The sequence below is a fragment of the Gadus chalcogrammus genome, chromosome 13 (genome assembly GCF_026213295.1).
Source record: "Gadus chalcogrammus isolate NIFS_2021 chromosome 13, NIFS_Gcha_1.0, whole genome shotgun sequence".
NCBI lineage: Eukaryota > Metazoa > Chordata > Actinopteri > Gadiformes > Gadidae > Gadus > Gadus chalcogrammus.
Window position 1 is genome coordinate 6352419 of NC_079424.1, and position 139601 is coordinate 6492019.

The 139601-nt window shown below is 46.6% G+C and overlaps 12 protein-coding genes across 18 annotated transcripts in view; 6 read left to right on the forward strand and 6 right to left on the reverse strand.

Annotated features, from left to right (window-relative positions):
• Nucleotides 1-1412: 1412 nt before the first annotated feature.
• On the reverse strand, nt 1413-12229 carry strip1 (striatin interacting protein 1). The gene is made up of 20 exons (XM_056606943.1): nt 12026-12229; nt 11196-11265; nt 11028-11102; nt 10777-10911; nt 9902-10022; nt 9410-9585; nt 9184-9311; nt 8519-8701; nt 7467-7687; nt 7252-7317; nt 7086-7149; nt 6909-6980; nt 6520-6594; nt 5957-6054; nt 5409-5535; nt 5188-5288; nt 5023-5089; nt 4768-4872; nt 3932-4136; nt 1413-3539 (listed from the first exon to the last, which is right to left on the reverse strand). Exons 1-20 carry the CDS (start codon nt 12134-12136, stop codon nt 3292-3294), a joined length of 2448 nt encoding a protein of 815 aa, XP_056462918.1. The 5' UTR covers nt 12137-12229; the 3' UTR covers nt 1413-3291.
• A 181-nt stretch (nt 12230-12410) lies between these two features.
• Nucleotides 12411-25484, reverse strand: LOC130402658 (S-adenosylhomocysteine hydrolase-like protein 1). Of its 4 annotated transcripts, none has more exons than XM_056606944.1 (17): nt 25010-25482; nt 21519-21630; nt 20821-20964; nt 20457-20557; nt 19412-19514; nt 18536-18630; nt 18111-18217; nt 17914-18030; nt 16982-17045; nt 16780-16868; nt 16342-16412; nt 16052-16146; nt 15859-15957; nt 15697-15765; nt 15230-15308; nt 14821-14941; nt 12411-14717 (listed from the first exon to the last, which is right to left on the reverse strand). In XM_056606944.1, exons 1-17 carry the CDS (start codon nt 25187-25189, stop codon nt 14711-14713), a joined length of 1653 nt encoding a protein of 550 aa, XP_056462919.1. In that variant the 5' UTR covers nt 25190-25482; the 3' UTR covers nt 12411-14710. The 4 variants fall into 4 exon arrangements, with proteins under 4 accessions (XP_056462919.1, XP_056462921.1, XP_056462920.1 ...); XM_056606946.1 differs by having other exon boundaries at nt 12412-14717; nt 20821-20949; nt 25010-25481; XM_056606945.1 differs by lacking the exon at nt 12411-14717 and having other exon boundaries at nt 14814-14941; nt 25010-25484.
• Nucleotides 25485-26519: 1035 nt separating this feature from the next.
• srsf3b (serine and arginine rich splicing factor 3b) lies at nt 26520-30853 on the forward strand. Its single transcript, XM_056606950.1, has 6 exons — nt 26520-26630; nt 27315-27525; nt 27635-27772; nt 29568-29609; nt 29784-29870; nt 30013-30853. Exons 2-6 carry the CDS (start codon nt 27323-27325, stop codon nt 30038-30040), a joined length of 498 nt encoding a protein of 165 aa, XP_056462925.1. The 5' UTR covers nt 26520-26630; nt 27315-27322; the 3' UTR covers nt 30041-30853.
• Nucleotides 30854-30944: 91 nt separating this feature from the next.
• cdkn1a (cyclin dependent kinase inhibitor 1A) lies at nt 30945-35181 on the forward strand. Of its 2 annotated transcripts, none has more exons than XM_056606949.1 (3): nt 30945-31460; nt 33158-33647; nt 33777-35180. In XM_056606949.1, exons 2-3 carry the CDS (start codon nt 33167-33169, stop codon nt 33830-33832), a joined length of 537 nt encoding a protein of 178 aa, XP_056462924.1. In that variant the 5' UTR covers nt 30945-31460; nt 33158-33166; the 3' UTR covers nt 33833-35180. The 2 variants fall into 2 exon arrangements, with proteins under 2 accessions (XP_056462924.1, XP_056462923.1); XM_056606948.1 differs by lacking the exon at nt 30945-31460 and adding an exon at nt 31468-32683 and having other exon boundaries at nt 33777-35181.
• On the forward strand, nt 34414-40633 carry tmcc2 (transmembrane and coiled-coil domain family 2). Its single transcript, XM_056606471.1, has 6 exons — nt 34414-34419; nt 38231-38665; nt 38964-39396; nt 39541-39685; nt 39829-39964; nt 40334-40633. Exons 1-6 carry the CDS (start codon nt 34414-34416, stop codon nt 40631-40633), a joined length of 1455 nt encoding a protein of 484 aa, XP_056462446.1.
• Nucleotides 40634-43772: 3139 nt separating this feature from the next.
• Nucleotides 43773-50351, reverse strand: usp49 (ubiquitin specific peptidase 49). Of its 2 annotated transcripts, none has more exons than XM_056606259.1 (7): nt 50196-50351; nt 48689-48780; nt 47027-48511; nt 46169-46367; nt 45779-45887; nt 45331-45536; nt 43773-45239 (listed from the first exon to the last, which is right to left on the reverse strand). In XM_056606259.1, exons 3-7 carry the CDS (start codon nt 48443-48445, stop codon nt 45136-45138), a joined length of 2037 nt encoding a protein of 678 aa, XP_056462234.1. In that variant the 5' UTR covers nt 48446-48511; nt 48689-48780; nt 50196-50351; the 3' UTR covers nt 43773-45135. The 2 variants fall into 2 exon arrangements, with proteins under 2 accessions (XP_056462234.1, XP_056462235.1); XM_056606260.1 differs by lacking the exon at nt 50196-50351 and adding an exon at nt 50038-50189.
• Nucleotides 50352-50596: 245 nt separating this feature from the next.
• Nucleotides 50597-52255, reverse strand: med20 (mediator complex subunit 20). The gene is made up of 4 exons (XM_056606294.1): nt 52051-52255; nt 51617-51762; nt 51170-51423; nt 50597-51073 (listed from the first exon to the last, which is right to left on the reverse strand). Exons 1-4 carry the CDS (start codon nt 52137-52139, stop codon nt 50852-50854), a joined length of 711 nt encoding a protein of 236 aa, XP_056462269.1. The 5' UTR covers nt 52140-52255; the 3' UTR covers nt 50597-50851.
• A 39-nt stretch (nt 52256-52294) lies between these two features.
• On the forward strand, nt 52295-55784 carry bysl (bystin-like). Its single transcript, XM_056606273.1, has 7 exons — nt 52295-52699; nt 52952-53108; nt 53429-53567; nt 53771-53904; nt 54010-54170; nt 54910-55012; nt 55175-55784. Exons 1-7 carry the CDS (start codon nt 52444-52446, stop codon nt 55527-55529), a joined length of 1305 nt encoding a protein of 434 aa, XP_056462248.1. The 5' UTR covers nt 52295-52443; the 3' UTR covers nt 55530-55784.
• Nucleotides 55785-56902: 1118 nt separating this feature from the next.
• ccnd3 (cyclin D3) lies at nt 56903-62992 on the forward strand. 2 transcript variants are annotated; one of them, XM_056606276.1, is made up of 8 exons: nt 56903-57247; nt 59051-59286; nt 59373-59588; nt 59734-59896; nt 60610-60752; nt 61903-61972; nt 62152-62211; nt 62449-62992. In XM_056606276.1, exons 2-8 carry the CDS (start codon nt 59059-59061, stop codon nt 62766-62768), a joined length of 1200 nt encoding a protein of 399 aa, XP_056462251.1. In that variant the 5' UTR covers nt 56903-57247; nt 59051-59058; the 3' UTR covers nt 62769-62992. The 2 variants fall into 2 exon arrangements, with proteins under 2 accessions (XP_056462251.1, XP_056462252.1); XM_056606277.1 differs by lacking the exons at nt 62152-62211; nt 62449-62992 and having other exon boundaries at nt 61134-61966.
• Nucleotides 62993-64866: 1874 nt separating this feature from the next.
• On the reverse strand, nt 64867-71626 carry nuak2 (NUAK family, SNF1-like kinase, 2). Its single transcript, XM_056606265.1, has 6 exons — nt 71012-71626; nt 68377-68497; nt 67867-68018; nt 66752-66817; nt 66371-66623; nt 64867-66043 (listed from the first exon to the last, which is right to left on the reverse strand). The coding sequence occupies exons 1-6, from the start codon at nt 71240-71242 to the stop codon at nt 65001-65003; spliced, it is 1866 nt and encodes a 621-aa protein (XP_056462240.1). The 5' UTR covers nt 71243-71626; the 3' UTR covers nt 64867-65000.
• Nucleotides 71627-72944: 1318 nt separating this feature from the next.
• dstyk (dual serine/threonine and tyrosine protein kinase) lies at nt 72945-92535 on the forward strand. Its single transcript, XM_056606250.1, has 14 exons — nt 72945-74126; nt 75505-75914; nt 78706-79218; nt 79793-79988; nt 82089-82327; nt 83821-83904; nt 84260-84436; nt 86210-86339; nt 88716-88872; nt 89666-89798; nt 90475-90588; nt 91016-91130; nt 91404-91538; nt 91868-92535. Exons 1-14 carry the CDS (start codon nt 73934-73936, stop codon nt 92053-92055), a joined length of 2784 nt encoding a protein of 927 aa, XP_056462225.1. The 5' UTR covers nt 72945-73933; the 3' UTR covers nt 92056-92535.
• Nucleotides 92536-97295: 4760 nt separating this feature from the next.
• The window catches only part of celsr2 (cadherin, EGF LAG seven-pass G-type receptor 2), a 60358-nt gene continuing 18052 nt past the window's right edge, over nt 97296-139601 (reverse strand). Inside the window, exons 2-34 of the mRNA XM_056606246.1 lie at nt 137392-138126; nt 130345-130567; nt 125497-125612; nt 125278-125366; nt 119984-120141; nt 119411-119574; nt 119004-119129; nt 116840-117009; nt 115348-115527; nt 114851-114964; nt 114221-114377; nt 113605-113746; nt 113070-113190; nt 112194-112377; nt 111239-111340; nt 111017-111111; nt 110584-110793; nt 109865-110048; nt 108691-109060; nt 108041-108208; nt 107290-107413; nt 106646-106846; nt 105696-105870; nt 105349-105461; nt 104707-104789; nt 104151-104277; nt 103775-103885; nt 103095-103225; nt 102658-102737; nt 102019-102183; nt 101052-101282; nt 100359-100611; nt 97296-99434 (exon numbers count right to left, since the gene is read on the reverse strand). Coding sequence (XP_056462221.1) covers nt 99428-99434; nt 100359-100611; nt 101052-101282; nt 102019-102183; nt 102658-102737; nt 103095-103225; nt 103775-103885; nt 104151-104277; nt 104707-104789; nt 105349-105461; nt 105696-105870; nt 106646-106846; nt 107290-107413; nt 108041-108208; nt 108691-109060; nt 109865-110048; nt 110584-110793; nt 111017-111111; nt 111239-111340; nt 112194-112377; nt 113070-113190; nt 113605-113746; nt 114221-114377; nt 114851-114964; nt 115348-115527; nt 116840-117009; nt 119004-119129; nt 119411-119574; nt 119984-120141; nt 125278-125366; nt 125497-125612; nt 130345-130567; nt 137392-138126 — 5609 coding nt within the window. The 3' untranslated portion in view covers nt 97296-99427. The remainder of the gene's footprint in view (nt 99435-100358; nt 100612-101051; nt 101283-102018; nt 102184-102657; nt 102738-103094; nt 103226-103774; nt 103886-104150; nt 104278-104706; nt 104790-105348; nt 105462-105695; nt 105871-106645; nt 106847-107289; nt 107414-108040; nt 108209-108690; nt 109061-109864; nt 110049-110583; nt 110794-111016; nt 111112-111238; nt 111341-112193; nt 112378-113069; nt 113191-113604; nt 113747-114220; nt 114378-114850; nt 114965-115347; nt 115528-116839; nt 117010-119003; nt 119130-119410; nt 119575-119983; nt 120142-125277; nt 125367-125496; nt 125613-130344; nt 130568-137391; nt 138127-139601) is intronic.

Genomic DNA, 139601 nt, shown 5'->3' on the forward strand with positions numbered 1-139601 from the left:
GCACATGTTTTTGCTGCCCCATGAAATGAAAAGGGATTTGCTGTTTACAAAAGGAACCCACAAAATCCTGTTTGCTGTGTTTCAAAACAATAGTGATATTAAAAAAAAAATTGTTTATAGGTTAAGATTTACCTTGTAGTCCCTGATACTGTCAAGGAGTAATGGGATAACCATTCTAAAACCTCACATTTTTTGTCACGTCTATGCTTGCAGAGGCCAAAATGTACAGATAATTTATTTTAATATCCTCTTTATGTTATCCCCAGTTGCTACTCTGCAGTGTATTTCTTGTTGAGAATGACGGGTTATTCAGAATATACCAGAGTTTCTTAAGAAGCCATTGTAACTTCTGGTTGAACTGCCATCCTCCCCAGGAGACAATCATCGTAGTCAAATAATAAGTAGGACGCCATTTTTGTATAAGTGTTACTCATCCGTGAATCATCTAAGCTTCCCTTGTGTTGAATACGTGAACATTATTTTTGTTATCGCAATATTCAAAAGCCATGGTGTTAGGGATTTAAAGACTATATTTATATTTAGATATATTTGCTGTCTATGTTGTGTGTATATTTTATTGATGAACAGAGTAATCAATTTAAAAGGTGACCAGATTCTATTTTCAATTAGTTTCATGTTTAATTTAAGTGTCTATTGTACCTCCATTTTGTAGTGTGTGAATCTAATTTGAATGTGGTGGCTACATCAAGGTGATTGAAGATATGGGTCCAATCTTGTTGTAGAATAATCTCATCATAGCCTTGTAATGTGAGAGTAGCAAGCATTCATTTATTTGTTTTGTTTCACTTGCTTCAGCTTCCTTGAACGTTTGTCCTTCTGTTACAATGAAATGCTCCAGTCTTCAGACACCTCTGCTATAGCCTCTGTCCTGAGATTTTAGTTAGTTAGTAGTCATGTTTATTACAAAGAAAATACAGATTCGCTTTGCTTATAAGTGCATCATGTAACCCCTTGTTGAAGATGTCAATTTGTGTATGTCGTCAAACTCAGCTGATCGATTTTCCCCAAGCAAAGTAACATTATATTAATGTCTTAAACATGACTAAACCCTTTTAAAAGGTAAATGTGAGCTAACATTGAATGTGAATACAATTGCACTTTTTCACCTGAAATCCCCAAAATATTGTTTTGATTTGTTCGTTTTTATGTATATATGGTCGTTAAGATACTCAAGCAGTCTTTGAAAAAGCAATATCCTACATGTACGTTTCAGGAGCTAACTGTACGCTAAACACACCTGAACAGACTGTATAACAATCACCCTCATAACTCTCGTAGCCAAACGAGGGTTCTAGCTCTTCTGTATTAGTGCCGGAGTCTGAATGTTTGGTGTGTGTGTGTGTGTGTGTGTGTGTGTGTGTGTGTGTGTACATTATTTGTGCATGAATGTGCCTATTAGTTTCCGAGATCCTTTATCCTTTGGGGCGCGGGGTCTTACCAAACTGTGCTTTAAAGCACTGTCTGAAAGGGAGAGATTCCCCTCAAGGTGTCTCCAGCAGTTGAAAATAAAATGAGTTTTGTCAGTCGTCATGATTGTATGTGAATTAGACTCATGATAAGAGTAATAAATTAATATCACAAAACAAAAAGTTGTGAATCTTTTTAATTGAGAATTACAGGTCCCATGGTTTTTTGGACTAGGTCTACCAAAAGTAAGTACCAAAAGTACCATTTCACCTTTCTTACTGATAGAAAAACTGCATTTCCATGAGGTTAATTTACTTGAATATTATATTGATTTGTTTCAAACTTAATACACATATACAGTACAGAATACGTTTAGATATCTCCACTCCCCCGTGAATACAAATACTTCAAAGACAAATGATGAGTATTACTTTTATTACAGAATTCAAACCATACAAAGTAATGGGTGACAAAATATTAAGATCTAATCAATTCATTGAAATACGGTAGAATAAGCATCACCTTTTAAACATGGATAAAGTGCTAATCTGAGCACGATTACCCGATTAGGTTTAAGAACTACACCAAACCTAAAGGTTAAATGTAGACATTTCCCTGCCACATCACACACACACTTCACCTATATACACACACACCCACATACGTACTGTATACCACTAGGGAGCAACAGAAGACACATTCTAAGAGGAGCATATGTTTTGGGTTGAGAAATTGCACGCATGTCTGATAATGAATAGACGTGGACTAATAAATCAACGAATCTAGTATTCAACCCCCAACTGTTCAGTGTCCCCTTCCCATGGTCCCTACCCGCGATGATGACCACACAGGAGATCGCACGCAAATCATAACAGTACAGAAATGTCAACGCAGACGTCGCCCGATCAACAGGAGGTCAACTCTTTCATACAATTATTAAAAATAGAATAACAGGTCCACAAATATAAAGCATAAGAAGGTACCCAAGGAATATTATATTACAGTTATGGTTGATGCACGACATGCCGATTCGGGTCCCCGTGAACGTTAAGAACTTGTGTTTCAGTGTTAAAATATCACTATTGGCCCATCTTGAAGTACAGTAGAGTTCGGTAAATTAAAAATGTAGAAACACTATCAAATGAAGGACTCTTGACCATGCGTATGTCTTTTAAAGTTGATACATAAGAAAAAGGAGTATATTTCGGCAGTGCTTCAGTTGACAGAGAGAAGGCCTAATGTGGAATTATTTTTCTTTTTCCAAAGTGCCGATGAGTCTCTCATGCGTTACCATGTCAACTAAAGGGTTACCCATATTGGTAAAAACATGTGTAGTGTATGAACGGACCTGGTGCCAACAGGCAGGCTAGTGGCACTACGCAGGCTCTGTTAAGCAAGCTGAGGGCTGCCCCCCATGATATCTAACAAAGCTGGATTATGCATTTACAAGAGATAGTCGATAAAAATACAAACCGTTGGTTCTGTCACAAAAAATACAGAACGCAGATAAACAAGCTAAAAGCAAAACGAATGCGATGGGTCGGCTATTTTGATATGAAATATCATAAATAGCCTAAATCTATGGACTCCATTGATTACTTTGATCAAGAATCAAAGCAGTTTGGTTTGTCAAACTGCAAATCCAGAAGTTGTTTGGGGGTCCTCAAATGACACCGGGTTGCCCATTAGACTTATAGACTAACCAAGTTTGTATTACTCCGTGTCAACAGACATACAGAACTCGGCCAAAATGAGTTGAGATTTAAAAGTAAAATTTACCTTTAGAGTTGAACAGGGGGGGGGGGGGGTATGCTTAGAGCAGAAAGCAGGATACATGATTGTTGTGCGGGTCTCTGCGTCTCCTCACTGCAGCAGCTCCTCCCAGGAGATGGGCTTGGAGAAGACCTCCCGCTCCAGCCACAGGTCATAGTTCATCTGGAAGTCCTCGGGCAGCTCCACCCGCTGGCCCAGCACGCTCTGCAGGCAGTTGTCCACGGGCAGGAAGTCCGGGTTGCTCTGGGCCTTGTCGTAGCGGCGGCTGTTGAAGCGCTCGATGTTGGCCCGCAGCGCGCACTCCTCCGCCTGGAAGTCCCAGGGCCGGGCGTCCAGGTCTGGGGCACACATTACACACACTTTGTTCAACCACAACCCACCCCATGCTACGTGTTGCATTAGTGGCAATAACCCCTACCGGCCACATAGTTTAGAGTCACTTGCAGACTCTAATCTAGTTCTATAGATCAGGGATAGATTTTTCTTCTCAAAGATTGAACAGTGAATTTTATTAGTAGGCTACTAATAACACTGATTGATTGATCTGCGAGTCTTGATCTAACCCTAACCCATGTTGACATTAATCACACTCAGAGTAGTGGGGGTAGAAGGTTTCTTTCGTCCAAGTCCAATACAGTCCAAACCTTACAAATCGATAAACACATTGAAGGATAAGATCTTCATGAAGACACTGAGGTTCAGCAGGTCTCAGATGCAGTCACCGTCTCACCGTTTCCGTAGGCCCAGTCGTCGTTGAGGCGGTGGCGGACCTTCTGGTAGATGGCCGACATGGTCTTCATGTTGCTCTTCCTCCACTGCCGGCCCAGGTACTTGGTCTGCACCTTGAGCAGCTTCAGGACGTACAGCTGCATCATGGCCTGCTTCACCTTCAGCGCCCTCTTCAGGATGGGGGCCGACTTGAACACCACCAGCATCTGGAACAGCACAGACACACGTTTCACAGAGGGTCGGAGCAGTGCGTCCCCCAGCACTGTATGGTTAAGGCGGCCGCCTGAACAACAATAGGGCCCCGCCTTGACTACCAATGTATAAAAAAAATAAAAAAATTACAAAACTATCGTAGCGAAAGAAAATATACTTCCACCAAGTACAAAAAATAAAAGTTAAATAATGCATCGGTGAAGTAAGTCATGCCGTAAAGCTTTTTGAATGGAATTGAAACGGCGACATCAGGTGGTTGTATATATTACTGCAAACTGAAACCCTCACCGAAGACCCCCTGAACCCAGCCCCCCCCCCCCGCTCCTTGACCACCTTGACTAAGACATTTTCCGGGGGAAACACTGGAGAGGGTGATACCAGGGTTTAAGGGCAGACTATGGTTCCACGTCGAACCCAACGCAAGGACCACGCAGACGCTTCGACGAAGTCGTGAACCCGTCTCGGTTCTGCGTCGGGTTACAATTCTTGGGAGGCGCACGTCAGGCCCTTGCGGTGGACGCAAGGAGGGTCCGCAAGGACGTAGCGGGTCCGTAAACCCCCTTGCGTTGCGTCGACGTGGAACCATAACCAGCCCTATACTCCCGTCTGGAGCCGTCGCCTCACCATGGTGCGGGAGTGCTTCCACTTGGTCAGCTTGTTCAGGATCCTCAGCAGGTTGATGCAGGAGAACAGATTCCGCCAGCAGAATTGGTTGCTGTCTCCCGCTTCCTGTGGACGGCAGAACATAAATCATCGCTTAATAAATAACCAAAACGCAAGTCAATACATCCTTCGCAGGAAACGGGAAACATCCAAACGACGCTGCCGTCGTTCACATAGCGACTCGTACCCTACTGTGATGAAAACAATCAAACGTACCAAACTCTCTGCGGTCAGCTCGGGAAGCTCATGCACCACGCAGTGCGGGAAGTCCAGTACGGAGATGCTGCAGAGGGAGAGAACGGGTCACGAGACGAGGTCAACAAGCTTCTCCAACATGGGGAGGATTCACAGAGGACGTCACAAACCACAGAGCAGCATTACCTATTCTTAGCCGTGATGTAGGACATGATGTTCTGGTTGAAGAACTTGAGGATGAGGGGGATGCAGTTGGCGAACACCAGGTGCTGAGCCATGTACTCAAACTGGGAAGGAGAAGGAGAAAAACAACCCAAGAGGGATAAGACCAGACGCATGGACCGGCCTACTAGTGGTGCTGAGAGTACCCTAACAGAGGCGACGTGTCGGTGGGACCGGTGGGTCACCTGGTAGATGTGGTTGAGCTTGAAGTGTTTGAGGAGGAGCAGGAGCACGGCGGATATCGCCTTGACGATGATCTCCTTGTGGCGGTTGACGTCCACGCCCAGCTTCATGCTCTGGAGCACGGTGGTCCTGCACACACACACACACACACACACACACACACACACACACACACACACACACACACACACACACACACACACACACACACACACACACACACACACACACACACACACACACACACACACACACACACACACACACACACACACACGATTATTACCAATACAACCGATGGCCCTGTTTGTCCATGTACAGCCTGAGTCCGTCTATCTGACACATCTAACACAAAACAGAAAACAACAGCAATAAATGCCGGTTTATTGTCCCGCTTGACTTTGGCAGGCGAAACTGCCGTGTGTGTTTCGTCGTGAGTTAAGGTCAGAACGGGCGGCTGGGTCTGTGGGGGGGGGGGGGGGTGGGGGGGGGGGGGGGGGGGGGGGGGGACAGCTGGGAGCGGACAGCGAGAAGGAGACGCATGACTCACGGCATCTCCTCTGGCAGCACGTCGGCCAGGATGTTGATGGAGTCCGTCTTGGCCTTGGAGGTGGGGGCGGCTGCCAGCAGGATCTTCAGCAGGGCGATCTGGAGTGAAGGGGGGGGGGGGGGGGGGGGGGGGGAGCACAAAGCCATGGAGCCGTCAGCACAGAGCCGGGCCTGTCCTCTCTGCTGGGTCTCTAACACACACACAGTCACTTATATGTAGAGCAGAAGGGCAGAATACTCCGGGGTAGTGAGGTGAATAGACAGGGACTGGAGTAGTAACCATGTACTGAGGCAAGCCAGGCAGGATACCCTGGTATAGTGAGTTAAACCCACAGGGACTTGGGTAGTTACCATAAACTGAGGCAGGCTGGGTACAATACCCTGGTAAAGAGAGTTAAACCCACAGGGACTGGAGTAGTTACCATATACTGAGGCAGGCTGGGCAGGATACCCTGGTATAGTGAGTTAAACCCACGGGGACTGGAGTAGTTACCATGTACTGAGGCAAGCCAGGCAGGATACCCTGGTATAGTGAGTTAAACCCACAGGGACTGGGGTAGTTACCATATACTGAGGCAGGCTGGGCAGGATACCCTGGTATAACAGCTCGATGGCACTCATCTCCACATCCTCTTCCCCCTGTGAACAGAGAAAATAACGTCATATTTACGCTATAGAATATGAAGGATATTTAGTCGTGGAAGTGAAAGTGGTAGTTTTGGTATTAATAGCGGCAGTGGTTGTAGTAGGGGTAGCAGCTATGGTAGTGGTAGTTATGGTAGTGGTAGTCGTGGTAGTAGTGGTAGTGTTTGTGGTGCTGGTAGTGGTCGGTCGATGGTGATAGTGGTAGAAGTGGTGGTGATCCTGATAGGGGTATTGATGGTTGTAGTAGTGATGGTGAAAGTGAAAGTGGTAAAAGGGGTGGCATAGGCAGTGTGCTTGTTGCAACTTACCCCTGACAGTGGAGTTTTCTGGAACTCTTCCTCCTTTAAAATTTGAATCTCTGCTATCGAGACATATTTGTGCTATTAAAAAAAAAAAAAGGGACAAAATTAAAGATTAAATGGCAGAAGAGACAAAGATACCTTAACCAATCTTTTTGAGTAATAGTCATCTGTACAGCACAATACCTGCTTCAGTGTCCTAATGCTCTCGTGGATCGGTCTGGGTAGGCCAACAACGGTATTTGTGTCGCTGTAGAATAATTTATAATTAAAAAACCAAATCATCTGCAGAGGAGTAGGCAAATTAACCCCACAAAATGCATCTTGATTTGTCATAAAAACTGAGACTTACTTCCCAAGAGTGTATCCAATGAATTTACTTCTACTTGACTCGAGGAAATTTTCAATGTCCTTCTCCCTGTGAAGACAACAAAATGACCATATCATAATCATAATCATAATGGAGACAATTAAAGTAAAGGCCATAGAGCGACCCCGACATTTTGAGTTGATCCTCCTTAAACTGAGTGACACATGGTGCATCCATCTCGATCAAGCGCCACACACCTGACTTTGGGGGCCCAGGGCAGGCCCTTGGGGAAGGACACCCTCTCGGAGGGCGGGTGGGGTATGGGCGGGGGCATGACGTCGTCCCGCTCTATGGGGAAGGGCTCCGTCTCAAGGGCGTTGTCGTTGTCGTCGTGGTCGTCCTCCTCGTCGCGGGCGTCGTCCGCCTTGTACGGGTCCTTCTCGTTGAAGGCGTCCAGGTTATCCTGTTTGGTCAGCGACTGGGAACACACAGGGTTACTATTCACCCCTCCACGTTGGACGAGCGTTTGCGTTCATCGTCTACTGTCCCTCCTTCCCTCTGTTTAAAGCTCATCTCAAGACCAATCTGTTTCAAGAACACTTCTCCCCTTCCACCACCGCCCAGACCCTCTGTATTTATTTTTATTTGTGTTGTGCCGTCTTGTTCCGTGTGTGCTCATGACACTGTAAAGCAACCTTGAGTGTGAGAAAGGCGCTGTGTAAATGTATTAACATGACACAGGAAGTCCCAAGAATTGATGCTACAGTACTCAATCAATGCCCGGAGATGTAAATAATACCTGTAGTGTTCTATACCAGCAAAAAATCTATATTTCATATAAATTGATTGAATCTATTTAATTGTAAACTTAATATGAACAGTCAACATTATTCAGGTTTCAACCTGAATTGGACATTTCACAATGATCCAGCCCCGACATGAAATAAATTAAATTAAATTAATGTTGTTTGTATATTTGTATTTCTTAGGTTGTATCTTTTATGCATGTATATATTTATATCATATATATATATATATATAATATTCATTTTTGTATTATATTTTATTCTTAATATTTGTGTATGTATAATTGGAGTTCGTGACAAAAATAATTTCCCCCTGGGATTATTAAAGTATTTATCTATCCATCTATCCATCTATCTATCTATCTATCTATCTATCTATCTATCTATCTATCTATCTATCTATCTATCTATCTATCTATCTATCTATCTATCTATCTATCTATCTATCTATCTATCTATCTATCATGTGACAACTCCGAGTTGACCCGTGGCGGCCATCTTACCTTGTGTTCGCGGCGGGCGCGCTTCTGCTGCTGCTCGATGAGGTCGGAGGCGGAGGCGGGCGGGGAGGCCGCCCTCATGCTCCTGATGACCCGGATACTGTCCTCGGGGAGGGGGGGCAGCCTCAGCTCCTCCCGCTTCCCCACCTTGATGTTCTGCAGCTGCTCGAAGCCGCCCAGGGTGAACTACACAGCCGGGGGACAGAGGGACGGTCCACGAGTCAACGTTGGATTCAAGATTCAAGATGGTCTATTTGTCCTATAAACAACAATTACAGCAGCAGTCGCTGGCGTTGAAGGCTCCTTCAACAATGCAATATAAAAATAAAAAAGTATAAGTGAAACACAAACTGGACATGAAATGATTAGAATAAAATATGAATATAATAATAATAGCTGTGAACGAAATAAAATACTGGACTATATTATTATATAGTCCAGTATTTTAGTGTTACTTCCGATAGTAATATCTAACAGCGGAGAGATATACAGCTCAACAACGAATAGGGAGGGGTTAGCTGTCTTAGTAGTTATTGTGTAGGAAATGGGGATTGAACCCAGAATATATCCCGGCGGGAGTCAAACACCTGAACCATTCCACTGCACTGCCCGCGTCCCTCCCTACACTCTACCACTGATCACTGAACTGCTGGTTAGATGTTCCTCACCAGTATACTCTTCCACAGCAGCAACAGGACCTTCTTCATAGGGAAGTGCGGGGCATGCCCGGTGCTGAACTTGGTCACCATCCCGAAGAGCATGACCGAGATGGGCTCGTTGTTGTACAGGGGAGAGCCTACAGGAAACAAGGGGCGGTCCGCAAACAATGTTTAAAAGTCCACTTGAAGACCTTCAGTGCCAAAGGTAATCAGGGCACACACGCTGGCGGCATACCTAGTTCTGCCTGGAAGGTGTCTCTGATGGCCCTCCACTCCGGCCTGTCGGCAGAGTCTTCCTGCTGCACGGTCTCCACGATCAGGTACATGATGTTGAGCAGCACCCGGAGGTCTGTGCTGTCCGCCAGGGAGATGGCCGGCTTCCTCACCGCGCTGCTACAGGCCGCGCTGTTACTGTGACCACGAGACACACCGGACACATTCAAGCCATGGACTTGTTGTGTAACGTGTTGAAACTGACTCACTGACTCTTTAGCAGTAGAGAATGGAATTAGATAACTTTATTGGCATTTATTTATTACCCAAATTCTCCTTCAGATGATCTTTTATTTTAGGCAGAGAATGCAATGAATCTGCTAATGGGAGGGCTTTCATTTGTGGTTTTGGAATTAAATAAATGGTGGCCAGCATCCATAACACAAAAAACGGATGAGATGTTTAACTTTTGTAACATGAATGCACATTGATGAGTTACATGCAGAACACATACTCAATCTCCATGTTGAGCAGTTCCACCAGAGCTGAGAAGGTCCCCACCTCCAACAGCAGGAAGATGTTGTACCGCACCCAGTGCTGCACCTCAGCCTCACAGCTGCACTCTGCAAATGTACCTACACACACCCAGACAGACAGACAGACGGAGATACAAACAAACAGACAGACAGACAGACAGACGGACAGACGGACAGACGGACAGACGGACAGACGGACAGACGGACAGACGGACAGAGACACAACAAAATCCAATGTTTAATCAATAAGCCTCCACACATGGTACTTTCACTTGAAAGCAATTTTGGCTCTGGATGTGAGTGAGGGATTAAATGCAAGTGGGGACTGAGAGGGGGTGGGGGATGTTTGTTGATCTCTCAGAAGTGCTTTTAGAATAGTGTCTAGCGTGTTGTCACTAGTATTATGACTATTATTTTCTAGATTTGTATTGCCTTTTACAGGCCGACGTTGCCAGACCTAATCGTCTGGAAATCTGGAATCTGGAACCTCTTAATTAATATCTGATTGTCAACGGGTAGCCGACCAAATTGCCTCTGGATGCCATTAGACAGACCAAAAAAAAATCGGAGCAACAAAACGTGTGACAACTCAGCTGCCGCCATCTCGGTTGTTGATGAAAATTGAAAATTTGAAAATGCCTCCACGGCTCTCTCTTATTACTCTGCCCAGGTATAACGGAAAACTGTCTGAACGGAGGTGAGGGGGGGGGGGGGCAGACGCACATAATGCCAGCGCAGATGAAACACTATTTCTTTGATGCCTTCGTGAACAGGACACTGAAAAACGGACCGGACAGGACAGTGGGTTCTGTTTTTTGTCGCTCGAGATGGATTGAGGATGAGAGGGACTCACCCTGGGCCATGTAGAGGATGGCCCGAGCCACGTTGAGCCTCTTCTCTCTCCGGATGACCTCCAGGCCGTCCAGCAGCTGCATGGCGTGCGCTCTGTGCTGCGCAGCGTCCAACTCCGTCCACTTTTTCTCGGGCACTAGACACAGCAGAGAGGAAGAGGTTTAGAAACATCCCTGAACCCTGTTGTTAGGTGTAATGTACCCAATATGCCACTTTATCATGCAGGCAAGTTGGATGTGTCGGAGGACCTACCATGACTTCTGAAGTCTTCTTCAAAGCACTTCCTGTTGATCGTAAACTCTGGTCCCTCTGTATAGCTGTATAGCTCTGGAATGAAACGTACCAACAATTTAAAACTGGACAAAAATGTATACAATTCACAGGCAGTACGAACTGAACAACATAATCCACTGTACATACCGGACAGCTCTGCAGTCCATTTGTCAGTGTCTGCATAGTCAAACTCAAGGTCCGGAGATTCTGACATCCCCTGAGAACAAAATATTCAATAGTTGAAACCATAATCCATTTAAACACCAAAGAAAAACCGTATCTCCTGACAGCGTTGCATGCAAAATGTCTTTGTCTTTCTACCTTTGAGATGACGGCAGTGAACGCATCTAATGTTCATCAACATTTTGTGCTTTTTCAACGTGCAACACAGCGATATTTTATCATATCTGATGATGAAACAGTTAAGTTGAAGGGGACAAATCTTCTCACATCTGTCAGTGGATTTGGTTGACGAAGGACCAAAGGGATTGTGTTTGCTTGGGCACAAAACATTAAGAGAATACTACGTACAAAGAAGTCAAACAAGCTAAATCTGGGGTACACTTGGGGATCAAAGGAGATACTTATGCAACACATCTGTATTTGTTTTGCAATGCGACGTCTGACTCGGTTGTGAGAGACCAAGGTTTAGTTTTCAACAGGTTTCTCTGACACGGACACTGTAAACTACTGAGTGATCATCTGGCACACCAGCATAGCTTTTGCTAACGAGGGCTAACGTCAACCATCATGGGTTTAGCAATCTTCCTCTAGATTGTCACTTAAATATGGGAATTTGTTGGTACTTTGGGTTGCATGTGTGTTTTTTCGCAGATTAACAAAAAGAGGGTGTTAAATCAGGAAGCTAGCTTAGTTGTTGAGAGCAAAACAGTGTCGCAAAACAATGTGCATTAGAAAGAACTAAGAAGAATGTCGTTTAGGGAATCCTGAGGTAGGTTAACGGGTCCACGACTTACCTCGGAATCTTTCCTTTGATTCCGGATGAATTCGCCTCTACTTTTGTTGGGCAGCATAGCTCTCTGTTTGTTATTGATTGCTAATCCACCACCGTTTCCACCGACGTCCATCTTTTTCCAACGTCTGTAAGCAACCTCTCGCGAGACCACAGCCGCGAGATCAGCCCGCTGCACTAGCAGAACGAGACTACAACCATCACACCGACAGCACTGACAGTTATTTTTATTTTTTATGAATTTTTTTAATCAAAGCTGACATTTAAATAAAAGTTCACTATTTCCAGAAATGTGTAAATGTTCAACTTTAGGGCTACACTACTTAAAATAGTAAACGAACTAACCAAATAACTAATAACATGTTTATAATCAAGTTTAACATAAAGATTCCGATTACCATGAGTCAAATTGCGTCTAGTGGTTTATTAAAGGGATACGTGTACATCAAATGGCAGGATTAAAGAGAAAAGTACATGAATCATTGACATATAAACAATGGCTTGTTTGTAATACAGATCAAACACTGAATTGCATTGAAAGTATCTGTATTGAAAGTATCTGTATAAGTGCACCCACATTTATCAGCATACAAAGTGATACATTATTTAAATACCGCTGCAACCTTAGTATAACATATGAATGGAGATGTACACAATCAAATGTGAACAAAAAAGAAAAACACTTGAAACCAGGGGCTTTTATACTTTAAAATAACATGAAGAATAAGATGTATGAACATTTGTAAATATATCTAAAATGTGTACAAATTGTATTCCTAGTAATGTATACATTCACTCAAGTAGAAAACTAAAACAGTTCCAGCTCTAAAAACTAAAACATCTTCGATGACATAACAGTTTTTACACAATGCCGCACAGCCAATACTGAATTAGAGAATTGCAACTAGGGAGGCTTTCTTCTATTAAGGACACGATGGAACATGATGAATGAGTAATGGTGAGTGAGTCAGAAGGCACTTCTTCTGTCACCTCACCAGTTACCATGCCAACCACCTTATTTCACTGCCATCATAGTTTGCACGCGCCTGTTCGTGGCTGTAACGCCCTAGGACTTTAAGTGTAAGCAGGAAAGTAACACGCAAGCACTACAAATAGGTGACCTATAGGAGAAAAGCACACCAATTCTTCACCCACATCGCACAACAAGGACATCAGTCTAGATTCTAGTTGCATTCGGCTTTTAAAAACTGCTGTCTCCGCTCAATTTATTTTGCAACTACAGCAGATTGAGTGCATATTGGTTATGTTTAATCTCTTTTTCTGTTAGGCGTTTTGCAACTGAATACCAGGTTGACAGTTTAATGTTCACCAGGTTGGAACAGGGCATAGATGACATGTGAATGGGCTTAACATTCAGTCAACATAACACATGTGAAGTAATACATCTCCAAAAATACAATTATTGGATAGTTAAAATAGACCAGGTGTCAAGTAGACACGTTATTAAGTTTCAAAAGCATCTCGAAATCATCAAATGAGCAGATTAAAATAAACGCTGTAAAAACTAATAATGCCATTAAAAAGCTGTGAAACTGATGACACAAAAGCAAGCCAATACAATTCAATCTGTCCATCAACCAAATATAATTCTAGAAAATACACTTTAATTACTATGCTTATAATATTTGAACTTTAAATGAAATCTAATATGTAAATGGTCATTCATAACAGCCTCCTATGACTAAATACAGCAAGTGTAATGTTCTGTCTAAGAGTGTAATCTTGTTCATGGTAAAATAATCAGCTAGGTTAGCTGACGCGTCTATATTGTGTGCATGTGTTCCCTTATGGATGCTTTCTATAAAGTCCATAGTCCATTTTTTTGGACAAAACCTTTAAATATTGTAATTAATAGATAAGTGTGTAAGTAAAATGACTACAGAATATACAGAAAATAGGAAAGATGTGATCAAAATATATTAATACATCCTTTTAGATAGCTGAATGTGCCGGGATGCAGGTAATCCTTTATCTCGTGAGGCATTTTAAAACATCAGAAGTATGTTGATTGCTCTTTTCTACAATAAGATTTGAAGAAACGATCATAGTTTCATTAAAGACGGCATCCTTCATAACGGAATGTGTTTCAAGTGTGAGCTTGTTTGTACCCACTGGCTTTTGCAACCATCGCCCCCCCCCCACACACACATTTGGCACAATATATTTAGAACTCTACGCAAAAATGGAGATGGCCAAAACCACAATAGAGATGATTCTCCATGGAATAGTTTGGTGTGGGGCTGGGTGATATTACAAAGTTGGGTATACACGGACGCCTTATCGACATATCATCGCAAACGTTTTTTAGTAGTCATTTTTGACCTACAGTCAAGACTGAAATTTAGGTTTTGTTACATATACATGTAATATATGTAATTTTAGGGTAAGTTGATATATTTCCTTCAAAGAAATATTTGAAATATCATATAATCATGTAACGATGATATTCAGGGTACGTAATCCTTATAATATTCACATTTAGAATAATATAACAAATTGTGCATGAAAATATTACCTGGATGAATTAACAATGATATTGCATCATCGCCCAGCCCTTGTATGAAAACGACACAGAACTAAAGTTCTATGTCAAGGATGTTTTTCTGTTCAGGGTTCATTTAAGCATTGTCCAAGTGGAATCGGCTGAGATGTGATTTATCCACAACAGCTAATACCTGTGGATTCCAAAAAGAAAAAAGGTGTCAGAAAAATCATCATGCCAAAGGAGGAAATGATGAACTATTAAATTGCATTTCAAGTCTCGCAGACCACTAGTACCTGTAGTAGTTTGGCTTGAAGGGGCCGTTCTTGTTAAGGCCCAAGTACTTCGCCTGTTCATCCGAGAGCTCGGTCAAGTGGGCGTCAAAAGTTGCCAGGTGCAAGCTAGCAACATATTCATCTGAGAAAAACAACACTCGGTTACATAACGTTGACCTTTTCAAATCAATATGCATGTTCGGTAAGGCAGGCCCTCAGCTACCATTATCCCTTATGTAACACCAGGAGCCAGGTCTAAGTGCACACGTTGGGCGGGTCATTTACATTTAAACAGGGGCGCAGTCTAACTGAATATATATACAGCTCAACTCGTTATACATTTAACAGAACTTGAGGGTTAAACTATGATCGGTACAGTCGCATAGTACTGTTGGATCTAAAGGCTGAATATTTACAAAGAATACCTTACCCATCTTTTTGGGGAGTAAGTACACGTCCTGTTTGTATCGGCTCTCAGGTGCGTTATACAACTCGATGAGCGCCAGCGCCTACGACACAACACCAACAAGACACAAGCTATTCAGGTCAAGCCATGATATGCACATCACCAAGTATTTCACTTACTGGTACATCTTAAATAATTAATTTGTTATCCCTCAATTATTTACTCTTACAATTCTTAGCAAACGAGAACACGTGCCTGCCTGCCTGCGTGACACACACACACACACACACACACACACACACACACACACACACACACACACACACACACACACACACACACACACACACACACACACACACACACACACACACACACACACACACACACACACACACACACACACACAGCCGTGTGCTCTGTTAATTGCATTTATCCTAGGGGGTATGGCTGTTGGATACTGTGATACAGCAGCAGTTGGTCTAGATTACCTGGGTAGTGGCTGTGATGGACAGCACAAAGGTGGGTACGGTTGAACAGCTGAGGTTGAGCAGACGTCCCTTTAGACATGGAAAACCACCAGTTCATTATATACATCCAAAATGAGTGAAAACAATAGGATGTAGTCCCATAATATGAGTGCATCGTGATACCTCAGCCAGGAGGATGACTCTCTTGCCATCAGGCCAGATCACATGGTCCACCTGGGAGCGGACCCTCTCCCAGGTCAGCTCAGGGGTCCGCATGCTCGCCTGGACAGACACACGCCTCACGTCAGACTCGCGTCTACAGTATAAACTGACCATGGCCCCCGAACCACTACCTGACATACAATCCATTGCTCACCACGTCAATCTCCGTATTGGAGTGGCCCATGTTGCAGACGATACAGCCGTTCTTCATTCGGTCCAGCTGCTCTCTGGTCACCACATTTTTATTCCCTGCAAAAGGTATAATTCCAATCAATCAACTGTTCGAGCAATCAATCCTGCTCCTTCTTCTGCAAAGACCGACCCCAGCATGGACATGAGCAGTACTATCAATACCGCCCCCTCGCAGCAAAATCAAAGAGTGTATTTATATCACCCTGAATGACCTCAGGTCATGGTGAGACAGAGCTTGGCACGCGTAGTTACCGGTGCACGTGATGATGACGTCCACGTGGCGGACCACCTCGCTCAGCTTCACCACCCTGAAGCCGTCCATGCTGTCCAGAAACCAGAGCGTCAGACAAGGCCAGCACATTTGAGCTAAACCAAGGCCAGCACCTTACAGCACTGGAATACTAATGTTGTTGTTGTTGTGTGGTTCTCCTTTGTGACTAGATGTTGGTCGCCATCAGATATATGAATTAGAAACATTTTGCCACCTAGACCTTTTATGGACAGGCAGACATTTTCAAGGTTGATAAAGTTCAGACCCACCCATGTGCTCACTCTCCTGAAATGAACCAGCTGATCTGTGTTCCGCTGTATCTTTGCGTTGTGCCAGATAGTAAATCTAGATGGTGGACTCTGGGGAACACTGGGGGCAACGGGCCAAGAATGAAGGTTTTGACGATAGCCGACACTCACCAGCCCTGCAGGGCACAGATGGGATCGATCTCCGTAATGCAGACCACGCTGCCCAGAGCCTTGAGCGCTGCACAGCAACCCTTCCCCACCTGCCAACGCAGTCCGCCGCGCCAACAACACAGATTACCCAATGTTACTTTACAAACAGCCACAAGATGCTGGGCTTTGGAGTGCGTCTTGTACTACGGTGTTATCAGCTTACCTCTCCGTAACCACAAACAACGACCTGCTTTCCTCCGAACATGACATCCGTGGTTCTCTTCAGCCTGGAGGCAAGAGAAAGTAATCTCTATCAGTTTCCCTCCACCCACGCTGCTGGACTGTACCCTGTTGTGTCGTGAAGGACTCCCTGACTTTTAGTATTGAGAGGAGGCTTTAGCTTGTGGGCAGGAATAGGAGCCTGATTTCGGTCAGCTGTTTACTCTGGGATGTTAGATCATCAGAACCGCTGGCTGTGACCTCGAACAAACATTTTCTGGTATACAAGTTTGGGATTGCAATACAAGGCAATTTTGTCCTTGAAGGAGTAACAATTTCTTGATAAGAAAGAAATGGCTGGTACAGTAGAATTGCTGAGGTACTGATGCCTCAATGTAAAATAAGACAGCGGAGACACAATAGTGTATCGATATACACTATTGTGTAGTGTATATCAGCCAAGCTCCTATTGCAAGGTTACTGTTTAATATAATTTAAATATAGATAAGGTGTCCTGTCCATAATATTTCATTCAAATATCATGCAAATAATTAAACCAGTGATGTTCAAGCTCTGTGTTGACATGCATTGTAACATTGAAGGTTCCAGTATGTACGTAGAATTCTGAAGAAACTAGCGATGAAGGAGCAGATTCTCAGTTTGGGAGCAACTGTAAAAACATGGTGGTGCAAAATGGCGGCCTCCATGGAAGAGGACCCAGCCTCTAAAATGCTTGTTCTAAGGTCACGAAATCAAAAGGCTTGTCATGTTCCTGGGATTATACACTAATCAAAACTTCAAGTCTCTTCGGATAGAGGCCCCTCAATTCTGCACACTGCACTTTTTCTAAACCTTTAAAAAACATGTTTACCAAATGACGTAAACATGTGATGATTATATTATACCCAACCGCCACTATAACCAAGACACACTCACCCATCCAGGATGGATTCCCGGCAGCAGTAGAGGTTGTCAAACTTCTGCTTTGTTACAGAATCGTTGACGTTCATCGCCGGCACACACAGCTTTCCTGCTTTAGACAACTGGTACAACCTAAGCAAAGGTCAAGTTTAAAGCTTTAAGACGTTTACATGCGTTTATAGAGAATTAACTGTACAGCACCAAATATTTACCTGTGAACTCCGGTGACACTCTCCTCTACAATGCCCCTAATCTTCTTGAACACGTTGGGGTATTTCTTATACACCCAGTGGGTCAAATCCCCTCCATCATCTAGTATCTAGGGCAGGCAATAGGTAGGCAACAGGGATCCACATGTTAATATTTATAATGTTGCAATTAGGACATTCCTTGACACAAGTAGCCAAGGGATCATGGTGAAGCCTGACTTTAACCAATACACAATATTTAATCGAGGGACATTGTGGGAATCTTACTGTGTTGCATATTATGTTTCTTGACATTATCTCTAATACGTCAATATGCCTTCCATCCGAGTCTGATTCTTATAATTAATTATTATTTATAATTGTATAGTAATGCTTGAAGGCAGTGGGCTGCTCAACATAAAGAGGAGAAGGAAGGCTTCACTGGGTACCATGTTTGGCTGCCATCCCTCTGTGTTGACACACTGGTCAATGCACCACCAGAAGTCATCTTCAGACTCTCCCTTCCAGGCAAAGACTGGCACACCTGAACAACACATGAGAAGGAACAACGCCTTCAAATTGCAGAATATACCAACAAAACTATAAAACTACAGATTTGGACGCACACTTATCAACAGCCGATAAACGCTAGAGTAGCAGGCCGCAAAATCTTTGACAACCTTTATCTTAGAAATAACTACTTATTTTTCTCTGCACTAAAAAGGTGCCTGAATGATTTCTGCTAACGGTTCGTAATAAAGCTCAGTCACAGGTCATTAAAAAGGCTTTAGTTAATAATCATTAACAAAAGATTAATTTGTAGAAGATTACCAAGTGCTCAGCCTAAAAGCCATCCAGTGGACTGCAACGACTGGACTGGCTTTTGACTGAACCTTATTATAAAGTGTCTCTAACTAACTTTGTCTCATCCCTGAGTGAACCTCAGGGTCCATTGCCTCCATGGGCCTCTCAGGTTGGCAGGCACTGAAAGCTCCATTGTGGAAATGCATATAGCTCACAGTCACCTGGCAACCAGGGATAATAGACTTGTGATTTATATTTCCAACAAAGTGCAAGTATTGCGTGTTTCCATTGTCTCTTCAAGGGAAATGCAATTTTATCAGACATTTCACGGCTGGATCCTAGCTGGGACACACACACACACACACACACACACACACACACACACACACACACACACACACACACACACACACACACACACACACACACACACACACACACACACACACACACACACACACTACATTCCAGAGGCACCTCCCCTCTCCACCCGGCTCCCCTGTGGGTCTACGGTTACTCACCCCTCTCTGAGAGGGCAGCAGCCACCTCGTTCTGGGTGGAATATATGTTACACGCCGTCCAGCGGCATTGTGCACCCAGGGATACCAGAGTCTCGATCAGAACCTGGGACAAACAGGCAGAGCAGGGAAGGTTCAACTCATCATTTAATTAAGAGCACATGAATTGATTTAGTACATGAAGTACACACAGATAAGGGTTGGATGTACTGACAGTGTACTAGCGACCCCGTGGCTTGGATAGGTAGGCTTAACTAGGCTTTAGACCACAGCGAATAGAAACGGACAATACATACATTGACTTGATGCTTAAGTTATTGGATATACGAAATGACGTTGGACTTTGGTTTTGCGTTGGCCAGTAAGGAGGATTACTTAAAGGGATATGCAGAGATATTTGTGAATTGGCATTTGCCTGTCTTAGCCAGATTCAGGAGTTGTTTAATTCCAAATTCATCCTTTCAGTTCCTGTTCATGTGAGGGGAATATACTTTAATTGACATTTCCAAAGATAGAAGATTCCCGAAATGTCACTTCAAAATTAGCGTAGATTGTTGAAACTACAATCTAGCAAACTTCTACATTGTTGTTGGGTTGTTACTTACTGGCACTCGTTTTTATAAGAAACTATTACGAACATATTTGGAAAGTTATTGAAAGTGTATTTCAAGCCCATGAACAGGAACTAGGCTTCTGTAACTCTGCAAGTAAAGATAAAGTTGGAATTCAACAATTTGTCTGAATCTTGGTAAATCAGGCAACTCAAACTTACAGATATCTTAAAGAATGTGATAATGTTCCAAGTTCCGACAATTAAAACGTTCTTTCCCGAATCCCCAATCAATAAGCAAACACAGAGGTAGTGTGGAAGACAAAAGAAGTGTGCATAAAAGGTGCGGCTCCATTCTACAGAACAGAGTTTGACAACCAATCAGAAGGTTCAGGGTTACTTTCCCAATGTCCCTGCTCCACAATGACCTGCATCTCAATTGACTACAGGTGTCTTCGGATAAAAGAGTCTGCCTCATGCCTTAAAAGTAAGACTTACTGCAGTCTGGGCAGTGATGTGGGTGCACCCAACGATTTTGGCACCTGCAAGCGGTTTCTCACCCTGTGCCCTCTTCCTGAGAGATATAAGTGCTGACATATCTGAAAACAGAAATAGGAAATCAGCAGGCAGGTGGTAAATACAAGTTTGGTTCACAACCTAGCAGAACCATTATATTTCAACAAGGAAAAAAAATATTTAAAAAAAGAAACATGTTCATGTGGTCAATATGCACGAACAGCAACACACCCCCCCCCCCCCCCCCCCCCCCCCCCCCTTCAAGATACAACTCATACTAAATGTTTTTTGTTCTGCAATAATCTAAATCCTATACCGTTGGCCCTGCCCAGGCTCAGAGTCTCACCTTGTACAGCGATCTCGATCTCCCGGCGGCCGAACTCTGCTTGTTTGATGTTCTTGACGCAGAAGTCGGTGCTGCCCCGGGAGTTGACCTGCGTCTTGTCCCGCGGGGACGTCTCATCGTCTGAGCTGTCTGTGTAGGAGGCAGCTTTAGGACAACGCAACGCCTTTAAGGACTGCATTTCATTTTTAAGCTTTTAAAAGGTTAAAGTAAACTAAAGATACCGAATCTGGTGTGTATTAGTAATGATTTAGTATGTGTAACAATACAGCCAATGAAGTCCAGAAATTAATTGATAATGGCTTAAGAGCTATTTAAATATTAATCAAAAAGGTATATTCATCAAAGTTAAAAAGAAAATATATCCTTTTTCATTCTTAACCTCCTAGGCAATGTGAATACACTTGAATACTCCATGCATAGCCAGAAGCTTGTGAATTGATGTCCGATGACATTTGCAGGAGGACAATTTGTGTTGCGTAGAAATAACGCATCCCTTTATTTGCCTTAAGCCTTAATTTAACTTGATGATGGAGAGACAAATCATACACCTCAATCTTTTGTGACAGCCTCTTGGCAGACTAAAACTTCCTAGATATCACCCAAACGAATGCTCCCAAAGCGACAACACCAAAATAAAAAGAGACATCTAGAACATCATCCATAGTCATTGACCGTGTCTGCCTTGGACCCCTCATTACCAGAGCTGTAGCTGTCGGTGGAGGACTGGGAGATGGAGCGAGACAGCGAGCGACGTCCTGTCTTGGTGGGGAACTTGCTGAACTCCTGCTTGTCCTCCACAAACTGGATTTGCTGGTGGATGCAGGGAGGTGAATAGGATAAATGTTTACAATACACTTTGCATGCAGGCTGTCGTCATAGTTTAAAGATAAGCTTCTAAAAAAACGGCATGCCAGACATTAAGTAAGAAAAGGAATAACTAGCATGTCGTTACCAAAATAGCATTCAGCCCTTTCAAAGGTGTAGAAACGGTTTTCAACAATGACCGTGATTGCATGCTGGGATGACGCAAAGTAAAGTTGTCTGACAACCGTCTTTAGTCCGTTGGCATTGCGCTGTGCAGGGCGCAGTGATAGCGCAACAGGAAGGGGTTTTAATTCTAGCTCCAAAAGCTAACTGTTTAGCAGAAAGTAGCCGGATCACTTCTCATATTGATTCTGCAAGCTGCCCTTTTACACACACACACACACACACACACACACACACACACACACACACACACACACACACACACACACACACACACACACACACACACACACACACACACACACACACACACACACACACACACACACACACACACACACACTTTGTTTTCCTAAGCCATAGGTTGGTATTAACAGAGCAGAAAGTGGATTAGCCTTTGGAATTAGGCAACAGCTACCTCTGCATTGAGATATACAGCTGCATAGCCATGACCCACTACTCTATGCTGTTGGGTCATAATCCCTAGACTATTTCCGAAACCCTGTTAGTAAACCATACTTAATAACTAGCTTATGATCGGCAGAGTCTCATTAGTTATATATATATATATATCAGTATAACAAGGCAAGCATTTAGATTCAGCTGAGATGCAGGAACATTTTGAGATCCAGGCATTGTAATGCGAGCATTCTGCTGAAAGGCAGCATATCACACCAAACTACTTTATATTCCTGACTGTATATCTAAGCTTTCTATAGTTTCATTCTTAATAGCATACAGGATTTGTTTTTTTATCTTTTAGTTAAATAGTACACATTATATTTTTTGGGATGGCCTGCCCATTTCTAATCTGACATTATGAGAGGTCAAGATAAAAACTGTTTTGAAGTAATGTTTCTTCCAGAATTCATTCCACACTGTTATAGTTTCAACTCGAACAAAGCCAGGTTAAAAACTGTTTATTCACACGTTGAATGATCCCATACATAAATGAAAACATAATATGGATAGGGTAAACGGGTGAACCCAGATACATTATCCACTCTGTTCCACAAAAGGAATAGGAAAAAACACAGCACTACGCATGGGCAAAATCCTCACAAATAATCTCCTCAGAAGGGCCTAGGCAGCCTCAACATTTTTGAGACCAAGACCGTCGGCGGTCGATACGAGGAATGGGAAACACGCTGTAGTGAGGAGCTGCATTTAGCTCAGGCAAAGATAATTCTGATCCAAGGACACGTCTGATCCGTGGTCCCTGCTCAGGGTTACCGTCTCTGTTTGGACCATGTGACCTGTGTAAGCATCTAATCAAAGGTGAGGTCATCACGCCTCTTCCCCTGCCCTCGTCACAGCGAGGGTAATCTCTGGGGGAGACAAGCTCTTCTTCATGCACTGTCATGACAGAAACACCATCTTTTGGCGAATATTAGCTGCCATGACTTTTCGGTGCAGTCTTCATGAAGAGCCCATCTGTGTTCATTAACATCTTAACTGGTCTGGGGATGGATGGATGCCATCTCGTTTCTTTAATGCCCTTGATAATAATATTTCAAACGATGGAAAGTGTGTCCACGGACACCACGTTGGACGGGGAATATTCAGGGATCCCAAGTGTGTTATCTAATGCTTTGCATATGAATAACGGCTGCCACGATTTGAGGATGTAGTGGTTCTGTAATAAATTACATTCAGAGCTAAAAAGCCAAAAAAGAGTGTACAGACAAAACAAGCAATGCAGTGCCTTATATGATAACCCGGATCAAACTTTGTACACTTTTAGGAAGGAAAATAAAACAAACAATCTTTTTTTATACATTATCGTGAAGCAATTAATAAGTCCCAACATTGTTACGCAAGGTATACCTTGATATATGTTGGCACATCCTGTTTTATTTTCTCAGCAAATCACAGAGTACACTTTCCACTCTACAATAAGCAACACTTCCTTCTTCCTGGAGCAGTAACCCGGTGTGTTCAACACTTCCTTGAGCTTGTTGACAAATTGTGAAAGCATAAGGTATGTAGCACCAGGGCACACTTGCCAAACAACAAAACCAGTCTCCTTTCGTAACCACGTTATTAAAGTGATTGACTCTCTTTTAGCCATTGAATGCCGTTTCTAAATAGAAACGGAATAATGTGTTTTCAAAGACAATTTAGCTCACACAAACAACTCAATACTGACTTAAGAAACCTTCTGGTCTTCTATGGCTATATCAAGTTCACATTTCCCATTCCCTAATTAGCTGAGACTAATCTTAGGAGTTTCAACGTCTCTTCGGAAGGACCCGTTGTAAAGAATATTCAGTGTGCTTTGTATGCAAGTGCTTGTGTAATAAAAAGAAGGGAGACAGGGTAAAGAAGGTTCCGTTGTAACGGATATTCAGTGGGCTTTAGTTCTTAAGTGATGAAAAGAGGGGAGAGGGGGGAAAGGGACAGAGAAGGGTAGCTTAAACAATGCAGCTTCAAAATCTCTTTTCGAATCACCGTGATATCAGATAACAGGCAACTTGAGAAAGCAAGCCTACAAGAAAAAGTAAAAAGTCACAGTTTCAAGCCAACTTTTGACATGAGTTGTAAGAGTGGCCCTGACACAAACTGTGTATAAGCCTGCCTCCAGGACTAATATTTGTGTACTGGTAAAGTGTGATAAGTAATTCAATAATAGTTATGGTTTAGATCTTAGTATCAAAAGGAGTCATTCAATAACATAACTGAATGATATTATTTCTTTTCACAATGCATGATCACATATTTGAACCTCGGTGATGTGCATAATCAGAATGCAAAATGAATGTCCGATTGTGGATATATGTTCTAAAGTTGTGTGCAATGCAGGTTCTTCGAAAAGATTATATTTTCAGAAGCCTTTTCAAACCTCAAAATAATAGACTGAGCTCTAGGGATGTCATACGTACCAGGGCAGATGTTGACTGCTAAATGGCCTAGAAATATATTACAATTATTATTTTCGCCTATTCAATAGTGCCAAACCAGAGAACAGGAGTGTTTGATCCTGCACTTACAAAGAACACATCACATTACATCCTCAACGTAATGAACATAGTGCTCCACAGGCAACAAACTGAAAGCAGGATTCCCTTCAAGATCCCCACGCTTCACGAGTGATGGCCACTGCATACGCACGTCTACACCACTCGTGTTCCACCGTCGAAAATTGTTGCGACCACATCGGTCGAAAATAGAAACAGAAAAAGATGAGCAGACGTCGTCTTACCTTCTTCACAGGCTTGTGGGTCGGGACAGCGCTCAGCACGGAGGACAGCTCGCCCATGGTCAGCTCGCTGTTCTTGCTGACGGTCATGGCTGAATATTTCTCCGCCACGTTTTCGCTCTCCTTCACATCTTTGCTGGCCTGTTTCAACTCCAACTTCGCGTCCACTGTGGAATCGGACATGCTGACGATTTTAATATCTCTCGTTATTCGGCTGATGGGTATAACGCTAGAAGCTAACGATATCTTTGCAGCGATTTTAGGAGTCAACCAGGATGAACAAGCCGGGGGGGGGCACCGGGCCGGGTAACGGGGTCGACGACACGGAATGAAGAGCTATCTAATAAACTAAGGTAGTGAAGTAAGTGTGTATGCCAGAGTTAGACGAGGACAGCGTGCGGTACTGTTCCCGTCTATTAAAACTTGTGCTGCGTGCTGTGGTCTGGATGAGCAGTCAGGATCAGCTGTCACCTGGTCGCCAGTGGGCGGGACGCAAGACGCCCCCTTCTCTCTTCCTCTTGCACGCACCGCATTCCCTCTGTAGTGTAGTGCGCACTTTTCATAGTCGTCAGTAGAAGGCGGAATAAACTTGTTCCTGTCATTTGAACATTATTTTGGTCGCTTTTATTTGTTTTGTCGTGACCTGTGAATGGTCCATGTTTATTTAGTTGACAAGTTGTGTCTATACTTATCCACTGCCATACCTAAATCGGACGCTCCCCTTATTCATGTTATGAGCCTGTGCTTTTAACGATTGGGGGTTACGTTAATTTGTTTGGATAATTTCATACTTTAATTTCGAGCCAACCAATTGCAAGAGGGTCTCCAAAATAAAATATATACAATCGGACAACATACCGACCGTATATGCAATACAAGATTGGAGACTTCTGACTAAGGTCACAGAATGCTCTGTGTGTAACTATACAGTGGAATATGTAGCAAACTGTATTCAATGGCAACCATGGGAAACCGAGAGCGCCAGCTGGAGGTAGAAGGCTGGAACTTCAGTTTTCTGTGAAACTGTTTACAAAATGAGGCGTTTATAAAAAAATATATAAATACGGCTTAGATTTTCTCATATTCATAAATACGGGCAGATCCAGACAACACAGAAGCTATGTGGAAGATGGTACCAGGAAAAGCTGGACGTATTTAGTGAATTAACCATGGAGGAAATTAAATAAAGCACGAACCCTTTAATCAAGCCGGCCATTTCACGCAACGTTGGTGTCTGTCCCCGTTCCTGATTGGCTGCAAGAAAGCATGTGCCAAGGGTTCGTTCGTTTTAACTGAAAACTGTCTGTTTTCATTGTTTCTGCGGTGTCAGAGATCAAATTGTGTATGTTTTTCCTTTTTAACTCGTCTTTTAAGCCTACTTGGTTGTGGAAATTAAGATGCATTATTACCTAAAATGTGTATAATTTGTTAATGAATATAGATTCAATCAGAATTAATGTTTGGCCAGAATTGCACCGCTCGCCTAACATCCGCTTGTAAGACTTGATAAGCGAGTTCCTTATCGTCGAAGAACTAGTTCTCGTCACGCCATTTCTGATCACACACGACGACTCGGAGGAGCTGCACAAAATCAAGATTTCGTCTTTAAAAGAATCCGGATCCGGTAATATTTTTTAGTCCAAAAGAGATATATCATTGCTTAAGGGTTTGTGTATGAGATAATACGAATGCAGATGCCGTATGACGGGGAATGTCGAAAGCAGTGTCTTGCTAATGTTAGCCTAGCTCGATATTGAATGGGGTGAATGCCATGGTAATGTTAGCCTAGCTCCACATAGAACCGTGTACGAAATGCTAATGTTAGCCTAGTTCTACATTGAACGGTGTTTATTCAATGCTAAAGTTCTCTTTATCTTAAAAGTAAGGTAGATGGTGTTTTAAGTCCTTTTCCATTTCTCGACGTACAAGCATAATGCCGAGTACGTTGTTGGACAACATGCTATCCTGACTTACAAGAAAATATGTCGAACGTGAATACGTACAGTCGTTCGAACATCCTTGAATTCAATGTCTAGCATTGCTCTAATGAAACTCGGAATGTAACTTCATGTACCACAATAATTCTACCTGGTGTGGTTCCCTTTTCTTGATAATTGAACCCACACCATATTCCATGCTAGAAAGTGTCGGGATTTAACGTTAATACTAGGATCTATTGGATCCATTTCTGCCCGAACAGATCTATATGTATCCCAATCCGACCTTCCATATTATATACTGGTCGAAGTAATTTGTGTTGGTCACGCTAAAATTCTTGCTGACCAATTTCCCATGCATTCCTTTGTAGACCACGCCATGCACAGAGACTGCCCCCTTGACTGTAAGGTGTATGTCGGAAACCTGGGCAACAATGGAAACAAGACAGAGCTGGAAAGGTCCTTCGGCTACTACGGTCCCCTCCGCAGTGTGTGGGTAGCCAGGAACCCCCCAGGCTTTGCTTTCGTCGAGTTTGAGGATCCCAGAGATGCCACAGATGCTGTCCGTGAACTGGACGGAAGGTATGCAACCGTTTCACAGTAGAATACACACCATATGACTCTAGCTGTATAATGCGTTTGGCCTGCTTGGATAGCTAGACGTGGTTTGTAATGGCTGCATCCTGTGCAGAACGTTGTGTGGTTCCCGGGTACGAGTTGAACTGTCCAGTGGTGAGAAGCGCTCCAGGAACCGAGGTCCTCCGCCTTCGTGGAACCGGCGACCCCGAGATGAGCACAGTCGCCGTCGGAGCCCGACGGCCAGACGAAGGTAAAGTCCCCTCTTTGAACGAGTCGTGTCCAGCGCTAAGAAAAAACGACTAATACTTCTGCTTCATTTCCAACGTTAACCCAATTCTTTTAGTTCCTGATTCAACTGTGCTGGTAATTTATGTAATTTAACTTTTTAATTGTTCGGAACGAGTTCTGCAATAAGGAGTCAAGTTTGTTTTCTACAGTAGGCAGATGTCATCTTCATTGCCATATATGATCATTGACTAGACATTTGATCAGTGATTGTAGTGGTATTTTTATGAATGGTTTCAGTATTTATTTTTAATGGATTAATATAATTATTGACTCTTGGCTTCACTTGGTACCAATGTATGCCTTTGGTGTACTAATGCCTAGAGATTTATACCTGAAACGTTCAAAAGCTTTTGCAGAAGCATTACTAGCTAAGTCAACTGGTTGTAGCCATGGCCTCCTGTCTAATCGTTTGCATTACTAAGGGGATGGGTTTGTGCAAATATAGTTGTGATGCCTTTTTTATTTTTTTTTATATAATTTAAGGTTTACTTTAATTTTCCATCTATATTAATAAAAATGAACCCCGTTGCAGAGTCATCACCATGCCTCTTCTCACCACCCTCTGAGTCAGACAACTAGTCCTCTTACAGCATCATCTGGCCACTGACCAGCGTGCCCCAATCAGCCTGGCTGGTGTCGTGTCACATGACCCAGGCCTGGCCAGTCGTCAGGTGGCACCAGTCCATGGGTCCTGAGCATGCCGTTTTCAACCTCCTCCAACCTTTACCAAAACGGCAGCAGCCCACTTCACAATCCCGACCAATCAGCGTTTTACGTCCCCAAAAGTCTACACTACAACCTACCTGCTGCAGCCTTCGGGTAACCAATAAAAGCAGGGAAACAGCCACAGCCAGCCCCCATCTGCCTGCCAACTAATCACCTTGCAGCATCTGGCCAGTCCCATTCAGCCAATTCCGCCTACCCGGCCGGCAGTCTGCCACCCTTTCGTCATATCTAGCTTGTTGAAAACAAATACTAGTAAGTCTTTCCTGCTTCATTCAGTACACTGCTGATAACGCTTTTGAAAATGGAGAGAGCTGGTTTTAAAAGGTTTCTTTTTCAAATTAAGTCGATACAAAATATCTCGGAACCATCCCAATTTGCAGGGGTGCTATAATAGAAATGTTCTTGGTGTTCCCTAGGGTTCTGAGCAGGACTTTGAAGACCATAGAGACTAAACTACTCAATCCTGCTGAAAGTCCACCCCTTTTCCCTCATTTTGTGTTCTGCTGTATTTAACCTAAACATATTCCCTTATTCTACTCAGACTATATTGACTTGTGTGAATACATGTCAATGTATATCAACATATCATTGTAGTGCATGAATGAATAATTCTGGATAAAACCATGGGGATTATGTGCAGTGTTTTAAGGTTCAAGTCTCAGCATTGGCTGAATCTACTACAAACTTTTGCTGCACTTGTCTGGGCTGGTTATATATTTTCCCTCAAAGCCTTAGCTCATAGACACAGAGCAAAGGATGAGCCGGCGAAAGACTTGATATACATGGTCCATTGTTGTGTTTTATATGTGGATATTGAGGTGATTTTGACACGCGTAACCCCCCCCCCCCGCTTACTTTAAACGGCATATACCTTCCCTTTTAAGATTTAATAAAGGGCAATCTTTATTGGTTCAAAAAAAGTGGAAATGACAGAACAGGAGACATTTTGTGTTGGAGTGCTGGTCGAAAGGTAAAGGGTAAATTGTCCGTTATCTCCTGGTCTGATGTTCGCCTCCCTGTCCCTCTGTTAGATCGCCACGCAGCAGGAGAAGCACCAGCCGGAGCAGAAGCAGGTAAGGGCACTACTGGTGACGGCGTAAAGGCCAGATAAAGCACGCCAGTTTACCTTCTGTGATTTGACAAAAGCGTTGATTTGGTAACGTTTTCAGATTAGGTCCTGATGGGTGTTTGCAATAGCAAGTTGTTCAGAGTAGTGTTTTTGACTGGTTGTATCGATTTCGTTGCAGGTCCCTTTCCAGAGACCGCAGAAGGGAGAGATCTGTCTCCAGAGACAAGAACCACAAACCTTCCAGATCCATCTCTAGATCTAGGAGGTAATATCCTTATTTTTGTCCAAAAAATCTTAACTAGAATCAATCTCATTTTCAGTAACGCACGTAGCCTCTTCATCAATGATGGCCTTTCTGTTCTTTCCTGAATTTACTTGTAAACTAACTTGCCATTAATCCTCCACAGCCGTTCCAGATCAAATGACAGGAAGTAAGAATTCATGGATGTTGAGAACGAGGGAAGCTGTGGGAACGGTTGCATTTATTGGTCATGTTTTTACGTTTGGAGTCTTTCTTTTTTGGGGATTTTTGTGAACAATCAAATATCTTGGCGTCTACACTTTATTTTTGTGAATGTAATTGAGTGTACTTTTATTTGAATGAGTTTGTAAATGTAGAAACTGTGGGGTGGCGGTGAAATGCCTGATCCAGACCTGTCCCTCAGCATTCCAATCCACTTTTAGATCTTTTTTTTTTTAATAAATTCACTGCCACACATGTGGTTTGACATGATGTTCAATGTTGTTTTTGTGGAGGCCCAACAGATTCTTTCACAATACTAAAACGGTTACATTCTGCTATTTGACCCCATGTTCAATCATGCTGTTTTACCGGTATGTGTCCAAAATAGACTTCTCAACATTGTTCAAACACCTTTCTTGTCATTTTGTTAGCTCTGAACACTATACAGTCTGTATACGTTTCTTTGGGGGGCTGGGGTTTGATATGCAATACGTTGATTAAAATGATTGTAGAAAGATGTTGTATATAAGCCTACTACTTTTGCCAACTGATTTCCATGTATAGCTATGAAAGTCTTAGATTATACTGAGTTTAAATAGGCAACTTAAATCCATATGCAACATGTGCGAAGCAGTTTCATGCGGTGTAACGGCTCCATAGAGTTGATATGCTTAATTGCTTATGGGATGTCCTTTGAAAATATGAGCTGTGACCCCTTATCACATTGTGACGCCTTTATGTAGGGGAAAGTATCTGTTAAGACGGCCCCATTTTCGGTTATTGTATTAGTTTTTTAAATGGGCTTTATTTCGCTGGACTAACGTGGTTTAATTAAATGTGTTTAAACGTTTGACATGAGTTCATGCCATGTTTATATAACATCTGTGAAATAACGGCAATATAAAGCCTACATTAAAGTAAGGCAAAGTTTGGATGCTTATTCCAAATTACGTCTAAACCACTCGGTGAGACACCACTCTGTTTCCTAGAAGCCGTATATTCAAAGTGCACGGCCAAATTCTTTAGATGCAGACCGAATGAAACATTGGGCTCCCAGAAGCGTGTTTCGCGGGCTACCCTGCGTGATGCTCTGCACTGGAACGGCCCCTCACGTGTTTGGTGGGCTGAACCCACGTGTAGGACCGCCTGCTGGGGAGAAATTGGTTTACGTTCCGCGGTCTACGCCCACCGACGTTCATACGATCTCGCTGGAATCTTGTGAGAAGAACACATTGAGGATAGATCCAGCTACGTGGTGTATTTTTATGAGGCGATTGAGTTACAATTTATTTGTTTTTCCTCTGGATATTTTTCTGACATTTTTGTGGAAGCTGAATAATTGTCAGATTGTTCTCGGAGACAGCGAGAAAAAACTTTTCTTGGCTCTACACTGTAAGTACGCCACATCCTTAAGTATTTTTTTTAGTTCCATATTCATGTGTTGAAGATATGTAGTTGTGTCTATTTACCAATATAATGTGAATAGAAATGCTGGCATTTGAAATTATATCTGAATATATTATCCTTACCAATCCTTAATATAAGTAATTAGTGTGTTGCCAAGTTGTTACCATATAACGTTATCTAAGAGTTTGTCGTAACAACGACACGAGGGTTTGGCTACAAACATACTACACATACGAGTAGTTATGAGGATGCCTGCCCAAAACAAGAGACGGCCCACTTGAACTCATTTTCACTCGCACATGTGTAGTAGTAAATGTGGGGCTGGGTCTATGACCTACTTCTGCGCGTCGTTCTTGCTGCTCTTCTCCCGCCATCCCCTTGAATCACTCCCCCCGTCTCCGCCCCCTTGCCTCGTTGACTTGAGGATTCCTATGGAGTACCTAGCCTGAATGACATTGCTTTGCTTTGCTGGTGTTACGATTACGACTGTTTCAGCCCCCTTATAGCATTCATTCGTGTTCTGCTTCGTTTCTGCTACTCAACCTGTTCACTCACTGTATTTTACACATGGAGTCAACAGTATACAATACACAATAGTATATACAATACAGTATTCTGACAAATACATCGTTTTGTTTTACAAAAATAAATCGTTTAATTCAAATTTGGATTTAATATTGACTACATCGTTTAATTAATTATTCGTAGGACTTCAATTCAATAGTTTTAATCCGCCGTTATCCTAATAATATAAGCATTGCAGTGTCGATATCATTCCCCTAGGAGTCGCAGTCTTGCATATATGCTTAATACTGGAGTAAACATTTATTCTGTAAATAATCAGTATATAAGATATTTTAGATCTCGAAAAGATAATGCATTGCAATGAATGACAATAAATGTCATTCATTGTATTAGTCAAAAAAGGACACCATACTTTATAAAACAGGTGCAAAACAGAAGCTCGTGGACGTTTTCGGAACGTTGGCGTCACCTAGTGGTCTTCGCTGGACAAGCGATAGCTTGACTAGCCGTAACATGTCTTCCGAGATTATGTTCAGGCATGTTTCTGTCTGGCGGTCAGGTGGGAGGGTCCAGGCTAGTGACTCATAGTTTCTCCTGTTTAAAACTTGAAGTAGACCCGTGTGTATACTAGTCTCATGAGTTACTGTACACTTGAGTTTCACTGAGGACGCATCTAAAAAATGGTAAGCCTTATTTAATTTTACTCAACAATTGTGGAGTTCCTTAAATTCAACTTCATAAGTGATTATCCTTATTTCATTTAAGAAATACATTGATTGTGATATTACATAGACTATGGCAATCATTTACTTTAACCAAGATGATAGGCCATCATTTAATTTGTGTTTAACAGTACGTGGCTGTACTATCCACCAAATAATAAATGATTTTATTATCGGACGAAATAACCTCTCAGTTCATACTTTTGAATTTACAATCAAACAAAGATGACAAGTGCAACATTTATATTTTTAGATCCGAGGCGTTAATTACTCTCTTGACTGTCATTGCCCCTCCTCTACCGTCTGACACTGACACACACTCATGACGGGCTGATGTAATGCTTTCCTGTGGCTTTGGCGATGACTCGCCAACGTTCAGTCTGTCTGTCTAGGCCGACCCACCCATGCTGTCCTCCTGGTGTGTGTTCCCTGCAGTGTAAAACCATGGAAACGCACCCGTCCATCCTGGGACTGCCCAGGAAGGGCCCCACCCGCCGCAGCCTCTTCGGCCCCGTGGACCGGGAGCAGCTGCGGGCCGACTGCCAGGCGTCCCTCCAGAGGGACCTGGACGAGGCCTCTCGTCGCTGGGGCTATGACTTTGTCGCCGACCGGCCCCTGGAGCAAGAGCGCTTCCACTGGGAGGCCATCCCCAGCGCCAAGGTGCCTCTTCCGTACCGGCCGTCTCCGCAGGGCTCAGACCACGAGGAGGAGCGCGGGGTGTCGGGGGTTGCCGCAGGACAGACCGAAGGACAGACGGCACAGCCCGCCCCCGAGGGGCTCAGCGCTGGGACGTCCCACGACAGCAGGGAGTGCGTGGCGGACGAGGAGAGGGTCCCACTCACGGCAGAGTGCTCCGCCGGGATGGAGAAAACGCCAGAGAAGGACGACGGGGTCAGGCTGAAGAGGAAACAGACCAATATCACCGGTAGGTCCTTGGACGGGACATGACCATGTGATGACCATCTGATACGGGTGTGTGTGTGTGTGTGTGTGTGTGTGTTTGAATACCCAATGTACTCACCCAGCATCCTCTCCTGTTCTCGTGTGTCTCCAGATTTCTACCAGTCCAAGAAGCGAGTGGTGGGAAAGCCGAGGAAGTCGGGTCAGTAATCCTGGCTTGGGTTTTCCCGTCGCCATGCCAGTATTCCCAGAGAACTCGGATCCTATTTTTCTCAGGAACTCCCCCGCTCCCGCGAGAACTCTGAACACTCGTGACTCGTGACGTGATTTGGGCGCTTAAAAAAGGAAGAGGAAACAGCATGAGGACATAAGAAACCTACTCACAAGTGTCATGTCTTTGGTGACTCAAGGTTCATACAATACAATATACAGCTTTTTGTTGTTTCCTTCTACTCTGGGGGGGGGGGGGGGGGATATTTTTTCATCTCTGCCACTTGGCCATCATCAGACGCATAGCGCAAAGAGGGATTCACACAGATCTACTGTACTGTATCGTAAACACAAGTATGTTTTGATCGTGGCACCGGTTGGTGGAGTGTCAGTGATGAATTATCATAGTTATATGTGTAAATGTCCTGCTAGGGCACTTATACACTTTTCTTCACTGGCGGACCATAGGGTGACAAGACGACTATCTTGAATCCATTCCGATTGTTTTTACTAGCACTTCCTGTTAAATCTTCCTAATGTGTGTCTTTTTCTATCTTGATGGTCTTGCTTCCTGTGTCCCGATGGACGTAAGAGTACCAGACAAGCATCCATTTGCTCTGCCTGGGACATAGAAACGTCAGAAGTGCTGTCGTCACCTAAATCAGGCCGTGGACATCTGAAGAGACCACCCTGTCTTTGTCTATTTTAGTTGTATAGGTTAGTATATAATTCCCTGTTGAATCGATCATAGCCTTTTTAAGTAGCAAGTATCATGTAATACACAGCATTGCATATATATCTGTTTACTCTGGTGTGTGATGCCGTTCACATCAGTTCCTTTATTCATCATGACACTATTTTCTTTCTAGGCTAAATCATTTTTTTTGTGGGAACATAGTGCATTTAAAGACATACACAATGTCTTTATCTGCCTCGAAACTAAACAGGATGTTTCTTTTTGATTTTAATCTATATCCGTTATCTGGTGGTTTGGGTAATCTGACTCTGGGGTGGGGGGGCCGGGGGGTAAATGATTATCTTTAATCTTAAATTTAAATTGCTTTTAAACATTTAAAGCCCCAAAAATGACAGAAATCGAAAAAAATGCCCCCAAACAAACAAAAATGCACTTCTCTTTGAGGAACCTTGCTACAAGTCCAACACAGTGTTGTATGTTTAAAGAGATGAAAATATATATGTTTATTTATTATAAGAGATGTCTTGTTATTCCATTGTGTGCATTTCTACGAAATGTAAATTAAAGTTTGTTTTCGATGATATCCTTGACTGGTGTGCTCTAATATACTTCACTGAAGGATGCTCTGGTAGAATGTGTGTGAACAGGTGCTCCCTTAAATGTCAGACATTCTAGCTCTGATTCATACTTGTCTGGCATAAACAACACATGTACAATATAAATAACATCACACTGACTAAACCCTCTTATCCAGCATGCAATAGCCCAGACCTTGAGTTACAGATCTTGTCTACATCTACTAGACACATTGAGCATGCAACTCGATTCTGAACAATCACACTCATTCTTCCATTGGTTTATCCATGCATGAACCCTGGTTTAACGTGCCCTTTGAATCGGCTGCCTTTATAAAGGGCAGCAGGGACCAATAAAAGGAGAAGATATGAGTCACACATTGGTACCAGCCAGGCCACAGAGACCCACCAGGGCCCATCTGCAGTCTGCACCCCCGCCGTCCAGCAGCTATCCCGCCCCCATCCCAGTGGATCATGCATGAGTATTTATTTGGGGGGTCTTAAGGGATAAAAAGAGCCGTAATAGGCCCCGACACAAGCTCTGCGGTTTTCCCATCCCATCCATCCCACCCCACCCTGCCCATCCCCCCCCCTCCCCCCTCCTGGCCTCCCAACCGTGGCCTGAGCTGAAAGGCAAGTGCACGCATGCGCTAAGCTCCCCCCCCCCCCCCCCCCCCCCTTTACCCTCCTCCATCATCTGTCCCTCAGCTCCAACATCCATTACAGGGCAGGATGGAGAGCAGTTGCATTTAGAAAAGGAAGCACGGGGAGGGAGGGAGAGCGAGAGAGAAAGAGAAAGAGAGAGAGAGAGAGAGAGAGAGAGAGAGAGATACACACACACAGACACAGAGAGAAAGAGAGAGAGGGGAAGAGAGATAGACACACACACACTGACACAGAGAGAAAGAGAGAGACACACACACAGACACAGATAGAAAGAGAGAGAGAGAGAGATAGAGAGAGAGAGAGAGATAGACACACACACACAGACACAGAGAGAAAGAGAGAGAGGGGAAGAGAGCGAGAGGGAGGGAGAGAGATAGACACACACACACAGACACAGAGAGAAAGAGAGAGAGGGGAAGAGAGCGAGAGGGAGGGAGGAACGGCGGGAGAGTGGGACGCAGAGGCAGTGGGAAGCGCCTCACCGTACAAAGAGGAGAGAGGGGAGGAGAGCGCAGTGGAGTCACGGCGGAGACTGCAGACATCTTTGCCCGTCCACAATGGAGCCTGAAGATGTAGTGGAGCGATAGCGACGGCAGACATCGGGGAGGGTGGAAAACCTCTGAGCAGGGGAGGGGGGGGCGGGCTCCTCTGTGAGCGCCGGCAGGGGGGGAGGAGACAGAGAAAAGGATGGGCCTCTGACACACACTTGCAATGGCACTGCCAGCCTTGGATTAAACAGTATGGTAACGTTTTCCTAATTTATCTATTGTTGCTCTGTTGCTTTTCCTGCTCACCCTTTTTGTGTGTTCTGCCTCAGTGCTTGTGTTTGGTGTACGGCCAGCCTCTCATTTCTCATGGTGTCGTAGACCTACCTACCGTATGTGTCCCCCCCCCCCCCCCCCACCCCATGGTGTCGTACCGTATGTCCCCCCCCCCCCCCCCCTTCCTCACCCCCCCTCACCCTCACGGGTCCATCCCTCTTCTCTTATTTTTCTTGTCTTTTTTTTTGTTTTGTTGGTTCCCCAGACATCTGTGATCTCCATCACCATCTCCACTCCGCTTCTGCGCTGGCTTCTGAGCGTCTAAGCCATCATGGACCTCAGCCTGTGGTTTTGCCAACGCCGTTGGATGTGAGCATCGGCCATTGCTGTCTGTATTCATCCCTGTTGGTTCTCCTGTCTCTGTTGATTTCAAAACATACACGAGATACGTTTTGAGGGTTTTCTGTCTTTGTGTTACATGTCCTACAAGGTAGTTGTGTTCTGCGTTAGGCAACACAGGACTCTCGCCTGTGTCGACGTGCGGCTTTAGATGGCTAACTGAGAGGGACTGCAGTCATTAATTCTCCCTCTCTAACTTGAAGTACACCTCGCACAAAGACACTGCATCGCGCTGCCGGGCATCAGATGCCCTGTCGGGGTGCAGGGTGGAGGGATTAGCATCAGGGTGGTGTTTAGTGTCACTGGTCTGCGTGAGGTCCTGTCGGCTGGCTCTGATTACACTGTTTAGATGTCTGTCTGGCTTGCAGAGGGGTGGTTAACAAATCACCCATCCCCATGGCACCACAGACCGACCACTTGACACACACGCATGACAGCCTGCAGACCTGCTGTGTGGAGGGATTGAACACGCACAGAAATGTTTGTTTGTTGTTGGAGGGGGTGTTGCATTTGTAACGCCTGTAGAAAAAGTTAACAGCGTCGTTTGTTTCGTCCTCTGATATAACCTCTCTGTAGTGGATTGCGAGTGGAGTCTCATGGAAAACCTGCCTGTTAAGGCCAGAGGATGTTGTATATCAAGAGAGCAGAGGATTGTTTTTATGAATGTAGAGCGCTCATGCATGTCCTCAAACATGTATTGAAATGCATCAACTAAGCATGAGTTGAAATCCTCTTGTCCTAGATTTTCCCTTGTTAGATTTAAAAGGACCAAAAAAGGCTGTGTATCCTAATTATCAGCGTACACTCTTTTCCACTCCTGTTGTCCTGGTGTGTCAAATGTATTATTTTGTCTTTCCGTGTGATTCAATACACGATTTTCGATGGATGCATTTATGCGAAAGACAACTGCATTGTGTAAAGCTTGATACATTTGCAGAACATAGTAATAATCTTAATGGACATCCTCATACAGACATCAACATATTGACTATGTATTAGGTCAATATAAACGTGTTCCTAACTCCTCGATGGTATGGTTTCACTCTGGCTGTGCAGCACGGTTCCGTATACTTTGGGATTTTAAACAGATTGAGGTCGCACCATGAATGTTTCCACAGAATGTGTGCTAAATCACTCACAGCAGTGCATGTTGGTATCTGTAGTTCTAAAATGTAACATACATTCAAGCACACATCAATAAAACCTGCCACTAACATCGAAGCCACCACGGGCCTGACCTGACCTCTCTCTCTCTCTCCCCCTCTCTCTCTCTCCCTCTCTCCCCCATCTCCCTCCACAGCTGGATAAGAGTGAGGTGACAACTCTAGGACTGCCTCCCACCACCAGCCATGGTGGCTCTGACACCAACATCAGCGTGGACGGCGCGGCGGGGACATCAGCGGCGGCGGTGGTGGCGGCGGCGTCCGGCGGGGGGGTGGCAGCAGGTGGCGGCGGCGAGAGCTGCTCTGGGATCGCGGAGCCCCAGCGCACACGCGCTGCCCTGGAGCACCTGCAGCAGAAGATCCTGAAGATCACCGAGCAGATCCGCGTGGAGCAGGAGGCGCGCGACGACAACGTGGCCGAGTACCTCAAGCTCGCCCACAACGCCGACAAGCAGCAGGCCTCGCGCATCAAGCAGGTGTTCGAGAAGAAGAACCAGAAGTCGGCGCAGACCATCGCGCACCTGCACAAGAAGCTCGAGCACTACCACAGGAAGTTGAAGGAGATCGAGCAGGTGGGTCTTCCCCCCGAGTGATAATACAGAGTCGGAGGAGCACCTGCGTTCTCCTGTCGACTCGTGTGTGTGTGTGTGTGTGTGTGTGTGTGTGTGTGTGTGTGTGTGTAAACGAAGCAAATAATATATCCTATACACGGGTATATAGACAAAAGCTGGGTGCTACACATTTCCTGTCTGGAGGTTTCCACCCTTTTGGGGGTTGAAGACGTAAGCCCCACTTGCAGCCTTAATGCTCTACTTAATACATCGTCATCATGTTGTCTAATTACCCTTTGGCCATCCCTCTCCTCCGCAGAACGGACCGGCCCGACAGCCCAAGGATGTCCTGCGGGACATGCAACAGGGCCTAAAGGACGTGGGCGCCAACGTACGAGCGGGATTCAGCGGTTTCGGCGGCGGCGTGGTCGAAGGGGTCAAAGGGGGCGTGTCTGCGTTCACCCACACGGCGGTGGTGTCCAAGCCCCGGGAGTTCGCCAGCCTCTTCCGCCACAAGTTCGGCAGCGCCGATAACATCGCCCACCTCAAGGACCCGCTAGAGGACGGCGTGGGCGGCGCCTCGGACGACGCTCTGACCCCGCGCGCGCTGAGCGGCAGCGCCACCTTGGTCTCCAGCCCAAAGTACGGCAGCGACGACGACTGTTCCTCCGCCAGCTCGGGATCCGGAGTAGGCAGCAATTCAGGAGGCGCAGGAGGAGGAGGAGGAGGAGGAGGAGGAGGAGGAGGAGGAGGAGGAGGAGGAACAGGAGGAGGAGGAGGAGGAGGAGGAGGAGGAGCAGGAGGAGGAGGGACCGGGGGAGGCATGTCGGGGTTAGGCCCCACGCTCGGCAGCCCAAGGCTGGACGGACACCACCACCACCACCACCATCACGTGCACAGCTCCTGGGACGCGCTGCTGGAGGGCCTGCAGGAGATCAAGGCCAGCCAGGCGCACATGGAGGACGCCATCGAGGACATGAAGAGCCAGCTGCAGAGCGACTACTCCTACATGACCCGCTGCTTGCAGGAGGAGGGGTACAGGTAGGACCCAGCTTGTGCATGCGTCATGCAAGGCCTAGGTCTCACCGATGCATTGTGCCGCTCCTTGCAAAAAAATAACAACACGCATTCCTTCTGACTCTACCTGCGTTTCACATGATCTGATTTGGGTTTGTGCTGGTCAGATACGAGAGGCTGGAGGAGCAGCTGAACGATCTAACAGAGCTGCACCAGAACGAGATGACCAACCTGAAACAGGAACTGGCCAGTATGGAGGAGAAGGTGGCCTATCAGTCCTACGAACGGGCCAGAGACATACAGGTAGCGAGTCGCTCAAAGTAGAAAGTCCATCAGAGAATGATATCATGATAGATAATAGGTTTATCTCAATGATTTATTCATTCAGTGGTTTACACTCCCAACGGAAAGGTACTGGGTTTGATCCCCTCAATGTGCCCAACCTACCTGTAAACACCATCCTTAGACTCAACATCTACCTTCTGCTCATAATGACGTGTATCTGAATCAGTATACTGTATCTATACATCCATCAGTCACTTGAATACATAAAGCGAAATGTAATTATGTTATTCTCTATGTGTGTGTGTGTGTGTGTGTGTGTGTGTGTGTGTGTGTGTGTGTGTGTGTGTGTGTGTGTGTGTCACACGGGGCGTCATACCGGATCTCCAGGAGGCCGTGGAGTCGTGTCTGACCCGCATCACCAAGCTGGAGCTGCAGCAGCAGCAGCAGCAGGTGGTGCAGCTGGAAGGGGTGGAGAACGCCAATGCCCGCGCCCTGCTGGGCAAGCTCATCAACGTCATCCTGGCCCTCATGGCCGTGCTGCTGGTGTTCGTGTCCACGGTGGCCAACTTCATCACCCCGCTGATGAAGACGCGGGCGCGGGTGGCTGCCACCGTGTTGCTCACCCTGCTGCTCTTCATCCTGTGGAAGCACCGGGACTTCTGGGAACCGTGGTTGTTGCCCAGCTGAACACTCACACGACACACACAGAACACACGCGCACACACACACACACACACACACACACACACACACAGAGACAAGACTGCCATCTGAGAGACCCCTAGGTACACCCCTTTGAGGGGCTAGGGACACAGTGAAGATTGAAACAAATTCTGTTGGATTTGAAGGGGTCATTTGAGCCTCATGGACCAAAAACGCTCGGAATACATTGGATTGTGTGTTGAAAGTGAGGCTCTCATGTTTACAAGGACAAAGAACATTAAATAAAGAGAAAGGGAAAAAAACTGCCTGGCAACGTTCAGCCACACTACCATTTTGTCCACTTGTACTAATATATAAATGTGAAACACTCTATTTGACATCGCAAAAAGAAAAGACCAAGGGAGGATGATCTTTTTTTTGGGATTTATTCATCCTATGATAGATTCATCTCTCCGGAGCCTAATGCAATGAGACGCGTGGAAAACCTTCCTGTTACGGCAAGAGTCTGTTGTGTACCGAGGGAGCCGAGGATTTCTCAATGAATGCGGAGTGCTCATGCATGACCCCAAGTTAGCATGAGTTCAAATCCCATTGCTAACTAAAGTTCTTGTATTTCTCTTGTTAGATTAAACAGGACAAAGAAATGCTATGTATCTCAATTCATCGATGTATACTCTATTTCACTCCTGTTCTACACATCTATTCCTGGTGTTGAAACTGTGCTTTCAAATGCGTTACTTTGTCCTTTCTGTGTGCTTCGATATGCGACTTTCAACGGCCAGATCCATTTCTGCGGAATGAAGACAGTTTCAGATCCTTTCTGTTCAGAAATGCTGTTAGAGTATTATAGGATTGCAAGTATTATATTAGTTTTCATTACACTGGCATGTCAGATAATTGGATCAAAGTTTATATCCAGTTTACAAAATTACTCTTTGAGTCTCAATAAAGAGTTTCTTAATAGATTTACCTTGAATATAGCTTAATCTATAAGGTTTTATTACTATACAATATTATCCACCTTAAGATTTGCATCTCTTACATTAGTTTTGAGGAAAAATGCACCGGTATATATATTTATATATAGTATCCTGCATAAAATACACTCATAAACAACTCACACACACCCAGGTTTGTTTTAGAACAGAAAACCAGGAGGCTGCTTTCTACTTTTTTAAATGAGATGAACGTCATGAGCTCACAATTTTTCTGAAGTACATTTCTAAATGCTACCATACAGCCAAACAAATTTTGCATTTCTTATTGGATAAGTTCTAATAAGATGCTTCCAATAGTCCATAAGAATGTACATGATTTGATTTTGCTCCATGTTGAGTTCATAATAAAGCATTGATTGGAGACATCAGCCACTGATGCTACGTACAACTACTGTATTTCAAAGGCGGTGGACGTTGATTCTTTGTTCTCAATAGATAGAAAAACCTAAATACGTTTTCAGGCTAAAATATTTTGTTTCGTTTTACCCGTGTAAAAGGTCTAAAACACTACAAATTAAAAAATACAATCTTAAATTGCATAGTTAAAGGTCTAAAAGCCCCTATCCCAAGAAACTCGGTTTCCACACGTTTACGTATAGTCTTGGGTTTGAATCTTAAAGAGGGGATTATAGCAGTGGGATTAATGGGTGACTTCAGATAAACAGGGTATCCTTCTGCTAATCCAGAGGATTAGGCCTTTGCCTGACATCAATGGCAGTGATGGCGCAAAACCGGTTAAAGAGGACTGGTGAGACAGCACTACTTCTCACTATTACTTCTACTTCTGGCATATGCAAATAATACAAACTAAAGAGGTTTGCAGCCTCATCAGGGATCTACGTCTGGGGTGGTTGCATGATCAGTCTACATGCATGTGTGAATATCTTTGGGCATTTATTTTACATTTTTTCGACAGTTTATTAGACAAGTGAACATGATCTAATGAAGGAATCCCATGTACCTCTCCGTTTAATGCCCACAACATATACACACGCATAATAGTTCAATATCATTGTCATTTTTAATAACTATCTTCAGGCAAGAACCATTAGACCATTACATTTATTACAGTTTTCTTACAAGACAAAACGTAAGGACATGGGGCCAGTGGAAGGGCCATACCTGACCACTAAAAAGTAAGACATTCATCGTCATTAGATTGTTCCAACTTATAGAGTTCACAAAAGGTACTTCGCATTCGACTCGTATCAAATACGTCAACAGTTTTTTTTCTTGATTACCTCAAATTCCAGAGAACTTGATGGAAACAGCAGAGTAGAAAAAAAACATTGTATTACAAGCCGAAGAATTCCTGAATTGTATCTTAATTTCCCGTTGAGATTTAAAAACGTACAATATATTGCTTTCAGGTGCTCAACTTGGAAAGTAATGGGAACCCATAATCTCCAAAAAAAACAACATTCTTCAGCACGTCACGGTCTGCCCGTCTCCTTGGTTGGGACGCTGCGCATGGCGCAGAGGTACAGAACCGGGCCACACCGGTCTAACGTTTCAATCGGGGCAGAAGAACGAGCTGCCAGGGGGTTTGGGTGTCTGGAAAACCAGCAATCACAAAGTAGGACCTGCAACGATAGCTCCCCCAGGGCAGCCCACCGTGACTCTCAAACCTATTTCTCACAGACGGCAAACTTATCGGAGGGATGTTTACGGATAAGAACAAAAAAAATAAGAATCTATAAATCAATTTGTCCATTTATGTTAGCCCAAACCAAGGCCTCAAGGCTAAGACACAGTATTCAGTCACAGCAGTACAATTGAGGAGAGTACAAGATGCAAACACATACGACACATGGATCAGTACTCAAACTACCCCTTGGGGATGACTTTTCACAATGATTTAACTCAAGGACCATTCTGGTGTAGGGTTGACTCATTACTGGAAACTCCCTCTTTATATAGAGTACAACCGTATGGATTTAGTAACAGATATTCAACATAATGCCATCTGCAGCCATTCATGTTGACGAATGATTGGAAAAACCAAAACACAAACTACTATAAGAGCTTGACAGACAATAAACCTCAGATCAGACCCATGCAGTGAAGTTGTGGCCCAGTGTTTCCCTATGTGGGAGGCGTAGAGATACTGCAGGGGAGGCAAAGGGAGATGGGATGGAACAGTTGTGAGGGGCGAGGGGGGGGGGGGGGAGTGTGTGGGGGGGGGGAGCTCAATCACAGACTGTATAGAAACAAACCCCAGGCGAAACAAACGATTACAAACGTGTTGCTCACGAGAGCCGTAAATAAACCCATTAACTCGCTACACAATTTAAAAGACTGCGTCAAACGCTATAGTGGCCGCGCCGGAACTCGTGTGAACCCGGAATTAACCAGTAGTTATATAATCAGGGCCTGAGCGCACAGATCATACAGCGGGTTGACCCACGCCTAGGAAATGTTGAAATTGCGCACGCTGTGTGCAAACTGCTCCGAACCGATAACAGTTAAGTTACGTATTTTAACAGAATGGGGGGGGGGGGGCTGACAAAAGAAGCTTGGGAACCAATGCTCGGCCAATGGGATGCAGATATCGATGGATAGAGTGCAAGAGAATGCATTCTAAAGTGCCGGTTTCTAATGTCATGCGACATTGTTCGTCTCAACGGTACCTATGGCTGGTCAGCTTTAAGTCAGGATTTTTCCCCCACACATTTTCCAACAGGAATGGCAGCGAGTAACAAATGAAAGCCATTACAAACCATGCGCTCCATTTCCACTGATGGACGCGGAGACCCCCAGACCATCAGCGATGTGATCGGTCTAAATGACACCGGTCCATTAAAGAAAAAAAACTAAATGGGAGGCAACATCGGTTCTGAACAGTAGTCTGCAGTGCACTACAGTCCGAGGACGAAACCTGACCCGAAACCACTCGCCAGTGACGCTTAGAATCACATGAAGTCCCGGTTTCGGATCATCTTTGGTCCTCGCCCGTTCTGTACAAATGATCTCCACAGTAATGCCTTCATTAGGTCCAGAATCAATATTGCCTTCCAATGTAAAAAGGTTCTTGGGCTCGCACACGGCTGCGCCCGCTGGGTCTCAAGACTCGATAGACATGGAATATGATTCACTAAAGCCTGGAGCCACCGCAGACAGAGCAGGGACTGAGGTCTGTACCCCGTCGGCTCCACACACCCTTCCCTCTTTGTCTAGGAAGTGTTAATTCAATATGCAAAACGGGATGCCGACAACATGACCTTTTTATAAGCCAATTTGGCTTCAAAGTGGGCAACTACTTCGGTACAACATGGGCCGCCGTCATCTCTTTGGTAGGCCAAAGATTGGATAAACTATGTTTCCATTGGGTATCGTCTGCAAATATTTTTGGTTGAGTCGTCAGATAACTGGGAAAAAAAGGATTTGACCGTGTCCTCGTGACCTTGTTCTCATTTCTTCTAGCCCGTTGATTAAGAAAAAAAATAAAAAAATAAAATAAATGTTATTCGCCCAGGTGCAGCCGTGGGCGGCAGTGCCGTTCCAGAGATCCTCTTCAGAAGGCCCGACCTAGCCAGACCTCTGGGTATAAAAGAGGATGTAGGCCTGAGTGTTGCAAACCTCCTCCACGCTGCACACGTTCATCTCAGAGTCATTACAGTGGACCCAGAACGCTGTAGGAAAGAACCCCCAAAAAAAATAAGATTAGAAACCCCCTCCAAGCTCACAGCCAGCCAATATGTACAGAGCATGTGTTCCCCTTACCTCCTTCTGTGTTATAGCAGTATGCGGTGTAGTGCCCTGAGCCAAAGCCTTTCCCATGATGCATCACCACGGCAGACAGGTCGTAGGTGTAGCCCCCGCGGTGGACACTGTGGCCGGACCCCGTGCAGCAGTAAGGCTTGATGTTGAGAACCTGGTCGAAGGCCACATGGACGCCTATCTTCTCCCTGTGGTTCCGCCCTGACCATCTGTCCCCGAAAACACACACACACACACACACACACACACACACACACACACACACACACACACACACACCACACAAACTCTCATTAGAGCCCCCAGGATTAATTAGCCTAAGCGCTAAGATTAGCCTTCTGAAATGTGACAGGCGATGAGCTACTTCAATTGTGAGAAGCCATGGGGTTTTTTTTTTAGACCACAGAAGCATAGTTCACGGAGAGGCTGATTGCTGACGGCTGAGACCTGCCTGAAACGCTTCAGGTGGAGCCGCAGAACCTGAGGTAGGCGGTAGATCAGCAGCTGCTTGCAGGCTTCAGACAACACCAAGGGTTTGTGGGAAGTCTTACGTCTTCTTTCTATAGAAGAACAATGAGAGAAGAAAGAAATGAGGCCCATGGGGAAGAAAACATTGTGAAAAACTATATAAAAAGAAAAAAACATACAATAAACCCAAACAACAATAATAGTTTGAAAAACAATTACAATGTAAACGATCAAAAGGAGAAATGTTTAAGAAGCTTTGGTGGGTTGTTGAAGCGCCGTAAATGCTATGAAACAAGGTCACCAGCCTCCTTCGCAATGCCCCCGAGTGACTGTGCTGGTAAGTGCCGCCGACGGCTCGGCGTGCCACACTTACTGTTGCAGTGGTTGCAGGCGTAGATGTTGCCTTCCAGGGCCTCCGTCTCTGTGAACTTGGCCAGCATCTCTGTGAGTGTGCAGCTGCGCTGGTAGGCCGAGCCTTTTGCTATGCTGTGGTAGCGCTCGGGGAACTCCAGCGAGAGATCCCAGAAGGGCTCAACCGTGTTTGACTTGTGCTTGCAGGACAAACATGTCACCTGTTGTATTGAACAAGAAAGGCATTGTTGAAGACAAAATCTTTTGTTCTTAGACATTCTCCTGAACTTTAGCGACCAGTAGGCATTATGGAGCCATTAGCGGTCACGTTGTTATGCTATCTTTATGCCACCAAGTCGTTGAGGCCGTGCAACTAGGTAAAGCTCATTATGTCCTGGGGCTCCCTGGTTTGCTAAAGCCAACACCATATGGCATGTTATTCTGCCACGGTCTCGCTATAGGCGATGCACTGAAGAAAGGGGCTGAATTCAATCTGTGAGGGAAACAGGAATGCCGATAACCGTCGTAGTAGAGGGACATCCATATTTCACAGGATCATGATAGATGGCTCATGAAGATAGCTTGGGGTTTGTTTACAGAGGGCTGTGGATTGTCATGTGTGCACTCTAGCCATCAGAAAATCCGTTCATGCCACATTAGAAGCTCATGATGAACTAGTACCATTTTCAGGGAAAGATTCGATTTTACTTGACAATCTAAACTTTCGTCAACCCTTCGGACTATGAAGCCTTTATCACCAAACATAGACGCACACTCCCGAGTACAGAAACACGGTAAAAGAAAAACCTAAATACTGAGAGCACTAAATAAAATGGTAGTTCCAGTCCTGAGCGGTTGTGGTGGCGGTCAGAGTGCCTACCTGGCTGAGTAGCTGCCCGTGGAAGATGGTGTTGAGAACCTTCAGCACTTGCTTGGAGAGCTTGCGCTGGCTGATGGGAATGACGATGCGCCGCTTGGAGCCCTCCGACTCCAGCTCCTGCTGCACCTTGTCCAGAAGCTCGCACAGGAACTCCTGGGCGTCCTGCTGGTCGTAGCCCCGGAACGCCGGGATGAGGTTCCACACCGAATGCAGCATGGCGAAGGGGGACACCAGGGACCACCGCCCCGACCACATGACCCTGAAGAGCGTGTGCAGCTCGTGGCACAGCGACATCTGCTGGCGGGTGGAGACGCGCGGCTCTTTGGGCTGGACCAGCTCGGCCGCGCTGAGGGCGGGCGCGACGCAGCCCGCCTTCCCGATGCGCCCCAGGGGGCAGGGGGACAGGGCGGCGGTGCCGCCGCCCCCCTCGCTGACCAACCCCCCCGCCACGCCCCTCACCCCCGGGGGGGCGGGGGTCTTGGCCAGCAGCTCCTCGGTCTCACACGTGTCCAAGGTGAGAAAACACTCCCTGAATTTCTGCAGGTGGCTGAGCACCTGCAGGATAGAGTTCATGTAGCACGTGTTGCCCAGGTTCCGCAGGCCCGTGACTCCCGGGGCCAGCCGCCGCCGCCGCGCCGTGCGGCTCGAGCGGAACTTCCTCAGCTTGACCGCCCGGCCGCCGGGGGCCGCCTTGCGCGACAGGGCCAGGGGCGGGGGCTGCTTCTTGGGCGGGTGCGGGGGCGGAGGGGGAGGTAGCCGCTCCGGTGGGTCCCGGAACTTGAGGGGGATGAACGTTATGGTCGAGCGGGGGCCCTGGGTCAGGAGCCGGGCGCTTTTGCGGGGAGGGACGTTGCCCAGCTCCTCCATCAGCCTCTTCTTCACCTCTCGCCGCTGCCGCCGCACCTCCTCCTTCTCCTCCTCCACCTCGTGCTCCCGCCGGCTCTGCAGGACCTGCCGCCGGCCCATCCAGCGGCAGAGCATGGTCCGCAGGAGGGCCTTCCTGCGGTGCCGTACCGCCAGCTGCATGGCCGCCGGCAGAGCCCCGCCCTCCCCCCCCGCCGCCCCCGGCCCCGCCGCCGCCGAGGAACGCAGCGAGCGGCGCCCGGGGCTCCGCACGGTGGACAGCGCCCCCCGGAGGAGCTTGAGGTCGCCCTCGGCGTTGTCGTTGAGCACGTAGTCGCCGCACGCGAAGCAGAAGACGTCCAGCTCGCGCACCTCCATGGCCAGCGGGTGGCAGGAGTCCTGGAAGTGCTTGAGGGAGTGCTCCTCCACAAAGTGGCCGCACGCCACGTGGGAGCACTTCAGGCAGGCCCACAGCGAGTCTGTGCTGCTGCAGTCCACGCACTGCCATTTCTGAGGGTTGAGGATGGAGTGGTTGTGGCCCAGGCGCAGGCGCCCCACGTGCTTACAACGGTCCATCGCACGGGCGATCGCATCGGGCTTCAGCGGCAGGACTCGCGTCCCTGGGCCAAGCGGCACCTCGTTCTGATTCGGACGGAAAACAACAAAAAAACGCTGTTGTTAAGACGCAGTATTAGAAATCTGTACAGAGGGATGTTTACAAGATATGGAGCCATTTCAGCAAAAGTACTAAGAATTTACCGTGACACATTGGAGGACATTAGTGACCGCACAACTAAATAAATAAACGTTTGATATTACCTCATCTGTAAATTTCTTAACGGCAGCATTCAGCTTGATATCCACGTCAACTTTCACTTCAGACAATAGCAGATTATCCTTTAAGATTGAAGCTGGAGGATACAGAAAAGGGTCAGGGTTTGCATAAAAAATTGAAATCCAATATTAAATCCAATACATTTGACATAGATGTGTGTGTATTTTGCTGAAGACATCTAGCCAGCCTTTGACATTTCCCCCATGTAATGAACTGTAACAAAATATTCACCGAAAAGAATATTAATAGATTAAAATTGTAAAATTGTTCAGTGCTGGATTACAATTACATCAAGTTTATAAATTATCCGAACGCTGCATAATCTGATCAATAATAAGATCGGCTTTATTCCTGCCAAACCAGGCAGAGGTGCACAAGATGCATTATAAAGGCTAACTCATTTCCGGTACTAGGCTAGTTATCCACAGAAATAGAACGGCAATAGGTAAGGAATCATTGTAACATTGTTGCAAATAATAAACGATCAAATATTTGTTAACTTTTTTTTCACATCGGATTGCTTTAGGTATGTGTGAAACAATGTCTGTGTCATGATAACGCATAATTTAATCATATCAGCCAATCAAAGTTACTAATAATATGAAGAGGTCTTTCTGCATTTGGCCTCTTTGATGGTTTTAATTAGTGCAATTATCCGCTGTATGGCTCTGGAGGTCGCGGTCCGTGTGCAGCAGATCAGCACATTGCGTACTTCTTTACGAGCATACCTTTTTAAATACATACTTGTACTGCCAACTACATTCAAATATGTTTATTTAACTTCATCATATAAATAACAGTGGCAGAATCCTGAATCAGCAGCCTGACAGGCTTCTAATCCAGTGTCTGGAATAACCTAGGCGATAACAACACGGGATGTGCGATTTTTGCGCCACAGCCGACGTTTAACATTGTCTTGGTTTTCTCCACAATGCCACACTGATCATGCGTTTCTTTCTTTTAAAATAATAGCTGTCTGGCTAAATCTCTGTCCGCTGTGGCTATGCTAAGCTACCCCACCAACACCGCTTAGTCAGAACAAAGAGCAGTCAGACACTCGGGGAACATTCAACAACTTTGTTGGTTTGTGGCGACCCCAGAGTGCTTCGTGCTAGCACAGGTCGCTAACAACGAGCCTCGTTCGGGTCTTTGCATTGACTAAGATACCATTTTTGGTGCAGTTTGCTTCTTTAAAAACGGATCGCCGGGTTAATCCCAACACTGTTTGAACGACCATCGAGCTAACGTTAGTATAATGAGCTCACCCGAACCCTCTTCAAGGCTAGCGTGTTGGCTGTGGACAATCTAAGTTAACATGACTGCTTTAACTCACATTATAACATCTCTTACATCGCCGGCGAATTACGGCTTTGACGGACACGTTAACAACGCGGACGTTCACCCCGCAAAATCGTTCCTATGAGTTTTTCTGCAATGCATCATCTAAAGCGATAACGGTGTATCGGGATACCGGGAAAATAGCTAACATACCATCCCCGGTTGCACGGTGCAGGAGAGACGATTGTTGTCCCCCTTCTCAGATGGAAGAAGCTGAACTCTCGCTCGGACCCAGAACCCTTCTCATTGGGCTGGCTGTGCGGCAGAAGCACGCTCTCATTGGCGGAATGGCGGAACAACAGGCCGTGGTGTTATGGGCTGCTGCTGCTACTGCAGGACCTAAATGCATTGATATTATTCTGCGTGCTTGGCTCGTCTCGCCACTGGACCAACAACAGTAAACACAATGATTTGATTTACTGTGTGTGCGATTCGTTTTATTTTAATATTTAGAAAACCTTGTTCCCATCATTTGACCTCAGTAAAGCCTTTTTATTATTAGTCTGAAAGCTTTTTCAAAAAATATAAAATAATTACACAAAAGTCAGGCTTCGTAAAAAAATATTTATGACAATATCATTTGACACTACTGAGTATTCTTTTTTTTTTGTAGCCATTCATGTCACACCCACTGAAAATTAACATATGCAAAACACCCTTCTCAGTTATTGTCATCAATGATGTCTTTCCTTAATGTAAGAGACATAGGGAATTCAAATCTCCTGAAAAACGAAAAATGTCTAGGACCCCTTTTGATTTATTGGACGTGAATCCAAACCACAAAAATATGATGTGATGCAGCTGAAGCTTCATCGGACGTTGCTTCCTGGGACTGGTTGTTTCCGCAGTTTGTTGAACAGCTCCAGGTACTGGTTCATAGTGTCCACACTGTCTGCCGGTGCATAGAGGCCTTCGGGCTTGCTAGTAAACACGGTTGGCCACTCTGGAACACTTGACCCAAGGAAGGTTTGCATGAACTCTTTCATTAGATTCCAGCAGTCCCCTGGAACCACACATGGACAATACTCAACCTGAAAACACAGCAACAAATAGGGATTAAGTTAGGGATTGGTGTCAGTGATTAGATAAGAAGAATACAATGTTTCATCAACGTGTCAACTGCCCACCTCTACCGATATCCCTCTTCCACTGGAGCTCATGGTAACCGTGCCAACTTTTATAAGGAAGTCGCAGTATCGATATCTAGAACCACGGCACTCCACCTTGTGTGCCTTGGCGTTCTGGAAATGGCTTTTCAGCTTCAACATGAGGACATCAAAGTTCCCATCAGCTGTGAGGCAGGGTCCCCCTTCAAATAAGGCATGGCAACTCAATGGCGTCTCAGAGTTGTGCATAACGTATAGCAGTTTGGTAGGTTGTCCTGAAAAACAACACAAAAGCCATGTGATATGAGTGCAATGTAAGAGCATGGATTACAGAATAAAACATACAAATTATGTAGGCAGAATACATATGCCTCTCTTGGTTTATTTTGAAAGAAAAAAACATTAACTTTGATACGTCATTTATATTTTAGCACATACGTTATTTGGGACAAATGTATATCGTAGTACCTGTGACATTTCCTGTTGCATGATACGTCTCACAGTCCACGCAAAAGCTCCCCTGCTTTACAGCACCCAACTGCTCCAGTTTCTTGTGCAGTACATCCACCGTCTGCTGCACACTCTTCCCCTCTGTAACTGGCACCTGGCACACACTGGGGAAAACAAAGAGCAGTACATTTGTAAAAAGATTTCGTTTCATATGCATAACTTGGCTGCTAAATCGTCACAAGCATCCCGGTCGATCGTAGTTAGGGTTTTTTGTTTGCGTTCTCTGCTACTGTATCGTTACAGAAAGCGATTGAATGAAGTACTTAATTCAATGCTTTAATATGTCGGAAGCAAGTGTGAGAGAGCATAAGAAGAGCTGCAATTAAAGCACATATATGATATATCAGATATGTAATATAATACAACATTTTTAACAAAATACCTAAACTTACCAAGTCACCCCCATTATTTTTGGCCAACGATGATTTTTTTTATTTTTGACTAAATGTTTCCGGGTTAAGACTTCCGCTTGAAAATACATGACAACGTGCTATCTGTCTATTTCTGTCACACTAGATTAAAAAACATATATGTATGTGTATGTGTTAACTAATAAATGAAAGAAAAAATAATAATGACTATAATGTCATGGAAAATCTAACTAAAAAGAATCGTAGCCATACCCTCTATGACGTCACTTCCCCCTCCACACATGAACGTCAACACGTGCAGAGCAACCATTACCCACCGGTCTGTGTTTACTGAAAGATTGGTGAGATTACGCACTACATTGGAACACGTATGCTAATATTTCTCAAATCATATAGTTCGATAGAGTTGTCAAAATGCCTAAAGTGAAGAGGTCTAAAGGCGGTAGTAAAAAGGGTGTAGTTTCATTGGCGGATCAGATCATGCAAGGAGACGCTGCTCGTGTCCACGAGCGAGTGAAAAGTCAGGAGGATAAGGTAGAAAATGAGGACGAGTATGTGGATGAACGTTTATCAAGGAGAATCCTGGAACAGGCTCGCATTCAGCAAGATGAACTGCAGACAGAATATGGATTGTCACCCGAGACAAAGAAAGCGCCAGTCACAACTCTCGGTAAGTCTATTAATAAGTTCTAGTAAGATATGCATTTGAGATCATTTTAGGTGTTGAGCCTGCGCCTATCCTCCAATCACACTTATTGTTTGTTAATAGTTTTTTTTGGTTGGGCTTCCCTTGAAGTAGTACATATTGACACATAGAGTCCTTATAACAAAACTTTATACAGTTCAGGCCGAGGACAGTATTCATATTTCAAGAGGAATATCATGATACAGGCTAACGTAATGTGAATTTCCCTTTTTCTAGGGTCCAGCACCCAGGATGCGGATTCTGATGAGGAGTGGCCAGCTCTTGGAGAAGCTGGGGATGTGGATGCTGATGCTGGGGGTGAAACTGAAGTTATAGTAGACGCAGCGGATGAGAAAGCCATGGAGATGTTCATGAACAAGAACCCTCCAATGAGGTAAAGCTTGTACAGTACACTCAAAGTACACAACTGCACTGGACCTAACTCGTCTTGCTTGCAGGAAGGGCCAAGGCTTAACATTCATTCACATTGCTTGCTAGATGCACACAAAATATCTATCTTCAGCCACATCAGGTTCTGCTCTGGATTGCTCACAAAATTAACCCTTACGGTTATCCAAGCCAATGGAAAAGTATTTAAAGACAAGCTTGGCCGTCACTGTAGCATTAAACAGCTCTTTGAGACGGCGGTTACATTATCATGAACAGTGCCTGTATCTATTTCGTATGCCTCACTCCCTGTCTTTGTCCTTCCAGACGAACCCTAGCCGACATTATTATGGATAAGATTACAGAGAAGCAGACGGAGGTGGGAACAGTGATGTCCGAGGCGTCTGGAAGGCCGATGCCCCAGCTCGATCCAAGGGTTGTGGAAGTGTACAGAGGGGTCAACAAAGTAAGAGCCTTGTCGCTGTGTACATATTCTATCTGTATCACCACAGTGGATAAGAAGGCAAAAAACATTGTTGTTTTATCATAGTATTTAATGTGCATTAATTAAGTAGTGGGGATATTAAGAGACCACTTAGACTACACTGCAAGAATACCCCTGAAAGCATTATTGTCATGGTAATATGGCATCTTTTTACATTGTTTTAGGTTCTATCAAGATATCGCAGTGGTAAGCTTCCAAAGGCTTTTAAAATTATCCCTTCGCTATCAAACTGGGAGCAGATTCTATATATGACGGAACCAGAGACCTGGACGGCAGCTGCCATGTACCAGGCAACCAGGTTGGTGATGGTGTTGATTCACACATTGTTTTACAAGGGAGTAAATCCAAAGGGTTTTAAGATGAATGCATAGTGCTTAACCTGACTTCATGTACTTTTCTTTAGGATCTTCTCCTCCAATCTAAAGGAGCGAATGGCGCAACGCTTTTTCAACTTGGTGTTGCTACCCCGCATCCGGGATGACATTGCAGAGTACAAAAAACTGAACTTCCATCTTTACTGTGCACTAAAGAAGGCCCTTTTCAAGCCAGGGGCATTTTTTAAAGGTAAGGGAGACACTGACCAAATGTCTTTCTAGGTAATCCCTAGAGACGTGTTGCTTATTAAGTGTTTTACAAATGTATGTACGGTACACAAAAAGTTTGCAATGTTTCTTTACAAAATAAGTACCAGATGGAATATAATGGTCATGTTATGGGTCTTTTGTGGCATGGCTGCAGTTCAGACATTTTTTCAATGTCGAGGTTACATTTTATTTTGTCAATTTAACTTTACAAAATGAAGTGTATCTGTACATAGACTTTTGGAATGGCATTGTGTTTTGCATACAGTTAAATGGTGAGGTAAAAAACTCACTTCTTGAACACTGTAAAACCATAAACAAGAAGCTATAACATTCCTCCATACTTATGCATGAAAACAATTGTATTACAATTACTGGATAAAAGCAATTATGTTGCACAGACATTTGGAAAAAAGGTCACATGTCAAGGTCAGACATCACCACTAGGTGGCAGTGTTTATTAAAGTGTGAAATTTAAAAGTTGTGTACCTAGGGAACACTTGTATAGTTATGCATAACCCAATGTTGAAATTTACAAATTTCTATTCATCGATTGAAGATATATTACTGGCAAGTTTTTGCAGCATGTAATATTAAGGTGGATTGATATCGTTGCCTAATGCATTTTAAATACATACAATATCAGCTCAAACACATCAAAAGTCACACTTCAATTCTGCTCAACTATCCTTTCCGACCAAATATTTGATTCCTTTCCTCAGGTATCCTGCTTCCTCTTTGTGAATCTGGAACATGTACCCTTCGAGAGGCCATAATCGTTGGTAGCATTCTCACCAAATGCTCAATCCCTGTGCTTCATTCTAGGTATGTTATGATTACAGATATAAAATAGCATTGTTGTGTTTAGAGTAAAACTGTCTGCATTGTGTATTAGCTTTGGCAGAAAAAGGGTAATGATTTTAAATAAATAATTGTAATGTTCTATTTTCTTGTGTTAATGTCTGGAAATCCCACGTTTACTTTCAGTGCCGCAATGCTAAAGCTAGCCGAGATGGAGTACAACGGTGCCAACAGTATCTTCCTGCGTCTCTTGCTGGACAAGAAGTACGCCCTGCCATTCCGTGTCCTGGATGCCCTGGTTGCCCACTTCCTGTCCTTCCGCAGTGAGAAGCGCGAACTTCCTGTTCTCTGGCACCAGAGTCTGCTCACTATGGCTCAGCGTTACAAGGCTGACCTTGCTTCTGAGCAGAAGGAGGCAGTGCTGGAGTTGCTCAAAGTACAAACCCACCCGCACATCTCTGCAGAGATCCGCCGCGAGCTACAAAACTCGGAGTCAAGAGACCTTGAAACGGCTATACCTGTGACCATGGCTATGGATTAGAGGAGAATCAACTCAAGGACAATTTTATGCCAGTTCAGCGAGCAAACACATTTGTAGATCCCACAATGCTGCATTTACATAAAAAATTATGAATGTAGAGTTGCAATATTATTTCCAGCTTTACTGGATTATGTTTTCCATTTACACTTTGAAAAACAAAACTGCATACAGCTAATGTGATGTATTTGATCAATAACACCATTGTAATTTGTAGTAAACTGTTTATTCTATAAAGGTGGTCTTTTATTAATCATGTTAAAAAAATATTATATTTGGTTTCATTGAAAAAAAAAAAAAAAAATATATATATATATATATATATATATCTCTCTATCTCTATCATTTTTTTTTTTTTTTTTTTTATATAAACGGCCTTCAGCAGGCCAGTTGAGGACCTGGCAACTTTTCGTACATTTAGGAAAGTGGTCCGCTATGGTTAAAAAAATCCGCAAATAAGTCAATACGTAATATAATATTGACTTGTTAGCTAGTCCTAGAACGACATGGACATACAGTGGGGCGAACAAGTATTTGATACACTGCCGAATTTGCAGGTTTTCCCAGTACACGAGAGACGGAATCTAAGACAAAAATCCAGAAAATCGCATTGTATGTTTTTTAAGTAACTAACTAATATGAAATGTATTGCATGACATAAGTATTTGATAGATCAGAAAAGCAGAACTTAATATTTGGTACAGAAACCTTTGTTTGCAATTACAGAGATACGTTTCCTGTAGTTCTTGACCAGGTTTGCACACACTGCAGCAGGGATTTTGGCCCACTCCTCCATACAGACCTTATCAAGATCCTTCAGGTTTCGGGGCTCTCGCTGGGCAATACGGACTTTCAGCTCCCTCCAAATATTTTCTATTGGGTTCAGGTCTGGATACTGGCTAGGCCACTCCAGGACCTTGAGATGCTTCTAATAGAGCCACTCCTTAGTTGCCCTGGCTGTGTGTTTCGGGTCGTTGTCATGCTGGAAGACCCAGCCACGACCCATCTTCAATGCTCTTACTGAGGGAAGGAGGTTGTTGGCCAAGATCTCGCAATGCATGGCCCCATCCATCCTCCCCTCAATACGGTGCAGTCTCATCAGATCCTGGCCACACTCACACTGGCAGATTTGAACACGGTTAGGGGTGAAAACGGTCACGGCCACATGGCCTAGTGTGAGTTTAAATTGAATCCAAAATCATATGTAATATGTTTCATATTTGAAACTTTGGTTGGCTTTTATTTTGAAACTCCACGTCAGAATGTTCTGAAACTTCTTGCGTGACCCCATGGGGTCTTGACCTATAACCCTGAAGTGAAATGAGCCTAAAATAACGGGGCATTTTCTTCTAAATTGAATACAAAATCATATGTAATATGTCTCATATTGGAGTGTTTGGTGGGCTTTTATTTTTAAAGTAAATACCACAACGGCCGTACACTTCCTTTGATAGTATTTGCTTGTATTGACTGTCTTTTTGTATGCACCCGACGAATGCTTTTATTTGAAACTAGTTCTGAGACGCTATTACCGTAATGGCTAGTATATACAGGTACGGCAAAAAACTGAGTCGGCTGGCTTGACCGCCGATCTTGATGAGTCGGCTGGCTTGACCGTAGTCCCACACCGGTACCCTACTACCCACACCGGACTGGATTCCTTTCACGCCGGTTGATAGACGTGCCAGGCGTGAGCTAAATAACGGCTGTAGAGTTTACTGGTAATGTTCCCTATAAGCTATTACATTTGTACATTTGTATTTATGAGCGTTGTGCAGTGCACTTTCCCACCTTCTTTCAAGGAGAGCACAAAAGCCTTGATCGAGGTGAAAGAAGGTGGTAAAGTGCACCAAAGACACAGCTATGTTCCGACTGCGGGATCTGTTTGCGAGTGGTGGTGACGTATATCATACGCGTCGAGAGCAGCGGGAGTTGTAGTCCACAAAGCGCCCCACACAAAAACTAACCGTATCAAACTCCTACCCTAAATTATAGTTTTCTTTGCATGAAAAATTATCATTTAAATCCACAAACAATATTTGTAATCTGGGGCATATAAAGACTGGGATCAGAAAATAATTACTTTCTCTCCATTGACTCCAATTCATTTTTTTCAGTCTCATAGGTCCCATGAGCAATGGCGACTTACGAGCTCTATTAGGGCCACACATGAAGAATTTTTGTGACGAGATTAAAGTCGAGGCGTCGATTTTAAAGTCAACATGTTGACATTGAACTCGAAATGTCGGGAATAAAGTTGAAATGTCATGTCGACTTTAATCTTGACATGTCGAGATTGAAGTCGACATTAAAGGCACCCAGTGCAACTTTATGTAAACATTCAATGAAAAATAAACATTCAATTTCTAGTCTTTTTTACACGTAGTAAGTTTCAATAACTCCATACCATTACATATCGACATTCAAGGAGCAAAGATGAGACGTCGTTGTGTGGTGAGAACTGATAGAAAATCGTAAACAACAACAATCGCCGGTGGGGAGAAGCCATTTTTCCATTGACTGGAAGCCTGCTTTATTTATTGTAGGTTACAAAAAATAAAGAAAATGGCGGCATTGTTGTTGTTGTCGATTTTGTATCAGTTCTCACCACACAACGACGTCTCATCTTTGCTGCTTAAATGTCGGTATGTAATGGTATGGAGTTATTGAAACTTACTACGTGTAAAAAAGACTAGAAATTGAATGTTTATTTTGAAGCCTCGAAAGTTGCACTGGGTGCCTTTAAACTCGAAATGTCGAGAATACAGTTGAAATTAGTTGGGAGGGATGGCAACCGCTCCAAGAGCCTGCACTGAATCCAATGGCTTGTGTAGATAATTTGGCAAAATTGTATTTCAGAATCGGGTTTAACATGGGAAATTGGCAGATGCAAAGATACAGATGGTTGCACCTCCGTGCAATACATAAAGGTTATGTTGTGTCGCAAAATACAGTAAGACAATTGATCAAGTTGCTTGATCCTGAGGGTGTGGAGCAAAGGCGTGGCCGGCGTCTGAGGCGCAGGCAATATCACAGCAAAGGTCCGAAATGCACTCTGGCATATGGATGGGTACGATAATCTAAAGCCATACGGCATTGCCATCAGTAGTTGCATTGAAGGTTACATTGAATATATTGTTTGGATGGAGGCCTACACCACAAACAATGACCCAAGGGTTATTGCCGACTACTTCGGGTCATCCGCTGCACGCTTGGGAGGATGCCCGGAGCGTCTGCGTGCTGACAGAGGAACGGAAAATGAACACGTCGAGATTAAAGTCGATTTGATGTTTCCACTTTATTTTCGACATTTCGAGTTTAAAGTCGACACGTCGAAATTAAAGTTGACATGACATTTCAACTTTATTCTCGACATTTCGAGTTTAATCTCCACATGTTGACTTTAAAGTCGACGTGTTGACTTTAAAGTCTACGTGTCGACTTCAAAGTCGTCACGGCAAAAATATTTTTTTTCTTCACGTGTGGCCCTAATACTCCGTCGTACAAAACCGTTTGGCTTTCAGTGGGTCAAATGGATTTGGTTTGCAGAGGGGACAATCTACACGACAGCAGCAGTAGCACAGAAAATGGAAACGTCAATGCCCCCCGGGCCGTCAGTGATCCCTCGCTGATTGCCCGTCGTACCCTGCCATACATGGTGGACGAGGAGAAGACCTGCCGACCCACACCTTACTGCAGCTCTGTCCAGAAACAGATCACGCCATGCATGAGACAAGTCCTGGCAATGTGGATGTTACGGGTACGTTGTTCATCCATGAGTCTGTCGTCGACAAGGGGCAGTACAGCATATGGTCACCCAATCGTACCCTCTGATTTTCCCGACAGGTTTGTGAGGAAGAGTTGTGCGAGGAACAGGTCTTTCCACTGGCCATCAGTTACCTGGACATTTATTTGAGCCGTATCCCCACGGAAAAGGACCATTTGCAACTCTTGGGATCCGTTTGCATGTTCTTGGCTTCCAAATACCGGGACACTGTTCCACTCGGTGCCAGCAAGCTCTGCTTCTACACAGACAACTCAATATCACTCTCAGAAATCGTGGTAAAGACTATGTACATAATCGAGAACACTTGCCGTACAATTGTTTATCAAACTCTTACCACAAAGGGAATGGATCACAAAAAAAATGAAATCTGAACTAAATTGAGAAATAAACTAATGGGCTTCCATTGTGTTTCTGTTGCAGCAGTTGGAAGTCGCGCTGATCTCGGTCCTGGGATGGGAGCTGGCCACTGTGTCACCCAGTGATTTCCTAGAGCCCATCCTGCGGGCTCTCCCGTTTGCTGCTTCCCTCGACCTCAAGTCCGTGCTCTGCCATCTTCACTCCTTTATATACCTGGCAGCCGTTGGTGAGCCACCACACCAGGCATATTAAATAAAGTCAACTGACAAGATTAAATTAATTGTTAATAACGTGAAAGAACACACTTTTAAGTTGGCCTACTTGTTGTGAATAAACGACTCTTAGCGTTGTGAACAAAGTGTTCAAAGCAGCCATAACTTTTGGTGGTGATGTGTCAGCAGTTCCTTCAGGATGCCGGGAACTGGGTTTGTGTAATCCTGTATTGTGTGCTTTGAAAAGGCCATGTTTAGCTTGGTGATTTCCCATGAGACTCAATTTAGTTTTTTTTCCCACAATGCACTAGGTAACAGCCTTTCAGGCAGTTCGTTCTCATTCAGACTCCAGACAGGAAAGGATATTTTAGCCCATCACCATGTCTCCCATTCAAAAAGGTGTGGGAATGGGCAGACTGATTTACGTCAGGTCCCAACTCCTGTGCCTGGAGCTATCAGGCCAGCGTGTAGGATGTCGAGGCAACGCCTGCTGTAAAGCTCTTGTTTTTTGTTTTTCTGGGTGTGACAACAATGTCGACATTCTTCTTACTTGGTAACATCTTGCCTTTCACTCCTATTAGTAATATTTAGCTCTCAGAAAATAGTCACGTCAAGTCTTTTTTCTAAGGCAGACACTACCTATGTCCATTATAGATGTCCAGGTATAAGACACAGCATCCTTCACCCTTTGTTTAAGAATAAATGTTTTTTGTTGTTTTATTTTCAGAGAACCAGTTTGTGTTGTTCCATCCCTCCACCATTGCATGTGCCTGTGTGGGGATTGCCATGCAAAGACTGACACTCCTCCAAGACAGGTTCTCCTGTGATTCACTTTTGCAGCACTTGGCCGAACTTTTGGTCATTGATCTGGTGAGGGGTGATTTTTAACAGCCTGTGTTGACTTTTATTACAAACAGGACAATGCCCTGGCCTTATCTTTGTGACTTGGTCTGTGTCACTAGCCTCTTTGGGCATATTTTGGAGTTTTGACAGTATCAAGTGGATAATAAGATATCATGTGAGGGATAAGCTGGGTGTCTCACTAAGTGTCCTTTATTGAATGAGTTTGGATGGGCAGCAAAACGTCTCTCTGTTGACATTTATACCTATTGGTTTAGCTCCTTCACATAACACCAGCTGCACTGCTACTGTAATAGCAAGCCGGTGCTTCTCTGTTGACACACACAATGCTAACAAAAAGACTCCTCTCTTTCTGAATCATGCGTTTGATTAAATCTGCCCCTCAAACAGGACTCCATTCAGCACTGCTACCGTGCTCTGGAGAGCAAAGTGGTGCTCAGACTGCTCGCAGGCCGGGGCAGCCCCCGGCTTAGCGCCCCCCAGCCAGCCAGCAAGCCAGCCAGCCCACAGCTTAGCGTCCCCCAGCCAGCCAGCCAGCCAGCCAGCCAGCCAGCCCCAACCCCACTGACATTCAGGATGTTCTGCTAACACCTGTGGCTTAGACAGGTGGCTTGTCTGAAGGCCCCTTTATGGCCATGCGCAAGGCTAGAGTTAAGCTTGAAAATGATCAAACACAATGAATTAAAACTAAATGGCTCTGTTGGCTGAAGGCCCCTTTATACAGCGTAATCCTAACGTGCAATGTTTGATGAAAGAGGTGTAAGGTTTATTGCTAGGCTGTTTAAATATTCTGAATAATCTATTTAATGCATACTATTAAATGCAACACTTGGAAAAATGGTTCTAGGGATTTGTCTCTTTACGGGTGCACTCACACTAGGCCATCTGGCCGTGGCCGTTGGCCGTCGCAACTGTGGCCTGGCCCATGGACGTATTATAGAATGGACAACGGATTCCAAAATGACGCCTATTCACTCCTATGTAAACTGCTCAGTGGCGCAGGGCAACATCAAGGAGCGATATGCTTCCGCATCATGGGTCTATGGCTACGCCCTATTTCATGACGTACCGGATGCAGAAAAATGGATTGATCGATGACTATCTTCTCAAGTGAGTTTGGTGGAAAGGCCGAAATGTTTGCATGATCATCTATTTATAGAGAACGGATCCATCCGCCACTCTCACTGCTAGTTCCATGTGCGCATCGTCGGCTCATCGAAATCGAAAAGGTACATTTTAAAGTTTCTTATGAGTTTTGCATGAAATATATTTCTTAATAGAAATCTATAATGTTAAATAATGTAAAACATTACAGCTCTCCAGAAATATTAAAGTATGCTACCATTGGATGTCTACAGTGGATGTTTGCTAGGTACCTTAATCCTTTTTTCTTATATTTATATTGTAGCTATTGCAAATCAAATGGAAAAGACAAGGGCTGGAGTACCAGGGCAACCCCCTATTAAAAGTAAGTATTTAGCTTGACTAAGGAGAATATATTCACAGAACATAATTTTGTATTGTCTGTGTGTCCCCTAATATGACAAATGATTAGAATTACATGTTTACTGAATTCATACAAATACTGCATATGACAAGCTAATGACTGCATGAATAGGATATATTAAGCTATATTGTTCTATAAATTAACAGTCCCCTCACTCTGTATTTACATGTATAGTAATCTGTGTTTTGTAATCTTTAGGGACAGAAGTGTGGATTATCGGGGACAGCTACGTCCGCCGTGGAGAGGAGAGAGCCAGGGAAACCTGTGGCCCCCACCTTGGCCTAGAGGCCAGGGTCAGTTGGTTTGGCTGGGACGGGCTGAGATGGAAGACCCTCATCCCTTTCTTCCTGCAGTCCCTGAGAGGAAGAACAGCCCCGGATGTCCTGCTCATCCACTGTGGCGGCAACGACCTCGGACGCCTGGAGGGAGTTGAGGTTGTTGCCGCAATGAAGCAGGACCTGCAGTACCTCCACCGGCAGTTCCCAGCAATGCAGATCGTCTACTCTAACATCAACTAGAGACGCCGGTGGAGGGCTGACCATCCGGGGAAGCTAAATCAGTAATTATAACCTTTTTGGTAATCATTTGTGTTTATCACACTGTTCATTAATTTCACTGTTCTTCCTCTCATTCCTTTCCTTACTTCTTCTTTACCTGTCTCTGTTTCCCCTTCCACTCTTCTGCCCCAGCCAAACAGCCAAAAAATTTGAAAAAAAAGTGTTTTGTTAAAATTTGGGGTGGGGGGGGGGGTCTTGTAATAAAAGCTTTTTTTATTGTAACACTTGGTTCAAATCCTATTTCTTACACATGCAGCCATTTGGACACCATTCTATGATAGCTGATAACCAAGGTAGGTACACACTGTTAATATATATATCTATGGTCCTGGGGGCCTGGTAGGCTCTTGTACCTACGTCATCACGTCGTAAGTAACACGTGATGACGCAGGCCAGGCCAAATTGGCCTGGCCTGGCCAGACTGGCCACACTCACACTGGCAGATTTGAGCACGGTTAGGTGTGAAAATGGCCACGGCCACGGCCAGATGGCCTAGTGTGAGTGCACCCGCTGTAAAATACTTGCACTTTGTCCGATGCGATATCAGATGTAAAATGTAATTGCGTTGTTGCTTATTAAAATGTGGCAGTTTCTCAATAACATGATTTCTGCTATTTCGGAAATTATTATATTCACTTCAGCATATCTCACAGACAAAGGAAATATATCTTATTTCACAGAATGCTTTATTTTTGCATTCAATGGAGAAACAATATCCACAAAAATCTCAGCAAAAGTTGACAATATAATTTGAATATTAATGTCATTTTTTGGGAACATTGGTGCATTGTGTGACACGAATGGCATTGCTTGATAAAAATATGCACCTAGTGCATTTCTATATACAGTCTGAATAACTCCACAACTCTTATGATCTCTTACCCCTGAGTAAAGTTTAGAGTAATATTTCCTCGTTCACTTCAAAGACAACCTTAATGTAGAGCATTAGATTAAAACGCAGTTTATTAAAATAGAAGGCAACTTCCAACATTTCAATAACCGGATGAGCAACACGGTCCAGTTTCAGTAGAGTGACTTTTGCTGTTTATTAGAGTGACAGCAATTGCATTTGCAATTCAGGTCTTATAGATGAAGTAGGGCTCTCCTGATTGTTTACGATCTAATAAAGTGCTTTTACCGATATATAGTGAGTTTCTGAGGCAACACATGCACTGAAAAATACACATCTAAAAAGACATCACATCTTCACACTCAAGCAAACAGTAAATCTGGCAATCATACAACGTCAAATAATCACAACTCTGCATTGCATAGTGTTCCAGTCCAATTGAAAAGCTACATTCTAACAAGGCACTAGGCAAGTACTGGCAGGTTGAAGGTCATGATGTTGTTATGACCTATTTCGGATCCTTTCACTAATCCCCATTTGGAACGGCCACTAAAGGTATCATTAGAACCTATGCTCCATTATGCCACGACCAGGAACCAAAGCAGGTTCTACAAGTTTCACTTGCCGTGAGTCAGTGCATAATTAATGTTATTCAAGTCATTACCTCGTTCTATTGAACATCAACTTCCTTCTTTGTCAACAAGGAGGAAGAAGAGAAAAACAATATTTGACAAGCAAGATCCCTGTTGCATCCAGAATGTCACGAAGGGCATTTTAAAATCATTTTAAATATTTTGGTTTCTCTTTGGAATCAGGTATATCTTTTTTCCAATAACCTAACCCACATGAGAGGGGTTAAATACATTAAGTTACTACACTCTATTCAAGTTTTGTTTAGATTAAATTAAATTAAGACTCATAATCCTGCATCAGGTGAAAGAAATCCTTAACTAACCATTTGGCAATTATAGGCACGTGATGGGCCCCCTATTTCTGCAACTTAATGTAGGACAGAGTGTCAGCCTTTTCCTACACATTACCAATCGAGCCACTTTAGTAAGATATTATTGGTATTGTGTGAGAGTAAGTTTAGTAAAAACTTATTCTTAACCAAATGTAGCCTCCCCTATCAAAAATGTGCATTCCATTAGCAGTCAGATTCAAATGCCCCCCCCCCCCTGTGTGTGCCAAAAGAATACCTTTTTTACATTTACCAAAAAGCATGAAACAAAGACTACCATCAGACCGCTGTCAAATGTACCTTCTACATGTTTCACAATAAACGCCAAAGCAGTCATTCCTAGAAGACTTCTCTATCCAACGACCGTGACCCGTTGGTTTCTTTAGCTGGCCCCCACACTTCTACCTAGCACGGCCTGCTTGTAAGCCTCTGTTACATTCTCACAGTCTGTGATGCTGAAGGCACTGTCGGCCACCCCCGCCTGGTAGCACTTCCACGGCCGCCGCAGGCCGTCGCTGAGGTTCTCGCTCTGCCGGATGTCCAGCAGGTTGTCCGCCGACACGCACGCCCTCATGCTGCCCCGGGGCGGGTCCTCGCCGGTCCCCGGTGGGCCCATGCGCTCGGGGAGGTCCAGTTGATCAAACGACTCTGAAGAGAGAATGCTGTCCTCGCTGATGGCCGAGCTGGGCCGGGACCTCTGGCCGGCGCGTGGCAGAGACACCGCCAGCTGATCCAGAGACCCAAACTCCTGCAGCCTGTTGGAGGAGAACTTCCCGTCGCGCTTCAGGATGCCTTTGCGAGAGGTCGGCGCTGAGGGGAGCTCCAGAGTCTGCTCCGCCTGGGCTGAGGCGCCGCTCTCCGGGGACGTGGAGCAGTACCCCGACTCCTGTTCCGCTGGCTTCTTCAGGATACCCTTGCGGGGCTGCAGTGCAGGGGAAGGGGCGTTCTCTTGTAGGGACATGGCCGAGACGTTTTGAGGCTTCGCTGCTTCCCCGGTGGGAACCTCGCCGGTCAGTTTCTGTTTCAGACTGGGGCGTCTCTTCAGGATGCCTTTGGAGGGCCTGGGGTCCACAGTGCCCTCTGCCCCAGAGTTGGAGACGTTGTTCTCCTTCTGGGACCGACGCAGGGAGCGCTGCCTCACTATATTGCCCTCTGCGTTCTGCGGTCGCAGTAGACAGCGCATCTTGGAGCCCGTCTCCAGCAAGGGCCTCGATGTTCGCCGGAACCAGCCAGCGATGCTAGATAGCCTGGTGGGGTGCTGGGCTGAATTAGAGTCTTGTGATGGGGCCTGCTCCGTCCTCTTGAACTCGGCCAGTAAAGGCTGTGGGTATCCCCAGTTGAGCCACCAGTGGCCTGCTATCTCCTCCACCGTGGCTCTGCGGTCAGGGTTCACCATCAGCATCCAGCGAATGAGCCCGCATGCGTCTGGTTGACAGAAGAAGAAGACAAAAAGGATGAAAATGTGTTAGCATTGTGCTAGCATGCCATTGCTTCAATTTAATTCCGCCAAATTAAAACAATGAAGCAAAATAACTACAAAAAAAGGCAAAGCCAAGGTAAGACCAAGGCCCAATCCCATTTCCACCCCTTCCCCTTACCCCTCCCCCTTGTTTTGAAGGGGGAAGGGGAAGGGAGAAGGGGAAGGGGAACCCCTTCCCCTTACCTCTTGAAAAAATGGGGGAGGGGTAAGGGGAAGGGGTAAGGGGTAGAAATGGGATTGGGCCCAAGTCTCTCAAAGTAAGACCCACTCACCCGAGGGGCGAGTGGGTTTCCGGTAGTTTCCAGTGCTGATCTGCTGGACCAGAGTCGTGTGGTTGTTCCCGTCGAAGGGCATGGCGCCGTGGACCAGGGTGTAGAGCAGCACCCCCAGGGACCAGGTGTCAACCTCGGGCCCTCGGTAAGGACGCCCGTTGACGATCTCCGGGGAGGCGTACAGAGGGCTGCCGCAGAACGTTTGGAGATACTCATCTCCGTGGTAGAGATTCGACAGACCAAAGTCTGCAATCTGCAATAGAGCATTAAGGTCATCGTGAGTCAACAGTTTTCTCTCTCTCTCTCTCTCTCTCTCTCTCTCTCTCTCGGGATATAAATTATTCAGTGCTGATTTTAAGGACACTTTGTCCTGGTACATACCTTAATATTACCGTTGCCATCCAGTAAAATATTCTCCAGTTTCAGGTCCCTATGAACAATCCCATTCTGAAAAGGAGAAAAAACCAAGGTCATTTCCCTCACCTTTTGTCAAGGTTTATACATCAATCATCAAAGTGCCTTTGTGTGTCCAACACGACTCACCAGTGTGTCATTCTGATGTCCCAAAGACAAAAAGTATGCATTTAAAAATTGTTGGCAAGAAATATATTCTACTTCCATGAACTTTTAATATAATATAATTTGTTCATATATTTATGGACGCTGTTATAGTGTTCGTGCAGACAAAGGCAATTGGGTCAAGGACAGGTTAAGTTTATATGCGGTTATCTAAACTCCTGCTAACAAGGATGTTGCTTTGATTGTCTCTTAAAAATACCTCTATATAAAAGAAGCCGGTGACTGTTGGCAGGTACGAATCGAAACTGGGGTAATTTAATGATCAGACGCCAGACTGCATTTATGGCCTCCCAGGGTTATGCTGAGCAGATGTAACAAGCTGTACTTTAGACTTTCCATTATATGCTCATAGTTTTGAACACTAGGGGACCAGTGATTAGCATGCGTGAGAGTGTGTGTGTGTGTGTGGGCACGCACAGACGGCTGCCTGTTCACTGGCACCCTCATTAGAGTGTGAAACCATGCATGTGTGTGTGTGTGTGTGTGTGTGTGTGTGTGTGTGTGTGTGTGTGTGTGTGTGTGTGTGTGTGTGTGTGTGTGTGTGTGTGTGTGTGTGTGTGCTGAATCCATTGGCCCTACGCCCCGCCGTTGTCCATAGACCAACTGTTCATTCCACCAGGGCATCAGTCTCACACGGCAACCCTTTTCACAATGACTGGCTGACAGTGAATAATGTCTATTATGCAACTCTGGGCGGCGGTGAGCACTGCTGAACCCCCGTACGTTCCTGTCTGCTCTGGAGCATCAGCCACACACACACACACACACACACACACACACACACACACACACACACACACACACACACACACACACACACACACACACACACACACACACACACACACACACACACACACACGTCTAGACTAAAGCAACTTTCCTTGCTTTAGATTGTTCCTTGACAAAACATTTACCTGATGACAGTAATGCACCGCCGAGACGATCTGCCTGAAGAAGTGTCTGGCCTCGCGCTCAGAGATCTTCTGGGTCTCGCAGATGTAGTCGTACAGGTCCCCCCGACTTGCGTATTCCATCACAATGACTATTTTGTCTTTGTTTTCAAACACTGTTAAAAAGACAGACATGCATAAGCAGGTTAGGAGTGCTTTATTACCCCCAAATCATTTACATGATCCATGCAAAGCAGCACTCCATGGAAATTCAATCTCCCCACAGAGTACACGGTATGCTAATTCAAAAGGAAGCTCCTAGAAGAGACTTGTGGGAAAGCCTGTGTTTCCACCCTATGCTATTACAGTACCACAGATGACATAACTAAGCATGAATCTTCCCATGCAAAGCCTTGTGTGAACAAGAACTGAGTCATTCCGCATCCAGACACTTGCAGATGACTTCCTTCACATCTCAAAGATATAAAACGCCCCTTCAGTGAAGTCAAGCACAGCTTTGGTGGGATTAAGTACCTTCATAGATGGTGATGATGTGTGGATGACTGAGAGAGGACATGATTTCAATTTCTCTACGAATGTGAACCAGGTCCTGCTCATCCTTGATCTTCTCCTTCCGAATGGACTTTATGGCCACCTTGATAAAGAGAAAGAGAAAAAAAAAGAAAAAGATATAATAAAAAGATAAAAGCTCATTGCACCAACAAGCCAGGCTGGGTTGAAAGTGACATTAGGCATTAGTGTTTTACGACCTTTTCAGAAGTTTATCGAATTTTTTTTGCCATCACACGCATTGCTTAATATTTAATTCAACGCATGCACACACACACACAAACCGAAACTCCAAAGGTTAAGGTTTTGTTTTCTTCCTCTAATCTATCTATCAAACAATGATTATCTATACCCTTCTTAACCTTCTCCCCAAAAATATTTAACGCAGTTTTATGATCCTCTACTTGTTGCAGTGTGTGACGTACAATAGACAATAGAACCAAACACCCCATACTATCCACCCCAACAGCAGGGTTGGACAGGGAGCTCTGTGATTGGTTGCTGCGACTCAAAAGTATCAAGTGTAATTCAATCAACACAGCCAATTTGTTTGGCTTCGACGAGCTCGGGTTCTTCCAAATGCACGTTTTGTACACCCATGACCTGAATGAGCATTCTACGAGACACTGCGTCAGTGCGGGGCTATTATGTTACGCCTCCTCATTGTCCGAGGGGGAGATGCCTGGGATTCTTTTCGGCCACCGAGTGCGTCACCAGGCGGCCCCCAGGTTAAGAGGTGTCGCGAGCTAGCAGATGGCGGTCTCAGTGGGGTACCCCAGTTTCCCCCTTGTTCAGGACCCCCCACTCCAATACATACCCAGACACCGAACAAAACACAGCCACACTACCGGGAGAGTACAGACACAAAAAATGAGTAGCCTACTGACTAAGCTGTCACAACAGATCAGCCTCAACACGCAACTGTCTATGAATCATCGTCTGGAATGGCTGCTCATACAGGCAGCGCAGTAGGCCTATCACACACACACACACACACACACACACACACACACACACACACACACACACACACACACACACACACACACACACACACACACACACACACACACACACACACACACACACACACACACACACCTTTCTGGGAAATTGCAAGACTTCCTGCATTTGTTTTCCTCAGTCTCAGACGGTCTTGGAGTTACCCATTGAAGCTGTGTGTGACTGTGGATGGTCATGCTAGTGTGTTAAGCTGAAAGTCTGCTTGTATGTTAAAAAATAAAAACTGAACTATTTGGGAAGCATATTGAAATCTGTACATCTGTATTCTACACCTCTATAAATTAGTAAGTTTAACTCCTTTCAAAAAAACTAAATAACTCGGCCAATTGAGTATAGATTCACAACTGTTTAGCACCACTGCCCTTAAATTAAAGAGGTTATCTACATTTAATTGAAACATGGAATTATGAAACATAGAATTGAGAGGAAGGGGAATGAAGTGGTTATTTGTGGCATCAATCTGCCATTGTCATGTAACACATCTCTGCCAATTATAAGTCAAATACAATCATTTGGGAAACCATCCAGATAAAGTGTGGTGAAATTAATGAATACAAAAATAATACAAGTTGTTGGCCCATCCTGTGAACGACGTTATTCCAAAAGAATGTCTCTCACATTATACACACAAAGCCAGTCTCGGCTGGTACAGCACTGCATTTATCTTTTACTTTGATCTCGGTCATATCTGCAGGGGAATTCCAAACTTTCGCTTCCTTGATAACTGCCTTCTCAACCATAAACATCAGTTATCTTCTAATCGTTAAAAACCTCAAGTCGAGACAACCTTCCACATGCCACTGAGGGCCACAGTGCCTCCCAAGTCATGGTCTAACTGAAATTTAGACCATTTCCATTCATTTGAAAGCATGAGTTGTGGTTAATACCCTTTATCATTTAGTTATATCTTTACAAAAAGATAAGGAACGGAAAATATGCCTTTTTTTCTTTTCTTATTATCCAATCAGAACAATGTGAGATACTGTGTGATGGCTGTTGACTAATATTGCATTGCATTGAGACTTGAACATTTATCCCATGCCATTGTGATGGCCAGCCTAACATTGGGTGAAGCAATACAATGTTTCACAAGGATCACTAAACGACAACAAAGCCTTTGCTGCTTGTGCTTGTGTGTGTGCAAAACAAATAAGGTTAGACCTACTACAAACAACAGGTCCCTCCACACATTGGCAACCGTTGAACCCATGGGCAAATAAAGGCTTTTTAAATGTGTGTGTGGCAAAACAATTTCAACAATACATTAATTTTAGCTTCACGGATAAGCTTAAAGAGCACAACATAACTAATTTCCGACAGAAATTAAAGTTACATACTTGACTCTTTATTGACATAACCTTTGTCTGAAAAGTCTCCTCTAAAAGTAGCAGCTGCAACCTCAACACAGGTAGGTTAAAGATAAGGTTTATAAACTTACTGCTCAGCTGCCTGTCTTGGCCGGACTCTTGTAAAATAGATTTTTAATCTCAATGAGAGTTCTCCTGGTTAAATAAAGGTTAAATAAAAAGAATACATTGGGATGTAAAGATATTATGCAAATATAAATAGAACTTACCATTCTACCAGATCTCTCCTTGGCTTTCTTCACCTTCCCATAGGTTCCTTTGCCGAGAGTCTCCAGAAACTCGTAGCGGTGTTTGAGGTTGTGTTTGTGGTGGTGCCTCTTCACGGCTTGTCTCTTCAGGGTCACCAGGGACACAGGTTGACCAAACGTCGCGTTCCCCACTGGGGAAACATCCCAAGCGGGTCGGACGCCTGAACTTTCGCCACGTTTACAACTTTCCATTTTAAAACAACACTTTAATTCGCTCTTTCATCAATGCATGCCTTTTTCTGATCAGTGTGACCACGCAAGACTCGTCCTGTTTTTCCCCAAAAGGTGTTCGGATCCTTGTCACATTTTCCAGAATGCCACGGAGGAAACCTACGCGATTTAGATGGACGTGTGGATGATAGTTAGATAGTAACACGACCAGCCATCAGTCGCGCTGAAGTCGAACGCTATCTGCTGTTGGAAGAAGTTAGGTAGAGAAAGTCGATGTGTTCCGCCTTGGAGAAAACAGGCCAGCCAACCAGCTGGTTTGATGTTTGCAGAGTGGTGGGTGGACTTTGAATGAGCCTGTCCGGTCACGACTGTGAGCTCGCTGGGTTTGAGAGCAGCTGTGGGCAACGTAGGGCGTGCTGCTGCACCACTCAGGGGAGAGAGGGCTGTGGGTGAGGAGGGCGGGACAAAGGTGGAACAACAACTGCCAACAGTTCCAACGTTTTGTTTCCATCTTTCATTTGTTAGAAATATGAGCGGGAAGGGAGGGGGGAGATGGGCTTGGTGTCGTCCATTAATTTTTTATTGGATTTTATAGCACAATAAACCAATTATTCAATCAGGTGTTTTATTCGGGGGACTTGTGGAATGCCATCGTCTTGCGTATATTTGTGTAGTGTTTGGCCATGTACTGAACTTTTGTATTTCAATTTTTACTGATCTATGCACCTGTGTCTGAAATTAAGCTAAATTGGTAATGTCTGGACACCGCTAGAGGTCAGCACTGAGTCGTTCAGCTGATCTGAAGTCGCTGCAAGCAGCTCTGTGTAAGAAGCATCTTCTGACTGTAAAAGCTGCTTTGCCTGTATGTATGTACTGTATGTACTGTATGTACTGTACACTGTAAAAAATGTCCGTGAAAATTACAGTGAAAAACTGTGAAATGGCAACAGAAAAAAACTGTAAAGCTAGAAAACGTTTATTGTTGTAGAATAAACACAGAATTACCATAAATAAAAAAACGGTCAAAAATGTGGTTTTTAATTGTTTTAACATGTGAAATATATGGTGAAAAGCTGAAATGGTGACAGCATTGGACGGTCATATTAAAAATAGCACATACTGTATTATTCACAGTGTAAATACCTTAAATCAAAAACGTGCTGTCAATGATATTTTTTACTATTTTAGTATGTGAAATACAGGGTGAAAAACTGAAATGGAAATGGTAATAGATTGAAATATTAAAAACAGCACATTACTGTATAATTCATTTAGGCATCAGCCTTTCCACAGATAAAAAAAATCAACAAACAATGTACATTTAACCCACAAGGTGCATAAAGTTGGTCTGTGTGGATTCTACTGACCAAAATATTGTCCCGTGTTACCGTGCGCAAGTGCTGAGAATCAATAGCCCACAATTCCAACAATAGTCCTATGTCCAGTCTGGAACATATGACTAAATACAACCGGCCTTTCCGTAGGAAACAACCTGTGAGACCCACGTTTTTGTTTGCGTTGTTTTTGTACCTCCTTATCTTGGCCACAAGAGGGCGTATTATTAACGCATAGCGTGAGTTGAACCAGAATGAATGTCTCAATAAACTTTTTATTGTTTCCCCTTATTTCAATTTTCATTAAGGGAATTGTCCTTATTTATACTTTTTTTTGTTTGAAGGTGGTCTGTCATATGGTGGGTGTTGCTTTCACATTTCCACCTGGGTAAGCATGCATTTCCCAGAACTCTCCGTGTTCTGTCCACGCCCTTTCCTACCCAACTTGCGTCTTGTCAACTTAGTTTTGACACTGATTTGGAGCCTTGCCTGTGATTTGGACGTCCAGGAAAAGCTGACCCGCACATACATGCGGGGTCTTTTTTGTTTTTGGGGGCAATAATTTGTCATATCATATTCTGCTTTTGAAAAAAAATCTCCGAACTTCGACAGACTTGGAACCAAACAGAGGGCGGCTTTTTCCCCAGGGATCCTTCAGAAACACCGAGGCTACAGTGACTGTGAATGGCCTGACATCCTCCAGACACAAGCAACCCTAAAGCACATCGTTTCGGAGTGTTGCTCGGCGGAGATATGACCGGGATGGTCGAGGGGTGAGTGGGCATGACAGTCTGCCAGGCCGAGGGAAGGGCCAGGGATGCCTGCTGGCTAGTCGCTTAACTTGGACGTAAGTGTCGAAGAAAAGCAGGGATAGTTTTGCCTTTCGGCACATGGTTTCTATCTGGTTCCACGTTTACACTAACGTTATGTCAGTGGCAAAGGACGTAGGTAGCGTACTAAAACTCTAGCACACGAACTAAAAGCTGGCACGGACGATACAAGGAGCTACTGTGCAGGGACATTAGCTCCAAGTTAAGTCACCGTCCGTTGTCCACACTGGTTGAAGCTAATGGGAGCTAGCTGTGCTGCTCTTACTGCATTCAGTTGACCCAATAAAACACTCACAGCTTTGATCAGTTTTTTAAATGACACTCAACTGTCAAGCAATACAATCGCTATCAATGGCTGATCATGTTCTTATCTTTTAATGTAACCCGTCGCCCTGCTGTCTGGGTTAATAATGCAGCAATTACCAGCGTTGGATTTCTTCACGCACCACTGGATTGACTGAGTACTAGAGTTTATCATCTCTCCATTTTTGCTGCTATTGTTATTCTTGCTTGAGGAAGCCCTGCACAGTGCAAACTAACCAGGTACCATGGATGGACATGTGCAGAAACCGACTCACCTGGCCCGAGAACTAACACGGATATTTAACAGCTTCAATAAGCACTCCATACAACTCAAGAAGAACCTGAAGGAGACGAACCTGTTCTTCCGGGAAATAAGACAGAATTATAGTAATGCATGTGCATCAGCGATCAACTCGGACGCAGCGTCCCTTGAAGCAGGTAAGAACCAACACCTGCACTTTAGCATCTGGGTAGTAGAGTGTATTTGGCAGAGTTCTCCTATCTTTAAATTCCCTCTCACTTTATCTCTATCTCACTTTATCTCTCTCACTTTGTCTATTTATATCAACATATATCAACTTCTATCTATTTATCGCTCACTTCATTGGTCTATTAATCTACTTCTCTCGTAATCTATCTCTCACTTTATATATAACTGTTTTAACCTTCCTTTATGTTTACCTTTTTATTGATCCATTTTGGTCTCCATATACCAGATTAACAAATGTTATGGGATTTATTAATTCGGTTTATTCGTTTTTAGTGAGTGTTATGAATTTTTGGAATTGTATCTTTGTCAAGTGTGTGTCTTCGATAATCGAAAATCCATGTATCTTCTATATATCTATCCATTCCATTTTCCGAATATTTTCTCTCAACTTGCTGACTGGTAAAATAATGTTGGTGTTAGAGCAAAACTAAAGAGATTAAGGCCTTCTCAGCAGCCTGAACAGATTTAGTGCACCAAATATGCAAAGATTTATTCACGTGAGCATGAACGGCTCCCTATTTGGCAAAACGCCTGCTGTGATGGGATGGTAAAATGTGTGTGTGTGTGTGTGTGTGTGTGGAGAAAGCGTACAGTTAGATTAGGCCATTGGTGGACCTCATCTGTTTTGTGCTTAAGACCATGACTCAGCATCATTGAGGATCATTGAGGATCATGGATCATTATCCTTAAGTAGTCCGGCTCAATTGGTTTCTGTGTTTACACTTATGCAGGCTGCAATGCAGCCTATCAGATGACACTTGATCACACAATAATCAACAATATATTTAGAATATAATCTCAGATTCAACAACAGAGTAATATGATTTTTGTCTGTATTTCCTCTAATTGCTGCTTAAGGCTACTAGGGATAGAGCTGCTTATGACTACAGGGATATTCGCTAGTGCTGCTTATGACTAGTTAGGGATATTAGCTGCTGATGACTAAAGGCGTATTAGCTGCCGATGGTACTTGCTGCGAAAGTACTTGGCATGTCATAATATTAGGTACAGCTGCCTATTGGGATGGTACCCCTTCATCCTAGAGTCTGACCCCACCCCTCTTTTGAGATGTGACCTCTTCATGCTAGAGTCTGACCCCATCCCTCTATTGAGATGTGACCTCTTCAGCCTAGAGTCTGACCCCACCCCTCTATTGAGATAGAGTGTAAACCTTGAAACTTGACCCCTTCAGCATAGAGTCTGAGCCCACACCTCTAGCGGGATGTTACCAGTTCCTCCTAGAGAGTAAACCTGTTGCTCTATTGGGATTTTTCTACTACTGGGGAGTCTGACCCCACCCTTCTGGTGGTCCGGTGTTCCCCACAGGTCAGCTCAGCTGCATCTCGTTCCCCAGCCATGAGGAGGAGTTCCTCCGGAACAACGTGGGAGCATCTCCTTACATCCTGGTCCTGGGCCAGGACTGTGCCGCGCGCTACCGCCTGCTGAACTGCATCCTCGGGGAGAGGCTGCTGCCGCCGGTGCACGAGGCCGGGGTGGCCTGCGAGGGGGACGAGGTGACCGTCTGCAAGAGGAGGAAGCTGTGTTTCACCCACGGCCGGCAGACGCGGCTCAGCCTGGCGCTGCCCGGCCAGTACGAGCTGGTCCACCAGCTGGCGGCGAACTGCGGCCGCTGGGACACGGTGCCCCTGGAGGACCTGGAGATCCACGACGAGTGTGAGGACCCGGCCCACCGGCTGGCCGAGCTGGAGATCACCCTGCATCACCCACTGCTACAGGTACGCCTGCCGCCCCCGGGCCGGTACACAGTCGACTACTATGGCAGTAGTATGAAGCCATTATCGGGCCCTGAATTGTTTGAAATAGGATACAAACATTGGAAGCTTTCATGGTTAACAAGGTAAACAAACATTGTAGGTTTACCCACCCAGCTCACCAATATGGCCGCCCAGAGCCTAGAGCCGCCAGGTTGAATAAGGTCTATTGAAGTGGTTCTTGCTGTTGCCACAGGATACCATGCTATTTTTCCATTATGATCCCTGTGTGTGTTTGTGTGTGTGTGTGTGTGTGTGTGTGTGTGTCCTGCTTTGTTAGTGATTATGTGATAGGGAGCTCTAGTGCTAGCCCGTAGCCATAGGAGCTGTATGCAAGTAGGGCTGCAACACTGGGCTAAAGGAAGAATTGGCTAATTCATTGCAAAGTGACAGGATAGCCTATTGTCTGTCCGGAACACCCCCCTACGCTGGAATCGGTGGAGGAGGGGGTGGAGGGCTGCGGATCATGTTTGATCTCTGAATGTTGAATGAGTTGACATCTCGTCTCTAAAGAACGAAGCACAGGTTTGCTGACACTTTTTTTTAGGCTTGGAGGAACAGGACTTTTCAGAACTTGAATGAATTATTTTACGTCCAGATTTCCCCGGGGGTTTTCAATTGCGGTTTAGATATGAGATGGGACGTGGCTCTTGCCTAACTCCTTTCCTAACACTCAGCGTCATTGTGAGAACATGGGTTTGCAATACCCCTCCTGGTCCCTTCAGCTAACGGGCCCCCGACGGTCAGAAGGTCTGAAGGGATTAATCGATTTGTCATGGTGTGGTGATTTTAGTCATTCCTCGCCATGTGTGAAATGTGGAAAATGGTGTCTAATCCTTTCGTCTAAAGAGTTAAGCAGGTCACTACGCAAACCCAAGGTTCAGACAGCTCCAGAAAATAGGTTGCGCATTGGTTAGGGCTTCACGCCCACCCCCCACCCCCTCTTTACGTAATGGCTCAGGTCTGGTGCGAATCACATGACCAGGCCATGCAAGACTCCCAAACCCTTCTGCTGCTGTGATGCGGTCTCAATGGTTTCAGCCCAGGCCCAGGACATTGTTTTGTTTGTTCATGTCATAGGAGGAGCAGCATAGAAGTACAAACTTCCTCCGATATGTTCATGTGATTAGTTCTCTTTGAAGTGTTGAGTTTTCAGTCGTGCCTTGCTGACAATGTAAGATAGAGATAAGATAAGGCTCTTACACCTACAATGTTTTGTGTTCAACGCGACTCAGAGTCCAGAGCCCGTCTAGGCCAGGCTTCTACCTTCCCGATTGAAATAGTTCCAAAACATAATCTAAAGCTTAAGAAAGGAACAATCACAAAAAACTTTTATTGAACCTTATAATGTTCCAAAGCCATAGAAGGACGATTGCTACCAGGGAGGTCTAGGCTGGTTTACTCTTCGTTTTGATACTATGGTTGGGACCTTGGAATATAACCCTATGGATACATGGATATAGATATGACAGGATATGTATGCATATTCTCTTGACTGAAGGTTAAATACAAACGGCCTACATATATACACAACCATTAAAGCAAAGTGTCACTGACCATCCATCATTATCTTTGACTTTCAGCCGGACATTCAGCCAGCGATTTGTTCCGAATCCATGAGGTCATCGGTTATGCGTGTTGAAATAATGAATGATAGTGATGATTCATATATTTTTAAGAGAGAAAGGGCTAATCGTTGTTTGGGCTCTAGACCTTCCAACAGTGTTTCCAATTGCAGGGGCCTGTTAAGAGGAAAGCGATAATGAGCAGTTCTCTCCCTTGGCTGTCACATTCACACCACACTGTCACAATCACAGCACCTTGCCCTGGAGACCAGCAGCCAGCTAATTGCCCTCCTCCTCCATTCTGCACTGCCCCATCAGTTGAGGCACACGGTTACACACAAGTTATAAATAGCCCCAGTAACCTATTGCCACATATCCTAAATGCTTTACACGGAATAACGTCCATTAACTATCGGTTACATCTGTGTCAACATTCCTGTTAACAAAGGGTTGTCACATCAGCCAGAGTGTTGATTAGTACTATTCAAAGAACACACCTGGAACATTATGTTGTGTTGGGTTGTTCTAGGTTGACTGCCTTCAGGTAGTATTGGTTTTATGTGTAGTCGCAAGCAAATGACTGCTAACTACTGCCCAGACTGACGGCTTCGTTGGAGCTCTTGTGTCTAGGCGACAGGACGGTCTGTCTCCTTTGTCTGGCCCTGTTATTCATTTCTGCCTCCATTTGCTCTTTTTCATCCTTTCTTTCTTTCTTTCTTTCTTTCTTTCTTTCTTTCTTTCTTTCTTTCTTTCTTTCTTTCTTTCTTTCTTTCTTTCTTTCTTTCTTTCTTTCTTTCTTTCTCTCTCTCTCACGACCCCTCCGATTCTATATTGGTTGGTGTTGCTATAATTAATCAAAGACGAAGCACTTTTTTCTCTAGTCGTGTTTTGCCCTGCCATATATTTTCCCAAGACCCCCCCCTCTAAATGTTAGCTTGACCCTGTGTTCAGGAATAGAAGCGGCCGGTTCCGTACCACGTTTGGCTTGTTTTCTTACTGCTACTCTCATGGTCATGTCTAACCCATCATCATGGCATTAATCCTGTATTGTAGCTATGTATGTGTATGCATGTATATAGATGTGTATATAGACAGACGGACAGAGAACACGTTGTCCCTACCCCTGTTTTGTGACGGTCAAAGCGATTCCTTTCCTCAACCCGGTACTCCTCCGTGTTCCCTCCCCACAGGAAGCAAAGATCATGGTGGTGCCCTGTCCCAGCGTGCAGCCCATCGAGGAGGCCCTGGCGGACTGCACGCGCAACATCACGCCCATCGTCCTGTACGCCCTGAACCAGGACGCCCTGAGCGCCGAGCAGGTGGCGGAGCTCCACAGGGCCAAGGAGATCCTCCCCGTCCCCATCTGCTTCGTCCGCATCCCCGCCGTCATGCCGACGGCCTCGCCGGAGCCGGGGCGGCGGGCGGAGCGCGAGCGGGAGCGGGAGCGGGAGAAGAGCCCCCTCTACAAGCAGCTGCTCTCGCTGGGCTTCCTGAGCAGCCCCGCCGGGAACTGCACCTGCGGAGCGCCGTCGCAGTCGCCGGCGCCGGGCGCCACGCCCCAGAGCGTGCTGGGGGAGGCCTTCGAGCGGCTGCACCGCCTGCTGGTGCCCTTCGCCCGCCAGGTGCTGCACAACCAGCAGGTGGAGGCGGCCAACCTGCTGAACGGCGTGCACTGCCGCTGCCTGGACCTCTTCATCAACCAGGTCCGTGTGGGTCCCCCCCTGGGTGGCGCTCGATAGGGACCGAGGGGCTCGGGGGAATCACCAGAGGGCCGCGTAAACCCCCTGATCGCCTCGTTAGCCGCGCCCGACCCCAAAGAAAATGTGTCATGTGACCCATGCTAGAGGCAGAGCTAGATCATAACCGCTGTTGCATGAACGGACGTCGAATCGTATTGGTTTGGACATCTTGAGTTACTGTCGGTCAGCTGACCTCACTGTTCCGCCAGTGGGTCTCGGAGCCCGGACTCACTCGCTCTATCTCACTCTATCTCGCCCTATTCCTCTCTCTCTCTCTCTCACTCACTCACTCTATCACACACTCATTCTATCACACACCTCACTCTCTCACTCTTTCTCTCTGTCTCACTCTATCTCACTCTCCCGCACACACACTTCATTACATGTGTATGTTGCGAGTTTCTTACTGTGTGTGTGTGTGTGTGTGTGTGTGTGTGTGTGTGTGTGTGTGTGTGTGTGTGTGTGTGTGTGTGTGTGTGTGTGTGTGTGTGTGTGTGTGTGTGTGTGTGTGTGTGTGTGTGTGCGCGTCTCGCCCCAGGCGTTCGACATGCAGCGGGACCTGCAGATCACGCCGCGCCGTCTGGAGTACACCCGGGAGAAGGAGGCGGAGCTCTTCGCCTCCCTCATGGCCATCGCCAACCGCAAGCAGGAGGAGATGAAGGAGATGATCGTGGAGACGCTGGCCAGCATGAAGGACCAGCTGCTGGAGGACGCCGCCAACCTGCAGTTCAAAGGTCAGGCTCTGCCCTCTGAACCCCTCTCCATCCGTCTCCCGGTTCCACCCCCCCCCCCCCCTCGAAGGAAAAGCACTGCCATGGGGGCTTGTTTTTTCCCACAGGCATGTTATTAGTCACCCGTCTAATGACACAGGCCGTGTTATTTCAGTGTCTCTCCCTGAGCCGTGGTCTGTCCTACGGCTGCTCGATTATGGAAGAAAAGTCTAATTATTATCTGATTATTATGGTCAATATTGAAATCAGGATTATTCAAACCATTCTTTCTGAGTTTGAAAACATGATGCATTTCTCTCAAAAGAAAACCTTTAAAAAATAATAATAATGTACAAATATGTATCCAGCTGTTCATTTAACATTTAATGAATAAAATAATATATACTATGCTTAAACTTATTTTTTGATTATATTAGTTTGGAGATCGTTTGACCCAAAAATCGAAATCACGATCAGAATCGCACAGCCCTAGTTTGTAGAACACCAGTTTCTCGAGTTCTAGGGGGGGTAGAGGACCACGTTTTCCCAGACGCCGCGGTAACAGTGTCACACTACCCAGGGTTCAACTTGTTTTGGCCTTCTGGGGACGACCTGGAGTAGCATGGCCTATGACCTCCATGTTACAGATGTATTATACTTCCCATGATGCCGAGGAGCTCGTTCAAGCAACTTCCACAGCTTGGTTCATGTTGTTATCATGTGCTTCGCCACCAAAGTAGGTCACCATTAGTCTGCTATGATTAATAGAGGACTCCCTTTATTCTGGTCTCTGTTGTCAGTTAATTTTCAGTCCTTGTCATATGATATCGTATCGGCATGTATAATCACATTTTAACACAAAGACTTCAACGACGAGGCGTACGTGTACAATGAACAAAGTCCTGGCTGTGATATCCACTATCAAACGTGAGAATAACACCAAACATGAGGAATATATATATCCGATTTACCAATTCATAACAGAACCCAAAGGAGTTCCTAAACCGAACGACGGTCCACTACCACTGTAGAAGACCTCTCTCTGTCCCCGTCTAGCCCCCCGGGCCCGCGGGCCGGTGTGTGTGTGTGTGTGTGTGTTCGCTCGTCTCGACAGCAGCTCTCTGTTGCTATGGCGGCTCGACTGCCGCGACACAGTGGCTCTAGTGTGTCTGGACCCCCCCGCCGCAGAGGGGAAGAGTCACCACTTTGTGTCAACACGCTCGGGGGTCACCGGCTCTCTGCCTGCGAGGAGGACGTCTCCCCGGAGCAGACCGGCAGCTTGTATCATATCAAATCAAACGAGCGTCAAATCGGACGCAGCGATTTAACAGGAATGCGGGGGCTGAGTGTGGCTCCTGCTCTTTGATCGCCGTCCGAGGGCCCGGGTTGGGGTTGGGTTAGGTCTGAGATTGAAACACAGAGCGAACAGAGAGGGGCTGTTGGCTCTGTTGTCGGGGAACAGAGGGGACGTCTCTCTGTTTAATGCTATTATTGTTATCCTTTTAAACGTGATTGGCGACTCGTGGCTCCCAGTTTCCTAGCTGTTCTCATCAGGAGGGGATGTTATTAAGCGGCCTTATTGATATGTTGCTGTGTTTTAACGTGCCTTTCGACGGCCTGTTGGCTGTTGTCACGATGATCTTGGCACACTGGGGGTCCAATTGAGGTCAGACTGCGGTCCGGTTGAGCCCTCCAGCCCACTGGCACCAACTCCAGGCCTATTGTGAATTGAATTGTTCTGTATTCTTAAGCTTTTTAACAGTTGAATCATGATTATCAGTTTTTTGGGGATTCTAAGGTCATATTGCGTTGCGTAATTTTCTCTGCGGCGGGAATGGTTTTTCACTTGTGAAATCTTTTTATGTAAATTGCTCAATTGAGCGTGCAACTCTAAAGTCCTTCCGCATCAATATCATTACTTCAAAGTGCTCACATGCGTGTTTGTATTGTGTGTGTGTGTTTATGATTGTACGCACACGTTCATGTTTGTATTTGTGCTTGTGTGTGTGTGTGTGTGTGTGTGTGTGTGTGTGTGTGTGTGTGTGTGTGTGTGTGTGTGTGCGCCTGCGTGCGTGCGTGTTTTGATTTTCTCAGCAAGTTGAGAAACTCTTCTCGATTCCCCAGATATCATCGTGACGACCAGCGGAGAGCCCGTTACGTCAAAGGAGATCAAGACCTGCATCCAGGAGATCCAGGAGCTGATCGTGGGTCGGCTGAACCAGGCCGTGGCCAATAAGCTGATAAGCTCGGTGGACTATTTGAGAGAGAGCTTCGTAGGAACTCTGGAACGCTGCCTCAGCAGTCTGGAGAAATCCACCATTGATTCCTCTGTCCACAATATCACATCCAATCACCTCAAACAGGTAGGCGGCCTTCCAGGACAACGCAATCAAAACCAACGACTGTGGTCTGTTTCAGAACACTGTGATCATAAAGAATGTGTTTTGGGATGAGTTCTAAGAAGAGGGGGGTGTACTTCACATGATTATAACTGAAGCCAACTTTGTGACATTTCTTTAGAAGCTAGTTTCCGCTTTGTGTGATCGTTATAATGAGAGATGTTGTATATGAAATGCGCCACAAACGGTGGCATGATACTATTTATACTATGTGTCCGAGAAGCCTGAATATCACTCTGAATGGGTTGGGTATTGATTGACAACCGGAAATGATTAAATTCTGTTTGTGGAAGATATTGTTTTGCAGCAGCAAGTTTCAATGTAATTTCACTCAATTTAATATCGGCTTTTTATATCGAGGCACACAAGCATGCTGCCTGCAGGGACATGTTTTGTTTCCTAGAGATTAAAAAAAATTAAGTAAAACCACAAGGGGCTTTTCTTTTGGTAAATTGAACCAAAAAGATGGTTACATAATACATAACAAACGGTAGTTATGTGTGAAATAGCTACAGCAGACACAAACAGGACTAAAACCGGGGTTGGGAAGTGCACTTCTCTTATGAGCCCCCCCACTCGCTTACAGGTTCCTGTATAAATGGAGAAGTCAAGAATTTATCAGATCAGACATGGCAATGGTGATTTTCTATTCTGCATGCATATATCGTTATTTTCAACAATAGTACTACTTTGGGGGATTCCAGTTGAATAATGCATCCACGTTTCACTGTGCTGTTTCCTATTTCCTATGTATTCTGTTGTTCGAATGTTTTTGTTAATGCTCTACACCATTTCATACCAGCAGAAGTAAGTTTTAGGTTAACCAGAAAGCACATTTTTTATCGCTCATGGGAATGTAGTTGTAGCAATGTATTTATAATGACATATATGTCATAAGAAGTATATGTGACACTTTGCACATGGGTAAGGGTAAGGGCACTGCTATATCGGTAGTTTGCATAGTATATATTCTGCACTAGTACAGCATTGACCAAAGTGGTGCTGAGGCCATTGAGGTGTGTGAGGTACAGTACGGTGATTCACAGTTCTGATATGGGTGTGCACACTGCTGATGTGAGCGTGCACACTGCTGATGTGAGCGTGCACAGGGCTGATGTGCACGGTGGCAACGTGCGCGTGCAAGTTGCTGATGTGCTTGTGTATGGTGCAGATGTGCGCGTGCACAGTCTGTGTGTGAACGTTGATGAACAGTGTGTGTGAACGTTGATAGTATGTCTGGTGCATGGTGCATGGTCTCTCTCCAATGACAATGTAACAATGGGGTGCATTAGGGGGCACCTGTATTAAATCTTGCATTGCCGATTGCAGTTCAACTAGAGGTGGCGCTGCACAAAAACTGGATTTAAGTAGGGGAAGCGCTGCAATAGTATATCCCCCTTGTGTGAATCCAGGGCTAAACATGTTGACGTGACGTGTGCCTCCCGTCTCGCTCCCAGATATTAAACGCTGCTTATCACGTGGAGGTCACCTTCCATTCTGGGTCCTCCATCACCAGACTGGTCTGGGAACAGGTCAAACAGGTAAGGGCCACAAACCAGTCGTGTATATCTGCAATACATGACTGCGTATCAAGGGGCGCTATGGGGACGGGGAGATCGGAAGGGACCTTACTTCTTAGAGGTGATTGTGAATTTGTAAATATTTGTGATTCTGTAACTACTATGGTACGATATTACGTGTTTAGGGTGAGATTTGATATTTTGTGTGTTTTTTTTTAACTGCAATGAAAAATGCATGCAATGAGCCGTTCCTAAGTTTGTGTCCTCTCTTATAGAGCAGCAACGGATGATAACATGTTAGACAACAGCACCAACGCGTCATGGATACCAATGTCTCCCTGACCGCGGTCCCTCCCCCTGTCTCCGTGTGGTGCAGATAGTCCAGAGGATCACCTTCGTGAACCCGCCCTCCATCACCCCGGAGTGGAAGCGGAAGGTGGCCCAGGACGCCATCGAGAGCCTGAGCGCCGCCAAGCTGGCGCGCAGCATCTGCTCCCAGTTCAGGACGCGCCTTAACAGCTCCCACGACGCCTTCGCCGCCTCCCTACGACAGGTCAGTCCCCCTCCCTGTGATGGGTCAGTCCCCCTCCCTGTGACGGGTCAGTCCCCCTCCCTGTGATGGGTCAGTCCCCCTCCCTGTGATGGGTCAGTCCCCCTCCCTGTGATAGGTCGGTCCCCCTCCCTGTGATGGTTCAGTCCACCTCCCTGTGATAGGTCGGTCCCCCTCCCTGTGATAGGTCGGTCCACCTCCCTGTGATGGTTCAGTCCCCCTCCCTGTGATAGGTCGGTCCCCCTCCCTGTGATGGTTCAGTCCACCTCCCTGTGATAGGTCGGTCCCCCTCCCTGTGATAGGTCGGTCCACCTCCCTGTGATAGGTCGGTCCCCCTCCCTGTGATGGTTCAGTCCCCCTCCCTGTGATGGTTCAGTCCACCTCCCTGTGAGGGTTCAGTCCACCTCCCTGTGATAGGTCAGTCCCCCTTCCTGTGATGGTTCAGTCCCCCTCCCTGTGATGGTTCAGTCCCCCTCCCTGTGATGGTTCAGTCCACCTCCCTGTGATAGGTCAGTCCCCCTCCCTGTGATGGGTCAGTCCCCCTCCCTGTGATAGGTCGGTCCCCCTCCCTGTGATGGTTCAGTCCACCTCCCTGTGATAGGTCGGTCCCCCTCCCTGTGATAGGTCAGTCCCCCTCCCTGTGATAGGTCAGTCCCCCTCCCTGTGATAGGTCAGTCCCCCTCCCTGTGACAGGTCAGTCCCCCTCCCTGTGATAGGTCAGTCCCCCTCCCTGTGATAGCTCAGTCCCCCTCCCTGTGATGGTTCAGTCCCCCTCCCTGTGATAGGTCAGTCCAGCTCTGCTCCGCCTCCCTGTGATAGGTCAGGCTCTGGTCCACCCGGGGGCAGGGATACGATACGTGTTTGCTGGTCAATTTGGAGGACAGTAAGACGGGTCATTCAGTCACTCAGAAAGCCCTTCATAATTCTTACTGTCAGGGTTCATTTCTCTGCAACTATTTTCCAAACCGCGGACGTAAATGACAAGGAAAATAAGTTTAATTTGATTTTCATTTAAGTGTAATTTATTGATTTCATAGTATAGCTTGTGAAGCGCTCTTATCATTTCATCCAAGAAAATGATGACTTCTTATTCTGATTATTAATTATTATGCCACTTTTCAGTGAATGTTTTGATCAGTGCGTAGCGGGTTTTAATCGTTTGGACTAAACTGGGACTACCCACCCTGTTGCCATGGTCGCTGCATGTCATCCCATGATGGACAAATGATTCATATCACTGATTAGGGCTCACAGTTCCATGCTCTGCACACAATCTTTGTTCAAGAAGTGGTGGACATGTAAAGCAACATACCTCCAGCCTTTACACACGATTCTTCAACGCCAAGTATTACAAAATTTGATATGATGTCATGATTGTGGTGGTGATGGTCACGGTTAATGATCCCAGTCTTTGTGAAACGAGGAGGGCTTGTGGGTTAAGTCTTGACTTTGACTCTCAGAAAATAATGGCTCGTAGAAAGGTAAAGTAGATTGATTAAAGAATTCAGTAATTCAGATTTGAAAAGATTTGAGAAATGTTTTCATTCCTACTCCATGATGTTCATTCTGCTAGCGTGTTGCTGCCTGTGAAGCTACGCACCGAGGGAGACTTTCATCCTCAAACGTGTGTGTGTGTGTGTGTGTGTGTGTGTGTGTGTGTGTGTGTGTGTGTGTGTGTGTGTGTGTGTGTGTGTGTGTGTGTGTGTGTGTGTGTGTGTGTGTGTGTGTGTGTGTGTGTGTGTGTGTGTGTGTGTGTGTGTGTGTGCCCGCTCCCAGCTGGAGGAGGGCCACACAGGGCGGTTGGAGCGCACGGAGGACCTGTGGCTGCGGGTGAGGAAGGACCACGCCCCTCGCCTGGCCCGCCTCTCCCTGGAGAGCCGCTCGCTGAGGGACGTCCTCCTGCACGGTACACCACCACTAGCACTAGAACCAGTACTAGAACCACCACCACCACTAGAACCAGCACCTCCACTAGCACTAGGTTCACTAGAACCACCTCCACTAGCACTAGGTTCACTAGAACCAGTACTAGAACCACCACCACCACTAGAACCAGCACCTCCACTAGCACTAGGTTCACTAGAACCACCTCCACTAGCACCAGGTTCACTAGAACCAGAACTAGAACCACCTCCTCCACTAGCACTAGGTTCACTAGAACCACCTCCACTAGCACTAGGTTCACTAGAACCACCTCCACTAGCACTAGGTTCACTAGAACCAGTACTAGAACCACCACCACCACTAGAACCAGCACCACCACTAGCACTAGCTTCACTAGAACCAGTACTAGAACCACCACCACCACCACTAGAACCACCACCACCACTAGAACCACCACCACCACTAGCACTAGGTTCACTAGAACCAGTACTAGAACCACCACCACCACCACCACTAGAACCAGCACCCCCACTAGCACTAGGTTCACTAGAACCACCTCCACTAGCACTAGGTTCACTAGAACCAGCACCACCACTAGAACCAGCAACACCACTAAAACCAACACCACCACTAGAACCAGCACCACCACTAGCACTAGCTTCACTAGAACCAGCACCACCACCACCACTAGCACCACCACCACCACTAGAACCAGCACCACCACTAGCATCACCACCACCAGCGCTAGAACCAGCGGCACCACTAGAACCACCACCACCACTAGAACCAGCACCACCACTAGGACCACCACCACCACTAGGACCACCACCACCACTAGAACCAGCACCACCACTAGCATCACCACCACCACCACTAGGACCACCACCACCACTAGAACCAGCACCACCACTAGCATCACTACCACCAGCACTAGGACCACCACCACCACTAGAACCACCACCACCACTAGCATCACTACCACCAGCACTAGCTCCACCACCACCACTAGAACCACCACCACCACTAGAACCACCACCACCACTAGCATCACCACCACCAGCACTAGCTCCACCACCACCACTAGAACCACCACCACCACTAGAACCACCACCACCACTAGCATCACTACCACCAGCACTAGCTCCACCACCAGCACTAGCTCCACCACCAGCACTAGCTCCACCACCAGCACTAGCTCCACCACCAGCACTAGCTCCACCACCAGCACTAGCTCCACCACCAGCACTAGCTCCACCACCAGCACTAGCTCCACCACCAGCACTAGCTCCACCACCAGCACTAGCTCCACCACCAGCACTAGCTCCACCACCAGTACTAGCTCCACCACCAGCACTAGCTCCACCACCAGCACTAGCTCCACCACCAGCACTAGCTCCACCACCAGCACTAGCTCCACCACCAGTACTAGCTCCACCACCAGCACTAGCACCTCCACTAGCATCACCACAACCAGCACTAGCTCCACCACCAGTACTACCATACTCCTCTGATAAACCTATATTATAAACCATACTGTTCATTCATTCTATTCATGAGTATGTCGGGTACACTTTACTTTATTAACTTTATCACTAATGACTCACCAAATACCCCTCCACTCACGCCAGCCAGCCAGGCGAGCTACGCTAGTTCCCCTCAGACAGTTGACAGTAAGAAAAGAGAATGCTAAAGAAGGACATCTTGAAAACAGACCCTTAATGACCCCAAATCGGGTTCACATGCTCCTTAATCAAGTTATTTTTTATTTTTTTTATTCTGTTAAAATATCTGTGTTATGGCCTATTTATGCGCAAATAAGATTATGAGCTAATGACCTTTGTTGTCCAATAAATTACAATTCTGCTTCAAAGAAGCCCAGGGCCCTTAAAACTTGTGGGCCCATCAGCCTATTTAAACAATCACAAGTCCCCTACCAATCGCCCAGGTACTTACAATTTGGTGTGCTTCCTCATTGGCCTTGCTGGCGTTAGCATGTTAGCATGCTCACAGAATATTGTGCATACACCGATTTGGCTCATGCAACCACACACATTTTCTTCCGAAATGCCTCATTAGGTTTATGTTTATTATTCAGATAATACATCTTTATATTTGAGATGTAATACTGTACTTATTTGGAATTTGAAATTCCCCTGAATTATGTTTGTTCAATTTTCATTATAATCCATATATTTGACAGAATACACACACTAATGTTATTGTTGTTGTGGCAACCAGGATATCTCCACAAAGCCAAGCCTCTTGTTCAGTCAGAATCACACGCTCTGTGGTTGACAATGGAGGATATTGTAAGTCGCTTTGGTGAAAAGCGTCCGCTAAATAAATGTAACTACTGATATCGGTTGAAGGAAACCCATCTTCACTGTGTTTGGGACAGGCAAGCCCAAACTGGGACGAGAGTTGGGCCGCGGCCAGTACGGAGTGGTCTACCTGTGTGACAACTGGGGGGGGAACAACCCCTGCGCCCTGAAGTCGGTGGTTCCTCCCGACGACAAACATTGGAATGATCTGGCCCTGGAGTTCCACTACACCAGGTCAGTCCCCCTGTGGCAGCTCCTGAGTTGGTATGGTCCGTTTGTTATGCGGACAAATAATGTTTGTATTTGGACAATTAAGTGTTTGTATTGGGACAAATTATTGTTTGTTTGGGGACAAATACTGTTTGTTTGGGGACAAATGCAGACCCATGCATTTTTTCTCATGCATTGCATTGAAGTATTTGCAGCTCACGCTAACTTTTACGAGTTTAATTTGTAGCACGTAGACATTCATGTCCTGGCGTTTCTTTTTTTATGATATGAACCACAAAGGCGGGTCTAACGAGAATACCACTGAGTCATGGTGTTATGTCACTCAACCTGCCAACACTTCAATAAAGGAAAAAAGGCTGTGACTACATTGCTTTGTGTTGTGAATGTGCACAAGTTTTTTATAAATGGTCCGAAGTTAACGCATCGCTTGACAAAACTTGGTCCACCCAAATATTAACGCCTTGTTTTCATTAATTGATCAGATGTTCTGACAGGTCTGAGCTTTAGGCGGTTTTAATCCTCTAACCAGGCCAAGAATTTGTCATCTCTGTGGTTGAGTGGTAGGAATGCAGTGCAGGAGGGCTGGGACTGCTGCCCCCTGGTGGATAATTTAATAAAACCTGATGGAAAACCAACTTGGCTCAAAGACAAACCTAGTCTCCAAGCATCAGAACCTCCCGTTTAAAAACAACCGGCTGCTCCTTTGCGTCCCATCCTTTACAGTTTCACTTTGATCAGCTGTTTAGCGGTCGACGATGAATAAAGTTGAATTGAAGGGTTCCTGTCCTGCTCTCAGGTCCTTGCCGAAGCACGAGCGGCTGGTGGACCTGCACGGCTCGGTGATAGACCACACCTACGGCGGAGGCTCCAGCATCGCCGTGCTGCTCATCATGGAGCGGCTCCACAGGGACCTCTACGCCGGCATCAAGGTGACCTCCGGCCACTGCCCACTGTTTACATGTACATACATGTCCTTTTTTCTTTGGGCTTAAGTCCATTTTATTTTGTACAGCCCTTAAAGTTAGGGTCGGCAATTTGGACAAACCAGCTGGAGTTAGTTAGATGTTGGACGTATCTAACCCTAGTATTTAAAAAAAAAAAAAAAAGACACCCCTCCCTTCAAGCAAACCTCCGAATACACCCCCAAACACATGACCGGCTCACTAGCTTCTGCTGAACCTCTGCCTAGTTCTGTGAGAGACTTTGGTCGTGTAGGCAGTTAGGCATGTAGGTAGACAGACAGGTAGGCCATCCAATCAGTTCATTGGGTTTGCATGAAGTGACGGGACGGCTTGTTACAAGCCTGTAATAGCCACAGATACTGTTTATTTTATAATTCTTTTGCGAGTGGCATTAAAACCCTTGGGTCAAACATGTAACAAGCTGATGTTAGCATGTGCAGGACATGCTGGACACACAGACCAGCCCAGCCCCGAGTTGATACCCCGAGTTGATACATCTAATGTCAGCATGTCACCAGCATTGGAAATATCGCATAAAAAACAACGACCATATATTTCCACACTCTGATATCGGTTCAACGTCAGCCTGGCAGAGAAGCCGCGCTGGGTGCCCCTCTTAACGCCTCGGTTCCCCCCCCCCCAGGCTGGTCTGTCGCTGCAGGAGAGGCTCCAGGTGGCTCTGGACGTGGTGGAGGGCATCCGCTTCCTGCACGGCCAGGGTCTGCTGCACAGAGACATCAAGCTGAAGAACGTCCTGGTGAGTGGAGCCCAGCCCGGGCGTCTGCACGGAGCTCAGACATCCCCATGACGTGGGTGTCATGGGATCTAGGGGGTGACCTGTGTAGATTGAGTGACGGTTTTTAGGGTAGAGTCGGTTCTAACGATTGTGATGATTGGTTGATCCATGGTACGGTACCATCATATGCTGAAGTTTATCTTCAAGAAAATGCATTGAGATGAAACAGGGAGTTGCAATTGTTAAATTACATATATTAAATTAAAATACATAAATACATTCCCTGTTTTGGTTTTTAAGTCTCGTATAAAGCAAAGCAACCCTTCACCCTCAGTGGCGTCCCCAGCCGCGTTCCCGGTCCTCTTCCCCGCTGTTAGTCATTGTTTGTGTTTTTACGAGTGTCATGTGTTCTGCATGTGAATCCCCTCCTCCTCCGCTCTCCTCCCAGTTGGACAAACAGAACCGGGCGAAGATCACAGACCTGGGCTTCTGCAAGCCCGAGGCCATGATGTCCGGCAGCATCGTGGGCACCCCCATCCACATGGCCCCGGAGCTGTTCACCGGTCAGATACCCCCCCCACTCACCCACCCACGCACCCCATCCTAGAGCTAGAGGGGGTGGCTGGTCCGTTAGAAAAGTTGATTAGAAATCTGAAGTGATTTCACTGTAAAAACTTGACCGTGAATGAATTTGTGAAAACGTGCTATTAGTGGGTGTTGCTCAACTCTTTAAAGGTCAAAGACCTTGGCGACTGCATGTATCAGTTGTAATGCATCAGAGTCTATTGCTGTGACTAGGACTGGGTTTTATTTAACCTGAAAATGTCTGCCCACAGGAAAGTACGATAACTCTGTGGACGTGTACGCGTTCGGGATCCTGTTCTGGTACCTCTGCACCGGCTCGGTGAAGCTCCCAGAGGCCTTCGAGAAGTGTGCCAGCAAGGACCAGCTCTGGACCAACGTCAAGAAAGGTGAGCTGCTCCCACCTCGACATGTTCCACGAGAAGCTAGGGTGTAGGGCGTAGGGTGACGTCCAGTAGATCGGGACCCCCGAATCTGTCTGTCCGCCTGTCTTTGTGAGTGTCTGTCTGTGCGAGCGTCTGTCCGTCTGTCCGTCTGTCCGTCTGTCCGTCTGTCTGTCTGTCTGTGTGAGTGTCTGTCTGTCTGTCTGTCTGTCTGTGTGAGTGTCTGTCTGTGTAACCAGGGTCTGAGCGGTGTAGACCCTCAGCCGCTCCATCACGAGCCGGCCGGGGGGGGTCGGGCGGTGGGCTGAACCGGTGCGTGTCGTGTCCTGTTGCAGGCGCCAGGCCCGAGAGGCTGGCCAGCTTCGACGAGGAGTGCTGGCAGCTGATGGAGGCCTGCTGGAACGGGGACCCCTCCCAGAGGCCCCTGTTGGGCATCGTGGAGCCCAGCCTGCAGAGCATCACGTCGCGCCTCTGCCACTGCGGCTCCGACCAGAAGAGCAGCAGCCTGGAGGATTCAGCCTGAAGGAAGGAGGCGAAACAAATAAAAGACGAAGACAACATTCCTTTTTGGTGACGGACGACACTCGGGTGTGTTGTTCGTTGGGACTGGCGTCGTAACGCGTAGAGCAGGTGTAGGATATAGGATGTCTAAGCTGTTCTTGTTTACCACTGTTAGATTTACACTATTTATATGACATTGATACAAAAGACCAATAGGTTCACAAACATGTTTTCTTTGTTTGCGCTTTGTGTATTTGTATACAAACTCTGACATTGTGCTATTGTGTCTCGGCCGCAATGCTAATTACTTAGTGGTCGGACAACTTGTTACTAGGTGCAAAGATGTTTTAAAGAAAGAATAAAAATAGACCCATTTTCAGTATTATGACTTCATGTGTAAAAGATACATTTTAGACTATTTAAATTGAATTTACTGCTGCATGAATACAAAAATACGTTGTGTTTTAAATAAAAAAAGGTGAAAATTTTCAATTATTTCTGAATTGTGCATCGTTTTTTTCTCATTAAATGTCAAAGTTATAAAATATTCTAGAATTGGAATTGGTCTGCGTTGCGTTTGAAACATGCTTTTTAAAATGTAAATACTTTTGATAGCTTTTATGAAACCTGTGTGTGTATGTATATATGTATATATGTATATATGTATGTATATATATATATATATATATATATATATATATATATATATAAGATATATATATATATATATATATATATATATATATATATATATATATATATATATATATAAGATATATATATATATTAGGCTATTTCTTACTGCACTGCAGCGAACTGCTGTGTAGAACATCTCTAGCTGTTGGCCTGTGTATATATATGTGTGTGTGTGTATATATATACACAAACACACACACAAGAAAAACGACAGTGTCACCCCTCATGTTTCATTTGATAAAAACGACAATGTTACCCCCTATGTTTTAATGGATAAATATCGACAGTGTTACCCCTTATGTTTTTTTCATGACGACCGATAAAAAAGGACAGGGTTACCCCCTATGTTTTATTTGATAAATATCGACAGTGTTACCCCTCATGTTTCATTTGATAAAAACGACAGTGTTACCCCTTATGTTCATTTCATGACGGCCGATAAAAAACGACAGGGTTACCCCTCATGTTTTTTCCATGTTGACCAATAAAAAACGACAGTGGTACCCATGTCAACGTTTTTGCGGGGATCCGAACCTGAGCTGTTTAGAGTGTTAACCTCCGAACTTATCAATGCACCATCACGACACCGAATAAAGTCATCACAATGGTTATACTTTACTTTAGAATTTGCATGAAATAGAAATAAGAGACTTCCAACAGAGGACATCAACCGGACTTGAACCTCGGTCTCCAGGGGGTTAGCTCCCAGCTCTCTCCACTTCCCACTGAGAACTGTAATTTCAAGTCCTGAGGTTATATATGACAGTGCAATAGGCATGATAGCATTACGTTTAAAATTAAAGAAATTGTGTTTTCCACAGAAATTGAACCCCGGTCTCCAGGGGGTTAGGCAGAGTGCACTCAACTGCACCACTGAGGCGATGACAATACACAATAATCAATCATCAATAAAGAGGATATACATGACATTAGAATGTATGTGTGTATTTCTATTATTTCCCTAATGGTTTTTTCATGACGACCAATAAAATACGACACTGTTACCCCTTATATTTTATTTGACAAAAACAAAAGTGTTACCCCTTATGTTTTTTTTCATGAAGACCAATAAAAAACAACAGTGTTACCCCTTGTGTTTTTTTTCATGACGACCAATAAAAAACAACAGTGTTACCCTTATGTTTATTTCATGACGGCCGATAAAAAACGACAGTTACCCCTTACGTTTTTTTTCTTGACGAACAATAAAAAAAAACAGTGTCAACCCTCATGTTTCATTTGATAAAAAAACGTCAGTGTTACCCCTTATGTTTTATTCGATACATTTCGACAGTGTTACCCCTTATGGGTTCTTCATGACGACAGATAAAAAACGACAGTGTTACCCTTTACGTTTCATTTGAAAAAAACGACAGTGTTACCCCTTATGTTTTTTTTCATGACGACCAATAAAAAACAACAGTGTTACCCCTTATGTTTTTTTTTCATGACGACCAATAAAAAACAACAGTGTTACCCCTTATCTTTTTTTTCACGACGACCAAAGAAAAAACGACAGTGTCACCCCTCATGTTTCATTTGATAAAAACGACAATGTTACCCCCTATGTTTTATGGATAAATATCGACAGTGTTACCCCTTATATTTTATTTGACAAGGACACTTTTTTTTTTTCAAATATTTTTTTCTTCATGACGAGCAATAAAAAACGACAGTGTTACCCCTTATGTTTTTTTTCATGACGACCAATAAAAAACAACAGTGTTACCCCTTATGTTTTTTTTTCATGACGACCAATGAAAAACAACAGTGTTACCCCTTATCTTTTTTTTCACGACGACCAAAGAAAAACGACAGTGTCACCCCTCATGTTTCATTTGATAAAAACGACAATGTTACCCCCTATTTTTTATGGATAAATATCGACAGTGTTACCCCTTATATTTTATTTGACAAGGACACATTTTTTTTTTCAAATATTTTTTTTTTCATGACGAGCAATAAAAAACGACAGTGTTACCCCTTATGTTTTTTTTCATGACGACCAATAAAAAATAACAGTGTTACCCCTTATGTTTTTTTTCATGACGACCAATAAAAAACAACAGTGTTACCCCTTATCTTTTTTTTCACGACGACCAAAGAAAAACGACAGTTTCACCCCTCATGTTTCATGTGATAAAAACGACAGTGTTACCCCCTATGTTTTATTCGATACATTTCCACAGTGTTACCCCTTATGGGTTTTTCATGACAACAGATAAAAAATGACAGTTTTACCCTTTACGTTTCATTTGATAAAAACGACAGTGTTACCCCTTATGTTTTTTTTCATGACGACCAATAAAAAACAACAGTGTTGAACCTTATGGTTTTTTCATGACGACCAATAAAAAACAACAGTGTTACCCCTTATGTTTTTTTTTCATGACGGCCGATAAAAAACGACAGTTACCCCTTACGTTTTTCTTCATGACGACCAAAGAAGAACAACACTGTTACCCCCTATGTTTTATTTGATGAATATCGACAGTGTTACCCCTTATGTTTATTTCATGACGGCCGATAAAAAACGACAGTTACCCCTCATGTTTTTTTCCAATTTGACCAATAAAAAATGACAGTGGTACCCCCGTCAACGTTATTGCCGGGATCCGAACCTGAGCTGTTTAGAGTATTAACCTCCGAACTTATCAATGCACCATCAAGACACCCAATAAACTCAACACAATGGTTATACTTGACTTTATAATTCGCATGAAATAGAGATCAGAGTCTTCCAACAGAGGACCAGACTTGAACCCCGGTCTCCAGGGGGTTAGCACACAGCTCTATCCACTTCCCACTGAGATTTATTATTTAAATATGTCTGTGGTTATATATGACAATATATATGCAATAGACATGACAGCATTACATTTCAAATGAAAGATATTGTGTTTTCCACAGACATTGAGCCGCGGTCGCCAGTGTAGGCAGAGTACACTCCACTGCACCACTGAGGCGATGACAATACACAATAATCAATCATCAATAAAGAGGATATACATGACATTAAAATGTATGTGTGTATTTCTATTATTTCCCTTATGTTTTTTTCATGACGACCAATAAAAAACGATAGTGTTACCCCTTATGTTTTTTTCATGACGACTGATAAAAAACGACAGTGTTACCCCTTATATTTTTTTAAAGTTTATATAAAGTTTATTTACAACACTATTATTTTATAGTGTTGTATTATAACACTATAAACACTATACAGTCATACACTATACAGTTCAGCGAGAAAGGCGACGAAGAATAAGAAGGGGGCGTTCCAGTCTGCGTAAACGGGAACCCCCACCACACGAGAACGCTCATTTGCGTCTGCAGTGGGATGATATTGCATTGTTCGGACCCTTCACGTGACGGAACTAACCAATCAGAAGCTAGAATTTAGACTGAGGTAAACGTGAGGGAATCAGAGAGGCAGATTATCCTGACGGTGTTAAATATGTAAACATGTAAAAAGGTAATAATTGTGTAACATAAATATGTAAATTATTAACTGACTAAAAAAATACAACTTTCAAATATTTAACTTCTAAACCTTACATTATTATGGATTATTACACGGCTCTTCTCAATGCTGTAGACTGCTCCATTCACTTGCATGGGCCTTCCCAACGTTCAGCTGTCAATCATTTTTGTTTAATAATAAAAATAATAATACATTTAATTTAGAGGCGCCTTTCAAAACACCCAAGGTCACCTAAAACACCCAAGGTCACCTATGTTTATGCTCTATTCACTTGCATGGGCACTTCACAACTTCCGGCGGTGAATTATATTTGATAAATCACCATTGCCCAGTATAATTGACCGCTGTCAAGGTAAACAAACAGATTTTTGCCGTTTGCCATTTTAATCTAGATTAATCTAAATCAATTTTGGAATTAATCTAGATTAAAAAAATGAATCTATGCCCACCACTAATATATATATATGTATGTAGATATATATATGTATGTATATATATATATATATACACATATGTATATATGCATATATATATGTATGTATGTATGTATATATGTATATGTATGTATATATATATGTATATGTGTATGTGTATATATATATATATACATAATATATATATGCACATACTGTAAAGTCTACAGATTACCTAAGAGCAAGCTTGGCGCCACACACCCGATGACCGCAGAGGTCCAGGAACACATCTCCGCCCTGAGAGCCTGGCTGAGGAGCAGACCCCCCCCCCCCGACCGTGGAGCCCAGGGGGGCTCTGGAGACCCTGCAGCCCGCCCCCCCCGCTCTGGAGACCCTGCAGGGCTGCCTGGCTATGAATCATTAGTTTCTATACAAGGGTCCTTTACCTTGTCTCAAACACAATCTATCCAATTTCAAAATTTTCTTCAATATTAATCTCAAGGGTTTCCTGAGCACAGCCTGCTGGTCCTATGTACTTTGTAAGGTCAATAATGTCATTCATGGATCTTGGCAAACCAAACGGATGAGGTGGGTTTGAGAGGCGAGCCTTTTGACTTTTGAAAGAGGAGAAAAGAAACACGACAAAAAAAAAACAATCATGGTAGCCACTTCTCTCCGTTTTACTTGAAATCCGGTGAAATCCTTTACAAAGCATTTCCACATAGAAAAATAACAGCCATTTCATAGACACTACCCTGTATCACTAAAGCTTTGACATCACCTACGACAGTTGTTGGTTTTGGAGCAGTTGATTGCTTGGGCGCTATGATGATAGGCAGTTTGTATAGACCAAGTACATAAAAACAATAAAACAAGGAGTAGGTTTAATGTGCCAGTTATTCCTTCTAAATTGCCAACATTATTTGAAAGTCGTTTATTAAATCAACATGAAAAACCTTTTTGATTTTGTGGCCCACTTCTCCATTCGTTGTTTCCCACGCGTCTGTTAAATCAGTGGTGTTTCCTGGGAATATAACAGCTTTGAAATGAAGTACAATTAATTTAAGACACCAAACAGCAATTGTAAAGTGACAATATTGTCACTGTACTTGGCACAGGTGCAACAACAGATGTAGGATCAGATTTACAGTCTGTAGGGAACCAGGTTCACATACACGGTTTGAAAAGGTTATTTGTGATTGATCTAGTGACACCTGCATCAGAGGAGTACTTAGAGATTGAATGGCTGTTAAAATGATATCTACAAAGGTCATACATGTTCAGAAGAGAGAGAAAGTAGCAGAACAGCCTTTTCTTCACAATATAAAAAAACGACAGTGAAATGAATTGTTCCAGTTAGTATACGAGTCCGACTGCGTTACGTAAGCAATTCCTTTTATAGATATGGTGAAACCACGGGGTGGAAACCCTAATTCTTTTTTTTACAGGCAACTCTGTACAGTCACATTGGATTACAGGTGGAATATTACAGCAAGTTTGTAGCAGGTATTTAGATATTTTACAACAAATGCCTAAAAAAAACAAAAACGCCTCATTGCTAGTCTATAAAATACAGTGTTTTAGTCATTGAGGTCATACGACAACGTCTCTCCCGTGGCGAGGAGAGCGACAGCGTCCTATACCGAGAGCGTTTCTCACGTCCATGAAACAAAGGGGTGCCAGCGATTCAAAGAAAAGGTCCTTCCCCGCCTGGCTTGAGGGAATGGCGGCGTGATGCAGCGGCCGCCGTCGTCGGCTCCGCCCACAACCCAGCCTCAGCCACATCCTTGCTCCACCCCCGAGGAGCTGAGCTACCACACAGCGCGTCCTTCGTCAGTGTCAAGTAGCTTATATCGGATATGTTACAGTGTAGACTCTCTGTCAGTCTGTCCATCCGTGCTTCTTTAGTACGCCAACCGTTGATCTAATCCAATGGGTGAGGGAGACGAAGATGATGAAGACGAAGATGATGAAGAGGGGCCTCTGGACGACGATCTGTTGATGACCAGGCACCAGAAAGTGGGGCTGGGGGGGGTCCATGTCCCCCTCTCTTCTGGTAAAGAGGGGGTGTCGGGTCTGTGGACAGACTCTGTCGTCGTTCAGAGATCCTGCGACGACTTCGGTACCCGAGACCTGAACTCCATCGGGAGATGGGCCAATGCGGTCTCCTAGCAACCGCGAGCGGTGACGACACACACTACGGGTCGTCCTTTAACGCAAACTTGTGGTGCTTTTGTGTGTGTGTGTGTGTGTGTGTGTGTGTGTGTGTGTGTGTGTGTCTAATTCCCTGAATAATGAACAATTCTACCAAACCGAATGGCCCCGCCCGAAAAAAGGATGACTTCTTCATTTTGCTCCGTAATCTGCCGAGCGAAACACAAACGTGGGAACAAACTCATACACAATCATTTAAAAAAGTTAATAAAAAACGAATGACCACCAGAGCATCTTGGCAGGCAGTGTAAATTAAAAAGTGCATCGCTTTCAAGTATGTGAACAAAAATAACATAATCTTTTTCGAGGGAAGGCGGGACCGATCGGTGTGCTTTAAGCCTGGGCCAATGAGGTGACTCCTGAGGTTTGGCACACGTACACACACACACACACACACAATCGACACACACGCACACACACACACACACACGAGAAGGGAAGAGATCCTCTGGGATTAAGGAATGTCCAGTGCTCAACCCCTCCATGCTGCCTCTCTCTCCCCTTCTCTCCCTCTCTCTCTCTCTCCCTCCGAGTTCTTCTTCATTGCCATTGGATGGATGGATTCCGTGACGCCGGTGTGTCCGACTCTAGGACCTGTGAAGACACACCCCCTTTCCCGGTCACATGGAGAGGAAACGGAAGCTGCCGGAGGGAACAGTGGTGGCGACGAGGAGCGGGAGACGGACACAAACACACAAACACAACACAAACACAAACACAACACAAACACAAGACAAACCAGGGAACCAAACAAGACAAAACAAACACGTGGAAACAAAACAGAAAAAAAAGAAACAGAAATTGAAATGTTAGTGAGTGAGTGGAAATGGTGGGCGGGGCCACAGTGAGGGTGAGGTCATGACGGGGGGTGGAGCTGACGGCGGGTGTGGAGACAGAGATCCGGATCGAGGAATAGGGATCAGTGTTTCAGTGAACAAAACTAAAGAATAAAAATCTATGGTTTTCAAAAAATGAGAGAGGGAGGCAGAAGAGGTAGATTAGTGATCGACAATAGTGTCTTTGTCATCTTAACTTAACTATAATCATCAAGAATTAGCTCCGAATTGTGATCCATCCTATTCTAATATTGAACTATTTGTTTACAATAGTATATATTGCCATTACATTAATAATTATAACTATTGTTGTCGTTGTCGAATGGGATGGTGGACACTGGCCGGATAAACTAAAATACAACAACAACACCAACGTGTACATGGGACACACAACACATGATGTTGAGGACACACAACGACCACACGGGCGACAGCAGCACCACATCATAACAGACTCAATGGCGTCGATTTCACACAGCATGTCCAAGTGTGTGTATATATATGTGTGTGCGTGTGCATGCAAGTCAGTGTATGTGCGCGTGCGTGTGTGCGCGCATGTGCATGTGTGTGTCTGTGCGCGTGTGCATGTGTGCGTGCGCGTGTGTGCGTGTGCGCGTGTGGGTGTGTGCGTGTGCGTGTGTGCGTGCGTGTGTGTGTCTGTAAGCGTGTGCACGCTACTCACTCTGATCCCGACGAGTCTCCGTCCACCGTCCCGGCCTTGATGGTCATGGCGACCCCGTTGAGGTGGTCCGCGGGGGGGGGCTTGGGGGCCGCGGGTCGGCCCTCGCTGGAGGAGGAGGAGGAGGAGGGGGATGGGGAGCCCCCCGCCCGGCGAGGGGACCCGGGGCCCTGGCCGGCCCCTGACAGCTCGTTGTGGATCCGGTGGAGCCCGTTCCGCTCTGCGATGGGAGACAGCTGCTTCTTCTTCAGAATCCCTGAGGAAGTGGAGAACGAAATCCATATTGATTCTGGTCCCGGTGAACAGTTTAGGATTTTCCTTTGTTAATCCTTTGATTAATCCAATCAATAAACCAAGGAACAAAAGCTTCTAAGAATAGATCTGTTTTACAACAAACGCAGAAAAACAGATAAAATATTTATCGGAGAGAAAGTACCCTCGCATAAAAAGGGGGTGCCTTTACCATGTGGGTTCTACTTCATGTCGGCTACGCCGTCTAGGCTTCGCCCTCATGGGCGTGTCCCGTGCGCCTGCTCGCACACGGGACACGCCCATAAGGGCGAAGCCTAGATCTGTATTCAGTCGTGTCAAGTCCATCTCTGGGATTAAAAAAGCTCGGGCCTGATCCTTCTTAAAGCAGCCATCGGGGGGCTAAAGCAGCCAGCGGGGGGCTAAAGCAGCCAGCGGGGGCTTCACCTTTCTGGGGTGGATGGGCGTGGTGGTGGGGGTGGTGGTTGTGGAGCGGGGTGGAGGCGCCGCCGCCGCCGCCGTCCCTGTCCCCGGGCCTCTCGTCCGATGCCGTTCGGTTGTCCCTGGCGATGGTTGCCGGGTGGGCCGGCCCCTCCGCCAGCAGAAGCTCCGGCCCTCCAGCTCCCTCCCCGGGACGTCCCGCTGAGGCGTCTCCCGGCGGCTGCGTCTTACCGTTGTCTGTGGGGCATTAGTGGTGTCATTGTTGAGTTCAATGGTGACGGGAAACGGGATCGTCGCACATCGTATTAGTGAGTCACTTTGTATATCGTATAGAGTATTTTATTATATTTAATAAAATGTATATTTTATATAATTTTTTAATATTTATAAATAAATAAATATAATTTTTTTAATATTTATAAATAAATATATATCATATATTATAAAATATATATATATATTTTTTATAAAAATATATATTATTGAATATATATAGATTTCATATAATTTCTAGAATATATCATATTCTTTTACATTATACATATTTAAAAATATGCATACATGTTTTACATTTATTCGCAATATGCTACATTTAAACTAGCTTGAAACTTAAAATAACCTTGACTTCAATAATGTTATTAGTTAAATCTCTTCCTATCGCTGATAGTCAAATAAAAAATGCTGGAAAGCCAGTACCGCTCGCCAAGTTGACCAGAGACGTACTATTGACCCTCCCACACCCCCTCCCTCCCAGCCCCCCCAGCCAGCCCAGCTACCCTAGTTCACGTCACACAGCTTGTGACAGATGACAGAATGACGTTAATTCATTTTCTTTCATTCTGAAAGTCGCCCGCCGTGGGTTTCCATTGAGCCTTAAATGTTTTGGCATTTATTTTTTACATTGACGTTTCCATTCTTTATCTTTTCTGTTTAATCTTAAACAAAGGGTTGGTGAGTGGGTGTGGTCTCCTACCGTGGAGGTGTGGTCTCTTGGGGCCGTTGGAGGCCAAGTTTTCCCAGCATTCCTCTGGGCGGTAGGGCCCCTCCCCGTCCTCGCTGTCAGAGGAGTGAGTGGAGGCGTAGGAGCCGCTCTGGTCGTCCTCGATGGAAAGGTCGCTGTCTGAATCACTGTCGCCATCTAAACACACACACACACACACACACACACACACACACACACACACACACACACACACACACACACACACACACACACACACACACACACACACACACACACACACACACACAATGTAAATGGTCAATAGTAACTGGACATCATTTATGTAGCGCTCTTTTGTTACCAGTGGCCCCCCAAAGCACTTAACAATATTGCCTAACATTCACCCATTCCTACATCCATTCATTCACCCAATCATTAAATAAAACACAGACGGCGGCGTCAGCCATGCAAGGCGACAGCCAGCTCGTCGGGAGCAGTTAGGGCTAGGTGCCTGGCTCAGGGACACCTCCACACCCTATTCTATCCAACTAGCAACCTTGCAGTTTACCAGCCAACCCGCTCTGCCTGCTGAGCTGCTGCCTGACCAACTCAGCCCTGGTTGGCGTCGCTCAAAACCCCCAGAAAATCAAACCCTGGGCCGGCGCGTACCGTCCTGACGCTCCTTAGTGTCGTGGAAGCCGTGTTCGTTCAGAGCGATGTGCGCCTGGCTGTTGTTGAGTCCGTCGTCCCTGCAACACAAGAAGGCGTGGTCACTACCTTCACCACTTGCCCATCCCCAGATACCTCGCCCCTTGCTGCATTACATCCTGGAATGATCCAACCTGTCAACCTGCCTTGATTTCCACCTTCAGAATTGCTACTACAACAAATAAATGCACAATGCAGAGTCTATACGAACAGTTTAGAAATAAGATTAAATCGAACACTTTGGGCTGTGTGTGTGTGTGTGTGTGTGTGTGTGTGTGTGTGTGTGTGTGTGTGTGTGTGTGTGTGTGTGTGTGTGTGTGTGTGTGTGTGTGTGTGTGTGTGTGTGTGTGTGTGTGTGTGTGTGTGTGTGTGTGTGCGTGCGCTGCCCGGCTGCTTACCGGAGGACGAAGGGCACGTAGCTCTGCTGGCTCTTCCCGCTCTGCATGGTGCCGTTGAGCGACACGCTGGAGTCCCCGAACGGGAGGTGGTACAGCCGGCCGTCCATGTAGCCCCCGCTGCACTTGTACGTCTGGAGGAGGGGGGGGGGGGAAGGACCGGGGAGGGCCACGAGACACAGGGTTAATAGTTTGTTGTGACCCCTGAAGAGGTTTAAGTATGCCTGATATTAATTATGTTTTATGGTGTGAAGTGACTGAGTATTTAGAAAAAATACATATGTAAATGTCTTTGTGTTTATGTATATGTTTTTTACTATGATGCAAAGCAGGTTGAAATGGCAGTTGGTGTCTGTGTTCCTAACTTCCTGCTTAGAGTGGCTCACCTAATCTAATCTAATGTGAAGGCTTGTTTGACCAGTCTCGACTAAACACATAAGACCGTTTATATTTCAGCACAGTGAAAATCTATCAAAGGTTAAAAAGTAACAAGGAATGCGTTTTTTGGATTGTGTTGCATTTGCTTGCACACATGGCTGTGTTGCAAGGGAGGTAATCTTTGGAAGGAAATATTTGCTGAATTATGAAAACTGCACTCAAGAAGAATGACTTCAGTCAGCAGAGGTGCTCTGGTGGGTTTCACAAGACAGAGCTCCAATACACACACACACACACACACTCACAGAGGCCTTGGATTTGATCATGTGATCGGGCCGCTTTCGACTGCAGCAGAATTTCATGGCGGACCTCGCCTCTTTGTTGAACACGATGCGGAAGAAGAAGATGAACGGACCCTGGAGAGAGACAGAGACAGAGAAAGAGAGAGCGAGAGAGACAGACAGAGACAGAGAGAGAGAGAGAGTCACACCCAACACCAAATCACACTTCGACAGCAACCAATAAATTAAATTGGACTTTTCCCCTTTTAGCTAGCTAAGTTAGCTAATTAGCTAGCCAAGTTTGTCAATTCAACCAACTGGGCTCAAATGAACTGACAGAGGTAGGATGCTTCTGGAAGCCCTCATGTGGTCCGTAAGACCTGGGTATCAGGGAACTCACCAGCAGACAGTTGAATCCGGCGAACAGGTAGTGGAAGATGATCATGTCACTGTTGACCGAAAGCAGCGCCAGCAGACACGTGACCGTCACCAGGAAGAGTACGCCGCCGGCTGTCCTCAGACCAGAGCTATGTAATCACACACACAATTAAGAACTTTAGTTGAATCTACATTTCAAACACTGTTTTCAAGTTACATGTGACAGCTACAGGCGTTTCTCTTTTAAAATAAGGTTTGGCTTTTACTGAGAAACAAAGACCAGTATAATAATCAATCAACTATGGACGGTTGGTTTGTAAAACTCTGGGTGTAGGGACACCATAAACAGATCGCATGAGAGCAAGAGATCAATAAAACAACTCCTCCACGCCAGCCTGGAGTCAATTCCTTCTCACAACACCTTCCTTTATGTGTAGCTTGAGCTCCTAGCTGCATCTAGTTCATCTTCGAAGAGCGTGCGAGCAACATCATCCCTACCGTTCCCATTACCAAACATGTAAAACAATCCAGTTATATACTGGAGGTTATCATACGGTGATTTGTGTTAGGGCACTCACACAGGGGGCTCCTTCTTGTCGAAGCCGTGTCTTCTCAGGGTGCAGGAGGCCCTGGAGGCCAGAATGTAGAGGAAGACGTTCATCTGAGGACACAACAGCACAGAGTCAGACCCCGCGGGACAGCAGTGTCTGGACCGGAGTGATGGGTAACAGCAGAATGCATTAAGGCATACAGTCGAGACAGCCTTCAACAGGACTGGGAGACTAGGTCAACGTGTGTGGGCAGAGAACAGGGATAGGAATGAAATATAGAAAGAGAGAATATAAGAAAGAAAGAGAGAATATAAGAAAGAAAGAAAGAATATAAGAAAGAAAGAAAGAAAGAAAGAAAGAATATAAGAAAGAATATAAGAAAGAAAGAAAGAAAGAAAGAAAGAAAGAAAGAAAGAAAGAAAGAAAGAAAGAAAGAAAGAAAGATTGAATTTGTAAAATAAGAAAATATAGAGAGATGATGGAAAGTGAATGCATATGTGTGGATTGATTATGTGAGTTTTTTAACACATTTGATCATTTGTTTTACATTTGCGACATAAATGGTAGTTGGCCCTATATGTCAGGGTATATAAACGCTGTCACACAACCAAGGACACCGGAGTGCATAGTGTGCCGAGCGAGGGGGGCTGACGGCGGGCGGGTACGTACCCCCACCACCATGGCTATGGGCCCGGCGAAGCTCCAGATGAGGGTGTCGTACACGGAGAGCCAGCAGTAGTCAGGGTTACCGTAGCCTTCTGGGTCCAGTCCCACTGCCAGGCCTTCAACCCCAGCCAGAAACACACACACACAATAGCGTCAGACACTCTGCCAGTAAACAACAAACCCACCTGGCAGCGCCGATTTATCATCAACTAAAACAGGATGAATGACGTTTTAAAAACACAATCTTGGTTTCTTTCTTTTTTTACATTTAATTTTATTTTTAATTTACGTTTATACAAGACATACATTGTACATTTGAATCCTCCCGTCGCCATGACGACGTGTCTGACCTGTGATGAAGGCGGGCACTCCCCAGCCAATCAGGTAGTAGAAGCGCATGGGGCCGTAGTTGATGTCGCGCAGCTCGCTGAGCATGCGGTAGGCGTGCAGGCCCTCCAGGAAGAGCCAGGAGAAGGTGCACAGGTAGAAGAAGTGCAGCAGGATGGCGATGCCCGTGCAGGTGAACTGGAGGAAGAGGGGAACGCACTTAGGGGTCGGGGTATCGTCGGTCACCAAAACTAAAGAGTTTACGAAAACTAGATGGGAGGATACAAGATACGCTGAAATATAGACAGAAAATGAGGCTTTATGATATACAATACGGAGAATGTTTGTTTACAGAACTAACTCAAATAAACTAGAATTATAAAGAAAATAGCTTTAGTTTTCGTCTTGGTACAATGTTCTTCTTTTTCATCTGTCTCAATTGAATACTTCTGACACAATCCTTTTTCTGCTATGAAACCGTGAATGAAAACTAAACTAAAATTGAAATCCAAAAATCCAAAACAAAATCAAAACAAAAAAGTAACTAATGAAATTAATGAAATTCAGAACCTCGAATGTGACCTTGCTTAGTAGTCATGGAAGGAAGACATTAATAAGGGATAAGCTCTACAGTGTTCTCAGTCTCGGACAAAAGCATTGCTAAATTTACTTTTTATGTCAACGTAAGGCAAATGTTTCCATCTATACGGTACCACTTACCAAGTAATTACAGATCTTATCGGAAAATAATAAGTAGGACGATAATTATATTTCCCTTGAACGACCTGTACTCTCACTTTAATCGATCGGTTAAACTGCTTCCATTTCCTTAATAGCGATGTTCCCGTCCACATCCGATCGATCGGCCATGGGAGCACGATAAACACAGAGTGGGCGAACGGGCGAGGTACCACAGACAAGGGAGGAGCCAGGAGGAGGAAGAGGAGGAGGAGGAAGAGGGCCGATGGATTACCGGGTTGTCTGCCTGGTTGATGCCCAGGATGAAGATGAGCTCGGAGAGGAAGAGGGCGACGGCTCCGTTGTTGATGATGCTGGTGCGGTTGCACTGCATGGCCCTCAGGCAGAGGAGGAAGAGGGTGGTGAGGAAGAGGAAGCCCAGGGTCACGCCCACCGTGCTCCACGTCACCAGCTTCAGCGGGAGGATCTCGCCGTTCTGAGAGGGGAACACAAACATGGAGGGTCAGGAGAACACATAGATTGTCCCATTGTTTACAATTCATTCAAATGAGTATATTGGATCCCATTTACATTAAGCAGGGAATTGTCTGTGTGTGGCTTATTTGTTTGTGTGGCTTATTTGCTTATGTGCGTTTGTGAGTTTAGTGAGCTGCTCAAACGTCTTCTTGTTCCCCGAAAAGCAACACCAAGCATGTAGTGCGACGCCAGTTGATTGGGTCCTCCGTATGTGTGCGCGTGCACACAAACACACACACACAAACACACAGACACACACGGGCACACACACACACACACAGACGTGCGTGCGTATGTCACTGTGTGTGTGGGTGTGTGTGTAATGTGTATATATGTGTGCATGTCTATGCATTTGTGCGTGGGTGTGTGTGTGGGTGTGCGTGCGTGTGTGCGTGTCCTCACCTCTCTCCTGGAGATGTCCATGAGCACGGCGAAGCTGGTCATGTGGTAGCACTGACAGCTGATGTGCGTGTTGTTCCTGAACACCACCTCGCAGCCCTTGGCCGACCAGCCTCCGCTCCCAGCCCTGACACAGCCAGGGAGAACGGGACAGCGTTAGAAAGACCTCCACATGCTGGCACACAGGGCAGCCGGTCATGTGGTGGGTGGTCATAACGCGTCAAGGCAACGCTCTCCGTTGACTTTGTATCGGACTGGATGCACAGCCTGGCACAAAGAATCATGGGAAGGCTTGCGCTGATGCAATCGGGCGATGCCCCGTAATGAGGTCGGGCAAGCTTTGGTAAACTTCTAAGAAACCTGGAAGACTAGGGTTTTATTGATTAGAAAACCACCAATTCCATCAGCACCCACATCTTAAACAGCAGCACCAAGAACTTGCAGTGTGTCTGTGTGTTCACTCCCAGAATGGTATGGTTTCAGTGTGTGAATGTGTCTCCTCACAGTATGGTGTGTGTGTGTGTGTGTGTGTGTGTGTGTGTGTGTGTGTGTGTGTGTGTGTGTGTGTGTGTGTGTGTGTGTGTGTGTGTGTGTGTGTGTGTGTGTGTGTCTGTATGTGTGCCCCCTCACAATATGGTGTGTGTGTGTGTGTGTGTGTGTGTGTGTGTGTGTGTGTGTGTGTGTGTGTGTGTGTGTGTGTGTGTGTGTGTGTGTGTGTGTGTGTGTGTGTGTGTGTGTGTGTGTGCCCCCTCACAGTATGGTGTGGTTCCAGAAGACGCAGATGGGCTTGGAGCGCTCCTCGGTGGCGACCAGGCGGAACTGCACCGTGATGGGCTTGTCCAGCGCGTGCTGCAGCAGCTCGTCGTTGTCGTGCACCGTGATGCTCACCACCGGGGTGTTGATGACCGGCCGCTTGGGCACCCTGGGGTGGGGGGGTGGGGGGGAGGGAGGAAGGTTAGAAAGAGATATAGGAAATAAATACTGAGAAAAATAACGACTACATTATTATTATATAGTCTAATAGACCGTCATTCTCGTCTATTTTAATTATAATTGAGCACGGCGATTATAATTGCCGTGCTCCACGGCTTACAATTGTACGATTATAATTGCAAGAAAGGAAGCAATCAAGAAAACCTAAGACATCAAGCAAGCAAGAAAGAAAGACTACAAATCACAGCAAAGAAACAAAGAAATGAAAAGAAGAAACAAACAAACAAAAACCCGGATGAGTCATTCTCTAACTTAATCCAATCACAGCTCAACATGTTTGGTAACTCAAAACTACAGATGAGTTCAGAGGTCAGAGGTCAGAGCAGGTCGTACCGGTGCGAGTGCCCTGTAGACCCTCGGGCCCTACCCTCCACGCCCCTCCCCCGGCTCTCCTCGGGGGGCTGAACCTACCGCAGGCTCCTCTTGTCGGGGTCGTAGCTCTGGGGCAGCAGCGCCGCCAGGCTGTGGAAGATGATGATGCTGGCCACCGCGTCCTGCTGGCCCTCCGCCGGGTGCCTCCTCTTCCTGGACGCCGTGGGCGCCGCCGCCGCCGCCGCCTCGGTGGTGGCGGCGGCGGTGTGGTTCCTGGACGAGGGGGACTCGGGGAAGACCTCCAGCTGCCGGTGGCCGCGCGTCTCCAGGGGCGCGGCGGGCTCGAACACCGTGTCCGGGAGCGTGACGGCCGTCTCTTGGTCGTCGGGCCGCGGCCCGCGGAGCGACTGGTAGCGGGGCAGCTTGGCGCCGGCGAAGTTCATCTTCTTCAGGCGGTCCACGGAGATGACTGGGGGAGGGGGGGGAGAAGGGGGGAGGGAGGGGGGAGAGGTCAGTGGCAGCGGGCATGCAAACACGATGCTGACCTACCCGTCAGCATAATTGATCAACGGGAGTTTTTCTCTAAATGGCAGACAGGCGCCCGAGTGGTTCTGCATGGCTGATGAGCAGCCCTGCCCTGTTGAAGACACACACACACACACACACACACACACACACACACACACACACACACACACACACACACACACACACACACACACACACACACACACACACACACACACACACAGTCGCCCATCCGGTGAATACGAATTCTGCCTGCCTGGGGTAATCAATGTGGGCTTCATACGTCTATAACAAGAGAGTGAACTGAGACGTGTTCCTTCTCAAGGTTCATCCCCTCTGGGGTTAAGGCGAGTGCCTCGCTTTTTGATTAACAAGGTAATAGTGGTTATAGGGTTATAGTGTTGCCCTTTGGGCCTGTGAATCCATTTGACACTTTAACTTGGATTGAGAGCTATGTACATGAAGCGGCCCTGATTGGGTCAACAACCACTCAGTCCATCAAAAAAGGGACTACGTCCGAGGGTAGTAGTTGTGTTGATTGGCTCCACAACCAATCAGGGTCCTTCAAAAGACACACAGCCTCTGAGGGTTGTACTCATGTCAAGTACTAGTTGTGCTAATAGCGGTCATGTTTACATCGTTAGCCGCTGACCCACCCCGCCCATCCAAAGGCGTACTCAGACGTCCCCATGACACATCCAAAAGAGATAAAACCAAAAGGGCAGAGAGTAGCAGCGCGGCCCACCGATGTGCGGCGTGACGATGGTGAAGGGGCTGAGGTAGGTCTTCCTCATGTTCTGCGCCAGCGTGTTGGCGTAGTCCTCGAAGCGCCGCAGCAGTGCCGCCGTGCCGCGCTCCGTGTGCTGGATCAGCTCCCAGTGGGCGCGCGTGTCCGGGGCCAGGATGGCGCTGCCCACGCGCACCAGGTTCTGATTGGACGGGACAGGAAGGGGGAGGGGGTTAGGTTAACGCGGTCGGACGGAGGAGGTGAGTGGAGGCGGTGTCGTGCGGAGGATGGGTTCAGCGTGCGCCCACGCCGCGCCACGGAGACTATTTATAACACAAGTGGGGGGGCTGAGCAGCTGGGTGGTCCGACTCTGACAGCACGGTGGGTGGGAGAACTGGATCGTTTCTCTGTGTTTGAACGTCAATGTTTGCGATGGTAGCTAGGGCTGTAATGGTGCGTTCATAATAATTAATAAGCATAATTAATAATAACCTTCTAATTAATAGAACAATAATGAATTGATCAATAACACATTCAGTCGCAGCTCTCAAGTAGCGTAGCCTCCTTTAAGGGGAAGTGGATGCAGATCACAGATTGACCCAGCAGTGTGGATCTTACTTGTAAACATGAATAATCAGAGTCAAAGATAATAACCGCGTTGATCTCAGCTATGTGGTGAACGCACACCCACACCCAGGAGGGAGAGAGAGAGGTTGTGGGGGGGGGGGGGGGGGTACCTCGGTGAAGTGCACGTCCTTGGTGGCGGTGAGGTTGAAGCCCTGCTGGCGGCTCTCGTGCTGCAGCAGGCCCTGGGTCAGCAGGTAGGCCACGCGCACGTCGCTGCCGTAGTACTTGGTGGTGTGCGCCGTGGCGTTGGCCAGCTGGGCGGCCGTGCGCTTGGCCTGCTCCGAGTCCAGGGCCGAGGCGTTGCGGGACAGCCTCTCCGACTGGAGCAGAGCGAAGGGGGGGGGGCACGGTGAACCGACATCTTCAACACTACTACTACTGATACTACTGCTACTACTACAAAATTAATATAATAATCTATTTATATTCATGCCTGAATGCATCCAATTATTCATGGATTTCTTAACTTAACATTATTTCATGATGGATGTTATATATGTGGTTCCGCTCTCAAACAGCCAGGTGCATTGTGGGAGTACGCACCAGTCCCTTGAGCTTGGAGAAGCTGATGGAGGTGCAGTTGAACAGGTTGGGGGGCAGCCATCCCTTGTGCTCGTCACAGTGGCGAATGGCCGTGCCTGTGGGGCACCGAGGGGAGAGAGACGGTGAAACACAGAGGAACGCGTGAGGGCTGGATGGACAGGGCCTTGAGGCTGACTCACTGCAGGCCCACTAATGGTATGTAGATTGTTCAGCGCTGCTCACCCAGAGATCCCTTGGGACAGGACACAGCCGCGGGGAGGCCGAACTTGGTCCTGGGCCACCAGATCCCAGCCTGGATGGCCTGAGGACAGCTGTCATAGATGACTGGAGAGAGATAGAGACGGCAGGGGAGAGCGGGCAGGAGACAGGGAGAGGGAGAGGGAGAGAGGGAGAGAGGGAGAGACAGAGTGAGAGCGAGAAGGAGGCACAAAGAGAGCGAGGGCAGGAGACACAAAGTGCGAGAGAGAGAGCAAGAGAGAGAAAAAGAGCAAGAGAGCGAGAGAGAGCGAGAGACAGAGAGCCAGAGAGACAGAGAGACAGAGAGAGGGAGAAGGAAACAGTGAGACAGAGCAAGAGAGACAGAGAACATGATGATTCATTGGTGAGTCAGAACGAGACCTGCTTGTCTAACGTGGGGGACACTGACCTCATGTTCTCTGTGAGTTATATTTTATGTCCATTACCTCAGGCGCATTCTCAGTACCAAAGCACAACATGATATCTTGACTTCCATACCTCGACCGAGCCAGGTTATGTTTATAGCCAGAGACTGGAGTTATGTGTACAATTATGGGTTTTCGAGTAACAAGCTCTGTGTGTCTGTGTGTGTATGTATGTATGTATGTATGTATGTATGTATGTATGTATGTATGTATGTATGTATGTATGTATGTATGTATGTATGTATGTATGTATGTATGTATGTGTATGTGTGTCCGTATGTGTCTCTGTGTGTGTATGTCCGTCTGTGTGTGTGTGTGCGTCTGTCTGTGTGTCTGTGTGTCTGTGTGTCTGTCTGTGTGTCTGTGTGTCTGTGTGTCTGTCTGTGTGTCTGCCTGTGTGTGTGTGTGTCTGTGTGTCTGTGTGTCTGCCTGTGTGTGTGTGTGTGTGTGTGTGTGTGTGTCTGTGTGTCTGCCTGTGTGTGTGTGTGTGTGTGTGTGTGTGTGCGTCTGTTTACCCTCGCAGCCGTTGGGCGACACCTCGGCGAAGGGGTTGTCACACCGGTCACACTGGCGCCCGATGACGCCGGGCTTGCACTGGCACTGGCCGTTCTCCCGGTCGCACGCCCGGGAGAAGGAGCCAATGGGGTAGCAGTCGCACAGCAGGCACGACTCACTGCCCTCGGGCCGGTAGTGGTTGTCCTGGAGACGGGGCACAGACCGAGGGCGAGGGCCGTTTCACACACCGCTGGAACTTTCTGGGTAGCATCATCTGAACTAGCATATTGTTTTTATAGTATATACTGCATGATGTTATCGTTGTCCTTATTTTATTGTAATACTTGTCCTGTGCTTTTGGTTGTTGACATTCACATTACTCACCTGGAATTAATAAAAGGCACATCTTAACTCTTAACTCAAATCATAAGCTAGTGGGGTGTGTGTGGATGAGGGCTGGTTTAAGCAGCCTCACCTGGCCCGAGTCAGACTAGATTAGACTCTGGCTGAGGCTGTACAGCTGTTGTGCATTGAGGAGACAATATGCACAGGTTAAACCAGCCATCCACCCCCACCCCCACACACACACACACACACACACACACACACACACACACACGTTAAAGCTGGGCTTTGGGGATAAGCAATCCCAATCCTAGTGCTGAATCACAGCCCGACACAATTATACACATTCTTCGGGGCCTTGAATAAAGACACTAACATTTCCCAGCATCCTGGGAACTCCGACAGGAAGACCTGGCCCTCGGCCAAACCAGAGAAAAGTCTGAGGCCTGCTTTGGACGCTCTTCCCTTCTAATTGGCTGATGCCCCCCCCCCCCCCCCGAGTGGTCATTGGTGATTGGACGGCGTCCCAGATCGCCCATGAGAGGCGGTACCTTGCAACGGCACTCCCCGCTGGTTTTGTTGCAGTCCGAGTCGAAGCCCTTGTCCGTCAGACAGCTACAGGGGCCGCACGTCTTGTGGCCCCACCAGCCACGGGGACACGGTAGGTCGGTCCTGCTCACACAGGGAACGCACCGTCAGCTTTGGGGGTTGCATTGAACACTGTTTTAAATTCAATAAGTTGCGATAACGTGAACCAACGCCTCACGGGGGCATCGTCAGTCAACTGTGGCAGGGTGTAGGGGGTGGGGGGGGGGGGTATAGTGCAGACGTCAGCTAAAAGGCACCGGGTTCGATTCCCAGTGGCTCTGCATTGTAATAACTGCATGCATCCCGGCCAAACCCGACCGGTTCCTTAATGACATGCGTCTGAAGCCACTGTGAATGGCCCGGGATTAACACGGGTGAATAGAACAGGAGCGCACCAACGGTCTGGAACACGACCACAACAACAACAACAACCAGGGGAACACAAAGGGCGCTCCGGGAGGCACGGCGTGAAGGGGCACGAGGAATGCTGCACTCAACTTCTTCTCACAGTACTCTCCGAAGTAATGACTGGGGCAGTCGCAGGAGTAGCCCCGGGACGAGCCGGGCTTCCGGGCGCAGGACGACTCGTGTTCACAAGGGTTCAGCGCACACGCTTCGGTACAGGCGCTGCCATAGTAACCTGCGAGGGAGAGAGAGGGGGAGAGAGGGAGAGAGAGAGAGCAAGAGAGAGAGAGAGAGGAAAACAGGGTCAATGACGCGACATGTTATTCCCTGTCTGGTGTCAGCAGGGGGCCAGCGGCGGTAAACATGATGGGTCTGCAGTACGGTCTTGGGGGCGAACCTTCTGACGCGAGTCACACCTCGGTTAGGCTCAATGGGAGACAATCTGAACTGTACTTTGTTTATTCATTATTGAGAATTGTTATTATTAATAAACAAGGGGATATTTGTTCAGTAAGTAGAACCATAGATTGCACAAAATAAAAAAAATATTGTTTAGCACATTCAACCTTAATGTGTTTTACAAAACTCTAATTTTGAGTAGGAATACCCCCGGTAATGTACGGATTAGAACACGCATCGTGAACCCTGACGCGTCCTATGAGCTGCTGCTGGTACTGGGATGAGTGGGCAGAGTGGGCCGTGAACCCACCGGGGCTGCAGGTGCAGGAGTAGCTGTCCCAGTCATCGCTGCAGTAGCTGTGGGCGGGGCACGGGCTGGAGCCACAGGGGTCGGGCACGCTGCAGCCCTGCTCCACCTTCAGCTTCCTGGCCTGGGCCAGACGCAGACCCTCCCCTACCCTCAGACCCTGGAGGGGGTGGGGGGGGGGAGAGGGAGGGGGAGAGAGAGAGAGAGAGAGAGAGAGAGAGGAAAGAGAGAGAGAGAGAGAGGAAAGAGAGAGAGAGAAAAGAGAGAGAAAAGAGAGAGTGGAAAGAGAGAGAGAGAGAGAGGAAAGAGAGAGGAAAGAGAGAGGAAAGAGAGAGAGAGAGAGAGGAAAGAGAGAGAGAGAGAGAGGAAAGAGAGAGAGAGAGAGAGAGAGAGAGAGAGAGAGAGAGAGAGAGAGAGAGAGAGAGAGAGAGAGAGAGAGAGAGAGAGAGAGAGAGAGAGAGAGAGAGAGAGCGACAGTGTCGGAGACGGAAAGAGAGAGAGAGAGAGAGAGAGAGAGAGAGAGAGAGAGAGAGAGAGAGACAGAAATTTAGACTCAGTCAGACCTGACCACAACCAGAGGAGGCATCACAGTGCAGAAGGCGTGCATCACGGTGTCAAGGCAGCGGTGCTCACCTGGAGGCAGCCGCGGTAGCCGTGCTGCACCGTCCCGTCCGCCTGCAGCAGCCCGCCCACGGTCACCGCCTTCAGCTTGGACCCCCGCAGACCCCCGTCCACCTCCATGCTGGCCTGGAGACGGGACCACAGGTTACATCACACACACACACATACTTTTTTTGTCGAAGTAAACAACCGTACACAAATGTAACAACTTCAGCGACTCTCATACAAAAATAAAGAGAATAAAGTGAATACATTCTCAACTTCTTCCTATCCCTTTTGAACATGAACTGTAGTATTTGAGTTATGCACTTGTTGCTAAGGATCCTGGGGACCCCATTTGTTTGATTTTCATTTATTTCTTGCATTTTCTTGCTCATTATTTTATTATTATATGTCCCAAAACATTTCCATCTTAAGCCGGACATCCAACCAAACAGCCACGGCGGTTGGACCACCCGGTAGTGTCCCGTCCCGTCCACCAGGGGAGGGGGTTCTGCAGCAGCACCCACCAGGTAGAGGCCGTGGTCCAGGGACAGCACCGCCCGGTGGTGGCTGGGGGTCCCGGGGGAGCTGCTGAAGTCCAGCTGCAGGTGGTGCCAGGCTCCGTCGTTCACCAGCACCTCCTCCACCCGGGACAGGACGGAGTCCTCGCCGTGGTGCAGCCCCATCACCACACTGCCCCCACGCAGCTGCAGAGAGGGGGGGGGAGGAGAGGAGAAGGTTGGTGGTTGTGGTGTCTGGTTGCCATGACAGAACATTCCCGGTACATGAAGTCCTATATTTCGTCTGTTAAAGGTGACATATTATACCACCAGGTGTGAGTGTGATTAGCCGTTACAAGCTGTTTTGAAAATCTGCCGCTTCTGACCTCACAAGTGGGCGTGTCCGCCTAGATGTGTGCTGGATAGATCGGTCTACCAGCCTACCCAGTGGACTGTAGCAAACGTTGTTCATCTATCCGCCATACATCTATGTGGACACTTGTGATGTCAGAAGAGGCAGATTTTCCTAACGGCTTGTAACGGTTAATCACACTCACACCTGGTGGAACAATATGTCACCTTTAAGAACTCCAAAGGGTATTTTAAATCAGTGTGGGGCATGATGGGAATTGTGAAGAAGGCCACGAGTGGTACACAGAAACAAAGCACAAGCCGGAAATGAAATAAGATCACGTGAGAGCGAGAACACACACACACACACAGCCAACAGGTGGAGCCTCAGGCCAAATGTTGGCCGTGGTTTGGCTCAGCGGTGCGTTCAGTTATCCACACCGGGCTCGTGTGAGAGGGACCGGTCTGCTCCAACAACCCACACATACAACATAGATGTATGTCAGCAGAAGATGTGTGTACATTTGTCAGTTTGCAGTTTGTACATTATGCACACGTGCAGAAAGACACTCACACACAAACACACACATGTAATGTTGGCCATACTCTTCGCTGTGGGATTAAATAATGCATAGAGTTGGCCTTGAGCAGAATGAGACCGTATAGGCAGTTCTTAAAGCGTATGTGTGTCTATAGTGTGCGTGTGTGTGTGTGGCTATAGTATGCGTGTGTGTGCGCCTTTAGTATGTGTGTGTGTGCCTATAGTATGTGTGTGTGTGCCTATAGTATGTGTGTGTGTGCCTATAGTATGTGTGTTTGCCTATAGTATGTTTGACTGTGTGTGTGTGTGTGTGTGTGTGTGTGTGTGTGTGTGTGTGTGTGTGTGTGTGTGTGTGTGTGTGTGTGTGTGCCTATCGTATGTTTCTGTGTGTGCATGTCTATAGTATGTGCTTGTGTGTGCGTGTCTATAGTATGTGCTTGTGTGTGCGTGTCTATAGTATGTTTCTGTGCGTGCGTGTCTATAGGATGTTTATGTGTGTGCGTGTCTATAGGATGTGCTTGTGCGTGCGTGTCTATAGGATGTGCGCGTGTGTGCCTATAGGATGTGCGCGTGCGCGTCTATAGGATGTGCGCGTGTGCGTGGAGGCGTGCGTGCGTCCGTGGTCACCTGCAGGGTGAGGTTGTGCTGCTGCCCGGCCGAGAGGTGCAGCAGGGTGGCGCTGGGCTGCCGCGTGCGCAGCATGAACTCCACGTGTGACGGCACCGCCAGCGCCGCCGCCGCCAGGTGACTCCACTGCAACAGGCTGTTGCCTAGGAAACGCTGCGGGTTGGCCATCACTACGACAGGGGAAGGGAAATGGGAGGGCAGAGATGATTAAATACTGGGGGAGAGAGAAAGGGGGTTGGGAGGGAGGGGGGGGAGAGGGAGGTGATGGAGAGAGAGAGGGAGATGGCGGGGGAGTGAGGGAGGAAGAGAGAGGAGTGGAGGGGAGAGAAAAGGATTTGGGAGAGGGAGGGAGATAGGGGGGGAGGGCGAGAGGTGGGTGAGCGAGAGGGTGAAGGGGGGAGAGCGAGAGGAGAGAGAAAAATATGAAAGTGGAGGAGAGAGAGAGGGAGATGGGAGTGAGGAGAAGGGAGGTGGGGGGAGAGACAGGTGGGGAGTGAAAGGGAGGTAGGGGGAGAGAGAGAGAGGGAGCTGGGGGAGAGAGAGAGGTGGGGAAAGAGTGGGATGTAAGGGGGAGACAGAGCGAGAGATATGCATATGGGATACAGCAGCATTGGCGAGATGCAGATTAATTAAGACTGAGTGAGCAATCAGGAGCTGGTTGGTATGCCCCAGCAGGTGTCAGAGACGGAGGCGCCATCCCCGTGCCTTATGCTCACCCCAGCAGCGCGTCACTCATGGCAGCCGGCCAACCCCTCGCTGGCACCCCAAGAGACCAACCATCAAGAGTCTCAAGACACACCAACACAAACTTTGGAGAAACCCCAAAACTTCTCCGGAAAGGTCAGGCTAATTACCAACTGACCCTCCCCTGCCTGACACGATGTTAACGTGTTTTTTCTTCCTCAGCGTTCGGATGTGCATGGGTGGGTAACGGCAGCCGCAGCCGCATATCTCTATACTTGGTATGCAGGCTGAGCCGCCGAACAGACGAGTCAGGAGATAAAAAGGAGCGTGGCTGTGCCCTCGCTGGGGTGTCACCGTGTCTGCGTGTTCGGAGACGCACTTCAGCCCCTATCCACGACGACGGGGGGAGTCTCAGCGGTGCAACACCCCGACATGACGGCGTGTTTACCGCAAAGACCGGGGATGCGATTGTGTCGTGATGCCCACGCGACGGTTGCAGACAGGAAGGACATATTTAGTCCGGGGAAGAACACAAGGGATGGAAATACCGTTGTGAGATCCAGACACGGCAGCTATTTGAAGTTAATTGTGGCAGGCTAGACGCTGGATTAGCATGCAACAGGCTGACGCGTATCAACATTTGTGTTAAACATAAGCGCGTGTCACCAATGCAAACGTGTTTGTTTTTAATCGTCAAATAGACACATCCTCGGTATGGCTGTGATGACTCACTAATGAGAGGTTTGTATATAATATATTCGTGTTATCAAGGCCAATTAAAACTACATTTCACTGGTGATACGAGGTGGAACAATATGTCTTCCTGCTGCGCCACTGCGCAGCCCGTGTCTGCCGTTGTTGACATGTAACTGTTCTTCTAAAGTGGGTCTATTCTACCCTCTCCGTTCGCCTTCGCTGGCTTCCTTCCTCCACATTCCATTTCCCCTTCAACTGAATGTTTCACACACATCCCCTTCAGCTGTCATCTTTGGCTCCCGTCCCTGGAAGTAGCAGTCTCGCTACGCTCATGATATGCCTCATCTTTTAGCCGTCTCTCCTTTATGAAGAAGAGGCACGTGGAGCCGAGTGGCGTCTAGCGCAACGGACACGGCAGAAAATGTAGGATAATAATCATAAGTATGTTTTAATTAGTGTATAATCCCATGAAATTAAGAATCGTTGTGCAAGTGTGCGCTTCTTTATTCTATTCTGATTGTACCACGTTCTAGTCATTGTGAGACAATCATTCTGACAAATTGTCTCACGTTGTATACATAGTTTTTTTATAAATAAAGTAAAAGAATGAATATATATAAAGTATTCCCTACAAGAGAAGGCTAAAAGTACTGGAATCCCGACGTAGAAAAGATTTTAAATGTGTCTCACAGTATTTAAATCCCCCATCAGGCTCCATAAACACAAGGGGTCCTTCCTCCTCATGTTGAGCGACCCGTACGTTGATGTTCCCGTGGCTTCTTACCTCTCTCGCACTTGGGCCCTCCGTACCCCAGGGGGCAGTGGCAGCTGAAAGACCCCCACAGGTTGACGCAGGTGGCTCCGTTCTGACAGGGACTGTTGTTGCAGAAGTGACGCTTGGCCGAGCACCCTAAGGGACCAGGGGGGGGGGGGCAGACTGTTAGCTCAGTGTGGTCTGATTATTCAGACGGGGATAAACTATTCATACCAGGTAATGCTATCATCCTCCCCGCCGCCCGCCCCCCTGCAGTGCAAAGCATAATACAGACGCCTCTCCTGTCTGCGTCAGAAGATCCACCTTCTGCTGACCTTGTAACGGTATGGAGGCCCTTCAGATAACAGGGCTCCTATTATAAATACATGAGTGTTGTGACTGTGCGCGCTCTGAGCCGTAGCGTCCTGGCGGCTCACCGGGTAAGGTGCCGTTGTTGGCGATGAAGCCCGCCATGTCGACGTGGCGCTCGTCGATGCGGAGATCCTTGATGCAGCCCACGAACTGCCGGTTCTGGACGGGGAAGTCTTCGGGCAGCTTGGGAACGCCCCCCAGCAACAGGGGCCCCGTGAGGTCCAGAGACCTGAGGGTGGATACAGGACGGTTAGGTTAGGAACGTTAGCTACGCCTGGGGATACGTGTTCCAGCCGATCAGAAGGAGAGTCCGCCACAATGGGGGGACACACGGTCATGAAAGATTCATCACACAGACGGAAACCTGTGCAATCAGTGGTTCAGTGTTTGCACGCACACCAAGCGAGGAGTAAACCGTCAAATTAAGTTAAGATTCAGAGTGTAGTCGAGTTAACACCCAAGAGAGAGAGGGTGAACTTTACTTCAAAACACGACTCGCACTGCATCTCCTAATGAGGGGATGTTTGGTGAGGAATGGGAAATAATCAGGGGAAAATCACTCGGGTGAAAAGTGTGAAATATAAAAGATATGCAAAACATGTAAACCCTTTTACTTTTTCCCACCACAACTGACTTACTTCTTGGAACCCGATTGGCTGCCCTGGGCGGCACAGGTGTAGTTTCCGATCATGTGACCAAATCTCATGGCCACGGAGGTGTCGCAGTTGTCCACCGTCACCACGACAACCTTTTGGTCGGAGGGTCCCTGGGGAAGGCCGGCCTGGTTAAGGACGGGCTGAGGAGAGACACATGAAGGCCTTAACGATGGTTCAACCCGGCCTGAATCTGTCCCAGTTGGCCATCTCCCTTTGGGCAGCCTTATACCAAGAACACAAACCTAAGCAAAATTATAACAACGTCGAGTACATCGATACACACCAAGTTTATGTGGTGTAAAATGTGGTGTGGTGGTATTTTTTCTGATTACCTGATTAATCATGAACCACCGCTACTGCCCCATCAACACAACAACAACAACATTAACAACTAGTTCATAACAACCGAGCTATCCCAATACATTCTCCAACCACTTGATCAAGTGGGGTTATGTAAAGTGCAAGTGCTTGTGATGTTGAGGAAGTGAAGATGTTCCGGTGCAGGCCTGAGCGATTGTACTTTGAACGGCATTGATCCGAAACAATGGCCGTTAAGGGGCACGATCTATAGACATGGTGTGTGTGAATTATAATGACTCCCTGTATACAGACCCATTTGGTACCCGACCCAATAACCGATGGAAAACACGAAATACAAATGAAGCAAAGTGGGGATAGACACAGTGGTAAGAAGACAACCTCATATGGTGGCATTCAATTGAGGTTAATCAAAGTAATCAACTGTTGAACTGACTGGTTTAAAAATATCTATTTGTGACAAAGAACTATTTTCGGTTTTTGTCAGCCTCTATAAAAATAGGATTAAAAAGACCTAGCAGCAGCAGCGCAGTTGTCTCCCCGTACCACCTCGAATGTGTCATCTTTTCATGTGTTCCCGTCAGAGCGCTGCTGAAACCATTAGCCTGATCACCTCTGAAACGGCAGCAGTGCTCTCACTGAAGCACCACAATGGCATTCCACTGACATCTATATATCACCCTTTAGTTCCTCCCATTCACTGACGCCTCTAAAAAAAACTGAAAACCACAACTGCTTGACCGCACAACAAGGGGCTGACACACAACCAATCAAACACACACACGCACACGCACACACACACACCCACACACAGGCGGAGAGAGAGATAGAGAGACAAAGAGAGAGTGAGAGATAGAGACAGATAAAGAGTGGGAAAGGGAGAAAGTGCACACAACCGAGAGAGAAGATAACGACAGAGACGGCGAGAGACAGATGAGAGAAAAATGGTGAGAGGGAGAACCATAGAGGGAGAGAGAGCCATAGGGAGAAAGGGCACAGCGAGAGCGAAGCACATGGAGAAGCACAGGGAGAGAGAGGGAGAGAGGGAAAGAGGGACAACCATGGGAGAGGGGGAGCTCGTCCTCTTGCAGGACAGTGGTCTTGCCGAACAGCAGATAACTTTCATTGTCTGGGAAATCAATGGCGGTAGCAACAAAAGAAGGAGGGGCTTGTTAGATGGGGGGGGGGGAGGGGACGTAGGGAGGGGTTCGGAATAATGATCACGTCAATAAGAGGTCACGACCCCTTTTGAGGCAGACTGGTTCGGCCGAGGTCACGCAGGGATCACATTAACCCTATAAGTAGAGAGTCACGGTCCGCTGACACCGGAGTAGACCGTCAGGCCTCACCGGGTCTGGGCCGTCCCGGGACACTGCCTGGGGGGTGGGGGGTTGGGGGGGGAGGGGGGGGCGGCTTCTCGGACCACCATGCAGCCCGGGCTCAGAGACGCCACGCATCCTGAGCTCACCGCTCGGAGAACGCACATCCTGCTGTTGTTGTTGTTCCGTCTAATTTAGTTATTTTTTTGTGTTCAAATAAAGAAAATCATCCCCGTGGCTGATTGCACCGTCCCTCAGAAGGATCTTGTTTCTTTGTTTTACCGCATGGCTGTGATAACCCCGCCTGCACGGTTGCACATTGTCGTTGGGGAGTCTTTTAGCAGCCAGATAGGATGCCGTTGTGCTCTATTGTTTGTTCCCTCGTGTTGTTGCAAAAAGGTGTCAACAAATTTGCTGCCAATTTGCTCGGGTGATGAAGCTTGCAGGCCCCGCTGTGTGAAAAGGTTCCTGTTGGAATGGTGGTGCATGAAAGTCTGTGAAAGTCCGCGGACACGCTCTTTTCCACGGTCCCTGCTCCCAAAAGGGCAGGGCGCAGACTCAGATCCTCTGGCCCTTTCACTGACCTCTACTGTTGGCTCCCAGGGCCCCCCCCCCCCCCCCCCACAGCCATCGCAGAGATACATCCTCCATCAGTCACGGCGGTTGACGCTGCTATAATGAGTGTCTGCTAATGTCCGTCAGGCGATCTGTCTGCGGGGACAAAGCCCGGCCCTGTCAGCGCTGATTGGAAGGCACATATTTATTCAGGCGCTAGACTAAATACCGTTCTCAGCAGCGCGGCCTCAACAGGGGATTCTGGGAATATGAGTTCTGCCCGTCAGCCTGTCCGGGATAAGGGGGCGCTGGGTGACGGGCGGCAACGCAAATATGGGCCCCCCCCGACATCGACCGTGGTGCCATGGCAACCGGCGAGACCCGCCACGACGCGCGATGCAACGTCCCCCAACCCCCCCGATCTAACGCCATTGAGTCAATACTTCTGCTTTTTTTTTTTTTATATATGTTGGGCCCTCACTCCTTCTCTGCTCTCTCCTATGCTCGCTCGCCCAAACAACAGAGAGAGAGAGAGAGAGAGAGAGAGAGAGAGAGAGGGGCCACAGTCCCCGGGCCGCATCATTCACTGCCCGCGGTCCCCAAAGGAGGCAGAGATGTGCCACAAAGGGCCCCGGTCATTGCCATTCTCCACAGTCGCCCCACTGCCCTGAAAGGCAGATTTCAATCTAACATGCCTCAGACCCCCCCCCCACCCCCCCGCCCCGCCCCCGCCCCCATAAAGACAGGGGCAGGCCAGAAAGGGCCACCGTGGGATACCTCAGAGGGGAGGAGTCCTCTCTCTACCTCAGTGCCTCACAGGAGCTGCAGCCCAGTGGGGCCCCCCCTCGGCCCCCCCGGCCCCTTCACAGGGGCCCAGGACTGGAGGATTAGCTCATTCACAGAACTTGACTATGCGGTACTCCAGGTAGGGCCATTGTACTCACGAGAGCGTACCCAACGTCAAAGTATTTACCGAAAAAGTATGATTGAAAAATAGTGAGGGGTGTTGGTTGAAATGTATATATTACGCACACAGTGCAGGGAGATGAATGCGTCCGTGTTGTATCCTTAACCATAACCGTTTACAGCGATGCAACACCGTTATAAAACATAAAGAAAGGCAGGTCCGAACACCAATGACAAGCGAGGCTCAGCACAAATGATCCGGGATCATTGAGACTCGGGGTCTTCTATCACTGTGATGAACGTCGCTATAATGTCCCTCTTGGAGGGCGCTGGACGGCTCCGGGTCCGAAAGGGCCCGCCGCGGGACAGGCTTCTGCTGGCTGGAATCTGACATGGCCGCGTTATCATCCACTCTGAATAGAATATACACACCGGGGGGGGGTTGCCCGGCAACATCTTTATGATGCAAAGTGACTTCCTCAATGGGGTAAAATGTAACATCCTGTGCGTGTCTCTGGGAGAGAGCAGTGGGAAACTACATAGAGCAGTGGAGGGGGGAGGGGAGGGGGAGAGGGGGAGAGGGAGAGAGAGAGAGAGAGAGAGAGAGAGAGAGAGAGAGAGAGAGAGAGAGAGAGAGAGAGAGAGAGAGAGAGAGAGAGAGAGAGAGAGAGAGAGAGAGAGAGAGAGAGAGAGAGACCCATCTTGTCTCAGAGAGAAAAAAATGGCTGATTAAGGGGCATTTTGAAGAAGCCGGCCTTCTAGTACAAAACCGATAGTAATGTAGTCATGCGTGCCGCTTCTATGAATTGCACCACCATTAACCGTATTTCAAATACGCTACAAATAACACATTGAGTAAAGGCCATAATTGAGCGACTGGCTGCCGCCCCCCCCTGGCCGCCCTCCAACGAGGCGCGTCAGGCTGATTCATGGCCGTTTGTGCAGCGCTGCTGAAACAACGGCGATAAATAACTCCACACCTCCGTGTTATTAATGTCAGCTTCCCTGCATTATTACGTACCTACAAATGCCACCGATAAGAGCAGTCACCGGACCGGGGGTGTGTGTGTGTGTGTGTGTGTGGGGGCTGGAGGGGGAGCCAAACAAGGTGAGACGCTACACCTCCCACCTAGGACCCTGCTCTGCCATCGATCACGCGTGTGACCGAGTTTTCCTTCTGGGCAGTGTTGCCTGGCTGCCATTGCTTCTGCGCTGTCGTCATCTCGCACCCTGACAGCGTCAGGAGGAGCCCGCTCCCGTTTTCACCCAGGGGCGCTTTAGCAACAGCCAGCCACGATGCCTGACTGATTGCCGGTAGCAGGGGGTTGTATGGAGGGAGTGTTGAATAGTGCAGGTGAGGCAGAATGGTTCCTCAGCCAAGGGAATTGTACACATGGCAAATTTATCTGGTCCCTCGTGTGTGTGTGTGTGTGTGTGTGTGTGTGTGTGTGTGTGTGTGTGTGTGTGTGTGTGTGTGTGTGTGTGTGTGTGTGTGTGTGTGTGTGTGTGTGTGTGTGTGTGTGTGTGTGTGTGTGTGTCTCTACACTCTTTTGCAATGTCAAACAAAGCAAGGTCAAAGGATTTCTCGTATTTGTCCTTCTCCAACATCGCTCCTATTGTTGTATTTAGCGAGCTAAATGGCGTGTACATTCATTCAATGCTTCTTGTCCGATAAAATAGACAAACCCCTTGTGTCAGCATGGAGAAGGAAGTATTTTAGTTAAAGCCACCCAGTTGTTAGCCAGTGTTCCCAGTTAGATTTACATCTGCAGTCAGGACAAGCGGAGAGAGATCTGGGTCGCCTTGGTGTTCATCATTACACAAGGTTCCCACGTGATTGGTCGGTTACGTGGTGCTCTGCCAATACCCTCGATGCTGTAACTCGTTAAGGTGCTAGGCCGCCCGCCATTTACATAAAGCCCAAATAAACACGGACGACTGTTTTACATTGAAGAAGTATCCTATGTCACGAGAAAGACAAACTATCATCACATAAAAAACGTCGGTTTGTTTCTGGATAGTAACCAGGGTGTTGGAACAAACTGTTTAAAGTACACTTTAAACAGGGAATACAACTGGCAGAAGGGGGATTAACGCCCATCAATTAACCAGGGCACATTTTCATTCACTGCGCGCTTTTAATTGCGTTCTTGCGCTCTTATTTTGGTAACCTCGTACCTTGTTGTAGTAGTGGATTTGGACCGAATGCCACTGGCCGTCGCTGACTCCTCCCAGGACATACGGTGATACTGTAGTCTTGGTCTCCCCTAAGGCCGGATAACAAGAAGGTCAAAGATCACAGCCTGCTGTCCGTCAAACTATATGGATCCAGTGAGGAAGAAACCCACAGAGGAACGCCATCGATTGGGCTGCCTCATAATCACGTCTTTGTTTTACCTGCAGAGAAGGTCAGCTGGATCTGCTCATTGATGATTTCCATGGCGATGAAGTCATGCTTCTCGTTGAAGCGGCCGTTGTACAGCAGCAATCCATTAGGCTCTCTGGTGGCGAACCTGGAGAGGCAGACGAGAGCGGATCCCTTTAATCAGCCACACGGCCATGAAGACATTAGGTAATGAGGTGATGGCACAACAGGATTAGCATACACACGCGGTGATTCAAGAAAGGCCAGGAATCAATCGCTGGATTCTGTACACTCAACTCATTTCAGGGAAAAAGGCAAGGCATGTGTTCGCCGCGGTAGACTAGGAACAACGTTGGCTTGTTTTAGCTGAAGGAGGACGGCGTGTTGCAACTGCTGCTGTTGCTTAAGTCTGTTGATTCAGAACGCTAATCACAAAGCACTGGTTTCAATAGCTTTTAGCTTGAAAGGATTACCCCCCAAAAAGGGAGACTGAGCCTTCAACTATTTAGCCTCTGATCCTTCAGTCAAAACCTTAAAGCCACTCCGCTATTCCAGCAGAATACCCTGGGTCGATTTTTTTTAACACTTTCGGGAATCATTGAGCCAGTAGAAATGTTTTGAATAAAATATAATAAAACTTTCAATAATTTGATATCAATACAATATCTGACTAAATGCGTCCTCACCCAGTTTCTCATTTAGATGCAATAACTACAGTAGTCAGAACACTGCAATGTGGCGTCACCATCCCAACTCATGTAGAGCACCCATTATGGTACAGTAATGGAGTGTGTCATTGGATTGACCGCAGAGGAATACCAGGGTAATATTCAACAATGTGGGGATGTTACACAGATCACCGGACAGATGATGGAGGACAAAGGGAGCGCCCGGGCCGAGACAGCGAGAGACACCGCAACACCGCAACCCCACCCGCGTTATTTATCAGAGAAGACATGTCCGACCAGAGACTCCCTGACACAAATAGAGATGAGGGATCAGAAAGGATATGTATAGTGATGGGTGGGGAATAATAAGTAGAGGGAGAGAGAGACGTGGGGAGAGATAGAGAGAGAGAAGGAAAGAGAGAGTGGGGGGGGGGGAGAGAGAGAGTGGGTGAGGGGTGTGGAGGAGAGAGTGAAAAGTAGGGCAATGTCAAGGCACCAGTGTTTCGAAGAGACACCACATCATGGGAAGATAAACTACAAAAAGCATCACAGTGTGTGGGGCCACATCACACCTCCACCTAGAGAAATATGTCTTCTCTAGAGCTGAATACTAGGACTTCTCAAAGAGGAAATAACATACAGCTGTTTTCCTGGTTTTCAAATTTATACACGTATTAGCATAGGCGATTATACCCGTTGGCACCAGATCCACGTTTATCATAACTTCCATAATAAATACATCACCATTATTTCAGCCAAAAGTATCACCTATAGCCATATTTCAATATTTATGATATTATGTGGTAAATATATGATATTATCTGAGGCAAAATAGGGTATCTGTCTCTATTCAAGTATTGAGGACTGTAACAAAATGCCTTGTGTGTCAATCTTGTCTGGATTGCTACCCTGCAGCCCTTTCAGGCTTTCTAGAACCTGCAGCAAAGTAATCCATCAATGCCACTCAGTCATTATCCATGATTGTCACCATATCAATGCCTTGGAAGCTATTAGAATCAACAAGCACCAAACCACAATGGCAATGAAATACTTCCTGATTGCTCCCCTGCTGTGTAAATGCTAATGTCGTGGAACGTTAAAGCAACGATGAACAACGAAGAAGTAGCTTCAGTTGGACACAGAGAGTGCAACAACGCAGGCGTTTACTCCTGATGGGGGACGGGGGACTGGGGAGTGTGTGGGGGAGTGTGCATGTTGCGTGCCATGTCGTTTGTGTCATATTGCTAGCCAGGGGCCAAAGTTGTTCTGACCTGCTTACAAGGAAAGATGACCTCGAAGTGAAACCCAGACCAGAACGCCATGACCCCAGACAGTGGGGGTGGGGGGGGGGGGGGGGAGGACGCCATGATAACCCCAGCTCAGATCGAAGATACCAAGGGCCATCATAAACCCCAAGGAATCAAAGATAAGACATTTAAAGCAAGCCCCCCTCCCGCGAGGCTTGCTTTAGTAAGTCACTCTGGAAGGTATCAATATAAGAGAGAAAGCTTCCTCCCTCTGCCCCCCTGAGCCTCGTGGCACTATGAGAGTAATCAGCCGGAACTAAACACTGACTCCATTGGAATCAGCCCACGTCACATTAGGCAGCCATCAGCAAAAATAACAAACCAGTCTGGCCCAGTGTCCCGGCACGCTATATGTTCCCCGGCATGACTCACGGAGCGCACAGACAACGGGAACCGGGAAAGGGCCAACCCTCTGGAGAGATGCAATGAACCTGACCCATTTACAACCTCACACAAACGGCTGTGGTAGATGGAGGGAGGGGGGGGGGGATAAGGGAGGGCCTTTCTGGGTCAACACGTAGACACCGTACTCCTTCCCCGATCGGTGAACACGCACAAAATAAACCAAATGCGTCGTTAGGGTGAGGGTTTGGGATTATAGAGATCAAATGATTTCCACAAGATTGTAATAATATGTCTGCATGTTCATATTGAGTGAAGAATTGAAAGATCAGCTTCAGAGGGCAACTATACATATAGTGGGGAAATGAAGTAATATAAATATATACGACTCGTTATTAACTCGATTTTCTTGTCATTTCCCTTGTCTTAAGTGTTAAGAATCATATCCATCCGTGTCAGAAGTGCCGCTCAATAAAACGCTGGTTATGTCAGAAACCATATCAATGGAGTCTCAGGTAACTCCATCTGACCCCGCCCCTAACCACATCCCCACCTGCCCTCTCCTCCCTACCTCCCCTCACCTCCCCCTCCTCCCTACCTCCCCCCTCCTCCCCCCACCTCCCCCACCTCCCCCACCTCCCCCTCCTCCTCCAAAGAGAGCCAGGCCATCATCTGCCTCTTAGAGAACCGGTCTGCACAGTTCACTCCATCATAAGTAAAACAAAACGTTGACGGCTGCCACCCGAGACGCCGTATTGATTCCCGCCCCCACCCCCACCGCCACCACCCCCACCACCCCCACCGCCACTACCCACTCTGGGTGTCAGTCCCAGCCCAGCGCAGCTAAGGTGACGAGGACGACAAAGAGTGGTGCGCTACACGCTGCCCGATGTTTTTCGAGAGGGGATGTGTGTGTGTGTGTGTGTGTGTGTGTGTGTGTGTGTGTGTGTGTGTGTGTGTGTGTGTGTGTGTGTGTGTGTGTGTGTGTGTGTGTGTGTGTGTGTGTGTGTGTGTGTGTGTGTGTGTGCGTGTGTGCGTTTGTGCTTGTGCGTGTGATCTCTCTGCTTAAGTTTCATCGTGTGAACGACTCCCTGCTGTGTTGTGCATGTGTTCAGCGTTCACCTGCTTTATCTAAACACCACTACCCTCCTCCTCCTCTTCCTCCTCTACGGAGCCAAGAACCAGCACATCACGAGGGGGCGTATAGACCCAAGTGTCCCTACCCTGTCAAAAACTATACACGTTTGTGCTGGGGAAAAACCTCCATTCGAGTCACACTTTGTCCTTCTTGGGGCACTGCAGGAGAAAAACGAGCGCAGAAGAAAGAAAAAAAAAAAAACACCGACGCTATATCCAAGCCCTGTCGGCCCGATGACAACGGAACGTTCAGAAGGACTGACAGACCGCTCAGAGTGACCGGAGACATCTGCTGGAATAAGATGAAGGCGTTCCTCTTCGCTTGGGGATTCATGTCCTCCTTGTAACACGGCAACACGGTTCTGAACACATAAAACCAACCCGACTCAAACAGCTGGTCCTATGGTGCTTAGTGCTATCATTCACACTTCTTCTTCCTTTGTGGCACTTAGAGTCAATGGATGTGAATATATTATCAGCCGGTGTTCACGATGATTATGCCACGAGAGACCGTTAACACCATTAAAAGCCCCACTAACCAAATATGGCCCTTAAGGGGTGGCCATTATTGTTATGAAACACCATTACCATTACATAAATGTGAGGTGGGGGGGGGGTATTGCTGGTAAAAGCTGGTGAGTAGGTGTACGGGATGAGCCATGTGCGTGAGAGGGTGAACAGCGAGAGGGTGATTCATGGAGGAGGTGGAGGGAGAGGAGGACACTCCGGTGGGAGGGCAGTGAGTGAACCAGGTGGGAGATGCACGTTGGTTCGGTCGGCCTGCAGGTATGCAGGGGCACAGCAGGCAGCAGCAACTCACTGTCGGTTCCTTTGAGGATTCAGTGGTTCACTGTAGATTGATCAATTATCAAGCAGCCGAATGACGGAAAATGAACCGATCTTGTATTTAGCTAATGGCCACCAGATCCCTTAACATCTGAATGGTAGCTCTGCGAGGAGCATTTGACATCATCAATAACATTTTATTGACTCAAAAACAATGCTCATCCCAGAGCGATTTGGTGGTTTGTGTTGGCTAACAAGAAGCCCAAATCTTTCTAGATATTTTACTCCAGAAAAACAAACCAGCGACCGGCATATTTTAAGCTGTCAAGCCATTAGCTAACTACATGTTAATCTTCTGTCATTCGGCTGCTAGATAATTGATCAATCCACTTAATCACTCAATGGAGTAAACAACACATCGACTGAGATGTACATCAGGGGAGTAATGAACCAATTGACTTGTCCCGCAGTACATCAAGAGCAGTAACCGACCAATGGGAGGTCTGAGGTGTACATCGAGAGGAGCAACCGACCAATGGTAGGTCTGAGCTGTAAACCGACCGACCAATGAGAGGTCTGGGCTGTACATCAAGGCGGGTAATCGACCAACGGGGGGAGGAGGAATGGGAGGTGTACTTACGAGAGGGACAGGGTGAAGTGGAAGCGCTGGCGGAGGCCTCTGAAGGTGAGGAAGGACTGCGGTGGGAAGTTGCGGGTGCTCATCTGGCAGTAGGGCTTCTCGTAGCCGCCGGGGGGGCACTCGCACTTGAAGCCCCCCACCAGCAGGTTGACGCACGAGCCCCCGTTCTTACACACACCGGGGGCACAGCGGCCCAGCCGGGAGGACAGCTCACACCTCTCCCCTGGGGATGGGGGGGGGGAAGAGAGAGAGAGAGAGAGAGAGAGAGAGAGAGAGAGAGAGAGAGAGAGAGAGAGAGAGAGAGAGAGAGAGAGAGAGAGAGAGAGAGAGAGAGAGAGAGAGAGAGAGAGAGAGAGAGAGAGAGAGAGATTGATGGAGAGGGTGGAGAGAGATGGAGACAGGGAGAGAGATGAGGATTAATATCATGTATGGGACAAATAACACAGGCTTTCTTTCTCCAAAATGTACACAGTAAGGATGACCTACAACAACTCAGCCCCAACACACTTCCTCCTCTTCAGGAAGCGCCACTGGCTTTATAACGCACTGTTTATGAATCTATAAACAAAATAATTCAGCATTTTCAACAGGAAACCCAGGAATGAAGAGAGCTTTGGGTCAAATGAGCTCATCCGGCGAGGATACAATCACATGAGAGTGTAGTAGAGTGTGAAGAGCATAACATCGTGTATAAGAGTGAGCGACGAGAGCCAAAGCAGCCATATACCATAGTGGCAGGAGTAGTAGTAGTGGTGGTTGTGAAGGGGACTGGTAGTAGTAGAGTGGTAGTGATAGAGGTGCAGTAGATGTACTCTAAGTCGTGTAGTAGTAGCAGTGGTGGTCGTGGTACTAGAAATTAAGGGGGACGACTGTAGTAGTACAGTCGTAGTGATGGAGGTTCAGTAGACGCAGTGACAGTCGCAGAGGCAGTCGACGTGGTACAGTCATCCAGACAGACAGAGACACTGTGTGTGTCACTGGGACACTGTGTGTGTCACTGGGACACTGTGTGTGTGTCACTGGGACACTGTGTGTGTCACTGGGACACTGTGTGTGTATCACTGGGACACTGTGTGTGTCACTGGGACACTGTGTGTGTATCACTGGGACACTGTGTGTGTCACTGGGACACTGTGTGTGTCACTGGGACACTGTAAGTCTAGCAGTTGTAACAGCAGAAGTCGCGGCCGCTGCCGTCGCCGCGCTGGAATGTGTGTCGGAGCCACGGAGCCGGTAGTCAGCAAACACAGCACATCTCCCTGCTGTGTGCGCGACTAGCTCGGCTGCTCACTCCCAGCCGCGAGACAAAGAGCCAGGAGGACGTAGGGCCCTAATGTAGCGCTCTGTGGCCTGCTGTGAGCCCATGACTATTAATCACCTGAGTGAATGGTAATTGCAGAGGATGTTTTTCTCCTTTGTTTGGTTGGTTGCGTCCCGATGCCAACGCACTGCCAAGCAGAGTTCAACATGCCTACGCTTGCATGCATTAAACATACTTTACATGTCTATGAATATTTGGGCCATCCCAAACAAAAAAAGAGAGAAAGAATAACGACGCTACGCTAACAAATCTAAAATGGGTTAAATGATTTATTCATCATCATATGCCGCTTTTCCACCGCACATGTAGCTCGACTCGACACGACACGACTCGACACGGTAGCAGCGCGGGTGCTTTTCCACCGCAAATAGTACCTCCGGGACGTGGGCGGGGTCGTCTGCGCGAAAGGGCTGTGACGTATTTTTGTACGCGACGCAAACAACACCTACGTAACCTACACATGGACAGAACCAACATAACAACAATGGAGAACATCGATGCGATGGTATTCGTGTTCGTATTATTAGCTGGCATGTTGAAGAAGTGGAATATGTTGGCTGCGGCGCTGCTATGGCTGTTACCAGCATGGTTGCCATGTCGCTCTCGTGACTTCGTCACACTCTCTGGCCAATCAGTGGCCGGCCGTCTGCCGACGTCACCTTTTAGCATCGGCTCAGCCGCTTGGAACCTAGAGCGAGGCGGTACTAGAAAAAGCAGCCACTTGAGGTACTAGATCGCGGTGGAAACGCAAAAAAGGCGAGCTGAGTCGAGTCGAGTCGAGTCGTGTCGAGCTGGTACCATGCAGTGGAAAAGCGGCAATAGAGAACTCCAGTGTCAGAGATGGTAAACCCTGGTGATGCATGGTTGTTTTTTGTTGTTGTTGATGCTTTGGTACATTCAAACGTTACTACCAACAGGACAGCAACACCCTCATTGGCATAGAAGGGCTTGTTCCCTTTTTTACTGGCTTAACGAGCTACCTTTGTTCCGGGAAGCTGTCTGGGAGGAATTGAATTACACACACACACACACACACACACACACACACACACGTTACTTGAGGAGTCATTTCACTGCATCCATCATATCATACCACCATAGTTCTACAGCTATATTAAACTAATTATTTTTAATAATATATATACATAAAAAATTATATTTAATGAAAATGCCGTTCTCATATACTCTATCCAACTCCAAAGTTTAATAACGTGTTTTTATTATCTTTTTGGATGTTGTCAGCACCGGCGTTTCCTCTCTAAAAATCACAGCTCATCTTTCTCGGTTCCTTCAACACACAGAGGCACACTGTATGCGTATGTTGTCGTCTCCTTGATAAGAGCTCCTCCCGGACCCCCCCCCTCTCTCTCTCTCTCTCTCTCTCCCTCTCTCTCCCTCTCTCCCTCTGCCTCTCCCTCTCCCACAGGTGCGGGTCGTGGCCCCGGAGGGGAGGGCTCTGTGTTGCTAGGTGAGGGGCCACACAGGAGGGGAAGGAGGGGGGGAGGGGCGGAGCTTATTAGGTCAACCATCAGCTCTCCCATCGATCAATTATTCAAGCGGCACTTCCGTCCCTCTGCTCTGCGTCCAGCCCGTCCACCTTCTGCCCGCGTCCGCTCACTAGGCTAAACGTGCGCGCGGGGCTTTTGAACCCGCGCACACCCTTGTCAAACATTTAGAGACTGAATAATCGCCTTTCAGCGCCGTGTCTTTCCACGATTGTTATTTTATAGTCCAGATTTTCACGACTGGCATCAATAACGTACTATCCTAGCCTATCTTAAGCAGTTTGAGGTTAAGAATGAGATATAATTGCAGTGGGATTGTTATTGTATGTTATGATGTCCATATATGGCCGTAGTGTAGCAGATGGGTCACTTGAGCCGCATGATATGTATACGCTATAAATAGATAGGTCTCACCATCGACCCTAACATCACACTCTGTCTGAGTGGCTAAGGCTGCTGTGTCACTTGGGCCCACAACAAAAAGACAAGGAGAGTCTGGATTCACGGGAGGGAGAGACGCCGTGCCGGGTTGCCAGGTGGGGCCTCAACACACGCCCTCCTCTCCGCTCCTGAGAGAGAGAGACAGAGCGGGGAGAGCTTCCCTGAGGAACCGCCCAGGAACACACAGCACCGGGACACCAGAGACCTGCTTCCTCCCTCCCTCCCTCCCTCCCCCCCTGTGGCCCACACACAGCAGATCTGAGGCTCTGAGGCGTTCTGCCCCCCAGAGCTCAAGAGATCCAGGTGTTTTAATTCCATGACTGGTAGGTGACTAAAGTCGCCTGTTGTTGTCAACGACAGCAAGTAACATCGGATTTGAACATGACTACCAACAACACACCTGGTATTACTACTAATGGTGAGTGTGGAGCAATTTAAATGTAGTTTTTCCACGAATTTGGAGATGGTGATACAATTGGATGTGATGATATTTCTTTAGTTGATAGACAAAGAGTAGCTCCAGCGGCCCTCATTGTTCTGAACCACGGAGAACACTTAATACAATGTGCAGCGCTCGCATGCAAGAGGAGAGGTACGTCCTCATTGGCTGAGTGAAAGATCAGAGAGCAGGGTTGGAGATTAGGGGTTGCTTATTCAGTGGGTGTCCGACATCAGAAGGCCATCTAAAGCATAGCTTATCATTCACCCAGTCCTTTTGAAAGTCACCGAAGACGATGGCTGTTCTCGGTTTTGTTTCAGCCTCTTTCATCCATCTGGCAACGCCCACATCACACACATTCACACCAGTAAAACACATAAGTGTACACACACACTCTCTCTCTCTCTCTCTCTCTCTCTCTCTCCCTCCCTCCCTCTGCTGCTCTCTCCCTCCCTCTGCCACTCTCTCCCTCCCTCTGCCACTCTCTCCCTCCCTTCCTCTCTCTCTCTCCCTCACTTAAAAACACTAACCCCTTCCAACTCATGCAGAGCAATTTTACACCTATACACACATGCTCCGACATGTTTTGCACAAGCGACGCAGTGAGCAGTCTAGCGCACAACAGTCAACATGAACACACAAAGACACACACACACACACACACACAAAGCCAAAACGTGGAGGCTTTCAGCACAGCAGGGAGGCCACTGAACACACACTGTTCAGCAAAGCAGACGTAGATTACGGAGGTAGATCTGTCAAACAGACCACCCAACCTTGTACACACACACACACACACACACACACACACACACACACACACACACACACACACACACACACACACACACACACACACACACACACACACACACACACACACACACACACACACCTGTCCTAGTGACCTTGCTGGATCAAATGCAGCACGGACAGGATTTCAGATCAGTCCGCGCGAGGAGAACGGATTCAGCATGAAAGACCCATCGACGGGGTGGACCACCTTGAGAAAACGTAGACCCTCGTATTTAAGGTAATCACGATAACATGCCGTGACGGATAAAACGTTAACACCTAATGAAACACTGAATCCTCACTTAGAAACACTCACTCACTCATGCACTTAGCAGCCAGTTGCAGCCTCCCCCTCTGCGTCCACCGCCCACCGGGTACATAAGTGTACGAGTATCACCCAACCTCAGAGTGACTGAGCCCACACACTCCATCCTCACGCCCGGGCTACTCCAGCCCCCACAGCTCCCCCCCCCCTGGGAGGAGCAGAGGAAGAGGAAGATAAAAGGTGCGACCGGCACGGCAGTCGGCGAGGGCCCTAACGACCCAGACCGATATATAACGACCGTACGCCTTCAGGGAACAAGCCCTGCACTTTCGATTTTCCGACGCAAATGGAGATGGAGTTGCAGGGGCTCTGCGTAACGTTATTATCTCGTTGGATTATCCGATGGGGGGGGGAAAATGCGGGATCACTCGCCTCGTGGTGTACCCTTAGAGCCCCGGAGCGCCAGGGGGGGGGGGGGGGGTTCTGCAGGAAGAAGCAGAAGGCGGGGGCGTTGCGTGTGGAAAGGTGTTCACCGGCGGATGCACTCATGCGCCTCCAACATCTTCGCGTCGTGCAGTGACATGAAGTGGTTGATGAGTGGCAACAGTAATAGGATAATGGCATTTGATGACTGATCGTTTCCGAGACCCAGCCCACCGGAATGGGGACTTTGAAGAGGAAGTATCGAATGAAGAAAAATAATGATTAAAAAAAAACGAAATTATAAAGTCGGTTTTTGACCTACATAACCTCTCGACAGGGATGGGGGGCGGGCCATACCCGGGTACTCCTACATTAGCATATTATAATTCCCCCACCCTCCTTATCCTCTCCGTCTGCTTCTCCATCACCACCACTACGAGCACTGGGACTAGACAGCCTTTTACCCCTTTGAATTTGTGCATAATATCTGGAGCAAAGACTGAATAACATTCCCCATTCCCCTTCAGCTAGCTCCGCAGAAAAAAAAAGAGAAGGAAAAGCAAGCTTGCCGGCGACTTACTGTTAACCACTGACTGTAATGAATTGCATCAAAGCACCTCATTATCCCACGGCAAATGGACCGTTCCGAATATTTTCCTCCAGGAACACAGCAGTTTGCTGAAACTGTTACCCAGGGTATTTATCTCTACCCGGGAGTGACTTGCAGCCGAGTGGCACTCCATCTGCCTGCGATCCATAATTGATTATCACCTGCCGTTGCTGATCACCGTTTCCCTCTCAAGGATGGCAGAGCTAGACCTGGTTCAGTGTCTGTTGCCCTGCTTGCAGCACGTATCAGGTCTCTGCAGGATGTGGCCACTGCTTATGGGGACCTTTTCTAGTAGGAGATGCAGTCCACCTTGAGCCAGGCGTTGTAGCTTGTGTACAATATTTAACAAAGGTTTGTGTTACTATACATGAAGTCTGTTCATATATTTAAGGGCAGACAAGCAAACTTGATCCGTACTTTTCAAATGTGTTTAAAGTAAAGTTTGAAGCTCGTTTGTCTTGTTCGCTCTTTTTATGTTTGAATCGCTCTATGCTGACTGCTGAGAGGACAATTTTATCCCAACAAGTGTGCAGTTCTTTTCCAAATCCCATTTAATAATGGGGTTTGAATCACCAACATCCCCCCCCCCATCACCCTAACCTCAAATAAGCAGCTATAGAAGTACCCAAGTATAGTTAGGTACTGGAACATTACCTCTGCCATTACTGGCGGCTACTGGGCAAATCAATAGCTGCTCATTATTCCTTTGTCTGCTGTACTATCGGGAAAGCATTGCAGACAGCCTTTTAATAGCCGTGTTCAATATAGGATAGAGAGAGTGGGAGTGGATGACAGGGATTTTTCCATAGGAGAGAGAGAGAGAGAGAGAGAGAGAGAGAGAGAGAGAGAGAGAGAGAGAGAGAGAGAGAGAGAGAGAAAAGCTTCTGTCAGAAATAACTTCCAGGCAGTCACGCACTGCCTCGGTCCGGCGCACTGAGAACAGCATCGCCCCCCCCTTCAAAGCACTGTGAGGGGTACACTCCCGTCCATACAAATCCCCCGGAACCACACCTTAAAAAAGGGGGCTTCTGTGACCACCGCTCTACCCGGTGGGGGCCACCGGGTCGAGCGGGTACCTTATAGGCTCAGTCCTGATCGCAGCGACCCGGGTTCGAATCCTGCCCGTGGCTCTGGCTGTAAGTGCTCCCCTCTATCTTCCACAGCTTCCTCTCTATCTCACTCTATAATAAAGCATAAAAATACAAATATCCTTCTGAAAAAAAATACAAAAGAAAGGGTCTTTCTCACCTGTGTAGTCGTCCGAGCAGGCACAGGTGTATCCCCCCTCGCGGCCGCGGCAGACGCCGTGGGCGCCGCAGGGCTTGGAGTAGCACAGGTCGATCTCCGTCTCGCAGTAGTCCCCGGTGAAGCCGGCGGGGCAGCGGCAGCGCAGGCCGGCGATGGGGTGGATGGGCCGGAAGAGGATGGTGTCCGACGCCACGAAGGGCGCCAGGCTGTCGAACTTGAGCACCGACACGCACTTCATGTAGTTCTCGCAGGGCTCGCGCAGGCAGATGTTGTCGTCGAACGGCAGCACCTCCTGCGCCGAGATGCGCGCCAGCAGGCTGCGGTTCAGGTACAGCCGCTCCTGCAGCTCCTCCGAGCCGAAGAACTCCACGCCGCCCGCGCCGCCGCCGCCGCCGGGGGGGGTCCGGGACACCGCCGACGCCGACGCCGCCGCCGAGCCGCCGCTACCGCTACCGCCCCCGCGCTGGGCGTCCCCGCCGGGCACGGCCACCGAGAGGCTGACGTTGAGGATGCGCGCGGCGACGTCGGTGTCGTCCTGGATGTTGAAGACCACCACGTCCTCGCGGGCCGCCGAGAGCACGCGGGCGACGCCCTCCAGGAACTGGGCCAGCAGCAGGGACAGGAAGTGCTCCTGGGAGGTGTTGGCCAGCCGCAGGGTGATGCTGTTGGACAGCATCTCGTCCGTGATGATGGTGACCTGGAGGAGGCAGCGGGCCGACACGGTGTGGACGCCGTCTGAGGGAGGGGGGGGGGGAGGAGGGAGGAGGTGTTACATGGGCCAGTGCTATAATGGTGGGGGTAAGGATCCAAGAGCTGCTTTGAAAACCATCCAAGCCCCTAGAGACTGGATAACATTCAAACATCATTTAAATTAACCATTTTGTGAACGTGTGCCAATTAGAGCTATCACAGCTTCGACCGTGGCTTAAGGGACCTGGGAGTCCTTTCATTTACATAGCGAGCATAAGACTGAGTGTAAAAGGGTTCATCATCTTAACCCATTTAAGCATGAGCGCACAGAAACAACAAGAAACAAGGTCAGTAGTTTAGAAGAGCGTCAGCCGTTACACGCAGAGGAGTGTACATAAATGCTGCGTCTAAAACAACCCTTTCAATAAAATGAACACCTGAAACCAAACCGGTGGTGTTGAATCCGCCTTTCTCTTGTATGGTTTTAAATCATTTGATGCCATTTATCCTTTTTTTTTCAGAGTGAATTCCTCGTCTTTTATGGCAACAACACAGAGGGCATAATTGTGCCAAAATGCAGACAGAACATGAAGGCTTTCCAAGTTCCTTAACAGCAATTTCACGCCTGTGTGCACGATTCTCACCATCTCGCCTTATCCGGAAGAGAGACACAATGACAATGCTTCGCTACACATTCAAAACTTCAAAAACATTTAAATCCCTAAAGCGGTTTGTTTATTTAAGAAAACGTCGTTGACCATCTTCGTTGATTACTTGTCTCCGGTTGTTAATCCTTTCTCTTGTATTTAATTTCAACACGACGCCGTCTTTAACAAGCTACCCATCTCCTAGTTGTATAAAGCTCACTGGGGCAGAGACATCACAATGAAACAAATGTTCAGGATGCCAGATGGTCAACTCACAGATAATGAGGAGAGAAAAAGATTGTTATGTACGTGTCTAACAAGCATGTCGGTACACTGATGTCTCATGACATCATCCCTAGCATCCAATCCATCACTATGAGGCTTTCATAAACTGGATGCAAAAATCTCAATGTTGTTCACCAGATTGGGGGAGTACGAAAAGTAATTGAGCCCTCCCCACAAAAACACTCTGTGACTTGTGTAATTATAGTCTTTGAATACAATAGAGCAGGCGTGGATCGGCTATTTGCTAGAAAGACCGAACCTGTTGGTACGAACATATTCTTCGCGTTCTGGGCACCTAGAATAATGTTCTCTTTCAAATGAGGGGGCAGTTTGAAATGATCCAAGAAGCCAAACCCACTCAAATATTACAAAATACAATTTGACGCCCTTCACACCACGGTAACAGAGAGAGTCTGCGGTCTGAAGCGCAAACACAAAAAGAGTTTAATCACATCAGGGCTGCCTTGAAAAGCAAGCCAACCGTGGACCCTCTCAACGGCACCTTTTATTGGGCGATTCTGGAACGCATCCTAAAAGACAGAACCCATTGTCTGACCCCATCGGTGGGAGAGAATCCACACCAGCAGT

What these genes read in the sequence shown, in the direction of transcription:
- tmcc2 (XM_056606471.1), top strand. An exon ending in TTGCAGGAGGAGGGGTACAG is followed by an intron (nt 39,686 to 39,828) that starts GTAGGACCCAGC and finishes TGTGCTGGTCAG; the next exon opens with ATACGAGAGGCTGGAGGAGC. An exon ending in AACGGGCCAGAGACATACAG is followed by an intron (nt 39,965 to 40,333) that starts GTAGCGAGTCGC and finishes CCGGATCTCCAG; the next exon opens with GAGGCCGTGGAGTCGTGTCT.
- dstyk (XM_056606250.1), top strand. Translation starts at nt 73,934, where the DNA reads ATGGATGGACATGTGCAGAAACCGACTCACCTGGCCCGAGAACTAACA. An exon ending in CGCAGCGTCCCTTGAAGCAG is followed by an intron (nt 74,127 to 75,504) that starts GTAAGAACCAAC and finishes TGTTCCCCACAG; the next exon opens with GTCAGCTCAGCTGCATCTCG. An exon ending in TCGCCGCCTCCCTACGACAG is followed by an intron (nt 84,437 to 86,209) that starts GTCAGTCCCCCT and finishes GCCCGCTCCCAG; the next exon opens with CTGGAGGAGGGCCACACAGG.
- nuak2 (XM_056606265.1), bottom strand. Translation starts at nt 71,242, where the DNA reads ATGGAAAGTTGTAAACGTGGCGAAAGTTCAGGCGTCCGACCCGCTTGG. An exon ending in AGGAGAGATCTGGTAGAATG is followed by an intron (nt 68,498 to 71,011) that starts GTAAGTTCTATT and finishes CTCTTTATCAAG; the next exon opens with GTGGCCATAAAGTCCATTCG. An exon ending in CATCATCACCATCTATGAAG is followed by an intron (nt 68,019 to 68,376) that starts GTACTTAATCCC and finishes TCTTTTTAACAG; the next exon opens with TGTTTGAAAACAAAGACAAA.
- strip1 (XM_056606943.1), bottom strand. Translation starts at nt 12,136, where the DNA reads ATGGACGTCGGTGGAAACGGTGGTGGATTAGCAATCAATAACAAACAG. An exon ending in ATGGACTGCAGAGCTGTCCG is followed by an intron (nt 11,103 to 11,195) that starts GTATGTACAGTG and finishes GTTTCATTCCAG; the next exon opens with AGCTATACAGCTATACAGAG. An exon ending in AGAAAACTCCACTGTCAGGG is followed by an intron (nt 6,595 to 6,908) that starts GTAAGTTGCAAC and finishes CTCTGTTCACAG; the next exon opens with GGGGAAGAGGATGTGGAGAT.
- cdkn1a (XM_056606948.1), top strand. An exon ending in GAAACAGACCAATATCACCG is followed by an intron (nt 33,648 to 33,776) that starts GTAGGTCCTTGG and finishes GTGTGTCTCCAG; the next exon opens with ATTTCTACCAGTCCAAGAAG.
- bysl (XM_056606273.1), top strand. Translation starts at nt 52,444, where the DNA reads ATGCCTAAAGTGAAGAGGTCTAAAGGCGGTAGTAAAAAGGGTGTAGTT. An exon ending in AGCGCCAGTCACAACTCTCG is followed by an intron (nt 52,700 to 52,951) that starts GTAAGTCTATTA and finishes CCCTTTTTCTAG; the next exon opens with GGTCCAGCACCCAGGATGCG. An exon ending in GCCAGGGGCATTTTTTAAAG is followed by an intron (nt 54,171 to 54,909) that starts GTAAGGGAGACA and finishes TCCTTTCCTCAG; the next exon opens with GTATCCTGCTTCCTCTTTGT.
- LOC130402658 (XM_056606944.1), bottom strand. Translation starts at nt 25,189, where the DNA reads ATGTCCGATTCCACAGTGGACGCGAAGTTGGAGTTGAAACAGGCCAGC. An exon ending in GAGTCATCCTCCTGGCTGAG is followed by an intron (nt 15,766 to 15,858) that starts GTATCACGATGC and finishes CCATGTCTAAAG; the next exon opens with GGACGTCTGCTCAACCTCAG. An exon ending in CTTACTCCCCAAAAAGATGG is followed by an intron (nt 14,942 to 15,229) that starts GTAAGGTATTCT and finishes TGTTTTTCTCAG; the next exon opens with ATGAATATGTTGCTAGCTTG.
- ccnd3 (XM_056606276.1), top strand. Translation starts at nt 59,059, where the DNA reads ATGGATTTGGTTTGCAGAGGGGACAATCTACACGACAGCAGCAGTAGC. An exon ending in TATATACCTGGCAGCCGTTG is followed by an intron (nt 59,897 to 60,609) that starts GTGAGCCACCAC and finishes TTTTATTTTCAG; the next exon opens with AGAACCAGTTTGTGTTGTTC. An exon ending in GGCTCATCGAAATCGAAAAG is followed by an intron (nt 61,973 to 62,151) that starts GTACATTTTAAA and finishes TTTATATTGTAG; the next exon opens with CTATTGCAAATCAAATGGAA.
- srsf3b (XM_056606950.1), top strand. Translation starts at nt 27,323, where the DNA reads ATGCACAGAGACTGCCCCCTTGACTGTAAGGTGTATGTCGGAAACCTG. An exon ending in GTCCGTGAACTGGACGGAAG is followed by an intron (nt 27,526 to 27,634) that starts GTATGCAACCGT and finishes CATCCTGTGCAG; the next exon opens with AACGTTGTGTGGTTCCCGGG. An exon ending in TCCATCTCTAGATCTAGGAG is followed by an intron (nt 29,871 to 30,012) that starts GTAATATCCTTA and finishes AATCCTCCACAG; the next exon opens with CCGTTCCAGATCAAATGACA.
- usp49 (XM_056606259.1), bottom strand. Translation starts at nt 48,445, where the DNA reads ATGGACCGTTGTAAGCACGTGGGGCGCCTGCGCCTGGGCCACAACCAC. An exon ending in ACGGGCAGCTACTCAGCCAG is followed by an intron (nt 46,368 to 47,026) that starts GTAGGCACTCTG and finishes TCAATACAACAG; the next exon opens with GTGACATGTTTGTCCTGCAA. An exon ending in CGCCTGCAACCACTGCAACA is followed by an intron (nt 45,888 to 46,168) that starts GTAAGTGTGGCA and finishes GTTCTTCTATAG; the next exon opens with AAAGAAGACGTAAGACTTCC.
- med20 (XM_056606294.1), bottom strand. Translation starts at nt 52,139, where the DNA reads ATGTATTTTCAAGCGGAAGTCTTAACCCGGAAACATTTAGTCAAAAAT. An exon ending in AAAATAATGGGGGTGACTTG is followed by an intron (nt 51,763 to 52,050) that starts GTAAGTTTAGGT and finishes TGTTTTCCCCAG; the next exon opens with TGTGTGCCAGGTGCCAGTTA. An exon ending in GAAGAGGGATATCGGTAGAG is followed by an intron (nt 51,074 to 51,169) that starts GTGGGCAGTTGA and finishes CTGTGTTTTCAG; the next exon opens with GTTGAGTATTGTCCATGTGT.